At 37.2% G+C, this 133,982-nt stretch overlaps 5 protein-coding genes across 13 annotated transcripts; 3 read left to right on the top strand and 2 right to left on the bottom strand.

The window, feature by feature from the left end:
* The first annotated feature begins 440 nt into the window (after window positions 1–440).
* Window positions 441–23,982, top strand: LOC106061874 (trinucleotide repeat-containing gene 6C protein-like). Of its 3 annotated transcripts, XM_013220094.2 has the most exons (13): window positions 441–683; window positions 4,099–4,148; window positions 4,735–4,806; window positions 5,515–5,577; window positions 7,527–7,634; window positions 8,022–9,613; window positions 9,983–10,111; window positions 10,517–10,645; window positions 12,886–12,978; window positions 13,089–13,146; window positions 13,504–15,033; window positions 15,153–15,226; window positions 15,340–23,982. In XM_013220094.2, the coding sequence occupies exons 4-13, from the start codon at window positions 5,565–5,567 to the stop codon at window positions 15,778–15,780; spliced, it is 4,167 nt and encodes a 1,388-aa protein (XP_013075548.1). In that variant the 5' UTR covers window positions 441–683; window positions 4,099–4,148; window positions 4,735–4,806; window positions 5,515–5,564; the 3' UTR covers window positions 15,781–23,982. The 3 variants fall into 3 exon arrangements, with proteins under 3 accessions (XP_013075548.1, XP_013075551.1, XP_013075550.1); XM_013220097.2 differs by lacking the exon at window positions 10,517–10,645; XM_013220096.2 differs by lacking the exon at window positions 7,527–7,634.
* Window positions 23,983–27,632: 3,650 nt separating this feature from the next.
* Window positions 27,633–32,250, bottom strand: LOC106061873 (protein KTI12 homolog). 7 transcript variants are annotated; one of them, XM_056021836.1, is made up of 4 exons: window positions 31,844–31,989; window positions 30,571–30,771; window positions 29,776–29,868; window positions 27,633–28,497 (listed from the first exon to the last, which is right to left on the bottom strand). In XM_056021836.1, exon 4 carries the CDS (start codon window positions 28,471–28,473, stop codon window positions 27,640–27,642), a length of 834 nt encoding a protein of 277 aa, XP_055877811.1. In that variant the 5' UTR covers window positions 28,474–28,497; window positions 29,776–29,868; window positions 30,571–30,771; window positions 31,844–31,989; the 3' UTR covers window positions 27,633–27,639. The 7 variants fall into 7 exon arrangements, with proteins under 7 accessions (XP_055877811.1, XP_013075543.2, XP_013075542.2 ...); XM_013220089.2 differs by lacking the exons at window positions 30,571–30,771; window positions 31,844–31,989 and adding an exon at window positions 32,159–32,250; XM_013220088.2 differs by lacking the exon at window positions 30,571–30,771 and having other exon boundaries at window positions 31,844–31,966.
* A 69-nt stretch (window positions 32,251–32,319) lies between these two features.
* On the top strand, window positions 32,320–57,172 carry LOC106061872 (tetratricopeptide repeat protein 30A-like). The gene is made up of 16 exons (XM_056021835.1): window positions 32,320–32,471; window positions 34,585–34,650; window positions 36,012–36,221; window positions 37,083–37,139; window positions 38,495–38,563; window positions 39,594–39,765; window positions 39,871–39,999; window positions 42,950–43,152; window positions 46,672–46,737; window positions 48,036–48,155; window positions 49,237–49,313; window positions 50,387–50,597; window positions 52,317–52,388; window positions 53,635–53,738; window positions 55,127–55,335; window positions 56,798–57,172. Exons 1-16 carry the CDS (start codon window positions 32,418–32,420, stop codon window positions 56,920–56,922), a joined length of 1,944 nt encoding a protein of 647 aa, XP_055877810.1. The 5' UTR covers window positions 32,320–32,417; the 3' UTR covers window positions 56,923–57,172.
* A 598-nt stretch (window positions 57,173–57,770) lies between these two features.
* Window positions 57,771–67,753, bottom strand: LOC106061871 (uncharacterized). Its single transcript, XM_013220085.2, has 5 exons — window positions 67,545–67,753; window positions 66,577–66,612; window positions 64,362–64,508; window positions 60,523–60,671; window positions 57,771–59,311 (listed from the first exon to the last, which is right to left on the bottom strand). The coding sequence occupies exons 1-5, from the start codon at window positions 67,654–67,656 to the stop codon at window positions 59,201–59,203; spliced, it is 555 nt and encodes a 184-aa protein (XP_013075539.2). The 5' UTR covers window positions 67,657–67,753; the 3' UTR covers window positions 57,771–59,200.
* Window positions 67,754–94,731: 26,978 nt separating this feature from the next.
* On the top strand, window positions 94,732–107,536 carry LOC106068150 (noggin-like). The gene is made up of 2 exons (XM_056021838.1): window positions 94,732–95,340; window positions 106,211–107,536. The coding sequence occupies exon 2, from the start codon at window positions 106,240–106,242 to the stop codon at window positions 106,945–106,947; it is 708 nt and encodes a 235-aa protein (XP_055877813.1). The 5' UTR covers window positions 94,732–95,340; window positions 106,211–106,239; the 3' UTR covers window positions 106,948–107,536.
* The last annotated feature ends 26,446 nt before the right edge of the window (window positions 107,537–133,982 follow it).

Consider the following 133,982-nt stretch of genomic DNA (forward strand, 5'->3'; position numbering starts at 1 on the left):
AAAGGCAATTCTCCAACAAAGATTATACACTTGTATTTTTATTAATTAAATATTTATTAAGTTATACAATTAATAAGGTACTCTAGAAGTGAGGGGCTGTATCAATATTTATTTTACACAGTTTTTTTTTCGTAGAGGTAATTCATTCGAGAAACGAACATTTCATACTATTAGCCTTAAAGAAATAATCGCTCATTTGACCTTATTTTTTAAAAAACAAAATTGAAACCTATCAGAATCAATAATGAAAGCTTTTAAGAATATAAATTATTACAAAAAGTTAACAATAAGTAATAATTAAACATGTTTTGTCTAAGGCTTTGAATTTACATAGTTAGGCACATGCAAGGTAATATTTAAAGGACACTACGCCCCTTTGCAGGGCCTTATTGGGAGGAAAAAAATCCAATGCAGGCACTAGGATAATTATCACGTGATCATTTTGCGCATGCGTATAGTTTACTCAAGGAACCTGACCAAGGCTTCGTATTGAAGTAATCGTCGGCCATTATTATGGCCTAAGTGAATGTTCAAGTTAAAAAATAAATACGACCGATTTCGTCCGAAAATGTCTTCATACCGGTGCTATGTAGATATCTTAATCGTGCATGTAATTCTTTTGAAGCAGATTCTGTGATATGTGCAATGGCCAGGGTAAAGAAAGATTGCTAAATTAATAAAAGGTAAGCAGTGGTGTACTGTTATAACTGATCAACAAATTTTTCTGTGTGGCACCAAGAGTTGCCTAGCCTAGGCCAGGGCAAACACAAGATTTCGTCAATGCATTATGATTATGTCTATGATTATGCATTTACTTTATCAAAATAAAAAATTGCACATCAACATTACATTTTGACACAAATCTAGTGCACTATGATTCTAGATCTTTATTTGGTCACATACTCTTACTAGAGTTAGATTACATGTCTCAGCATAGTTAGTGACGTCGCCATTTTGAACAACCACCGCTGTGCATTCACGTCTAGCAAAGATGCTGACCTCCAACTCACTTGCCGGGCGGCATCTGGAGAATGTTATCATTATAGATCTAGATTCTGGAATCACTAAGAGTTAAGAGTAAGAATGTTGTTCTAGTCTTAGATCTGTTTTTTTTTAAAATCTAGATCTAACTCTATCTAGAATGATTAAATAGCAAGTGACAAGTCAGACAAGTGATGTCTAGGCTAGCTCATAAGTCATAAGGTCTAGTCAGTGTCAGTCTGACATTATGATTAGTGTCTAGTCTAGTGACTGACTAGTCTATTCTTCTATTATCTACATCTATTCACACATTTGTGATATTAAACACAAGCCTACTCTAATATTACTCTTAGACTGACTAGACTAGATTATCTAGTAGATATAATAACTTTTACTAAGAGTAAAGAGTAGATCTAGACTGTAGACTTAAAATACTTTAATCATAAATCCTAGATATCTTGTACTCTTAGAAGTGTTGCCCAACCAGCCTTATTTTTATTAGTTATTTGGCTATTACAAAACTGTAGTAGTCTTAGTCTAGTATTTAGGCTTCATTACTTTTGGGATGTTTGGTTCATTTGAAGTTTATCTCAAACTTATTCTACTTAATGAATATCTCGCGGCCTAGATCTAGTGACTTATTTTAGTCTGTACAAGTTGAATTACTAGATCTAGATTCTAGGTGAGCGCCCATGAGACGATTGCCTCTCTTGCAGTGACATGGGTTTCACCTATTTCATAAAAGTTTACACAATTAAGTGGTTGTAAACATCAGTTTTGGAAAAGCTTTTGTAGTCAACAGAGTAGAAATTGTCAGTATGACTTGAAATAGACTTAATAGTGAACAAATAGATGCTATCTTACTAGATTTTTCTAAGGCTTTTGACAAAGTTCACCACCATAGTTTGCTTAAAAAATTAAAATATTTCGGCATTAATGGTCCACTGCATCAGTGGATTAAAGACTTTCTGATAGGGAGAGAACAAACTGTAATAATAAATGGTTCTAAATCAACACCGATAACAGTAAACTCAGGTGTACCTCAAGGAACAGTCTTGGGTCCACTACTATTTTTAATTTACATAAATGATTTACCAAATTGCATTACTTCAGGAACTAAAGTCAGATTATTTGCAGACGATTGCATAATATATAGAACAATAAAAACAACACAAGACACAGATATTTTACAAAGAGAATTAGATGAATTACAGAAATGGGAATCAAATTGGAGCATGTCTTTCCACCCAGAAAAATGTCAGTTGTTAAGAGTAACAAAAAAACTAAAACAAATTAATTCCACTTATCTTATTCATGGCAAACCAGTAACACAGACTAAAAACGCAAAATACCTAGGTGTTATAATAAATGAAAAACTGTCATGGAATCCACATATTGATGAAACTACAAAAAAATCAAACAAAGCATTAGGATTTATGAAAAGAAATTTCTATAAATCAAATAAGAACATAAAACTAAAATGTTATTTAACCTTGGTTAGGCCAATAATAGAATATGCATCCTCTGTTTGGGACCCCTCAACTCAAGAAAACATTAAGAAACTGGAACAGACACTAAATAGAGCAGTGCGATTCATAACAAACGAATATTCACATTTGACTAGAGTAACACCTTTAGTAAAATCACTAAATTTAGAAAGCCTTCAGGACAGAAGGCTCAAAAGTAAAGTAGCAATAATACATAAAACACTGAACCATAATCTTCAAATACAAAAACAAAATTTAATAAAATACTCTGAAAGACACAAAGATAAAGGCACATTCCTCGTCCCATATGCTAGGACAAATTTGTACAAATACTCCTTCTTCCCTAGTGCTATTAGAGCATGGAATGGGTTGCCTGAGCTAGCCAGGAAAACCAGTGACTTGGCAGAATTTAAGTCATTGGTTAATATGCATGACTAAATGCATGACGCGTAGGACGTAATCATCTTCTTTTTTGAAGTAACGTCTGTATTATATAAGATAAGATAAGATATAAGATAAATTAGTTGCAATTTCAAGTTAACACTATGGCCATGGCAGTATTTGGATTTTCACAAATTTTCTTTAAAATCCTGAAAATCCTCAAATCTTTCACGGAAATATTCTTTGAGCCCCAGAAGTTAGAATAATATTATGATTCATTCTTTAGGGAAAGACATTTAGCTTTGAACAGGTCTTTGCTAGTTTGCCGTACTATGCATTCTTCTTGTAACTGCAGGCTCTAGTTAATTTTTGTTTGTGCGCACATTAATAACAAGAAGAGTTGAGCAGTTTCAGATATGTATGTGGCCTCATCAGCAGCAATTGTAATCATTGTAATAATTTAGAAATATGCTTCTTTGTCTCTTAGTTTCAATGATTTTTACCCAAATCTTTCACTTGCCTTGTTATTGTCGTGGTTAAATTGCCTTCTTTACGGGACACATTTCCTCTCACTGCTTTTGTACATATTCCTCAGTGGGAAAAGGCTTCATTTCTCTGCGTCACATACGAACAACTCTTGGTAATTTTTTTCATCAGTCCTCCATTCTCTAGATTTAACTTATTTCTTTTCTTCTTGGCTCAAATCAAGAATGCTGCCATATTTGTTTGGACAGCAAGTTTAGTGTTTTTAAAAATGTTATTCTTGTTGATTTTTGTTTTGTCTGGTAAAAGAAATAATTATACAAAATTTCAGCTTGATCCGGGATTTGGTGTGGGAGAAATAACCTGTACAAACTTTTTACCAGACAATAGTGAGTTGATATAAGCTTTGTAAAAGTCTTGCACTTTACCATAGTCACAGACTTGACTATTCTTTGACCATATATTTATTTTTAACTCAACTGTGAAATACATATTTTTTTTTTAAATTGCCCAATGGCTGAAGATTTGTTTTTTCTGTCTAACCATTACAGAGTTATAAAAGTCAACTATTAGATGCTTTATATGCCTGGTAACATTATTTTACTTTAGATCTAGATATAATTGATTTAGATTCTAAAATCTATGGTTTGATACAAAATGATATATAAATCCATAGCATTTTGAATCAAACCATAGATTTTAGAATGTATTTCTATTAGAGCATTTATTCTACTTTAAATTACATTAGAACCTTTATTTTTTGTAGGTTAGTGATTTCCATGTCTTCGAGTAAAGGAGTCCACCTGGAAGTAAAAGGTGTGTTTCAGTATGATTTTAGACTATAAAAGTTTTTTTTTTTTTTTTTTTTTTTTGTAACTCTAATAGCTAGATAACCTTTATGTCTTGTCACTTAATCCTCTTGATTTGTTTAATCCAAAAAAAAAAATTGCATTGTAAAAATTAAGAAATAAGCAATATTTTAACTCGTTTATAATGTTCAAATTTAGTACCATGTATACACATATATTTTGCTTTTAAAATATCACCTTAATACATCAATGGGAATTGTTTTCATCTGTCCACTTTTAAGAAATCCTGAGTGGATAACTAGACTCACCAGACTGCTAGCTAGCTTCACCCTTTCAACATAAAATGCTCCTAACCTGTTGAAGGAAAACATAAATCAGCCTTCGTTAAAAAAAACCCAAAAAACTATTGGTAATAGCAAGAGGGTTGTGAGCATGGTGTATGGGCTACAGCATTCTACTTTTCTTTATGCAAGGATCTTTGATGGGTACAGGTTATAATTGTGGTAATTTATGCAATTTTGTTTGCATCCTGAATAAGATTATGAGACTTGACCAAGCCAGTGAATTGTAAATAATTTTTCTTTTTGTTTCAGCCGGCTGTTAACAGTTGTACAAAGATCTTTCATTTAGCCTTGCATTTTGGAGAAGTCCAGCATTTTTGTTTAGTAAGCAGTATAATTTTGAAAAGGAAAACTAGGTTTTTATAGTTATTCAACAATTAAAAGTCAAAGGAAGATTCTACATGTTGTATAGTGCATATTTAAACATCCCTTGGTTTATCTCAGTGTTGTATTGTAGATCTAGAATCTAGTAAAATCTAGTACTATTTTTTTAAAACATTGTGTTTGTTCCAAATTTACTACATTTGTAAATTGTAATCACTGGCTCTGATGTCACATAGAAACCAAATGTGAATTTGACAGTTTTTGGTGCGCAGAAAAATTACATCAGAAAGATGTCAATCAAGTTATTGTTGTAAATAAAAGGAATGATAATTCGTTACTGTAAATCATAACACACTATTTTAAATTTTTAAAAAATTATTGGAGTTGCCCCTTTAAGACTAAAATAAAAGTTGCTCAGAATGTTTAAAATCTGGCTATTTCTCATTCTGGGTCTTGAAGGTGAGCATATCTGTAATCAAGATGATCACTGTGTTGGTCGCGCGAGTTAATTCAACCCTAAGTTAGATGTAAACTAAAATAAGACAATAAATGAAAATGGCATTTGGGTGTTCCACACTAAAATTATATTTTCAGGGTATATTTTTAATTTTCTATTTTGAGGAGCTTTAGTTTTTTCTGGTGATTGGTAATTGACATGTATGTTTATTGTTGTGCTCCTCCATTCTAAAGTGTACCCTTTGTTTTCAGGAACCAAAAGTTTCTGCTAACATCTTGAGCATTTACCTGTTTCCTTCACAATGCAGCAGCAAGGTAAGTACCATACTTCTGCCTGTAGCAGCTTTTTTTTTTTTGAAGCTAGCAATAGTTGCTTATGATCACATACTTCTTGCCTTTGTTCAAGCTATATACTTTAGAACATCATGAATGTTAGTCCTTCTCACCATTTTATCACCATAAAATATTTTGTGCAGTAATATTCTTAAGAGGATTTTTGATTGTTTGATAAAACATAACCGAGTTAAAATTGGAACTTTTTTTTTTATAATTTATACTTTTTTTTTAACAGGACTAATTTGAGGTTCCCTAGAACAAAAACAAGTTGTACAATTTAGTTTCTTTATCTGCACAGGATATTTTATTGCCACATCTTTGTATTATATAACTTCATACATTCGCAATATTCACATAGTCCTGCTTATTTCTACTTGAATTTAACTTACAAATACTTCTATTGGGGTCTTTAGTTGTGAATAATCTATTTTCACATTCATTGGCTGTATGTAGATAGTTTTGTGTGAGCAAGTGATCTGATGCTACAAAATGAGGTATTTTAAGTCTTGAGTTTAATTACATCCTTTTGTTGATTAATACAGATATAACAGCTAAAAGGCAATTACGTTTCATTGGAATTGATTAAAAAAAATAAATTTGAAGAGCTTTTTAATATAAATTCATTAAATGACAAAGTCAAAAAGGTGTCAGCTATGAGGCAGTGCTTTTCAAACTGTGGTATGCCTAGCTATGCCATGTGGTGTTCATGTGGTCTTTTTTTTCTTTACTGTTCCAAGTTTATCTCTAACGGATATGTGAACATTCTTAAAATGGAAGTTAGATTTAACTTTTTGTCTCTGCATACTACATAGACATTTAAGCATAGAGGAGAATTGACATTTTGCATAACTCATTGAATGAAACTGTACATATTATTATATTTGAAGCTGCCCTTTAAACGCTTGGTTATTCTGCAAATAGTGCAAAGAAATAGATTTTGACCATTAGGCATTGCTTTTCCTTACAGATGTTCGATGCCTTTTAAGAGAAAATTTCAGGTGAGGTTTTTGATCTTGAAAGTTATGTCATCATGTCTCTTGGAATAGTGACAAAGGTAGTTTCAGATTCTCGCATCTCTTTCTGGACAAGTTTGTTCCTAATGAAAATGTTTCAAAATTCACTTTCTTATGAAGGCTGTCTGTTGTCAATATAAAGGGAGATCAACAACTTAAAGGTTACGTTCAGAGTATTGCATCAAGCAACATTGGAAAGGGCTGGATTACATTGCCTCTTAGTATGGAAAATATGGGTGCCGATATTTCCATCCAATATAAGATATTAATACAGAAATGTTCAAAAAGAAAATTGTACAGAATTTTGGAATAAAATGAAGTAACATTAAGAACTCAGTGCTAGGGAGAGAGCAGTTCTGCTGGACATATCCCTGAGAAAAAACTTTTACTTGCATGACAGCATAAACTGAAACATTTTGTGGTGTATACTTTTTTTTGTGAGCAATAATCTGACATTACAGTTTGGGCATTCACACCTCTCATTTTTTAAACAATTCTTTAATCATGTTAAATTGGTTCTATATTGCTTTAACGTCTTCATTATAGTGATAAATGTCTTCGTGTGAAGAGAATGAAGAAGATAACACAGGCAAAAATTACTGATTCATTCACAGTGATATTTCAGTTCGTTGATCCTCACTGATTTCAAAAAAGGTTTGAAAAGCACTGCAATAAGGAAGGGATTTATTATTTTAAGGGAAAATACATCTTTAATGAGAAAAGTTTCTGGATTTCTATTAATTCATGCTATGTGTTTTCTTAATTTTTAATTCACCTATTATAATAACCAGCAATGCTTTCCAGTGACCTTTTATGCAAGAAAATTTGTCGTTTTGTCTCTCCAGCACAAAGGACTTGAGAACATGTCAATTAAATAAAAGCCTACATTTTATTAATATTTTTTTTCATTCTCAGTAATGAAACGCAATGCGCCATCAGAATTGGGCTGGGGCAGTGGAGAAGGAGGAGGTTGGGGCCAGCAAACTTCTGCTCCAGGCAGTGGATCATGGACATCCACCGCCAGTGAGTTGAACATCAAACAAAATTAAACATTTTTTTTTTTTTTAATTATTATTTTAATTATAAAATGTTCAGATTTTAGTTACAAATTTTAAGTATGATTATTTTGGTCACTGGAATGCTTTAGAAATTAACTTGCACCTCTTTGTGACCCATCTTTCTTTTTTTTTTTTTTTTAATTAATCTAGTTGCTGACCTTTTTTCTTCAAATTTTTGTGTTTATTGCTTTATAATATTTCTCAGTTATTAACAATGCTTTTCTTTAACTTACAATGTTTCCACTTATTATACTAAATCTTTTTTTAAAAATCTTATAATTGATACAATAAAATCCAAAAATGCTAAAGTAATGTTTAATTTTAAACCGCTATTTAAAACTTTTTTTTTCAGACCAAGACAGTTCAGCTACTGCATCTACATGGCAACCAATGGGCAAATCCGACAGTGCTTCAGATGCAGGGGATGACTCTTCCTCTGTCAAGCCTGGATCTGCTATCACAAGCATGAGCAATATGACATCACAAGAAAATTCCACAAATAATTCTTCTGCACTTCAGTCCAATTCTTCTAGTCTTTGGAGTGCCAGCAATCAAACACTCACGGGCATGGATTCCAGCCCATGGGGAAACAGTGGTTCATCTGCTGCATCTAGCATGTGGTCAATTCCCTCAAGTCTTTCTTTCTCTACTAATCCAGGCCATAATAATGGTTTGCAGGGAACTATGATGAATAATTCATCAGCATTTAATTCCAGTGGAACTGGTTCTTCTGGCTGGCCTTCAAGTATGGCAAATAACAGTTTAACAAATACATCTAATCTACCTCCAAATTTAGGTGGTAGTGGAACTGGCAATGGTAGCAGTAGCATTTCATCTCATTGGTCAGGCAGCTCAATGCTAGGCACTATTGGTGATTTTTCCAAGACTGAATGGAATAATCCAACTACTCCAATTGACACAATAAGTAAAGAAATAGGGGGTGCAAACTCAGACCCCAGACATTGGGGTCTTTCTTCAGACAAATCAGGAGATGCTCAGTGGGATATTAATAAACCACAGTGGGGTAATCCATCACCTAGTGATCAGAGTGCTAGCAATACTGAACTTTCTTTTGCACAAGCTACCCTTAAAGGTCTCAAAGCCCCGACTAGTAACCCATCTAGCCAGAGCACTATCAGTTTACGCCAAGAAGAAATACTTAGAGCTATTGAAAATCATGAAGGTTGGGGTTCTAGGCCGATTCGTCAGGATACAAGTTGGGATGTAGAAACTTCACCAAAATCACATCGCAAATTTTCCACTGACAGCACTGCAGGTGCTTCTAATGTGTGGAACAATAGCAATGGTACAGCAATATGGGAGGCTGTTAGAGAAAACCAGGCAGGTAACTGGACTGGTGGAAACAGTAGTGGTAATACATGGAACGCTGAAAAAGATCAACCCAATTGGTCTGGGCCTCCTAAACCACCACAAGAGCCAACCTGGAATGTTGGGAACGGTAATGATCCCAAAGCGTTTGGTACATGGGGAGCTGCTGGAGCAGCAGGGGATGCTTCAAATAAAATGTGGGGTCAGAAAACAGAAGTGGGTTCTTGGGGAGAAAGTCCTGGTAATCAGCGCACAACTAGCATATCATCATGGGGTGACGATGGCGAGACAGCTGGTTGGGAAGATCCCCAGCGAAGAGTTGGAGGTATGCAGGGAATGGTTCCTCCAAGTCCAGGTTTGAGTGGTCCAGTTAGCAACATACCTAGCATGATTCCTCAGGCAATGCCTGGTCTTAATGTCTCAGCTATTGGAAGTGAAGTTGCACCATGGAACGACGCTCAGAAACAAGGTTGGAATCCTAATGTTGGCATGAACCGTACTAAGATGGATGAGCCATGGAATAAACCTCCACCAAGATCGGGTTGGGGTGATCCTCAACAGGATAATAAAGTGGATGATGGAACAAGCATTTGGGCAGCTAATGCTCCTAAACAGGTACCGGTACTGAGAACTTGTTTTAAAAATTATTTTTTCCCCATCAACCTAATTTTAAGCAGGTATTTTCTCTAATTGTTTATAGCTAAAAAGGAATTAAAATAAATGCTTGATAATTTGGAGATGTCTTTTATACTTCTAAATTCCCCCCCCCCCCCCCCTTTTTTTTTTTTTTTTTAATGTGGAAGTTCTTAGGCTTTTGACTACATTTATTTTCTTTTATTGACCCCAAATGCACATGTAAGGAAAGAGTGTAATACCTTTATTTATATTTTGTAGAAGAAAAAACATTAGATTGAAATATTTTTGTTACCATATTGTAACCAAATCAGAGAAATATTCTAATGACTATTGTTACTTTGCATTCAGATACCTCCGCAGGTTAAGCCGTCAGGTTGGCCAGAAGGAGCTCAAGGACAATGGAATGCTGTTGGAACCAAGCCTAAAGCACCTGCTGGCTGGGATGAGACTTCTTGGGCACTTGCACAGCGAGCCAAGGTGAGATGTTATTTAGTGACAATAAAGGTCTCAGTTCTAGTTTAGATGTTCAATGATAACATCTTTTTCTGGCTGGGCCTTTTTCTATTTGAACAGCCTGTGCGTGGTCTCCACTGGCACTCTGCTTTCTGCATTGTTGTTGGTGTGTTCACTTCACAATCACAGTGCTCATATATAGAATTATTAATTTTGAACTAGGATTAATACATTTTAACTATTTTATCCATATCAAATATATTTTGGCTTTTAAACTAGTAATAGATAGATAGATAAAAAATTATCATCTAAATTTCTAAGGTTAAGCAAAATGAACACTTTGATTTGTGAAATGTTTTGTGTGTGTTACTATACATGCAAGGTAAAAGTACATGTTATGTGAATGTTTGAATGGACATACTATTGCAGTCAGGAAGATTACCAGATGATGTTTCTGCCAATTCTGTTGAAGTTGGATATTGGAATGGTTTACCCCAAGATAATAGTACTTGGAACGACCCAGCAGCTCTGAGGGGTGTAAGGAAAATAACAGGCCAGGTCTGTGGAAATACATTTTGTACAGCTCCATAAAGTCATTGATTGATCCCCTACTTGAGAAATGGGTGAAAGTGATAATGAAAAGTGTAAATGTTAATGTAAATTACTGTTTTACAATATTGAAGTCTAAAATGTGGGTATTTCATTTTGGTTTCTTGGCTCATGTAGTTAGTTAGTATTTATACAGTATATATTCAATCTAAAAGGATGATTTATGGTGGTTAGGGGTTGTCAATTAACCATTTTGAAATGGATAAAATTAACAAACATGGATTGTGTATACATTGATAATTACTCGATAGATTAATTTAGAAATCTAGTTTCACTGCTTTGACAAACAAACTCACTAAAATTGTTGAATTAGTTGAAAAGAATTGTCCTAGTCAGACAGGAAAACTATTCTACTTTAATTTGGCCAAATAAAAATTTTCTGTCTATATTGTTTACTAGGTTTTTGTATTGCCCACACATTTTTTAAAACTCTAATATTCTTGCTATTATTTAGTTTTGTATGTATAGCCCAAGGGTGATTCCTTTATATTTAGCCTAAGGGTGATTCCTTTATATTTAAAAAGTCAGCAGAATAGTCAAGATGTTGTAAATATAGTTTTCAGCGAATAAAAAGAAAGCTTTTATTATACACTTAGAGTGGGAAATATTTTCTAGGTCTCAATTAGTTTTATTTAACTTACCTTAATTAAATAAAATAGATTTATAGGTCATAAATATATAACACAGAAAAATCAAATATTTGTAAGTTTTGTTGTATCCCAGGACACCATCCTCACTAGTCTACCTTTCCCATCCCTCTCCTGCAAGCTTATCAGTTTGTTTCTTCAGCCTCTTTTCCATATCCTATTCATGTGATTCTCATAAGCCTTTCTTTCCTCCTCCTTTATTTAGGTAAGACAAAATGTAAATCTGTTTAAAACTTTCAAAACATAAGGTACCATATGACTGAGTAACTTTTTGTTTTAATGTATTGCTTTCTTACATAAGTTGTTTGTTTTAAAATATATTGCTTTGTTTTAAAAAAAAGGTTAGAACATTTGGACAAAAAATCAAATAAAAAAAAAAAAGAGCTCAAAATTTGTTTTAAGCAGGCCATAGTTTTCAATAAGACATTTTAAACAATGATTCACTGGTATGCCCAATATGAAAGTGATATTGTTTGGGATTTAGGTTTTACATTATTATTTAGTGAAGTCATTTCCTTGTTAGTTTCTACAAGTATATCCATTGAGAACAAATAATGCCTCACTCAAATAAGTAGGTCTGCTCTGTTTGAATATATGAATATATATATATATATTTATTAGAGTTATGTCTATGTACATAGACATCAGATTTTTATGTGCAACATACAAAGTTTCTGTCTGTTTCTTTTAGACTATTTGCAGATTAATTTGCTAGGCACCAAACTATTACAGTATTAATACTATTACTAATAAAATTACTACTTTGTACTAACATTCTTCTATTACTGATGCTGTTGTTTGGTAAATTTAAGTCTAGTTTTTATACATGTAAGCATCACACTTAAAAATAAACATTTGAACCTTAGGAACTATTCATTCTGAAGATGTCTCTGTTGCTCTAGTGACTAGGCTGATGTAGGATAGCCTGAAATGGAATGTTTTTTTTTTTTAAGTTGATTTGAAAGGGATTTATAGCAAATGTCTATAGAAGGGCATTATAATATAGATTAGAAAGAATATTCATTACTAAATCATTTTTTAAAATAAATTTGAAATTAATAATTTTATGCAAAATTGCTTTAAAAATTATTTGTGATGGGAAAAGTAGGACCTGTCATCTCACAAGCACAGAAAACCATTTGATGATGGTTATTATGTCCAATGCTATTTTAAAACGTGAAGTAGCAGTCAGTTCTTAGAAAAGTTGGATGTACTTGTACATCTGTACAATAATGAAAAGATCATGATAGTGATGATGAGCTTGTATTTGATTTGAATATTTTTGACCTTTGTAACCAAACTGCTTACTTTCATTTCTTGAGTGATTCCTGTCAGCATTATTCTCTGGTGAGGAGCTGGGGATTTAGTGTTTACAAAAATCTATATTTTCCCAGGCAATAAAGTTTATAGGGGGGGGGGGGGTCAAAGCATTCTCTAAAAAAATGGGTTTAGGTTGAGCATATACTGTATTCTGAAAATAAGTAATTTTACAGTCTTCATTTGTTAAATTTATATATTTACTTTAATTTATTTTTTAAACAGCAAATGCCACCAAAGTACGTAAGTGGTAATAATAATCCTCCTAATCAAATGAGAGCCAAACTTCTTCAAGAACTAATGGACATGGGATACCGGGTATATTCTCAATTTATTTATTTTTAATCTACTTTTTTTTTTTTTTTTTTTTTTACATTAAATTTGATATGTTTGTGTTTTCCCTTGTTGAAATATAATTTTTTTTCCAGAGAGAGGAAGCTCAGAATGCTCTCATCGTAAATAACCTGAATTTAAAATTGGCTTTAAGTAAGTTCCCTGTTAATCATATTTATCTTAACTTTCTTTTGCCCCAAGGTTTTCGTTGTTACAAATTAATCAGAAAGTAATGAATGTCATAAACACCTTCTTAATGTTATATTTTATTCTACTTATTTAAGATACATGTTATGGGTGTCATTTGGAGATAAAGATATAACATATAAAAGTGAATTGTATCTTTTAGCCTTAACTTCTATGTAAATATCTAAAATTCTTGAGTTTCAATGAAAAGATATCAACATATTCAGATGGAGATTTCAAATAAGCCTAAATTAAACTACTATCTATCTATAAGCTTAGTTTATGGTTTGTATGCTTCATTGTGTGTAATATATACTTTTTTAGATTACTTGAAAACTACAAATGGTGGAATGTCAAGGAAAGATCTTGACATGGATGTATTCCAATCTACTCCATCTCAATCAAGATTACCCTACATGCCTCAGGCTGGAATGGGTTCAGATGACTTACCAGAAATGCGCCCAGATCAAGTGCCTCCATTTAACAGTTTGCAGAATACTCAATTTCCTACTTCCCAAGTACCAAATCAACCTTTCATGCAGAGCAGTTTGCAAACTTCTGGATTAAATGCCAGTACCAGTATTAACTCAAGCTTACAACAAAAACTTATGGTTCAGAAAATGCAAGCCCCACCAACACCCACTCTTGGTCCCAGGGGTCAGATTGCTCCTGTTGGAAGTAGCTCTAACAATCAAGCGCCTCCTCAACAGCAGCAACAGCTTCTAGATCAACAACAAATTCTAGACCAACTCCGCCAAGCTGTAAATAATGGCTTCATATCACCCCAGTTACTTAATTATCAGTTGCCACACAATATATTGGTTCTTTTGCAGCAGCTATTGCAGTTGCAATCAGCTTTACAACGCATGGTGGCTAAACATCAACAGTTAACACAACAAGCTAGAGCCACTGGCTCTCATGGTAATGCTCAAGTTGAGCAGATGGCTGGGATAATAAATAGCATTAAACAACAAATCATAACTTTACAGAAACAACTTCAACAAGCTCAAAGCTCCCTTTTCAGCACTCAGAAGCCGCCAAACATGTCTCACCCACCTGCCCCTACTAGTTTATTAGCATCTCAAACTGGTCAACAGCCTCCACTTATTGATAATAATTTAACAGATTCTCTCACCTCAGAATTAGCTAATGTGAGCCTTCAGCCTCAGTCTCGTCTACAAACAAAGTGGCAATCATCAAATGACCCTGCCTCTGATGGAAATATTGGCTCATCTTCCACAAATGCTGGTGATGAGAGCAGTGATATGAGAGCAACAAAAAGCTTACTCCAGTCATCATCATCTCCTAATCTTAATCTGATTCCAGGTGGACTTGGAATGACCGGAGACAAAACATGGTCCACCAACTTGTCCACTACATCTTCAAATTGGCCTTTGTCTTCCACTGACAGTATAGGCACTAGCGCCCAGTCAGATCTTAAAATGTCCAGCACAATTACTTCAGCATCTTCCATTTTGGCAGGAATGCCTTCAGGTCTTACTGATGTTATTCCTGAATTTATTCCTGGCAAACCCTGGCAAGGTCTGACCAAGAATGTTGAAGATGATCCTCATGTGACACCAGGAAGTATTCAGCTGCAACGTTCTTTAAGTGTCAACAGAGTACATGATGACTCTTTAAATAATCTAGATGGTCACAAGCTAAACACAAGCAATTCTTGGGGATCTGGTTTCAAAAATGATACCAGCCTAGGGTTAAGTCAATTAGGAAACCCTGGTAACCGTCCACCTCCTGTTATGGTTCCTAATAAAGCTGGAAACCAACAGTGGCAGTCTGGAGGGTTTAACAGACAAGCATCTTGGCCACATTCTGCTAGCTCAGCATTTACCAAAGGTAAGAAATTAATTTTCAAAATTATTCAACTGCTGAATTGTGTAGTGCAATCTTAAATATGCAATATATATATATATATATGTATACATATATTTATTTTCTTTTAACTTGTATTTCAGTTGGCCCATCTAATTGGAATGACAGTCGTACTGGCATTACTGCATGGGTTGTCCTCAAGAATATTGGCTCATCAGTAAGTTAGTCTAGAATGATTTACACACTGATGTTGTTGTTTTTTTCAAGTCTGTAGTATTTTAATTAATATGTATTTGCACACTATTCAAATTAGTAAATATTTTTCTTCAGATTGACACTTCTACTGTACGTTCCCTTTGTGCACAGCATGGAGCACTGACAAATTTTTACCATGTTGCTCAAGCCCAGCTAGCACTTGTTCAGTACAGCAGCAGAGATTCTGCTCTAAATGCTCAACAGCGTCTCAATAATTTTGCTATGGGATCTTCTACTATAATGGCCGAGTTGATAAGTGATGCAGAAGCCCAGCGCTATGTGGCCCAGATTCCACATCCTCAGGCCAATGTTTTGCCTCCAATGAATACAAGTCCATGGTCTCAAGCACCTCCTTCAGCCCCATATCAAAGAGGAGATCCTTGGGGCAATTCCATGCCTACTAGTCAGCCCTTATCAAAATACAGCACTGGTGGAGAACACTGGAATCTGTGGGACATATCTGACCACAATTCTAATCCGATACTCAATAATATCTTAGGCAGTGAATCAATGTAATTAGTTAGTGTATTAAAAGCAAAACTTTCTTCTCTGTGACTGACTGTACATGTTTCAAGCCACAATGTATGTTGTTATAATATGTTCTAACTTAAAGTATTTTCAAACTCTTGTGTGTTGTTGTATATGTAAACATTATGCCACAATTTCATGTGATCTCTCAGTAATATACCATATTTGTATGCGGGTTAGGTTATAGTACATAAGAATTGTCACTCATGTACTAACTATTGGCTTACTAAGTGTTCCAAAGGTCCCATTTTCTGGGCACCGCTTTAATGCAAATCTTGACATGCTCATTCTGAGAAGTCCACTATCTCACCAATGTAATTCTTCTTTCTTGTAAGTTGTATTGGTATTCCTGGTTGAACACTATGGATTACCAAATGATGTCAAAGTGAGTACTTAGCATCAAGGTTCCCAGTCTTTCAGAATTCCTGTGGTCTTATGTGGTGATGGGATGGCCACCCCTCAACAGTACTTGATTCAATATTACAGCCTTTTTTTTTTTTTTTTTTTATTAAATGTTTTAATAACAGATTTTCAGATTTAACCTACATGCATTCTGACTGTTAATTATATTATTATTATTATTATTATTGTAAAACGATGTATAACTCAACATATGTGCGTGATGTTTATTTAATGAAAAAAAATTATACCTGCCATTTTATGTCAAAACATAACTATGACTTATTGCACTTGTGTGCTGTATTTAATTTGTAATCAGCTAATTTTTTTAATGCTTTTTATGGTCTGTTTTTAAATTATTTTTCTTTTAAAAGTTATTCATTATTTAAAAAAAAAAAAAAAAAAAAAAATTCTCAAATGGCAGGATGCCTGCAACCTGTGATAATTTGTCTCAACGTGTGCCTGTTCTGTTAATATGTCTGTATGTAGTGAGACCAATCTTCATGCACACTTAGTGCAAGTGATCCTGCTTCCATTAGCTCTGACAAATGATGGCTTCATTTCCACTACTTGTTATATGCAACATTTTTTTTTTGTTGGAATGTTAAGAGGTTATTATAAATGGACCCTACTGCTGTCGATTTTTAGAAAAAATGTAACACAGAATTGGTGTCTTCTTAAGAGGCCTTCATTCTCATTCACATTCTCAAATTAAAGTATCACATTATATTGGGCTTTTTTTTTTTTTCTACTCCCTTCAAAAAACAAAGAAAAAAATGTACATTGTATAAACTATACAAATTCCAGAAATGATATAAATTAAAGATCAGCCGTGATATTTTAACTTTGTGCATATCATGAATATGATGTATTTGATACATGTCCTTTGTCTCAATGATTTGCCATATTTTTCTATTTTCAAATGAAGCTAATCAAAGATGTTTATTCTCAATATATTTTCACTCTGAAGATGACAATGCTGCTCTCTTTCTCTTTGTAAAAATCTTCAACTATTTGATCACCATGAAACCAATAGGCTGACTTGAATTGTACAACTTTGTTGATTATGCCTTTCCATATTTTTTGTCACATTTGATATATAACTTCTCTGAACTAGTATTTGCGTATATTCCAAAGACTTGGTCAACTCTCAATGCTTTTGTTGTTAAATGCTCTCTGTTGTTTTATGAACGTTGTCTGTTGTGTGCTCGGTAGAGCTCGGTGATTGATCCATGCAGTGTTCCATTGAGTATTAATAATAGTCTTAACTTTTGTCTTTAACATTATTGCGGCACATATCCGTAACTTGCCTTCATTTGTTGATACTCGTTCACCACTAGAGAATAATTTTCCCATTTCCCTTCCAATAACTATTTATTTATTTTTCTTAAATGCATCTTGTTGAGCCAAGAACAGGAAATATTGATCACCCTGTTATGATCATTTGTTTGTATTCTTCCTTCATTTCTTTGTATATTTGTCTCTATTAATGCTAGATGTTTTTTTTTATATAACAGAATCACTTTAAAGGTCTGATTCATAGTTGGACTAAAAATAATAATGTAAAAACACAAACAAAAAAAAATTGAAAAAGACAAAAAAAATTGCAGTGAAACATTGGTAGCCTAACACTATTCTACCTCTGTGTGTACTGTATGAACATATCAATCAGGTCAGAAATCCAGAAGTATGTTTCTAGAGGTTCCCCATTTTTAAAAGCATTTGCTGCTTAGAGCTCAGCACTAAATTGTTATGAAATCTGTAGATTTATGAACAAATTTGTGATTGATCTATTCCGCCCTATGACTATCTTATCTGTCATAATTGCATTGATTTAACTTGTATTGACACAAAACTTGTAGCTTTCTTTTAAGTCACACATAATAAGGGCAATAATCAGATTTTAAAAATGCATTTTGTAATATTAAAGCCTTTCACTCCTATTCTCATTGTGAACAAATGAAAAGTGTTAATCCCATCCAAGGAATTATGTTGTTGGTATGCTTAAATTTTATTGGCAGGAATGTAAACAAAAATGTATTGTGTAATATTTGATGTATATGCTCAATAAATTAATAGTGTCACATTTGGTGCAATGTTCTCTCCACCTAGCTAACCATAACCTTTTTACATAGCTGCTCCCATTCTTAGCATTGACTTTTTGTGTTGAAATTTTGTTTCTATGCATGGTGCTGATGTGCTCATATCTCTATGAACTGTAATTGCTAACGAATTATAATACTTTTATGTTGCAAATGATGGAACATCATTTTTTCAAAGTTTTATTGGGTGTATAAATATAAATGGAAAAAAAATCTATTAATTTATTAAAGCCCTGATCCTAGGATACAGAAGTGTAAATAAATATGTGCTAAAGTATTACTGAATTACCTTTTTTTTTTTTTAATAGAAAGAATTTTGTGTCATGGTGAAAGTCTTAGTAAAGTTGAAATACTTAAACATTAGAGGTTTGCTGAGAAATAAATGGGACTTTCCTGAATAATTTTAGCTGATGCTTCCTATGACAAATTAACAGAATTGGCTGGCGGCCTCATCGACCTAATGTGCAATCTGCCGTGCCTTCTTTAATAGAGCAGTTATATTTGTAATGTATTGAATTATGCCATAGATGAAAGTTGCCTTTGCTAGTCATACAGTTCAATCTGAGCTAATAAAACAATAATTTGAATCCTTTAAATGTGTATTTTCAAATTGAGTTATCACATAATCCGTGTTTAGATCTGTTTGGGACATGTGCAAATTTAGTACTGTAACGTGGAAACCATTCATTGAAATGTTTAAAGGAAGGAGTTAAGCAAGCTGTCAGTTATTCCCTTTCCTAATATTGAGCTGATAGATCAAAACCACCAAATATTTCTTTACTGTGATGGTGTTACATTTTTGCTAACCTTCTAAACTTTTGTGCATTCCAAAATGTTTTTCTTAATCACCAGAAGTATAATCATATCCTTCTTTCTCTTAAGGTCAGTATTGCTCAGTCCTGGTTCTGTGACACCCTGTAATAAATCTATAGCATTTGAAGACCATGACATTTCATGTTTCCTATTTATCAAGAGATCTTGTCACCATTCCTTCCTGCAGTATTATTCACTGTTTTAGGTCATTCTTGTATTGTCACTACTGAAGACATGTTGAAACGTGGCTTAATAACTATAACACTGCTGTCCCATACAATTTCTTGTCAATTGCTGGGACGGTTCCACTATAAAATAAACGGAGTGTCATTTTCTTTTTTTGTTTAAACTATAGCTGCTGTTTATGCTGGGATAAGTCCCATTACAGATTATTGTCTTAATACTTATGTTACATAACTTCATTGTATTACACATTATGATGGCCCAAAAGCATGTCGTAGTCATATCTCATTACAATACACAACAGTGATTATCAAAATAACATTTGGCAGCCAATTTGATATTTTTCTGGACATTTTTTTTTTCATATTAAAGAATGTATACTGTTTATGTAATTTTTTTTTTGTTTCCTATTGCTTGATGACGAATGCTTTGTATATAAATATATATATATATATATACATACATATATATTCTAATGTTATGTTAAAGCTTCAGAAGCAAAATGAATAACTGTGAATAGGTTTAACTTATTAACTAGATTGCATTTTAACTTTCTTTTTGTATTGGATAAATTTTGTGGGTTTTTTTTTTTTTTTTTTTTTTGTGATGCTTTAAAATTATTTTTATGATAAATTTGGTAGAACGTTACCTATTTATTTTGTTCATTTACTTAATCTTTGTAAAATGGCTCTTCTAAAGTAACCACTGGTCAAGTCTTATGGATGTAACTTGTTAACCTTGGTTTAACTTTGCATTTGCCACTATGTATTGTGTAAAAACCACCAAGGGCCAATGGTAATGTCATGTTTGTCTTTTTTGTCATTGTTCTCTTGTAATTAGATGATTGATTTTGTTTGCTATGTAACATGTTAGTTCAACTCTTTAATCTACTGAAATGTGTAGAGCATTAGGTGATATCCCACCCATACAATCTTTGCCTTTTATTTATGCTCATTGCCAGATGTACCAAATTGTAAGAACTTGATTGCTTTATGACTTTTTTTTTATCTGATGGGTTATGCAATAACAAAATCCACACATCTTTCAAATTAGTTGATACTCATGACTTAGTTGAACATGTAACTACTAGTCTTTTGCCAAGCCAAAATGTCTGTTTTTTTTTTTTTTTTTCTCCCCCCATTCAACGATAAACCTCTAGGGTGCCATTACTATGTAGTCTGGTTGCTGAGTGGACTTGTGTGTTCTCTTCTGGAAGGAGAAACATGTTTGTGTTGCTCTTACTTGGAAAGATGATAGGGTAATTTTTAGCTGTTAATTCTACACAGGCTTATTTATTAAATTCTTAATTTAGGCTGAGAACTGTGCTATACAATGAATAGAGCAATGTATTTGAAGCAAAACCCAGGCATACTTACATTGTCATTTCTGTTAGTGTAATTCTTGTCTTGGTATTGTTGCTAGCTGGAGTGACCAGATAATGTACAAAATATGGCTTGGCACATTCAGACACAGCATTTAGAACAAGTCTTTTTTTTTTTTTTTGCTGTGAGATAAATAGGCCCTTATGTGCCTTTAAATATGCTACTAAATAATGTATTAAAAAAAAATTAAAAAATCAATAAAAAAAAATCTGGATAGCCATGTGTTAACCATAAAGACCAGTTTTGAGTGTGTGAAAAATATCATTCCTACTTGCTAATGTTGTAAATAATTTATGTTTCATACTATAATTGTTTTTTTTTTTTCATTTGAATAATGCACCTCTTGTAGTTTATTTGTATTTGATTTGATCTATAATAATTAAGTCAATATACACTTGTATTCTTGCATTTCTGTGTGCTGCTCTTTTTCATCCTTTGTGAAGTATTAAACAAAACCCTAAAGATTCGCACAATCTTCATATTTTTTAAGACACAGTAGTCATGTTTATAGATTTTGTTCCCCAAAGGTTTGTGAATTTCCAGAAGAAATGGAATGAGAAAATTATTGCTATGTCTCAATGTCACATTAATAGAACTTGTCAAAATAATGTCTGAGCTTTAAGTAGTCACTGGAGGAGGTAAAATAATTTGCATTATTTCTAAGGTCATGGACACAACCCAATCTCAAGACAACACCAAACCTATTTTCAATATTTTTGTACTTGTTCACATTTAATACCATGCAAATGTTCTCCCAGGTTACTGCATACAACAATTCATTGACACAATTTAAATTAAATATGTACATTAAAGTGGAGAAACAATTTTGTGGAAATTTAGGTAATTTTTAGTGTTTTTATGATTATGATTCTACAATATTAATGTATTTCAGTAAGCCTGGGTTAATGTTGGCAGTTTGGTCCGCAACCTGGCTTAGTATTAAACTGTAAACAATTCCAAAGTCAACATATGGCAGCATTGTCGTCTGCAATTACTCAGTCTAGTCGTGAATTCCCTTACGTAAACATTTCTGTGTATTTAAAGGACTTGATATATGTTGACAGCTGTTTTCCTCAGCCATGTATCTCAACTGCCATTGTCATCTCATCTCCCCCACCCTTTGTTTTATTCAAAATAAGTACCTATAATAAACTAGACATAAAAAAAAATAGAATCTCTAGACATCATTTTTTCTTTTTATACATTATGTAGGTTTTCCATTAATGGATTTGTATGTTAAAAGAAAAGCTTTGAAAAAGTAATACCACTCTTAAAGCAATGAATCAAAAATTGAAACAACTATTCTAAAATTGTATGATAGCATTGTTCTTTAGTTTCAACTTGTAATTCTACCATATTTATAGCAGTTGTGCAATGACATCACTTTGAACTAAGTGGCACTTAAACATGTACTTGATGTGTGTCAATGTGTGATTATTGAAAGTGAACTCTATACAATCTCTCATGCCACTCTACACAGTTTCATATTTGTGGTGCAATAATTGTATACTTATGTCATTACTTGTGTTTGCCAGTAGTCATGAATGATATGGCATATGTCAAAAAAAAAAAAAAAAAAAAAACAATAATAATACTGATATTTGATTTCTTTGTAAATTATCTCCTTCAATCACATGATAAAATAAAGTATTTGCTATGATTGTGTTGTACCATACAAATATGTTTGAATTTCTAGTGATATTGTCAAGTTTGGATGTAGTTCACATGACATTGGTCATTTCCTAGGGTTAACATATCAAAACTTGGCTTCAATGACAAAAATTCACATCAAAAGAAACAAAAGCGCACACAGCAGTATTGTTTGGCTGCTGTTGCTGCATCCTTCACAAAGATGTGATACTTAAGGGGAAGGGAGGAGGATGTACACACATTTGGACATATCTTCCAGCTAGTGCTGTAGCAATGTTTTGTTTCAATAAAAACAAAAACCTAAGTGCCACATCTTTTCAAATCACTGTTCTTGGCATTCCCACTAAAACAAGAACATTTTTTAAAAAAATTATGGTAAATCTTTCCCATTCATGCATTTGTGTACTGTTCAATCAACTAAAGGCACATTGCTTCCATCATGCGTTTTGATCTCAGGAAAGTTTCTTTGTCTCTTCTTTATTCGAATATTTTGTTAAAAATTCCAACCGGTTAGATATTGTAGACAAAATGTTTCAGGGCTATTAGAACAACCAGATGAACCAATTTCCCCCCCCCCCCCCCTGGTTGTTATAAGTAGTGGTAGGCTATGTTAATAACTCTTTTAGAACTAGTCAAGGAGAACAAGTTTTCTCTGTCTACTTTGTAACCTACACCTTTAAAAAAAAAACAATATTATTATGCTTGTCTGTATAATTGAATTGTGTTTTTGACTTAACATACACAAGATATTTATAAGTAATGGCTGAGCCAAGTTTATTTAAGTTAGTAAGATTTGTTGTTAAGTGAAATGCTTACTGTTTGGAAAACAACAAAAATTAACTGTCATAAAGCCTAACACATTATCATTCAAGGAAACGTTTATTTCATTATTAATGCTTTTGTACTTATAATATATAGAATTAGAATGGTAATTTTAATAAACAATCATTGCTGTTTGTCAAACAATTATTTGAACATTTTGTGTTAATTATAGTTGTTTTTAAAAAAGTACTAGACTTGTGTACTGATTTAGACTACAACTAGTTAGCAAGTAGGCAATGAGCTAATGGAATCTGTTCATCCCTTAAAGACTCTATTTCTATTGGCAAGTAGTTTTGTTTTAAAATGTATTTATCTTTACAGTTTTGTCTGTGATGGGTTTGATAAATGCATAAGTTCTTAGATTCAACTTAACATTGCTCACTTTTTTTTTTTGAAAGACCTAATCATAATGAATGGCATTCATTTCGCCCACATTAACGCCAGTAGCAACAGTTCCATAGAAAGTTTGCCAGAAGCATGCATAATGAAATTGTTCCCCCCCAGGTGATATTTGTGTGTTGATGGATGTGCTGGAGTTGGTTGTTATATAATGCTCATCTGGTTCTTGTACAGTTAGTGTTGTGTTGTGCACTTATCTCCAAATGTTTAGCTGAAAAAAAAAAACCCAACAAAACCTTTGGATCAGACCAGTACCTGTATATTTTACTTAAATGAGTGAGGGGACTAGGGTGGGCTTGCTGAGCCCCTTTTACTAAGTTAGGATGGGGCAGCTCGCACCAGTGGTATTCATTGGATTGGTTATCCCTTATGTCATGACATGTATATTGTGCTCGTAGCTTGCTTTGAATATAAATTCCAAAATAAAAGTCTTTATTCATTTTGTTGTTTTTTTTTTGTTTTTTTTTTGTTTCTTACTTGAGCCATAATTCTATACTTGCAAACATTTAACATTATCAAACTCCATTTGAGTGAAGGCTTGAGAGGCTCAAATGCTCTTTTGCAAAAGCCCGGGACAGACAGCGTAATGTTTTTCGTAGTGCATACATGCCACCATACAGGTCGAGAATTATTGGTTTCCCAGACCTGTCGAGACGGAGATCAGCAAATCTGGGGCAGTCAAAGAGAATAATAAACACACGGCTTCCCCTCTGAGGGGGGGCAAACATTTATTGACTTTTCTGTCCATTTGACAAAGATAATTTACTACTCAAACCTTGCAAGATGAAATGGTAGAACTATCTTCAATTACAACAGCTGTTCGTGTGGTAAAAAAACAACTGATGGAATAAATGGGACGTTTAAAATATGTGTAGAACATCCGGTTGAACCTTTTGTAGACATTATAGCCGTTTTAAACAAACACTAGACAACCAATATAATTTTATGTTCACGAGATCGAATTCAGGTGGTTCCCCCCCCCCCTTTTTTTTTAAAATGATTACGATAAAATTCATCCAGTTATAGCTTTCTTTCTCCCCCTCCCCCCATTTGCAACAGGTCCAGGATCATAGAGAAAGGTAAAAGCATGAAATAGTGTAACAAAATAAAAACATTGGTAAAAATATGTCTAACTGCACAGATTTATTGTTGTTGGTCTAGGTCTATAACAAATTTAATTGCATGACTGATCCGAACTAATTGATACAATTACACTTTGTATAATTTTCTTTTTTTTTTAAAGTATTTTATGTTTTTCTAGTATACAGATGATCTTCAATAGATATTGTTGTCCTTTTTGATCCTTAACAAAAATCGCAGATGACATGGCTCTCCTTGCTCAGCTCTCAGAGAGGCTCAAACAGAAATAATAGAAGAGAAATAACTAGCATCCAAAAATATTGTAATGACATTATTTTCATATTGAAAGTTAAGAAAATGATTTTGTTTCAGTAGCACTAGCTAGGTAGAATATTGAAAAAAAAAAAAGTAACAACGTTAAGAAATGATTATTGACTTTCAAAAGAAAATGATATTGTTTCAGTAGCTACGAAGAGTATTGAAATAGTTCAAACTATCTTACACAATAAATTAAATTTCCCTGCAAGCATAGATTACATCACAAAATAAAGGACAACAAAGATTAAAGATACTAAGAAAAATGTTATCATTTAGTATTCGAAACTAAATTTTTGTCAATGTTTTACCATGCTCACATCTACAATACCGTTTTTTTATGTTTCAACATCAATGCCTGGTTTGGCAATCTCCAAAAAAATAATCACAAAAATAAACCTAACAAAATTTTAATGATGCTAGTAAGATCATTGGCAACAAACAAACCAAACTTAAAACACCTATTCAACAAAAAAGAAAAAAAAATGCACTAGGACACTTATTCGAGAAAAACATTACAAAAATCTATTTAGATTTTAAGTAAAAGAAACATCTTCTGATTCAGGCTTTTAACATAACTAAGGAGATATGAGACACTGATCACAAGAACAAAATGTAATTTACTGTTGTAAATTTCACATGTTTTGTTTAAGAAAAACTGTGGCACATAAATTGTTTGCTTAAATGTATTGTTATATGTAATGCACAATTGTAAAACAAATTTCCTCACAGGGTGATAAATATGATTATTATTAGGTAATGTTTTACCTTTATATTTTAGCCTTCTGTCCTATATCTGTTTTGTTCTTTCATGAATTGATGGATCCCAGAGTATGCATATTCTAAGATGCATGATCAAATAGCATTTTAGTTTCATGTTCTTATGTGATTCCTAAACATTGTTCATAAAACCTTGTGCCTTATTGAATTTCATTCCATCAATGAGGGAAATTTTGAGTTTTTAAGTTACATTTTTATTACACATGAACAAGGGATTAGCAGTTCTGTTTTAGTTTCTATGTTAATAATTGTCATTTTTAAGTTCCACATAAGAGGGCTGTTAATGTAAGCTTAGCACACTAAATCCACCATTCCTTTCCAAAGAGAGGGGTGTTTATGTAAGCTGCTCTGTTCCACATGAGAGGGGTGTTTATGTAAGCTGCTCTGTTCCACATGAGAAGGCTGTTTATGTAAGCTGCTCTGTTCCACATGAGAAGGCTGTTTATGTAAGCTGCTCTGTTCCACATGAGAGGGGTGTTTATGTAAGCTGCTCTGTTCCACATGAGAAGGCTGCTTATGTAAGCTGCATTCAACCTCTTTAAATGCAAGTGAAACAGAAATAGAGATGACACCTAAATTGCTTGAATTTGTAAAACAATTTATCATTTCATATTTATATTTCAATTACAAATACCAAATTGTATGTTCCCCACTCATACTGCCTGTTAATAAAATGGTCAAAAATTTAAAGTGCTAGAGTGCATCATTTTTGATGTGTTTAAAATAGGCACCAGCTACTTTTGTTTTTAAAACTATGTACCAGTACGGTTACCGGTATATCAATGTCAATAATGGGTCAAGGTAGCAAGAAAAGTGTAAACATGAAATTACATAGGCTTCTTGAAGATTCAAGTACTGGCATTTACACATTATATGAAACATGTACTAGAAAAGGGAATAATTAGAATTGAAGTTAGAAGAACTTTCGGTTTGAAAGTTTAAAAATAGGAAAGACAAGATTATATTGAAGTCCATCAGTCAATAAGTTTCAAGCTTCATGCTAAGTCTAATTGAACTTATTATTGAAATGATTTTATATTGTGTGTTGATAGTGACTAAATGTGGCTCAACAGAGATGGCTGAGACGGATTTTGGGAGTCAGTTACACAGACCGGATCTCAAACAAGGAAATCCTTTGCCGAACTGGGAGTCGAACACTTAGTGAGGTTGTGACTGAGCGTCGCATGAGGTTTGCGGGACATGTTCTACGTCAAAATGAATTACGCACACCAAGAGTTGCGATAACATGGAAGCCAAAACGAGGAAAGCGCAAACAGGGACGTCCTCGTATTACCTGGCGACACACCTTCATGGAGGACCTCAGAACAGTGGACACCAGATGGGAAGAGGCTTCAGACATTGCCAGTGACAGATCATTATGGAGACAGCTTGCCGCTCAATGCGCCGAACGGCGCGGGAGGACCTAAGTCTAAGTCTAAGTAAGTTGATAGTGTGCATTCCGTCATTTCTTTTGTTGGGTGAATTAATTGTTTTTATTTTAATGGAATGTCTTAAACTTAGTATTTCTTAATTAAAAGAATTTGTTTTACTTGTGAATATAAAAATGGGGATTTAAATAGCCCTACCAGCTTTCTTACATTTGTAAATCACTATCTAACAAACGTCTATTTGATACTTGTAACCACAGGCTAACACTAAGATCTGTTGAAATTGTTTTTAAAATGACAGAGTGGAAGAATTTGTTAAAAAACAACAGAAAAGCTTAATCCATAACCTCCCATCTGTGTCATGTGACAAAATGTGTGTCACTGTTGAGTTTTTAACAAGTGAAGCATTTTGTTTAAAATTTCAGACTGGAAGACTGCACCAAGTAGTCTAATTATTTAGATAACGAATCTTGTAAAAAATAATTAAATTAAAAAAAAAACAAAGATAAAAAAATAAACAGTAATCAGAAATTTTTAGTTTTGTAATGATTTATTTAAATATTGTACAAACAAATTACTTAGCTTGCTAGTGTCTTCAACTGGATGCATTTTAGTGTATGAGATGAATTGGCGTCTATGGCGCTGCAGCTCTGCCATGGAGAACGGTCTGGTAAAAGTTATGTCTTCTCTCGAGTCCTTAATTTTAATTTTATCTCCAGGACAAAGAGACTTTTGTGCTGTTACCAGTGTTGTTATAATGTCTTGTGTTATTTGGTCCATTTCGTAGAGAAAGTTTGTCGAGGACAACGGCTGGGTTTGCGTTGACTGGTTGGGAATCAGGGCTTTTTGCTCGAACAAGGTAGTACAGATGGTCGCGATATCTAGCGAGCCATCTTTAATGACTGAGAACAAGGGCTTGTCCCATCTGTTGCCAGATGATGGGAACTCAAACCGCATAATGAGCTCGTCAATCACTTCCTCTGGATAGCGTTCACCCTCAGCTCTCAGAGAATTCCACAACTTTGAAGTTTCTGCATCTGTTATACAATATACGACACAGTGAGTTGTTCTGCTAGACTTAGATACACAGTACAGTTCGTAGCGAAATCCTTTAATATAGTTGAGCGAGTCCAGTATAACAATGTCTTCTTTTCCAAGTAACCTCTGAACAGAAGATTTGAGGTTTCCTCTCATTTCCCTTTCTTTATGAGAGTTTGTGTACATGTCTTTTTTGCTGACACATTCTTGTTCATCTGAGACAATGTGAACTTGTTTGGATGGATACTGAGCAGAGAGGTAATCATAGATTTCTCGACATCTGGTTGTCTTACCACTGGCAGGAAACCCACACATAACCACCAATGGCATATTTAACAATTTGCAATGCAAAACCTGGAAAGAAAGAAATCGACAACAGTAAAACATTCAATCGGCATTATTATGTAGCAGAAAATGCATGCCGCAGTTATGTAGAGAGCAAATTATTTAAATATGGCACAAATAATCACTTTTAAAATGTTATAATTATCATTTTTGGTTGTATTCTTCTTCTTCTAGCCAGCTTTATTGCTGCTGAGCTGTGAGCTCTTTTGCAGACAGTGCCAAGGAAAAAAAGTGTGCTGTTTTCTTCAGTTGTTCAGCACTGCCATACAGGGTGTTGGTTATGTTGGGCTGTAGTGGAAGTAGGGTCTGCCTAAGGTGGATTAGGGAGGGGCATTCAAAGAGGATATGGTTTACGGTTTCAAAGGGGTGGGCGCGGTGTCTGCAAAGGGGTTGTTGTGTGGAGTTTATTTTGCTCAGGTGGTAATTTAATAGTGGTGTGTGTCCTGTTCTTAGTTGGAAGATTGTAGATTGTTCTTTGCAGGGGAGGAAGTTAATACTGTCCAGTTTGTTAGGCGTAGTCATTTCTTTGTACATGGCTCTGCCTGTGTTTCCTGATGCCCATTGGTTGAGCCACTCCTCTTTGTTTTATGGTTGTATAGAAATTGGATAATATTTTTCTCTATTTACAGTTTACCTCAGTATTTCAAGGCTCATTTTTAACAACTTCTCTCTTAAAAAAAAGTTGATATATAAGAATATAGTATTTATTGCATAGATTCCAAGATTTTGCTGTATTCCTTCATACACATTTTCATACAAGTGTACTACATAATATACTGTTATATAGAAATTTGATACATATTGCATAAAAATGAACCAATGTATTAAGACTAAGACTAAGACTGCTTTATTGATCCTTACAGAAATTTGTGATTACAAGGACTCGTTTCTCATATAAAGACAACAGAAAAATACACATAAATACAACAGACAAATTAAAGAGTTCATTCAGCGACTACACACAGGTATCTTGGTGCATTTCATGTACCATGTATCTTCACTTGCAAATACCAGTTTGAAATTTCTAATATGATATTATCTAGGTGTTAGTCTTTAAAATTTTTCTAAGAATATTTGTGTGTATACAATTTTTTTTTAATGGTACATGTACAGTTTAGGAATTTTTTTTAAAGGATTTGTAAAGTTTTGTTAAACAGTGTGGGAAAAATTGATAAAGACTTAAGGCCCTATATTGCTCTTATCTCAAGTCTCAAAACTCGAATAGCATCTAATAGGCTTATTAAGGTCAGATCAAGACCAATTATTTTAGAAGTCCTAAACAATGACCTGCAACGTCACAACCTAAGGGCAGTTTAGACCAGCCAATAGGCTTCAATAGCTCGTTGCCAAGTCATACAAATCTAAATACAGCACTGCAATCTGCATGAAGGTAAAGAACACAAGATTATCATTAGGATAGAGTATCTATAGTATCATAGAGTAAGACATATTCAATAATGATATTCATTGGTTTTATTACATAATGATAAATTACATAGAATCAAATCTAGACTCAGAAAATACTCAGATGCACTAGACTCTAGACCAGCGGTTCTCAACCTTTTAAGCTCGGCAACCCCCACCCACACAGCAGTAGAAGAATAGACAAAATCCATTTTTTCTATGGTCTTTGGCAACCCCTAGCAAATCATCAATCGACCCCCAAGGGGGTTGAGAACCCCTGCTCTAGACTAAGTCACTCTAGACCTAGAATTAACTAGAGCTACTAGAATGCATCTAGAATTAGAATCCTAGATGATAGATCTAGAATTAGAAGAAAGGCCTAGACTAGATTAGATTTCTAGATCTAGATCTAGAATATATTGTTATAAACCTGGTGGTGACACAGATGGTCGTAGGTTGTGTGTGTTTTAGCCTACCCAAATCGCCACAGTCCAGAGCAGGATGAGCGGTCAACTGTGACCAGTGACAGTACATGCCAGTTCGACAAGGACCAGTGTCGTAAATATTACGCACGCAAGTCACTGCGAAAGTGATCAACTGGAGTGGTCAAGAAGGTTCGAGGCCAGTAGAGACACTATATAAGAGCGAGTGTGTCAGAATCAAGACACTTTACATTACCTCGCAATGTGACCAGTACGAAGCGAGAACCAGCACGGTGTGTGAAGTTCAGTGCGGAGCAGAGAATAGGTTTTTCTAAAGACAGTGTTAATGTTGTTGCCAATTGCGATGTATTTGAAATTAAACTGACTGATACTTTGGAGCCCTGAGTTGTGAGGTTCTTTAAGTTCGTTGTGTCGTGTGGTGCAGTTTGAAGAGAGCCTGGATAGTAGGAGAAGAGACGTAACAATATAAACAATTATATTATATTATATAATCATATAATGGGGTTATTCCAGATTTCTTCTGAGCCATGTGAGGGTTGTGTTCACATGCCATGCTTAGTTTCAGTTAGTTTATAGTGGGAATCTGAAGCGTTTTAAGTCAATATTTAGTGGTTATAATTTATTCATTAGCGCCAAACTATAATTTGTTAATAAAAGTAGAATCTAGAGATCCATTTTTTAATAACTAAAACCGATAGTTAAACCTTTGATAGAAGGTACCAAAGCATTGGCCTATATATATTCTGCCATTTAGGATCTAGATTTCTGTGATCTACAAGGACCACACTAACAGTTAAGTTCTTAGCATTCGGGTAACCAAATGCAACCCTAGAAAAAAAAGGAACACTTTCCATCCACCCCCTCCCTCTCTGGCCAAAAGTAAACAAGTTTGAACTTAGTAGAACACTAAAAGTTGGACAGAAGACCAGTCACCAGTGTGTATTAAATGGTCAGATAGCTCTATGCCTAGTCTAGTGTGTAGTTATGTGAACTAGTTGCTATAAAAGATGAAAAGACTGCCATGTGTTTTTCCTAGTGCGTTATAGGCTTGAGTTATATAGCAAACAAATAACATCTGATTGTCAAGGATAAATCTAAATCTACTCTTACACAGGCCAAATGTGTCTTACCCCGCCCTTTTTAAAGTAGGTCAGAAATCTGGAACAACCCCATTATAATAGATCAAGGAGTAGGTCTAGATTCTACTAACAAAATAGATTTACACTATGACTATGATCATGATGAGTATTATTATTAATTACTTAAATTACATTACAGTTGATTACAGTCTCAGACCACTCAGAGTGGAGTCAGAGTCAGAATCTGTAATTATTTTTACCACTTTTTTTTTACTAGAATCTATCTTATAATCATAATATTCATATGTCCTGATTAGACCTAGAATCTAGATTGTAGATCTAATCTATATTTATATAATTAAATAATTATAGTTAAGTTATTATAATTATAATATAATTAAATATAATGGAATTATGAATATGAATTACCTAAGTTACAACCAATCAATGTTAATAATATTAATACATGATTAATACAAATAATCAGTATCCTGAGTATCTAGATTCTAGATCTAGAGTCTATCTATATAAATCTAGAGTCTATCTATAGTATAGTCTATCTCTATACTCTATAGAGTATAGTTTAGTTATACTCAAGTTATTATAGATTATTGATCATTATTGTATAGTCTAGATCTAGACTAGTATTATTATAATTAGTATCTAGGACTAGAGTCTATATCTTACTCTTAGAATCTATACTTTTACTATAGATCTAGTTTAGTGAATATGTTAGTATCATACTCATAGACTAGTAATGACTAGATCTAGATAAATCTAGTAACTAGATCTATAATGATATAATGGTCTAGTCTATGTCTATGTAGAACTAGAATCTAGATCTACGTGTGTGGCAGACTCGAATGAGCATGAGGGTGAAAACCTAGGTCTAGGTGGAAACTGAAGAGACTCAAAATATTTAGGCTAGGGTTCTAGAACAGTAGGACTATATTTCTACATAGGGTAGTGAGTAAAACATTCCTCAGTGTTGACAACCGTAAAAATGGCTCATCTTCAAATCAAAGAAGGTGAATTCACGTCAACAATTTATGGATTTGTAAGTAGAACTACACTATTCTAACTTCAAACATTAAACCTAGCAGTCACTCTACATCTCCCTAGATCTAGATCTAGTTGGTCTAGTCTGCATCAAGACTAGAAAATAAGATATAGTTGATATAGATCTAATAATGATAATTTGATGATATTTATTGAAAATTTATTCAGAATAAATAAGACTTTAATTAATAAGAGGAATATTAAAATTATATTTATAATTCAAATCAATATTAATTATATTGCGAATTACCGAATAATTGAATAAAACAATTTCTGTTACTTTTGTACAAAACTACAAACAAAAGTCACTAAAAGTGTGGCTCCTTCACTTCAAGTTCGTCCCTAGTCCCTAGCGCTATTAGAGTTACTAAGAGTATAATTAGAGCATGGAATGGGTTGCTTCAGCTAGCCAGGAAAATCAGTGACTTGGCGGAGTTTAGGTCATTGGATAAAATATGCATGACTAAAGTAAATAAATTGTTACATTCATTACATGCAGCATACCCGTAGGCGGCATAGGACGTAATCATCTTCTTTTTTGAAGTAATGTCTGTGTCATATAAGATAAGATAAGATAAATTAACCGATATTCAATAATCACAAATGATAATGAATGATAATGATAATCATAATGAATGATAATGATAAATCAATTAAAAATGTTAATAAGTTAATAGATCTACTATTAATAGTTAGTGGCTTAGTCTTATAATTTACTAGCCAGACATTTATCATTACCCCCAGCCTGCAGGCCTTAGTTTGTGTATTACTATTCTAGTGGATTGGATTTAGAATCTACATATATATATTATATGTCAAACTAAGATAATGTTCCTTTTAAGTTTTTCTCTTTCACCACGAAAATAAAAGTAGTTTTGCGAAAATGGGTTTACCCGTTAAGCTGATACATCCATATTTATTAACGAATTTATGTAAAAATGCTTTTGAAACACAAATTTGAAGTTCAATTTTATTAAATAATGAAATCAATGGACTATATAAACTTTGTATTTTCATGTTAAGTGTCAAAGTAAAAAAACTATCTGTGCAAAGTGTAGTTCTTAAAATTAGATCTAGATCCTTTTGATCTTCTCTCATGTAAACATGGCCTAGATCCATGAAATAGTAATACTTTCATAGAGTTGGTCAACTTTTTTTTTTTGAGGGTCTTAAGATTGTTTTAGGGTTACTATACATACGTCACAGTTCAGTAAGTACCAAAGGAAAATTTATGCCAAGTTTTATCAAGATTGGGCTAATGGTTTTGATTTCTATGCCTTAATTTATACTTTATAGTATAGATTATACTTATGATACTTTTATACTAAATGATAGTAATTATCTACTTGATAATCAACTTGACCTGAAGGGCCGAAGCCAAAATCAGTTGGAAAACAAGCCTACTAGTTTTATGTAAATTAGAAACAATACAATCAAATACAAAAATAAATAGAATACAACCTGTCACTTAGTTATCTAAATTTGTAGTACCATTTCGTTAATTAAAATTACTATGCGACTATGGTAAATAACTGTAAAATTTTGGCACAGCCACTTCTATAGACTTGGCTTTCAACAAAGACTGCAATTTTATCTGCCACAGTGTTCCTAATTAATGCTATTTCTTTGAATGCTTTTACCTTTTCTGGACAAATTACTTCGGCAGCTTTAACGACACACTCCTTAATAAAATCTTCTTCAGTAAATGATTCGCTATGGCTTTCAATTAAGTTTGACAAAATGTAGCGGCTTTTACTGCTGACTCACTCTCATTGTTCAGTTTAACAAATAGTCCATTTCTAGTATTGGGGTGGTATTTTAAATTATATCTTTTTTTTTATCTCTAACATATTGGCTTATTAATGATGTGGTTATTAACAATTAAAAATAATTAAAAAGTTTACAAATCAACACTAAACCATGTGAATTAAAATCTCTAAAAAAATATCAGCAAAGTGTTCCGCTAAATACTCAGAATGTGCGAAGTGTTCCGTTAAGAGAAAAGTTTTTGGCTGATTTTTAAATGAAACATCATGATCAACCAAAATGGCATAATCCATATTTGTCAATTCATTTGTAATATTTATGACCACTTTTGTCATTGTATGCAGATAAAAGATCAAAAATTCTCAGAAGCAATTCAAGTTCTTAATCATCAGTTACAAGGTGAAACAAAGGTAAGAAGTTACTTATTACTTTTCAAACTTTAATAAGAAGTTATAAAACAGTAAAGTTCCCCTTTCAAACCTTGCGATCTATAGGGCAGATGATGTTATGTCAACAGCTAACGCGCAGGGTGTCTTGTGGCCAGCACAACGACCAACCGACTTTTCTTTCTCCAAGTAAAGTCAGGTACCCAATAGAGTTGGCTGGACTAAGGGGGCCCGAAAATACCGAAATTCAAAGTCCCATTTCTTCACCGAGATTCGAATCCAGGACCCCAGGTATGCATTGTGGTATTTATTGCAAATGAATATTCACATTTGATGTGTCAAACCATAATTAAACTAAGAGATACTTTAGATATGGAGACTAAAAAGTAAAGGGGCTGTTATACATTACATAAACATGTAGAACCATAGCTTACAAATAACAAAAAAAATCAAATAAATTTATCAGAAAGACACATAGATAAAGGCACGATTATTATTCAATACGCTATGATACATTTTTATAAGTGTAGAATGGGTTGCCTGTATCAGCCATGAAAATCAATGACTTAGTCGAGTTCAACTGTTTAATTAAGATATGCATGACTACATTAACACATTGATAAACATAGCATGTAATTATCTTCTGTGTTTAATTTATAAGATAAGATGTTGAAACTTAAGTAACAAGCCATCTATTTGTATTGAATTCATGGTAGGAAGCTATTCACAAATATTATGTTAGAGATATTTTTTAACTGGTGTTCCCTGTACTTGTTGAGAAGTTTTTACTTGCATACATTATCAATAAACAGTGATGGGAACTAAACTAAATTTTAAAACTTAAACTTAAACAATGATATTATCAGCAGCTGCTGAAATTTAGCCAACTGCTTCAAGCAATCTTATTAGTTTTTTTTCCTCTTTGATAATTCATGTAATTGCAGAGAAGCATATTTTGGCGCCAATGTTGAGCAAAATTTCCTACTGCCAATACTTTCTAGTGCAGATAATGGCTCTTTATCGTCTACCAATTTAACAATTCCTCTTCAAATGCAGACTGACAAAATAGTTGTCATTGGCATCATTTTTTGATACTCAAAGTCATTGATATCACATCATCAGTAAACAGGGATATGTGATTCAACTTCTCTTACTTGTTGAAAAAAGTTTACACACTTTTTATTGAACTGTTTAATTTATTAAATTTTTTTTTTAACCAAACTTCAATTTTATACTGAACTTTTTTTTCTAATTTAACTTTAACCCTGGCTATTTTTTTTTTTAGTTAAACTAAAAGTTTGTAACTTTGTAGTAAACTTTTGCCCATCTCTATTAATAAATCTGTCTGACTTTAAAAAAGTTTTTTTGTTGTGTTTTTTTTTCAGTCCAGAGCAGCCCTATCTCTGTTAGCTTATTGTTATTACCAAGTTCAAGATTTTGTTAATGCTTCTGACTGCTACGAACAGCTTGCTGTCCTTCACCCAGAAGTGGAAGACTACAGATTGTACTATGCCCAGTCCTTGCACAAAGCATGTCTCTATCAAGAGGCAATGAAAGTGGCTTGCCAGATTGATAATCCGAAATATCAGGGTCAGGTACATGGCTTCAAGAAAATTTCCATGAAGAAAATAATTTAAAAAAAAAACCAACAAACTAAATGATGAAATTATAAAAACCGTCTCTTAAAATTTCATTTCACTTTTTGTCTCCAGAATTATTTTTCCACATTTGGACGGAATTATTTTTTTTGCCCTTTCAGAATGAGCTTTGATTAAACTTATAATATAACTTTCTTTTATTTGTTAGGTGTCAGAAAATTTTATGCTTCTAATGCAATTAGAAATAAATTTTAACTCTTTCTGCCCGTAATTATTTACCACATTCTGGTGGAATCAACGCTGGTATCGTCAGTTAGGAGAGAAAGAGTTAAAGCACTGACAATGCCAGTGTTGATCTGTGCACTAGGGCCCGGGTGGAATCAACTCTGGGAGCGTCACTACAGAGACAAAGAGTTAGGGTTAGGATTTTTTTTATAACTGGTTTGTCAATAAAGTTATGGCCCTTTCATCCTAAAGAATAGCCCTTTATGTTCCTGTCAGACAGGATATTTAGAGAGTGCCCCATTCCTTACCAATAACACTTACGTGACCTCTATATGATCTTAGTAGAATAGTAGAATCTGCCTTAGCAACATGACTTTACCTAATACTCTTCTTACTAAAAAAAATTACTTAATGTTTTATAAGTGATGCATTTCATTCTACTCTTGACGCATTTCATTCTACTCTTGACGCATTTCATTCTACTCTTATTTCTATTACAACTTGATCATCTTGAACTCTACGGTTTCCCTGACGTGAATATTCTTGTCCAGTTAGGCTGTACTTATTTATTCATTTTCTGCAAAGAGTGTTTTGAATTCTTAAAGCTGAGTGATTTATGTTCCTTACTTTCAGATCACAAAATTACAAGCAGCTATTAAATATGGAGAAGAAGATCTGCCAGCAGCAAAAGTGAGATTAAAGATTGTGATATGTTCTTGTTTATATGTATAAGCATACATTTTAAGGAAAGTGACAATTTTGTATGCAATAATCATTGCACTGCAGCGCTACCTTGCATGTTAATGTAGTGTTTTCATGGAAGTTTTAACATTTTAGTCACTTGTACTGAATAAAGGAGCATAAATAAATATGCTAGGTCAATAGAGCTATTGGATCTATATAGCTATGGGAGATATGTCAGTTGGGCTAGATCACTTTAACTATAGTAGGATACTAGATCACTTTAATTATAGTAGGATACTAGATAACTTTAACTATAGTAGGATACTAGATCACTTTAATTATAGTAGGATACTAGATCTTTAACTATAAGTAGGATACTAGATCACTTTAACTATAGTAGGATACTAGATCACTTTAATTATAGTAGGATACTAGATCACTTTAATTATAGTAGGATACTAGATCTTTAACTGTAAGTAGGATACTAGATCACTTTAACTATAGTAGGATACTAGATCACTTTAATTATAGTAGGATACTAGATCTTTAACTATAAGTAGGATACTAGATCACTTTAACTATAGTAGGATACTAGATCACTTTAATTATAGTAGGATACTAGATCACTTTAATTATAGTAGGATACTAGATCTTCAACTATAAGTAGGATACTAGATTACTTTAACTATAGTAGGATACTAGATCACTTTAATTATAGTAGGATACTAGATCACTTTAATTATAGTAGGATACTAGATCACTTTAATTATAGTAGGATACTAGATCACTTTAATTATAGTAGGATACTAGATCACTTTAATTATAGTAGGATACTAGATCACTTTAACTATAGTAGGATACTAGATCACTTTAACTATAGTAGGATACTAGATCACTTTAACTATAGTAGGATACTAGATCACTTTAATTATAGTAGGATACTAGATCACTTTAACTATAGTAGGATACTAGATCACTTTAACTATAAGTAGGATACTAGATCACTTTAATTATAGTAGGATACTAGATCGCTTTAACTATAGTAGGATACTAGATCACTTTAATTATAGTAGGATACTAGGTCACTTTAACTATAGAAGGATACTAGATCACTAAAACTTGAAGTAATAACCCAGTTGAAATACAGAAGAAGTTAGGTCACTACAAGTAAAGATGGTAGTTCAATAACCCTCTAGAAGGATCTGCTGAACTATTGGTATTAAGTCAATAGACCTATTTGAAGGATCAAAAGGTCTAAAGAAGCTTGGTCAATAGATCAGTAGAAGTAAAGGGTGAAGTCAGAAGCTAGATCAGTCACACTCACTATAACGTTTCTTCTGTTGAATTTTTTTCTTGTGCAGAGCTTGGTGGAGCAATGTCCAGCTGATGACCCAGATACAGAAATCAATTTTGGATGTTTACTATACAAAGTAAGATATTTGTTTTCTGTGTGTGTGTGGTGTTTACTGTATAAAGTATGGCTCTTTCTGTCTTGGAAGACAATGGATGTGCCCAGATGAGTCACTGGCTTTGGTTTTGTCTTGAGACAGGGTAGAATCTGGAGTGACTGATCAGGCTACTTCTGGAGCAGAAGAGTATGCCACACTTTGTGCATACATATGCATCTGTCCTAGGGCTGGCTGATAGGGCAGCTTTCTTTTTATTGACTGATGCAGCTTCATTTCTTTTGCTCTCGGCGAAGTTCATACCAGCATGTACAGTTTGTCTCCATGCTGTCCAGTCTTGGGCTATCTCCTCCCACATACTTTGGTTGATGCCTGTGGTTCTCTTGTCTTACTTGCAGACATCTCTGTAGTTTAGTCTTGGGCAGCCCTTGGGTCTGACTCCCTCAGCAAGCTCTATGTATAGGATGTCTTTAGGGATTCTTCCATCTGGCATGCGAGTGACATGTCTGAGCCAGCATAGTGTTCTCTGTGTCAGAAGAGCATAGATGCTGTGAATATTGACCAGTTTCAAAACTTCCTGGTTGGAGACATGATCCCTCTAGGAGATGCACATTATGTATCGCAGACAGTGTAAGTGAAAGCTATTTGTTTACTGTATAAAGTAAGAAAGAACCAACTAGGTGTGTGTGTGTGTATGTGTTATATAGGGATTGCTTTTTTATTTTCATTTCAAGCCATCGAACTTGACCTTCAAAATATTTTACATTCTAGTTTAGATAAGATTCAAGGAATTAGATTATGGTAAAGATATATATTTTATTATATTATATTTTATTATATTATATAAAGATATATATATTTTTTATTTTTTTTATTGACTTACTATTTAATCATTTGGAAGCTAAAAACTTCTATTAAATCTTTCTAACCTAAAAACTTGTCTATAATTATTCTGAATTAAAAAAACTGCTTCTGAATCTTTAAAATGTATGTTACTGAATTAAAAATACCCCCCCCCCCCACACACACACACTTATTCCTTGCCTCTATTTAGGAGAAACGCTATGACGAAGCTTGTGATAAATTTGTTGGCGCTATGCAAGTGGTGGGCTACAAGGCTGACCTGTCCTACAACATAGCCCTGTGTCATTATATGTTGAAGCAGTACGCTCCGGCCTTGAAGCACATAGCAGACATCATTGAACGTGGTATACGAGAACATCCAGGTAGATAACTCTTCTCGATGGATAGTTTCAGATTGTGCTTCTTAGGCCTCAAGATTTGTTTCATTCATGTTTTGATTTCCTATTTTTTGATGTTTGCCTTCACAGAGTTGAGTGTGGGCATGACCACAGAAGGCATTGATGTCAGAAGTGTCGGCAACTCTATGACATTACATGAAACAGCTCTCATAGAGGCATTTAACTTGAAGGCGGCTATGGAGTATCAGTTGAAAAATTGTTAGTTGTCTGTTTTCAGAAATCAAAATAATATATGATTTAATAAATTTAATAATATATAAGTATAATAAATTTAATAATATATAAGTATTAGAATAAACTATTTTACTGAGAGATAATAATGAAGAATGAAGAATGTAGGGTGAACCTAAGAAAAGCTCGGACCAAAGCATGGTTTTTGGTTTTCTGACCACAGCATGGTTTTTGGTTCTCTGACCACAGCATGGTTTTTGGTTTAAAAAATATCCAGTTATATTTACATTTTCTAACATTTCTCCAGGACAACAAAAATACATTTATACATTTAGATTATCTCTATATATAATTCTCTTCATGGCTCAGCAGCTTTGAGGTGCGCGATGCTTCTTTCACTAGATTCTACAATTATGGGTATTGCAATATGACGATTTTTTTTTATTGGGCGTAGGATTGATGTTTTCCAAATTGTATGACACCCCAAAATGACAATTTTTTTGTCTATATATTTCAAGAGATTTTTATGAGTTTTGAAAAGATTTTAATAATTTCCGGAGATTTCCAGGACTTTTTCATATATTTTGCAATTTCGGGAGATTTCCAGGAGCTCCTGGTAAATCAGAAGGCTGCAAAAATCTGTTATAAGTTATAAAATGGCTTAATTTAATAATTTTCATCCTAGAATTAGCACGGGTCCTTTGAAAGTGCGAGACCCACTGCGGTCGCATAGGTTGCATTGTCCTGAGGTCAGCCCTGCAAAATAGTGACGTATCCTTCTTATCTTATCTTATATAATACAGACGTTACTTCAAAAAAGAAGATGATCCTACGCGTCATGCATTTAGTCATGCATATTAACCAATGACTTAAATTCTGCCAAGTCACTGGTTTTCCTGGCTAGCTCAGGCAACCCATTCCATGCTCTAATAGCACTAGGGAAGAAGGAGTATTTGTACAAATTTGTCCTAGCATATGGGACGAGGAATGTGCCTTTATCTTTGTGTCTTTCAGAGTATTTTATTAAATTTTGTTTTTGTATTTGAAGATTATGGTTCAGTGTTTTATGTATTATTGCTACTTTACTTTTGAGCCTTCTGTCCTGTAGGCTTTCTAAATTTAGTGATTTTACTAAAGGTGTCACTCTAGTCAAATGTGAATATTCGTTTGTTATGAATCACACTGCTCTATTTTGTGTCTGTTCTAGTTTCTTAATGTTTTCTTGAGTTGAGGGGTCCCAAACAGAGGATGCATATTCTATTATTGGCCTAACCAAGGTTAAATAACATTTTAGTTTTATGTTCTTATTTGATTTATAGAAATTTCTTTTAATAAATCCTAATGCTTTGTTTGATTTTTTTGTAGTTTCATCAATATGTGGATTCCATGACAGTTTTTCATTTATTATAACACCTAGGTATTTTGCGTTTTTAATCTGTGTTACTGGTTTGCCATGAATAAGATAAGTGGAATTAATTTGTTTTAGTTTTTTTGTTACTCTGAACAACTGACATTTTTCTGGGTGGAAAGACATGCTCCAATTTGATTCCCATTTCTGTAATTCATCTAATTCTCTTTGTAAAATATCTGTGTCTTGTGTTGTTTTTATTGTTCTATATATTATGCAATCGTCTGCAAATAATCTGACTTTTGTTCCTGAAGTAATGCAATTTGGTAAATCATTTATGTAAATTAAAAATAGTAGTGGACCCAAGACTGTTCCTTGAGGTACACCTGAGTTTACTGTTATCGGTGTTGATTTAGAACCATTTATTATTACAGTTTGTTCTCTCCCTATCAGAAAGTCTTTAATCCACTGATGCAGTGGACCATTAATGCCGAAATATTTTAATTTTTTAAGCAAACTATGGTGGTGAACTTTGTCAAAAGCCTTAGAAAAATCTAGTAAGATAGCATCTATTTGTTCACTATTATCTAAACCTTTTGAAAAATCATCAATTAGTCCTATTAGTTGTGTTTCACATGATCTATATTTCCTAAAGCCATGTTGGTATGGTGTGAGGACATTATGTTTGTCTAAGTGGTTTATGATGTTGCTACATATTATGTGTTCTAGGATTTTACATGTGATGCTGGTAAGTGATACTGGTCTGTAGTTTCCTGGGTCAGATTTTTCTCCTTTTTTAAATAGGGGGGTGACATTAGCTTCTTTCCAGTCCTTTGGTACTCTGCCCTGGTTAAGTGAAGCCTGAAAGAGTATTTTGAACACTGGGGCTAGCTCATTACTTAGTTCTTTGAGTAATCTAGCTGGAATACTATCAGGTCCAGAAGCTTTATTTGGTTTGGTGTTGGCTAATAGTTTTTTAATTCCATTTTCTTGTACTACTATATCTTCTATGTTGTCTACTTGGTTCAAATTCAGTAATATGTCTTTGTCTCCTGGGGCTGAGAATGCTGATGCAAAGTATTTGTTTAGAATGTTTGCTTTAGTTTCATTATCATTATGTATTATGTTATGTTCATCTTTTAATGGCGCTACGCCTGTTGTTTCCATTTTCTTAGACTTAATGTATGACCATAGGTTTTTGTTGTTATCTTTAGATATTACATTGTTTATGTATTCACTCTGCAGCTGTCTGCTTACTTTTTGGGTTAAGTGTTTAATTTTCATATACTTTTTGTAAACTCTTTCTGCATTAGTTTCTTTAAATTTTCTATATAGGTTTTCCTTCATGGGTTGACTAGTTTTATATAATTAGGCTGTGCTTGTAACTATAGTTGGACTAAATGTCTTAACTTATGCTCCATCACTAATCAATAAATAGTACCAGCTTTACTTTGTTGCACTCTTTCATCAAGCCAGATATTTTATTAAATCAGCTAAAAAAAATAATTAAATTTCTTTTGTTAAATTTTAAGTTTCAAAACACTTTCTCACTCTGTAAGATGTAGTCCGTTGCTTCAATAAATACAAACCTTTGATGTGCTCCTGTATTTAATACGTTATTTGTCTTAGATGAAGCTGCTGTTGAAGCATTGACTGATATGCCGCCCCGTTCAGAGGAAGAACTAGATGCTGTCACGTTACACAATCAAGCACTGATGAACATGGAAAGCTTGCCAACTCAGGGATTCACCAAAATGCAGTTCCTACTTCAGCAGAATCCCTTCCCACCAGAAACATTTGGCAATCTCTTGCTTCTGTATGTGAAATATGAGGTATACAATTTTGTTATTATAATGCTTTATTATTTTTATATAATAACTGGCGCCTAAACCAGTAAACTTCGGGCAGGAGGGGGCTCATTAGCCATAGCTGGCTACCCACCTAGGAGAAGGAAAACTCTGAATTCAAGCCTCTGCTGCCTTGCAACTAAACCCAGTCATAGGAAAGGCTTCTGGAGTCAACCCTGAGGAAGAATCAGGAGCTGGTGACCCTTAGGCAATTTGCAGCACCCAATGCAACACCCTGGCAGAGCCTGTCATGCTGCTGACTCAGAACTGTATTTGGCACTTGCCGTTCCTTTGGATACATCAGCTGCGTGGAGAGAGTTTACTGATGTGTGGGTGACATCGTTTTGACCACAGCTAATGCCCAGGCATTCATCTCATTTCCATGAGATGATCCATAGTCCTTTGACAACTGAAGGAGGCCATTATTATATGTATATTAGGGATGCACCGGATAGTCCCTCCGGCTCCGGCTTCGGCCGAATATCCGGCATTTTTTACTATCCGGTGCTATTCGGCTCCGGTCGGATATCACTACCGGATAGTAAACCGGATAGTAAAAAGTACATAATTTAATATGCATAAAGTGGACCTAGTTCCATTACTGTCTGTTATAGAATGTATTAATGTTTATATGAAAACAAAATAATGTGCTTAAAAATATGCACCAAACATCGTTTATTATAAAGACAAGGCGTGTTAATAACTTAATATAAATAGAGATGAAACTTTACATCATAAATGCGCTTTACATACAGAGCAGCAATGGCTGGCACTTTTTTCAATTTGTCTTGACCTTTGAGTAAGTTAGTTAACATGTTAAAATGCTACATTCCTTGACTACGTCATGCTGACCAGACGTCTGTCTAGCTGTGCGGGTATATCTCCAGAGGTAGAGATGAATAACTCCCACCCCCTTTTATTTGTTTAGTCCATCACATTGAGTTTTTTATGGGTGGGTAACCACAAGTTAAATACGATGGACGTAGGTTTAATGTCAGCGTATTGACACTCTCTAGTGGTCACACCTGTCGAGGGAACTGAGTTTGTTTACTTGGTAGTTAATCTTTATTAGGGGGGCTGGACTACAAGAGCCACACCTCTAATGTAACCAGGTATATTTCTAGATGAACAACTCCCTTCCCCTTTTATTTGTTTAGCCCATCACATTGAGTTCATTGATTGACAGGTGACCCCAAGTCAGATACGATGGACGTAGGTTTAATGTCAGCGTATTGACACTCTCTAGTGGTCACACCTTTCGAGGGAACTGAGTTTGTTTACTTAGTAGTTAATCTTTATTAGGGGGGGCTGGACTACAAGAGCCACACCTCTAATGTAACCAGGTATATTTCTAGATGAACAACTCCCTTCCCCTTTTATTTGTTTAGCCCATCACATTGAGTTCATTGATTGACAGGTGACCCCAAGTCAGATACGATGGACGTAAGCACTCTCTAGAGGTCACACGAGGGAACTAGGTTTGTTATTGGGGGGGGGGGTGGACTAGACTTTACATTATAAATTCGTATTACATACGTAGCAGCGATGTCTGGCACATTTTAAAAGCTTGTCTTGACCTTTGAGTGGTCTTCTAAACACGTAATATTCCTTAACTACGTCACGCTGATAATCTGTCTAGATGTGCGAGTATAACTCCAGAGGTAGAGATGAGCACCCCCACCTCCTTTTGTTTGTTTAGTCCATAACATTGAGTTCACGGATAGGCAGCTGACCACATTAAGCCAGATGTCAACGTGTTGACACTTTCTAGAGGTCACATCTTATGAGGGAACTGAGTTTGTTTACTTGGAGTAGAATTTTTATTAGGGGCGGGACTACAAGCCAAATCTCTATAAGGTTAATCTGGTATGAGTTTGTTTATTATGAGATAGGTTGTCAAAGGGTCTGGACCACAAACCAAATTGTTAAGACATATTGACACTGTCTAGAGGTCACTAGATGATGACACTAAGTTTGTTTACTTGGAGAGAAATGTCAATTAGGGCGCTGAACTACAGGACACATCCCTACAAGTATTTTGTTACACAAGCCACGGGTATTAAAGTGGCTTGATAGGGCCTTTAGTAAATTGGACAACAATAATAATGGCTGATAAAAGTCATCACTTATATGGCGTTACTTTAATGTCAAAACAATGGACAACTCTAAAGCAGTTTGCAATGCTTGTAAAATAGTAATGTCACGTGGTAAACCAGGCAAACCTAAAGACTTCTCAACCACCACTATGATTAGTCATCTACGCTCGAAACACCCAGACTTATTCAACGAAATGACTGCATTGAAATCAGCATCAAGTAATATCACTGCCTGTGCCAGTACGTCTACGAGCTCCAGTGATTCGTCAAGCCTCACACACAAGCAGCAACCAGGGATTAAAGAGGTCTTAGACAAAGCTAAATTGTGGGATATTAATAGTGATAATGCTAAACGCATTCACTTGGCCATAGCAAAGATGATTGCAACTGACATGGAACCTTACCAAGTAGTTGAGAATCCAGGATTTATTGGACTTTTAAAAGTACTGGAGAAAAGATACACTGTGCCTAGTCGCAAATATTTTACAGAACGTGTTATTCCAGATATATATATTTCCTCAAAGCTTCGTGAAATGCTATCTGATGCTAAAAGCATCGCTTTCTCAACGGACACTTGGACAGCTGATAATACCACCGAATCATATTTTGGTTTAACTGCCCATTGGTTGAATGAGTCATTTGACCGAAGCAGCTATGTTTTGCATTGTACAAAATTTAATGGTCAGCATACGGCTGCAAATTTGCTGTACTTAAGATATTTACTAAGCCATTATCTGTATTAGATACAAACCAGAAGCGGTTTGTGGCCTTTAAAACACGAGCCTAATGACAAGTTGATGGTGTCAAATACATGAACACAAACATCTACCCACTATACAACTTAGATTGTACTTAAGAAAGATTTACGCTATAAAACCAAGAGTGAACTTTACCTTTGAAAGATTTACATTAGTTACATATATGTTTATATATTCTGCATGAGTTATCCCACATTCTACTTTACAATACATACGCACACACCATCTCATGTTACAAAGATTAGTTTATGATAAGCATATCTGTAAAAAAAAATGCTGTTCATTTTAATTTATCAATCAGTGATAGAGTTTAAAGTAAGAATGTAAATAACAAAATAATATGAATATAGGTATGTTATATAGAAGATTTGCAAAAACTTCAGTAAAACGAGCTGTTTGAGTCATGTAGGTATCCGGCTCTGGCCGAATATCTAATTGTACTATCCGGTTATATCCGGCTCCGGCCGGATATCAAAAAGTACTATCCGGTGCACCCCTAATGTATATATATATTTTTTTTTTAATGCAAAATAATTATATTGTCTGCTGTCATTAGAAATGAAAAGTTTTAAAGTTATTATTAAAATACACAAAATACAATATGAATTCATGAACTTATAACAAAATTTCTTGTTTATTTATAATTTCAGTACTATGATCTAGCCGCTGATGTCTTAGCAGAAAATGCTCATCTAACGTATAAATATCTCACACCTGTAAGTGATAGAGCAGCGGTTCTCAACCTTTTAAGCTCGGCGACCCCTTTTTACCATCCCCCACTCTGCCGCGACCCCCCCCCCCCCTACACAAATACAGAATTGTAGGGTAGACTATAACAATCCATATTTTCGATGGTCTTAGGCGACCCCTGGCAAATGGTCAATCGACCCCCAAAGGAGTTGCGACCCACAGGTTGAGAACCCCTGTGATAGAGTGTTACATTTGAATAAAAAAAAATCCATTTTGAAATTTATGAAACATTTTAGCTTCTGACCATTGATCATAACTTTTTCTCCATAGACGAATTTTTTTTTCACTGTATTCTTTGACTTGGCTGTTTATTTTGTTACAGTTTTGCTTATTTTAATTTTTAGAACCCAAGAGATTGATATTTTGGTCCATAACTGATTTATTTTTACTTTACTTTAGATTAATTGTTTTTAAACAATGCTCTAGTTTTGCTAAACCTTTATATAAAATTCTAGATTTTTATAAAGCCTATTTCCTTCTGGAAAATAAACCTTTTTTTTTATTATCTTCATTATTAAAATGATAAAAAATTATGTTATAAATTACAATGAGTTTTGTCTCACTTTCTGACCTTTCAGTACTTGTATGACTTTGTTTCACATTCTGACCTTTCGGTACTTGTATGACTTTGTTTCACTTTCTGACCTTTCAGTACTTGTATGACTTTGTTTCACATTCTGACCTTTCGGTACTTGTATGACTTTGTTTCACATTCTGACCTTTCGGTACTTGTATGACTTTGTTTCACTTTCTGACCTTTCAGTACTTGTATGATTTGTTTCTCATTCTGACCTTTCAGTACTTGTATGACTTTGTTTCACTCTGACCTTTCAGTACTTGTATGGCTTTGTTTCACTCTGACCTTTCAGTACTTGTATGACTTAATTTCACATTCTGACCTTTCAGTACTTGTATGACTTTGTTTCACTTTGACCTTTCAGTACTTGTATGACTTTGTTTCACATTCTGACCTTTCGGTACTTGTATGGCTTTGTTTCACTCTGACGTTTCAGTACTTGTATGACTTAGTTTCACTCTGACCTTTCAGTACTTGTATGACTTAGTTTCACATTCTGACCTTTCAGTACTTGTATGACTTTGTTTCACTTTGACCTTTCAGTACTTGTATGACTTTGTTTCACATTCTGACCTTTCAGTACTTGTATGACTTCGTTTCACTCTGACCTTTCAATACTTGTATGACTTTGTTTCACTCTGACCTTTCAGTACTTGTATGACTTTGTCTCACTTTCTGACCTTTCAGTACTTGTATGACTTTCTGGAAGCAGTGATAACAAGACAAACGTCCCCAGAAGAAGCTTACAGGAAGCTGGACGAAATGGCCACCAAACAAACAGAAACATTGAGAAAGTTGACCAAACAAGTGAGTGACTAACTTCATGTCTTTCTCTTCAGAACCTCTTTGAACATTTCCCCAATTATCTGGTCACTCATATCTAATACTAGAAAACAAACAACTACAGTATGAATTTATTTTTAAAAAAAATGCCTCCTGGAGAAAGCTTGTCATACTCAATATGGCACCCAGGTGGAAATGGTCGTTAGAGGAGAATGTAAGCACGGAGGTGCAGTGGCTGAGCGGTAAAGCGCTTGACTTTCGAACTGGAGTCCTGGGCTTGAAACCTGGGATTTTTATTTTCGGGATCTTTGGGCGCCTCTGAGTCCACCCAGCTCTAATGGGTGCCTGACACTAGTTGGGGAAAAGTAAAGGCTGTTGGTCGTTGTGCTGGCCACATGACACCCTCGTTAACCATAGGCCACATAAACAGATGACCTTCACATCATCTGCCCTATAGACCACAAGGTCTGAAAGGGGAACTTTACTTTTTCTTTTCATAGAAGCACAGACCCCTCCCCCCTCCTATATATGCTATAGGTCTAAATCCGTTTCACTGGATGGGAAGGAAGAGAGCCCCAACAATCATGTCAATATCTACACACTGTTCCTCAAGCGTCCTTTTTTAGAGTTGACACCTGCACAGCTGATGTGTTGAAAATATGCCCCTTACCTGAGCGTCTAGGGATATGAGCCAATGGTAATAGGGATGTAGCAAATTACATCTGCTTGAGTCCCTCAAGGACGTAAAAGTAGGGAGGCTTCCAGCCTAGAGTTAACTAGGGCTCATTATTCCTACTTTCACACTCTGTATTCAACAAAAAGGTACCATTAAAAAGACATTGATACAAGTCACTCGCTGAGAGGAACACCGCACTTGCCAGCGCTGGTTAAGTAGCACTGCACTGAAGGAGTTAAAGACAAAGATTTAAGGAATGTCTGATAATGTACTTAATTAAAAGTATTCTAAGCTTGCAACAAAAACAACAAACAACCCCACCCCCTTTTTTTTTTCCCAGAGTCATGTGATGCTAAGAATTTGTAGAATACTTTAAAAAGACCAATCAATTTCTATCCTATATCAAAGTATAATTTATTCTACTGTCAGGTTCAAGAATCTCGTCAGAATCATGATGACGAGGCAGTGAAAAGGGCTGTCAATGAATATGATGAGGCTTTAGAGAGGTTGGTTTATTTGTCTCCACCATAATCTGTTCAATATGTCTAATGCCGCATGTATAATTTAACTCATTTCTTTCTCGAAATAGAAATTAGATATAAATAAAGTAATATTAAAACAGCATAATTTTAAATCAAGGATTAATATAAGAAGCTACACTGTTAACTTAAAAATATATAATGGGTCTGAGGTGGCCAGGTGGTAATGCTCTTGGTTTCTAAACCAGAAGTCTCGGGTTTAAGGACTTCAAGCTTGTACTTTGTTTTTTTTTAGGATGTCCCATTTTTACAATGAACTATAGTGGGTATCAGTTGGGGAAAATAGAAGCAGTTTGTTCTTCTGGCCACGTCACCTTAAGGTAGCCATTGACAACAGAAAGATTACTTCATTTGTTCTGGCCACATCACCTTAAGTAACCATTGACTACAGAAAGATTACTTTTGTTGTTCTGGCCACGTCACCTTAAGGTAGCCATTGACTACAGAAAGATTACTTTTGTTGTTCTGGCCACGTCACCTTAAGGTAGCCATTGACTACAGAAAGATTACTTTTGTTGTTCTGGCCACGTCACCTTAAGGTAGCCATTGACTACAGAAAGATTAATTTTGTTGTTCTGCCCACGTCACCTAAAGGTAGCCATTGACTACAGAAAGATTACTTTTGTTGTTCTGGCCACTTCACCTTAAGGTAGCCATTGACTACAGAAAGATTACTTTTGTTGTTCTGGCCACGTCACCTAAAGGTAGCCATTGACTACAGAAAGATTACTTTTGTTGTTCTGGCCACGTCACCTTAAGGTAGCCATTGACTACAGAAAGATTACTTTTGTTGTTCTGGCCACATCACCTTAAGGTAGCCATTGACTACAGAAAGATTTCTTCATTTGTTCTGGCCACGTCACCTTAAGTAACCATTGACTACAGGAAGATTACTTCATCTGTTTATTGAATTTTAACTTTGATTTCTTGTATAGTTATATAAATATTTTGTTTCTTTTATTTATGGTATTTAGCATATTCTAGCACCAATGTCATTTATACTTATATAAATATTTTGTTTGTTTTATTTATGGTACCAGGTATATTCCAGTACTAATGCAGCAAGCTAAAATCTACTGGGATATGGAAAACTACTTGCAGGTGGAAAAAATTTTCCGCAAGTCTGTTGAGTTCTGTAATGAACACGACGCCTGGAAGCTGAACGTGGCGCATGTTCTGTTCATGCAGGAGAACAAATACAAAGAGTCTGCCGGGTTCTACGAGCCAATAGTCAAGAAAAACTATGAAAATGTAGGTATAGCTGAACAAGTATAATAGTTTATCACTATCTACTTGCAATGTTTCCTAAGTATTCATTGTTAAGAGTAAATTTAAAATATCAAATATCATGAAAAACTATGGGAATGTAGGTATAGGATAAACCCTGAACAAGTACAATAGTTTATCACTATCCACTTACAATGTTTCCTAAGTATTCATCAAATGTCAAGAAAAACTATGAGAATGTAGGTATCCACTTATAATGTTTCTAAGTATTGATTATTGAAAGTAAATATAAAATATAACATCTAAGATAGTATAGTTCCCATGTAGACCTAACAGGCCTTCCTGAATGGTGTTGTTTATGACACCTCTACACCATTCACATATGACGCTCTTTTCTGCAAAACCATTCATTAAATTTTAATTATATTATTGAAAATCAGAATTTATAGGCAATGTATGTATAATATTATATTGCATAATATTAAACCCAGTATTGCATGGTAGAGAGGGTGTTTAGATTGTTCTGATTGTAGAGAGGGTGTTTAGATTGTTCTGATTGTAGAGAGGGTGTTTAGATTGTTCTGATTGTAGAGAGGGTGTTTAGATTGTTCTGATTGTAGAGAGGGTGTTAATAGATTGTTCTGATTGTAGAGAGGGTGTTTAGCTTGTTCTGATTGTAGAGATGGTGTTTAGATTGTTCTGATTGTAGAGAGGGTGTTTAGATTGTTCTGATTGTAGAGAGGGTGTTTAGATTGTTCTGATTGTAGAGCGGGTGTTTAGATTGTTCTGATTGTAGAGCGGGTGTTTAGATTGTTTTGATTGTAGAGAGGGTGTTTAGATTGTTCTGATTGTAGAGAGGGTGTTTAGATTGTTCTGATTGTAGAGCGGGTGTTTAGATTGTTCTGATTGTAGAGTGGGTGTTTAGCTTGTTCTGATTGTAGAGAGGGTGTTTAGCTTGTTCTGATTGTAGAGAGGGTGTTTAGATTGTTCTGATTGTAGAGCGGGTGTTTAGCTTGTTCTGATTGTAGAGATGGTGTTTAGATTGTTCTGATTGTAGAGAGGGTGTTTAGATTGTTCTGATTGTAGAGAGGGTGTTTAGATTGTTCTGATTGTAGAGCGGGTGTTTAGATTGTTCTGATTGTAGAGCGGGTGTTTAGATTGTTTTGATTGTAGAGAGGGTGTTTAGATTGTTCTGATTGTAGAGAGGGTGTTTAGCTTGTTCTGATTGTAGAGCGGGTGTTTAGATTGTTCTGATTGTAGAGAGGGTGTTTAGCTTGTTCTGATTGTAGAGCGGGTGTTTAGATTGTTCTGATTGTAGAGAGGGTGTTTAGATTGTTCTGATTGTAGAGAGGGTGTTTAGATTGTTATGATTGTAGAGTGGGTGTTTAGATTGTTCTGATTGTAGAGCGGGTGTTTAGATTGTTTTGATTGTAGAGCGGGTGTTTAGATTGTTTTGATTGTAGAGAGGGTGTTTAGATTGTTCTGATTGTAGAGATGGTGTTTAGATGGTTCTGATTGTAGAGAGGGTGTTTAGATTGTTCTGATTGTAGAGAGGGTGTTTAGATTGTTCTGATTGTAGAGAGGGTGTTTAGATTGTTCTGATTGTAGAGAGGGTGTTTAGATTGTTCTGATTGTAGAGAGGGTGTTTAGATTGTTCTGATTGTAGAGAGGGTGTTTAGATTGTTCTGATTGTAGAGAGGGTGTTCAGATTGTTCTGATTCCAGTAAACTTTGTTTGTTTCAGTTGTTGAGTGTGAGCGCCATTGTGCTGGCTAACTTGTGCGTCTCATACATCATGACAAGTCAGAATGAAGAAGTAAGTAACTCGAAGATTAGCTTTCTTTTTTCCTCTTTTCTGCTGATGTTATCTATGAGTCACTGTTATTATGTCAATGTAGAAAAATTATTTTTCAATGAATGTTTACTTAACTTGAAAAAGTTTACTCACTGAAAAAGGCAGAAAATGATAACTTTTATATTACTTTGAATATCGATATGCCATTTAAAACTGTTATCCATGTTATATGATAAAGACGATCACTATGAACATGATAGATAAATAGAATCCACACTGCCTTGATATACACAATGAGCATATTTGCTTCAATATATATATCTTGCATAACACTTGGTACAGACTTCTTAATTAGCTTCAATATATATCTATCTATCTCTATATATATATGTTGTCACGAGTCGAGTCTGTGACCTATTTCGACCAGTTTCTAGAAGCGAGTTCAAACCAGTGCAAGTGTCCAGCATAAACAAGTTAATTTTAGATATCCAATCAAAGAAAGAGGTTAAGGGAAAAAATAGCACACGTCAGCTTCTAGAAGGTCAAAGTTACTAAAATAATTATCTGAGTATAAATTAGGGGAAAGTCAGTTAGACGGGGTCCTCGCATAGCAGTAGTTCTTGTAGAGTGATGGTCGTCGCTCAGTCCTCGATTAGTAATGGTTATACGTTTTGTGATATTAGCGGGTCCATTAGTTACAGTTTTATTAGTTGAAGTTATACTAAGTGAAGTTTTATGTATCATTTAAGTTTTATTTATGAAGTATCAAGTCAAGTTGTTGACCTACTTCCACATGGTCACTTAGTTAATTCACTAAACTCTAGCTCTGTCATAAGTTTGTACTTCTGGTCATTCTTAACTAGGGTTCATTATTCCTACTTTCACACTCTGTATTCAACAACAAGGTACAAAAAGTTTACTGTTTTATCTGCGACAGTAGGCTAGGAAAAAAAAAAAATTTTGTAAAACTGTGATTAGCTTGCGACCAAGTGAGACCAATTGTTATACAAGGCCTCCACACTGACCTGTGATGTCACAACCTGTGGACAGAGTTAGACCAATAGCTCGTTGCCAGGCTACAGGTCTGACCTCACATTAATCTTGTGTTCTAAAAAAGAACTTTACAGTTTTGTGTAAACCTAAGCGAGGAGTGCAAACATTTCATTTTACTTTGAATAATTTTTTGCTGCTTTTACTTTTACTGTTAAGACACATCATGTATTGAGATGACACTCTCTAAGTAGCAAGTGCTAATTTGATGTTTCAGGCTGAAGAGCTCATGAGGAAAATTGAAAAAGAGGAAGAGCAAGTTGCTTATGAGGAACCAGACAAGAAGATTTACCATTTATGTATTGTCAACTTAGTCATTGGGTTAGTCACTTCACTTTTGACTTAGCATTCATGTATTGTTAACTTAGTCATTGGGTTAGTCACTTCACTTTTGACTTAGCATTCATGTATTGTCAACTTAGTCATTGGGTTAGTCACTTCACTTTTGACGTAAGCATTCATGTATTGTCAACTTAGTCATTGGGTTAGTCACTTCACTTTTGACGTAGCATTCATGTATTGTTAACTTAGTCATTGGGTTAGTCACTTCACTTTTGACTTAGCAGTTATTTATAGAGATACTATCTCCTCACTTGCTCTCTAACTCCAAACACTCCTCACAACTCCAGCTACAGTCACCAACTAACTCTCTCAAAATGTTTCTCCCCAACTAGCTAAAATTCACTTGCACATCTCAAATAACTGTAGTAGTATTATTCTCCCATGCACCTGTTGACCAGGATCTGACCCCTTGTGATAGCTATGGTCACATTTCAATCACTATGGCCAAGTGAGCTCCCAAAATTTAGCCCTGCCATTACTACACAAACTAGGATTAATGACAATTATCAGCTTCCTCATGGGATTAATCTGTCCAGTCTCTTTGGTGGACTTGTGGCAGAGAGGGGTGTCTGGGAGACAGTTTCTGTGCTCAGCAAACACAACTTAGCTCGAGTTGTGATTCGAGCTTGAGCCCCCCCCTTTCCAAGCAGTTTATGCCTCCAGCCACACATCCCACATCTTCTGATTGAAATGTTTTAATAACAATCTAGACTTATTGCCACATTTGACTAGCCTTTTTTTCGCATTGGAAATATGTAGATGTTTGAATCAAATGTAAATTTAAGATTTAGAGTAATAAGTAGACTGTAGAATACAAGTAAAAAATTGTTCAAAGAAAAACATAATAATAATAAAAATTAGATGTATACAGCTCTGTTAACAAGCATAATGTAGGCTCAAGAAGCTTTGAAAATAACAGACATAACAAATGAGTTAAAACGATAAACTAATATAAACAAAATTAACTCTTTCTCTCCTAACTTACGATACCAACGTTGATTTCACTAGAATGTGGTAAATAATTACAGAGAGAAAGAGTTAAAAAATAATCCCAATTTGGGATTTGGCCATATAGTTTCAGCCTGTGTCAGACTTGAGACTCTCAAGTATTTATACAGTTGAATCTAAAACACAGCAACTTTGTCCTAGTACACGCTAGACACATGCAGAAAATAAACAACTCGGTTACACTGCAATGTGCTATATTGTAATCTAAGACTTTTACGTTACAAAAAAAATAAAAACCTTACATCCTAAGATTTACTACATAACTGTTTTTAATCCATGTTTCAATGTGATAAGTAAATCATGCCCCCTTTTGATTCATATACATCTTTCTAAGCCATGTATAAATCTTCTTTCTCAAGGACTCTGTACTGCGCCAAAGGAAACTATGAGTTTGGTATCTCACGAGTTATTAAGAGCTTGGAGCCTTACAATAAGAAACTCGGAACAGACACCTGGTTCTACGCCAAGTGCTGCTTTCTGTCTCTGATTGAGAACATGGCCAAACACATGATCATGATCCGAGACACAGTCCTCAGTGAATGTATTCAATTTCTAGAATGTTGTGAAAGTAAGTTGACTCTTCACATTGTCCCCCCCCCCCCCCCCATCCCCAGAGAATGACTCCATGACAAATAGATATGCTTAGGAAGTGTCTTCTATTCTAAAGAAAAATTCTTCCATGAAAATGTAACTTTTGCTTACTCTTACTTTTTAGTTGGGTTTAAAACTTTTCACTTGTATATTTAATACAATTTATTACTTTATGTAGGCAGTAATGGGAGATGACTAGTTCATATAAGACAAAACAAGTGTATTTATTTATTTATTTATTCAAGGGTTTTTGTGGTAACATGTTTTGTAGCCTTGTTTTTCCTAAACTAATCTCATTAAACTCAAGAGTATTTGTTTAAAATTTGCAGTCATCAATTTTATTGTTTCAGTTTATTATGTTCTTTCAGAATTCAAACACACAATGTGTTAGAACATACACACAAAAAATGTAACTACTCTGTGATACTATGCACAGTGCATTTCCTTTAAATTTTGCATGACTACATTATGTCTGCTTCAAAGTTGCTCTGCAAACTAAATACTAATGGGCTGTTGGATTTTGTTTGTTTCTTTAATGAGATTATTCTCAATTGCAGTGATAGATTTTAGTGGACCCCTCGTTTTTTTACTCTTATGCAACGCACTCATTAATGAATAAAGCACGAAATATCCACATGTTGAAATATGAATAATGATATAGAATCTAACAAGAATATTTCTATGTTTGAATCACAATATTGAATTGACAAGAGATTTCTAAAAGACAAAACTTTTAGCAGTAATCAAATAAAAAAAACAAAATGGAATGGGAACCAACTGAACATTATGTTTGTGTCTCCTTATCTGGTGTCTGAAAGTATTTTAAGACACGGGATGTGAAGCAACAACCTTTTCTAAGCACTAGTTGCAAGGTTGGGCCTCCCACACAATACCTACAGCTTGTGGCAGATACTTTTGACTTTCCTGTCTGTTACAATGTTTAAGAGATGGTGGGGATTTTGGGAAATGCACAGAATAGTTAAGACTCTAACCTCTCCCGGTGAAGATTTTGGGAAATGCACAGAATAGTTAAGACTCAGACCTCGCCGGTGAAGATTTTTGGAAATGCACAGGATAGTTAAGACTCAGACCTCGCCGGTGAAGATTTTTGGAAATGCACAGGATAGTTAAGACTCAGACCTCGCCGGTGAAGATTTTTGGAAATGCACAGGCTAGTTAAGACTCAAACCTCTCCCGGTGAAGATTTTTGGAAATGCACAGGATAGTTAAGACTCAGACCTCTCCCGGTGAAGGTTTTGGGAAATGCACAGAATAGTTAAGACTTAAAATCTCCCCCTTTCCCTTTATTTAAATTGCCAACTAACAACTTTGCATTGAGTCCAATATACTAAAGGACTGCTGAAATTGAGGTGAAGATGTTTCTTTAAAATGATTGGTGCAAATTGAAATTCACTCTTTTGTTTTGTTCAACATTTCAGTGTATGGAAGAGAGGTCAAGGCCGTCATAGAGCAGCCTTTAGAGGAGGAGCCCATGCATCCTGGGAGAAACACTGTGGCTTTTGAAGCTCGGCTCCTGAAATCTCTCTTGTTGCAGCTAAACTAATCGGACATTTTGTTTTTCCCTAGTCCTTTATGTACATCAAACTTTGAGAACAGAACTTTTTGTGTGGGTCAGTGATGAGAAGGATAATTTCATTGTTCTAAACTGTATACAATTTTGAATTGAAACATTTTCTGTGATATACAAAACTTTTTATTTTAAAGAAAAATGTCTCCGTCCATTCCAAAATGATTACTTTATACATTTCTGTTCATAAATATTTGTATGAAATAAATTTTATTTTTTATTATCATTAGTTGTTTTTTTTTAATGTTTTTCTTTTAAGCATATTTTAAAATTTCTCTATAAAAATGTTTAACTAAGCAACAGCTACATTGTCACATTTGTCTTGCATTAGGGAAGAGACATCCAAAAGAAAACAAAACACAATCTAAGACTTTTTTCAGTCATCACTTAAAACAAACAACAGATTGTGTTTGTAATGTAGCTGTTATCACAGGGCACAGCTGGGGCTGCATAGCATTCCTCATTAATCTTCAGACAAGCCTTATTATTATTATTATTATAAAAGAACGAGTATTCATTCTCTGGCGAAGCCAGAGTCGAGTTTCGTTAAAGGGAAACTAAATTCATCGTGGTTCCTTTATCAGTTTCCACCGAGGAACTTTCTGGTGATGTGGCAGGTCTGCAGAAGTACCGCCCTCTGACAGGCAACGAGAATGTTCCTAGGAATGCCAAGGGCCTTGAAGGTATCTGTGAGGTCAGTTGTTATTATTCCCTCGGTTGATATGACAATGGGGTATATTGTTATTTTAGATAATTCCATAAACGCTTAATCTCCAAGCCAAGGTTCCCATATTATTATTATTATTATCATTGAAAACAACAAATTGTGAATATAAAGTAACTTTTTTGTTTATTGATAAACAAAATTGTAAAGTAATATCAATTCCTGAAAAGGCACTTTTGAGTATTTTATTGTAACACAGTAAAAGAAATCATTGCACACAACAAAGATTTATAATAAGATTAAGGTGATAAATGCCATTACATTTACTTGTAATACATTACACATACAATTCCTCGTCCCATATGCTAGGACAAATTTGTACAAGTGCTCCTTCTTCCCTTAGAGCATGGAATGGGTTGCCTGAGCTAGCCAGGAAAACCAGTGACTTGGCAGAATTTAAGTCATTGGTTAATATGCATGACTAGATGCATGACGCGTAGGATGTAATCATCTTCTTTTTTGAAGTAACGTCTGTATTATAATATACAGAACAAAAAGTGGACATTTCCTAGCAACTCTGTAACAGCTAGTTGTTAAACAATGCGCCAATTTCTCTATCACAGCTAGAAATGGTTGTGGAAAGGAGCAAAGGAACTTGTAACTTTTTTTAATAGTCCCATGGTTAATGGACCGGAGAAATGTTGGATTGCTGAAAATGCAAACAAAAGCTATGGGGGGGGGGGAGGGGGGGGGGGAAGAGAGAGGAACACACACACACAAAAAAAAAAAAAAAGGAAAGTAAAAGTATAGCTAAAAAAAAAAACTTTGAAAAATTTAACCTACAGAATGATTGTGGCTTTAATAAAAATACAAGTCATAATTAAAAATTAAGATATATTTTTTATTTAAAATTTGATACTAGGTTGAATCTACCATTGCAGAAGAGAGAAATTATTTTGGAACAAAATTTCTTAGTGCTGAGCTTTGGCACTGAAATTAAGCTGTAACTAACTTGAAACTAATCAAAAGTAAGGGATATGTTTTGTTTGACAGGTTTCGGATGTTCCTTCAGAATTGGACCTTCATATCTGAGTTCAAATCTCCTGCAGAATAGCTCGAGAGGATGGAGGCAGGCAGAATTTGAACACAGGACCATCGAGAGTGCATACCGCACACAACCAGGCAGCCCAACCAGGATAAGGGAGACTATTCCTTTATCTGTGCCTCCTTTCCATCATTATAAACGAACAACAAATTTCACAGATGTAATCTATTATTATTAATAGATTTATGTATTCTTGTGCTTCTGGTATAAAAATAGGTGAATAAACGTGAATCTTTGGGTAGTGTCAATGTTTGGGCTAACCAAATGGCAGCTAAAGGGCTGGGAAAAGTATACAATACTATATTTTAATTAACTATTTTTAGCAACCACTTGCTTTCCTTCTGTAACTCTTTACAATATTTCATGATTTATTTACAAATGACACGTCTAGATAGGAAAAAGTTGGGCCAATTAAATATGTGTAAAAATAAATTGATGATTATAATAATGTTGGGGTCTGAAATCACGGATAACAGGAAGATGGCTTAAAGTTCATCTCTATGACTCTCTGGAACTGGGCGTGGCATCTTCATGTTTTTACCAGGTTTTATTTTTAAATCTTGTGTTTTCTCGTCGATGTGTAGCCATGCTTCATCCTGTTGAAGTTAAAGATTATAACAATTAGGGCAGATTACTATTAACTTACATTTTTCTTTATGGGTGGGAATGTAGATGAAAAAAAGGTTGAAATTGAATGAAAGTTGGTCAGAGAATGAAATAAAAAAAAATAAACCATTTATTCAAGCTAAAATTTTGCACATAGTAGAGTGGGTGGATGGGGGCATGGGGACTGAAAGGTAAAGTGCTTGGCTTTCAAAATGGGGTCCCAAGTTCGAATCCTGGTAAAGACTGGGATTTTTATTTCAGGTTCTTTCGGCACCTCTGAGTCCACCCAGCTCTAGGTACCTGGCATTGGTTAAGGAAAGTAAAGTTGGTTGGTCATTGTGCTGGCCACATGACACCCTCGTTTACATCATCTGCCCTATAAATCACAAGGTCTAAAAGGGAATTTTTTTTTTCTTAGTGTGGACGATAGCTTAGTTAATAGACCTTTGTGCTAATAATATAAATATCATGGATTTATTCCCCCTTGCTGGATGTGGCAAAATATGTAGGTTACTGCTAGGACTATGTAGCCACATGAAATACTGCACTCCTCCATTAATCTTTGGACTAGAAGGCTGTGAAATAGTACATCTTATTATTATTGCTAACAAACTCACTCTGACAATTTTTTTGTGAGCTCTCAACAAAGTGAGGGCCTTAATCTATAGAGTGAGCATCCCAAACATAAATCTCATATTGAATTCAATCAACAACCTTCATGATATTTACATTAGTGTTTCTTGTAAAGGTTGAAAAAAAATAAATTTTGTCATTAATTTGAACAAAATTATTAGTTTTATTTAAAAAAAAATATTTTTGACGTTTCTTCAGTTATTTAAACAATTGTTCACATAGGCCTCTAAGTCTTAAACTATAGCTCTAAATGCCGTATAAGTTCAAAGCTGTACAGGTTGATCTATTGTAGTTGCCAATATCATCATTTGAAACATGCTTTAAAAAAAAAGACTTTTTGGTAGAGAAAATATCCAGATGCTAACACAAATAAACTTTTCAAGTTCCAATTTTAAGCACCAAAACCAATTAGGAAAGAATAAAAAGGACTTTAAAACATTAATGATGGGAGCAAGGATGCACCAAAAGATCATCTCTAATTGAGGATGATAGTATCATTCCAGAGTAAAAGAGTTAATGAAACTAGCTAAGTCTGAGATAAATTCAGCCCCTGCATTTATATACTTACATCATTGTGTAGATGACTTGGTGCTGCTGGTCCTGGACAAATTTGTAGTGCCGCCTGGCAAATATGATGAGCCAATGGTAAGTGAGTAGAGTGGGAGAGATGGCTAAAATGTCTCATCAATTCTTTTGTCAATTCTGGCCTGTGATGCTCTGTGGTGCACACAAAAAAAAAAAAAACAGAAAAATTACTTCCTAACAAAAGAAAAATGTATCAACATTTATGTCCCAAATCATTTTTTAGTTGAACAAAAAAACATGTGGTTCACAGAAATATATATATTTTTTTTTACAAGCAAAACAAAAATTCTTATATTTTAACTAATTAACCAGTACAATATTTAATTAATTACTATATTCTTCTTTCATTATGTAAACTGTGGAATGAAACAATACTATGTGCACGAGCATGCATTCACTAATTCAATGTTGTATGGTTTGATTAACTCTACAATCATTTTTAATCTTGTAAGGAAATGGAAGTCAACATTATATAAAATTTTTAAAATTTAAATTTAGAGTAATTAAAATTATAAGCTTTTCTAAAAAACAAATGTATGTATATAAGCATGAAACACACAAACAAAATAAAATACAGATCTATCAAAAAAACAACTGAGTCATTCACAATTATTCGAACTATAAACTTTAGAACGGAAAAAAAAAATTGTGAGTTTTATGTTTTAGAAAATGTATACAGTTCTTGTTCAAAAAACTAAACTTTCCATATTTTTTTTTATTTAAAAGAAATGGAAAGTATTTTTTTACATTATCAAAAATTCACTCATTAATACTTTTAATAATGGAAGGCTAAAGTCTAAAATCAATTTGCAAAAGCAATTTATGCTGCTATATGAGAGTTAAGTCTATGCTTCATCACAGGAAAATAATTCCAGGCCAGGACTTTTTTCATCAGCCATGCGCTCCAAGCTAACCCCACAGAAACTTTGCAAAGATAAGGCTGACTTGTTAAAAAATATTGTTAGTTTAATTTAGAGATGCACTGTAGTAGAGTGACTTTGAACCAGGGGTGTAACTAGAATTTTCCATCATTTGAACTCTTTAGGGGCCCCTGCATTTTGTGTAATATTTAGTATTTAATGTAAAAAAAACACTCATTTGGGCCCACTAGCGGATCCAGAACTTTGGAGTGGGGGGGGGGCGATTTTTTTCCAAACCCTAACCCTAACGCCCAGTAAACCCTAACCCTACGCATAAACGTGCCTACAGCGCGCGCGCGCGCACACACACACACACACGCACACACACACATATATATGTATATATATATATATATATATATATATATATATATATATATATATATATATATATATATATATAAATATGAGAATTAAAAAAAGCAGCATTTCTCAACCTTCGGCGAAAACCAAAACAACTGGGGCAGCGCTATAAGGTTCTCTGGTGAAGTTCGGGGCGAAGCCCCGACGCCATAAGCGTTTTCTTGCTTTTTTCACTGCAGAAACGCATTCTCCTGACAAGTACAGCTCATTATTCATCAATGGAGTTCGGGGCGAAGCCCCGACGCCATAAGCGTTTTCTTGCTTTTTTGACTGCAGATACGCATTCTCCCGACAAGTACAGCTCATTCTTCACAATGTAGTTCGGGGCGAAGCCCCGACGCCAAAAGCGTTTTCTTGCTTTTTTCACTGCAGAAACGCATTCTCCTGACAAGTACAGCTTATTATTCATCAATGGAGTTCGGGGCGAAGCCCCGACGCCATAAGCGTTTTCTTGCTTTTTTGACTGCAGATACGCATTCTCCTGACAAGTACAGCTCATTATTCATAAATGGAGTTCGGGGCGAAGCCCCGACGCCAAAAGCGTTTTCTTGCATTCTTCATTGCAGAAACGCATTCTCCTGACATCTACAACTCATTACCCATAAATGAAGTTCGGGGCGAAGCCCCGACGCCAAAAGCGTTTTCTTGCATTCTTCTCTGCAGAAACGTATTCTCCTGACATCTACAACTCATTACTCATAAATGGAGTTCGGGGCGAAGCCCCGACGCCAAAAGCGTTTTCTTGCATTCTTCACTGCAGAAACGCATTCTCCTGACCTGAAGCTCATTATTCATACTTTTAAAAAACGACCTTTCGAATAATGTTGTACTTGAAAAATATTCTAATTTGAATTTATAGACCCATAATACATTGCAAATAAAACCGATTTGTTCCTTGAAAAGATAGGATACCCCACGTATTTAGATTTTTGCTTTGAGGATCGCCGCCGAAAAAAAACTTATTCGATAAATAGTATTCAAGAAAACTCTAGCATAAATTGTGAGTTATAGTCCCAAATTTATTTAGCTAGAAAAATATCAGATTGAGTAAAGGTTGGGAAAAGGCGACTATGAAAACGTTATTTGAGTCTAGAACTCATCTCAATCATGACTCTTATACTGAAAAATTTCGTTTGAATTCTAACTTTTCAAATGCAAAGTCTTTCTTAAAATACTTCATGTGAAATTACAAAAACTCTGTCTGGAAATGGGAATGGCGGTAGAGTGAAAACGATTAATCCTCGCTCCTTTACTAATTTCTGCTAAAGATTGCATTTGGCATTAAAGAATAGGTATGGGGTGACTCGATATAAGAACTTAATTTATAGTATATATAAATTATATTAGTGACAGATTTTTTTAATTTTGTAATTTCTTAACTATAATACAAAAAGAAAAAGTATTGATTTGTCCGATGGGGGAAATGCGATTGCATGTATCGCCCCTCCCACCTGGTACAACCCTTTTTCATTTAAATTTTCTAATGATACAATTTGAGATTAGAGTGTGGTACGACATATTTACAATGGGTCACATATCAATACGTAGTTTATATTATATAGATATTCAACTAATTTTATTCACAAACTATGATTCTCCACAAAAATAGGACCGCCCCCCCCCCAGCACTCAGAGGGCTAGAGTGGGGAGGGCAGTACTTGCAATCGCCCCCCCCCCCCTTACCCCACCGAATCGGCCAAAATACCAGAAAGGGAGCGACATAATATAAAATTTATATATTAATTCAACTAATTTTGTTCACAAACTATGATTTCTCAATAAAAACGGACCGCCCCCCCCCCACTCAAAGGGTTTAGGTGGGAAGGGCAGAAGAGATATTCGTCCCCTCCCCCCACCAATCGGCAAACAGGGAACGACATAATATAAAGATCGGTTAAAATATCAATAACAAGTTACAAGGATATAGATATTTAATTGATTTTGTTAGCAGGCTGTGATTTCTACCAATAAATTGGACCGCCCCCCCACTCGAAAGTTAAGTTAATCTAAAAATAGGTTGAAATATAAATAATTAGTATATATTTTTAACATAAGTAATAAATTCGTATACAAATTGTGTGAATCCTATACTAAAGTTCGTCCGCCCCCCCCCCTTTGGGGGGGGGGGTCGGCCGAGTGGGGGGGGCGATCGCCCCTACCGCCCCCCCCCTGGATCCGCCAGTGTTTGGGCCCCCCCCCCTTTCAAGTGGGGAGGGGTGTTCAAATTCTCCCCCATCCTCACCCCACCCTAGCTACGCCACTGCTTTGACCTCTACATTTTAGTGACGACATAGGTAGTGGGTTAGAGATTAGGGTAGACTTTTGAAAGAATAACCTCATATTAAGCTACTGACTTGACTGTGGCCCATCCAGTTCATTATTGTGTTATATCAAGTCTGTGGTGACCCATTTGTGATGGTGTATGTCCAATGTTCGTTCATGCATCTAGCATCAAGCATCTAGGTTCTTATCAAGGAACTGTAGAAATTACATCAACTACGACTTGCAAATACATCGTTACAATATTGTTTATACATACTTTTCAAATACTGGCAAACTTGAGAGACAATTTTTGGATTGTATTCTGAGACACTTAATCTTGTTTCTTCGCAGACATTGTCTATGGCTCTTTTAACCCTGTCTTCTAAGTCATCACTGCTGGAGCTGAGCAGCATGCCAGTCAAAGCTGTGAGACATTAATATTAATTTTAATTAATTATTTCAAAACTAATTTAAAATATTTTTTAAAAAATATACCTCTTGTCTTTAAGTCTTCCGTGACCTACATATTTTATCAGAGCTATAGCTGAGAAAGCCATTGTCAACCTGATTTAAGTTCTGCTATCCATAGTTGTACCTTTCTTCAACTGTATTATTTGTTTTAAATAGCCTCTGGCAACCAGTCCAACTCCTGGCTTCAAGTGTGGCTCAGAAATTTAAAACTTATCATTAATAGGAGAAGAGCAGTGAGTAACTGGTGTATAAAACAGTAAGCTTCGGGCAGGAGGGGCTCATTAACCTTGGCTGGCTATCTACAAAGTAGAAGGAAAACTTGGATTTTAAAAGCCTACTGCCCTGCAGCTATACCAAAACATGGGAAATGTTTTGTTAGTCAACCCTAAGGAGAAATCAAGAGCCTGGGATGCTGCTGATCCCAAAACTGTATCAGCACTTGCCATTCCTTTGGACAGATCAGCTGTGTGGAGAGGGGAGTACTGCTGTGTGAAGAGGGGAGTACTGCTGTGTGGAGGGGGAGTACTGCGGTGTGGAGAGGGGAGTACTGCTGTGTGGAGAGGGGAGTACTGCTGTGTGGAGAGGGGAGTACTGCTGTGTGGATTACATCATTTCAATCATAGCTAATGCCCAGGCATTCATTTCATTTCCACAAGAAGATCCATAGTCATTTCATGACTCAAGGAGACCATATATTATTTGTTTGGGCCTTCTATTAGAGGCCTAGCTAGGATTAGTGGAGTTAACTCATTTTGTTTTCCCACCTCCCATCCCAGATGCACTGGAAGTAGTGTAATATACACTATATATGTAATATACAGAATAGTACTTTCAAAATAAAGATTAAACTTTTGATTAAGTGGTAAGCAAGCCAGAAGTGCTTAAAATTTATCTCAATGAAAATGTGGCATGAATGACTACACAACAGAATGAACACATCTCCCGGAAGTTAAAAAAATTGGGATTAGTGAAATTTGCCCTTGCTGAGCATCACCTGAGAATACCATCCATGTCAGTCAAAACTTTATTGAGAGGCCTGATCAAGACACAGGCCCCGAAACCCCCTATAGAAGAAAAACTATATATGGAGAGCTGTCTTATCTGAGAAACATTGCGCAGTTGACCTCAGATATAGGACGGCTCATCTAAACTCTCCATCATAAAAAATTAGAATGAAGAAGAGTCCCAGAATGTTGTTTTTTTTTTACTTGTTTCTGATAATGTTGTTTCAGCATTGAAGATCATTACATCCTAGCCCAAATCTCCCACAGAAGAGCATTGGTTGGTGGTGAAAAGAGTTTGGACCTAAGACCATCAAGACAACATTCCAGAGCACATCACACAACCAGACGCCAACCAATATTACCAAATCAGCATGGTATTTCAACAGAAAATAAGGAATTAGAAACAAAAAGTAAATGTCAGAAGAGTTCTCTTATCTCATCAATTACAAATCTTCTTTCAAAAAAGAATCACTTTTGGATATCTATTTTCAATTTTTTCAATTTTTTTTTTTACATCTGTAAACCCTCATTTTTTTCCCTTGAGTTTCACGTTCTGAAGATTTCACCCCTTGGTGCTGTCTGCATCCAGGTCTTGCAAGTATATTAACATATCCTCCTCTTTGCCTGAATAGTTACTATAGGATAAAGTATATCTTTTGAAATATTTTACTACTTACTGTAAGCGTGGTCGAGAGGCTTGAACTTGGATTGGCTTGGCTACCTAGAAGGGGGCTCGAGGTTCGACACCCGACTCGAGCAGAGTTGTGTTTACTGAGCGCCTAAAGGCAGCACGGAAAACCAACTCCTAGATACCCCCTCCCCCCCCCACCGGTCCACAAATGAGATTGGACCAAAAGCGCTCTGAGCATGCTATAAGCATGAAAGTAGCGCTATATAAAAGCTATAATAATAATGTGCTGTATATTAACATATCCTCCTCTTTGCCACAATTAAAGCCCTAAATTTTTGTAAATAGTTATTATAGTTTAAAGTATGTTGAAATATTTTACTGCTTACCCTTGACTGTCATTAGACATCCACTGCATCGCATTTCTACAATTGAAACATTACAATATATTAATCATTGTGACAACAAAAGTAATAGGCCTATCCTTAAGTACAAACGATCTCCTTAAAAATGTACAAACATTTTCATAGCTTAAGATCTCAAGACCAAGTAACTATCAATGATCCATGAACCAGGAAAAAATCTATAAGTAAGGGATAAATCTGCAGTTTCTGTTTGCTTTGCATTATTTTTTTACATGATAACCAGTAAACTCATAGACTTATTAAGACCATAACTTATAAAGTCCTAAATGAGAATTTAAATCTGCTATACAATTTAAAACCTCAAACCCATACTTGTCATGTCACATAATTTCAACTAGATCTAAACATGAGCTTAAATATTTAGTAATAATTTACTTTAAATTTCACCTAAACATTAACTGAGGGATCAAGATTTTAGTATTTGTAAAATTCTATAAACAGAAATTTTACCAGAGCTTAGGTCTTATAAGAGTACTATATAATATATATATATATATAATATATAGATCTATGTATATTTATATATATACAGGACTTTTTTTGTGATGGTACGCACAAGTACAGCGCACTGGCACCTTTATACGATATGAATGTGGGGAAACAATTATTATTTTTCTTGTATTTTAACATTTATTATTAATATATTAGCAGTTAAAAGTAAGGCAATTCAATATTATTCATCACTGAGTACCGGCTACCGGCACCTATTTAAAAAAAAAAAAAAAGCACTAGGCGGCACTAGGCCTATGTATATTTATATAATATTTATAATATATATATATATAAATTATATATAATTATATATGTAAAAATAGCTTTGCCCTGGCCCTGACAGTGGAATACATCTTTATTAAATAATTGACTCGAATCACTCTAGACTCTAGAATACTCTAGATTCTAGTAGATCAAGAATTCAAGATCTATTAAAATACCTGTTGGAATATCTGTAAAGAATTTAGATCTAGCACTTTCATTATCACAAGAGACGTATTTTGTTGAAATAAGAAAAAGTAAAACAAGAAAATAATTTAAAAATTGTGCCATTTTGAATAGATCTAGATCTAGATCTGGTTTTCTAAATGAAAGAAGATTATCACTCTTTGACTTGAGTTATGTTAGAAATGCAGGCCTAGGAATGCATCAGACGCGACCAATACCGGAAATGTTGCCAAGGTAATAAGAATAACTACGTGGGCAAAGAAATCACTGAACTATATAGAATCATCACAACTCGAAAGCACTGGTAGCCTATCTGACCAACGTCGCGGACATGTTAGAACTTCACGTTTCTAGACCGTAAAAAAAAAACAAAAAACATAAATTAGCAGAAACTTTTCATAATTTTAATTTGGAAACAAATATTTATACTCAAAAAATCTATCTGATGATGCAAGAAACTTCCAAATAGGCAATACTAGATCTAGAGATTCTAGACCTACATTTTAGTCTTGATGTGGCCACTGCAAACAATTTAGATAATAATTAACAATAGTTACCCAGAGGATATTTGTTTTATATTTCTGCATTTTACAAATATATTAAACAATGTAAAACTCTTTTTGAAAATGCCACTTAAACATAAATATAAAAAAAACTTCAAAGTTAGAATTTTTTAAAACTACTATAATCGTTAAAAGAACATAATTTTCGCTTGTTACAAAACTTCTATCAACAGTCACTCTGTGTGGTAAAAAATGTGTATACGTTATTTCTCCCACACCAATTCTCGGATCAAGTTGAGACTTTGCACAAATATTCATTGGCACAGATAAGACACGAATCAACAAACAAAAAAAAAACAACAACAACAAAAAAAAACAATCAGTCAATTATTTATTGGTAATTAATCATTTTGTTTCATACCAACAAGGAAAATTAATTCTTCAGTATTCAGAGATATTGCTAAATATTTGGGGTTTTGTCCCCTTAGATAACTGCACACCTTATTTCTCTAGCACCCATTCTAGGATCAAGTTGAAATTTAAACAATTATTTGTTGTACCTAACAAAACACAGATCAATTTTAAAAATTAACCTATTAGTCAATTAATTATTGGTAGTGAATTATTTTGTTTACACAGAAAAAAATGGATTTTTAAAAACTTCTACCTCATTAAGTAATATACTATATTTTTTAAAATTTAAATGTAATCTTGCTATTCACGTGGAGACAAAAAATACTAGAAAGCATTGATCTAGATCAGTGATGACCAAAATACGGCCCGCGGGCCAGAGTCGGCCCACGACGTGGTTCCATCCGGCCCACCGAAATGTCGACACAAAGTGTAGAAAATCCGCTACTTCCCCCCTCCTAAAGAAAAGGTTGAAAAATGTCTCTTTACATACGTTAGGGCCCTCAATTTTTCTCCGCTTGATTGTTATCATGACCTTTAACATTTATTTGTGCGTTAAACAAAGTCTAGAGATTGAAAGATTAATGAGAATAATTTACCAAAAAGAGTCAAGCTAGCTACACTGTTGCTCATATTTTTAGTAAAGAAATGAAGCCGTTTTCTGACGCACGAAAAAAAAAAAAAAGATAATAATATCCCATTAATGAATGAAAGTGCTAGATTCACGGGTTTCTAATAAAAAAAAGTTTCAGGTCAATTTCGTTTCGTTTTTGTACCTTTCCTTTATCTGGCCCACGACATCAGTGTCGGAAATTAAAATGGCCAGCAGTTCGATTTAAATTGGGCATCACTGATCTAGATGATGTTATAGATGCCCTTTACTGCACAGAAAGCACGACGTGAAGCGATAGAAATTGAGATTTATCACTTGTGGATTATCTCGCTACGAAACAACGGTATTGTCCATTTAAAAAAGTCTTAATGATTCTTTTGTGTGTCAATTTTACGTATATACTGTACCAGTTGGAGTTTAGACTTATATATTTATTAAGTACATTATCTCATGCCATGATGTGGAATGTCAAAATGCAGGGGCCCCTAAAAAGGTCAAGCCCCCCCCCGGCCCCCCCCCCCCCCCCCGAATCCCAAGCTACTCCACTGGCTACTGGGGCCACCACGTCCCACACTGGCCATGTCGGTGTAACTACTACGTTGGGTGTGTTCAGGTACCACAAGTACGTTATCTTATCTTATCAATTACAGACGTTCTTCCGAAGAAGATAATTTCTTCCTACGCCTATCCATTTGGTTAGATTTATTCTTGCACCCTAATAAGAGACTCCAGGTCTGATAAGTCACTGGTCCTCCTGACTGTACCCTATAAGTACACGGAATAAAAGTATTTAAATAAATATGATCCAGAAGTGAGTAAGAGAAGATGCCTCCACACTGACACACCGCCGCGACTGGAATTTAGGATGATGAATTTGTTTATCAGAGTGACGGAAGCGTTGGGAGCAAGATGTGGACATTTTGCCCTTGTTGAAATGTAACATAAATAGTAAATTAGTAGCAGTAGTAAACTGTAAAATATGTGATAAGGGGTGACCCACCTTCGCACCCCCCCTCCCTCTTGGCTACGTACCAGGCGTAAGGACATACGCTGATGTTGTAGTCGCCCCCGGCGCCTTCGTCGAAAAAAAAACAAAAAACAAAAACAAAACCTCATCGAATTCGGCGAATTGACGCGCGCCATGGTGAGGCGGGTAGATGGAAAACGAGTGCATCTGGAGTTGTTGTCTGCGTGGCGGGGGGGGGGGGGAATGAGAATGTTTGCGGCAGTCGTGAGGTGTGCCAATTAGACCTGAGTTTACTGGCGAAAGGTTGGGTGCTTTTGGCGTGGCGACTGGGCGCCAAAAGGTAATTTGATGCTTTATTGTGCGCAGACAAGTTAAAGAATGTGCGTTAGACGTTCTATAATGAACATTAAAAACTGAGTCAATGGCGGTAGTATATTAATTCATCACAGTTTTCTATTACAGTACATTAGTTTATTAAATACTAAATAAGTTATTTATACCTTATAGAAAAAAAAAATTTTGTAAAATGTTCTACATGTTTCGGGTGTTCCTTCAGAGTTGAAGATAGTTTACTTCCTAGTCCAAACCTCCCGCAGGACGACGGGGGATGGGAGCGGGCAGGGTTTGAACCCGGGACCATCAATAATTCCGCACGACAGTCCAGCGCGCAAACCGCACGACCAGGCAGCCAGTTTGAATGTCTCAGGACCAAAAAAAAATGTTCAGCGGTACAGCAGGGCCGGCCTTAGATAATTGGAGGCCCTAGGCGAATTGAATTTGGTGGCAGCGAAACAATAAAATTGCGTAATTTATTTTAAAACCTAGTCAGGCTAGTGTAAGTAAAAAAGTAAAGTTTCCCCTTTCAGACCGTGTGGTCTATAGGGCAGATGATGTAAAGGTCATCTGTTTCTGTGGCCGAGGGTGTTATGTGGCCAGCACAACGACCAACCGCCTTTACTTTTCCAAAAACTAGTGTCAGGTACCCATTAGAGCTGGGTGGACTCAGAGGCGCCCGAAGATCCCGAAATTAAAAATTCCAGTCTTCACCAGGATTCGAACCCCTGACCCCGGTTCGGAAGCCAGGCGCTTTACCGCTCAGCCACCGCGCCTCAGGTTAGTGTACTCCACAATGACGTTGGCAACAAGCTTCGCTATTTCTTCTCTAAAAATTGTTTTGAGTCATATGCGAAGACCCCACCAATCGAAGGCCTTAGGCGGCAGCCTAGTATGCATATGCCTAAGGTAGGCCCTAGTTGCAGCACACTAGAAAGTTGAATGTCGTGGCTTTACAGCTAGTTATATGTTGCGACCTAATAGGATGTTGAATGTCGAGGCTCTATAGTAAGTTAAATGTCGCGACTAGCTTGAAAGTGGAATGTCGCGGCTCTATAGTAAGTTAAATGTCGCGACTAACTTAAAAGTGGAATGTCGCGGCTCTATAGTAAGTTAAGTGTCGCGACTAACTTAAAAGTGGAATGTCGCGGCTCTATAGTAAGTTAAGTGTCGCGACTAACTTAAAAGTGGAATGTCGAGGTTCTATAGTAAGTTAAATGTCGCGACTAGCTTGAAAGTGGAATGTCGCGGCTCTATAGTAAGTTAAGTGTCGCGACTAGCTTGAAAGTGGAATGTCGCGGCTCTATAGTAAGTTAAATGTCGCGACTAGCTTGAAAGTGGAATGTCGCGGCTCTATAGTAAGTTAAATGTCGCGACTAGCTTGAAAGTGGAATGTCGCGGCTCTATAGTAAGTTAAATGTCGCGACTAACTTAAAAGTGGAATGTCGCGGTTCTATAGTAAGTTAAGTGTCGCGACTAACTTAAAAGTGGAATGTCGCGGCTCTATAGTAAGTTAAAAGTCGCGACTAACTTAAAAGTGGAATGTCGCGGCTCTATAGTAAGTTAAGTGTCGCGACTAACTTAAAAGTGGAATGTCGCGGCTCTATAGTAAGTTAAGTGTCGCGACTAGCTTAAAAGTGGAATGTCGCGGCTCTATAGTAAGTTAAGTGTCGCGACTAACTTAAAAGTGGAATGTCGCGGCTCTATAGTAAGTTAAATGTCGCGACTAGCTTAAAAGTGGAATGTCGAGGCTCTATAGTAAGTTAAGTGTCGCGACTAGCTTGAAAGTGGAATGTCGCGGCTCTATAGTAAGTTAAATGTCGCGACTAGCTTGAAAGTGGAATGTCGCGGCTCTATAGTAAGTTAAGTGTCGCGACTAGCTTGAAAGTGGAATGTCGCGGCTCTATAGTAAGTTAAGTGTCGCGACTAACTTAAAAGTGGAATGTCGCGGCTCTATAGTAAGTTAAATGTCGCGACTAGCTTGAAAGTGGAATGTCGCGGCTCTATAGTAAGTTAAGTGTCGCGACTAGCTTGAAAGTGGAATGTCGCGGCTCTATAGTAAGTTAAGTCTCGCGACTAGCTTGAAAGTGGAATGTCGCGGCTCTATAGTAAGTTAAGTGTCGCGACTAGCTTGAAAGTGGAATGTCGCGGCTCTATAGTAAGTTAAATGTCGCGACTAACTTGAAAGTGGAATGTCGCGGCTCTATAGTAAGTTAAATGTCGCGACTAGCTTGAAAGTGGAATGTCGCGGCTCTATAGTAAGTTAAGTCTCGCGACTAGCTTGAAAGTGGAATGTCGCGGCTCTATAGTAAGTTAAGTCTCGCGACTAGCTTGAAAGTGGAATGTCGCGGCTCTATAGTAAGTTAAGTGTCGCGACTAGCTTGAAAGTGGAATGTCGCGGCTCTATAGTAAGTTAAATGTCGCGACTAACTTGAAAGTGGAATGTCGCGGCTCTATAGTAAGTTAAATGTCGCGACTAACTCAAAAGTGGAATGTCGCTGGGCCTCACACACCATCTATTATACTAATGTTTTTCTTTAACTTTTTTTTTTAAAGCTGACTCCCTGGCACTCAGACACAGTTATCTCCCACAGTTATCCCATTTATCCTTTTCTATCCCACTTCTCCTATCAAGATCACATCAATCTTCTCGGCTTAGTAGTGCTCTCCCTATACGTGAGCTGTCTGTCTTTCTCAGGTCTGTCTGTTCTTGCTTCATTCTGTCTGTTCTTTCTCCATTCTGTCTGTTCTTTCACCATTCTGTCTGTTCTTTCACCATTCTGTCGGTTCATTCTGTCTGTTCTTTCACCATTCTGTCTGTTCTTTCACCATTCTGTCGGTTCTTTCACCATTCTGTCGGTTCTTTCACCATTCTGTCTGTTCTTTCTCCATTCTGTCGGTTCTTTCACCATTCTGTCTGTTCTTTCACCATTCTGTCTGTTCTTTCTCCATTCTGTCGGTTCTTTCACCATTCTGTCTGTTCTTTCACCATTCTGTCTGTTCTTTCTCCATTCTGTCGGTTTCTTTCACCATTCTGTCTGTTCTTTCTCCATTCTGTCGGTTCTTTCACCATTCTGTCTGTTCTTTCACCATTCTGTCTGTTCTTTCTCCATTCTGTCGGTTTCTTTCTCCATTCTGTCGGTTTCTTTCACCATTCTGTCTGTTCTTTCTCCATTCTGTCTGTTCTTTCTCCATTCTCTTTGTTCTTTCTCCATTCTGTCTGTTCTTTCTCCATTCTGTCTGTTCTTTCACCATTCTGTCTGTTCTTTCTCCATTCTGTCGGTTTCTTTCTCCATTCTGTCGGTTTCTTTCACCATTCTGTCTGTTCTTTCTCCATTCTGTCTGTTCTTTCTCCATTCTCTTTGTTCTTTCTCCATTCTGTCTGTTCTTTCTCCATTCTGTCTGTTCTTTCTCCATTCTGTCTGTTCTTACATCGTTCATACTCTAATCTCTTATTCAATTCTTTCTTTCTGTCCTTACTTCTTTCTTTCTTCTCAACGTTGCCTGACATTCCTTCTGTCTCTCTGTTCTTACTATTCTTTCATCTTCTCTCTTTCACTTTAAATTGAAATAAGTTGTGATAACAGTGTAGTTTTATTTCTAAAATCGTTGGCGCCAATTAGTCGCGCCTGAAATAAGCGCACTAACCCAAAGTCTATTTCGGTTAATAGGAATAATCCTTAGCGCTCCCGGAATCGATTTGATTCCCCTATAGCCGACATAAAGTGAGGGGTGCGATTTTTATCGACTGGGCCAGGGAATAAAAAAGACTGAGCTCTCCTGTCATTAAAATATAATTTAGAATGAGATTTTTTTTCCTCCCAGTCATAAAGATCTAGACAAGGGAAGAAATAACCCACCTATTGGAATACGTTCCTTTTGCCTCCCCTTTCAGCTTGAAATATGGTACTTTACATGGCAAGTGATAGAACTGAACGTGGAAAACACGATATCTCCGTTCAATAAAACGGGAATCCCGATTAACCGATTGAGCTGATAAGAAGAACCACCTAGCAAGAAAAATCATTAGTTTAAAAAAAAAAAATGATTACTGGAAGGGGGGTGGCGGGCGGGTGAAAGGAACGGGGGAGCTACCCACAACATTAAATAAAGATCTAGTCGGTGTCAGGGGCGGCGCGGGGAAGGTGCGGGGAAGCGAAATAAGGCTACTTTACGTAGCGGTCGATCGGGTTCAAACGGGGACACACGAAGCGTCTCCGTTCAGGAGAAGCAAATGAGAATAATTTGTAAGACATACCAGAGAGGTCTAACTCCCCCGCCTTTTATCGTTTTGATAACGAAAATCAGATCCCCGTTAACGGGGTCCGGGTTGCCTTTTTTTCTCACCTCACGTGCCCCACCCCCTCTCTTTCACACAACTACCCATTTTTTTTTTATTCTTTCCTCACACATACCCTTTCACACCTCGATATTTCTCCCTCCCCCCCCCCTTTACCTTCTTTATTTTCTCACTCTCCCATTTCCTCCTGTCACGACTGTGAAAATAGACAAAACCTTTTAGCGGAGGGACACGGATCCGTCTTACGTAAACACGGTCGCATGCCGCACTCATTACGCGATTACTACTCCGGACAAATAGCAGCCGTAGCTCAAAGCAAAACGGTAAAGAGCACGGAGAAGTAGTCGCGGCGCGAATCCGTCCACGAGAAAATGCTAATAGTTACGAGCTTTGCCCATGGCTTCGGAGTTGTTGAGACAACGGGCCGTAACTCGAAACACATTGGTGCGAAACACTGGTCCGTCTATTTTTAACTCACACGACATTACCCTCCCCTTTTTTTTTTTGTGTAAAAGTCAACCTGGCCTAGCAAATTCAGATCAACATCAATATTAGGCGTATTAAATCGAAGCGGAAATAGAATTTCGGCACCGTCTTGCTTGAAATGACCAGTAATAATGTGCTAGAGCTTCCCCTTTAGTCTACTGGACCGTTGGGGCACTACACATGATCTGTTGACCATCTCTTCCCCATTCCTTTCTGTCTATTGTCAGGATTAGAATCTGTTTCAGTGACACGCCCATTCCTTGATGTCGCCACGTCGCTTCTCTTGTGTGCCTCTTCTTCTGTTCTCTTAACTCTTTGTCTCCTAACTGGCGATACCAACGTTGATTCCATCAGAACGTGTTAAATAATAACGGAGAGAAAGAGTTAAACTGTTACCCCCCCCCCCCACACCCCGTGGATCTATTTGTTTTGTTTAATGCCTCATTCTGTTTTACATGTAAAGTAGTTTCTGGAATTTGCTGTATTGTTCAAAGATGTAGCTCGTTGATCTAGAGCTAAAATTGAAGAGCCAGTTATGGTTGTACCCTAGATAAACAGAAAGGGGAAAATTATTTTGAAATGTAGGTATAACAGTGTTTAAACAATTCGACATTTACCTGAAAAGAAAAGTCAATTTTTTAAAAGAATAAACCAGTGGGATCAGTCTTTGGGAGCACGTAATGGAAGCAGTCATTAGAATTAGTCTTAGTAAATAGTCTTTCGAAGCAGCCGTTGGGAGTTTCTATTGGAATCAGTCATTAGAGGCAGTCATTGGAAACAGTCATTGGAAACAGCTGTTGGGATTTGTTATCGGAAGCAGTCATTGGAAAAAATTAACTAACTGATATTTTTAAAATATTATTTTGCTTTGCCACCTCAACCATGTCACACAAAGTTAAAATAAAATAATTCAATGTTTTATCCACAAAACACAAAGTAGAAATGAAATTTTCTAATACTAATTGGCTATTGACAGAGATTTGAATCAAACAAGTCAGATAAACAGATAGTAGCCTAAATTTATCCTTATCGTCGATATCCGTTTAATTTTTTTTATAAATTCAGTTTTTAAGCTTGAGAACAAGGCAAATTTTATCATCAAGTTATAAATTCAGTTCTTGCACCCTCTTCCCTTTTAAAAAGTTTTGAAAATACGCCCATGTTAAAAGTACACGTCCATTCTGCATCAATGCGACCATTTCAACATTCCAAAATTTTTAGTTCCAAATTTCCTCCCACTTCCGCCTCTAATGAAACGCGTAGACGCCTTGAAACTCTTCACTGACTAATTGCTAATGGCGATTAGAATTTTAAACCGCACCGCATGGGGTCGCAATGTAAAAATATCTCAATCAGTCTCTGTAATTTTAGCGTTTTTTTTTTTCTTCCACGCATAGCTATCTTCAAAAAGCAATATGGCTCCGGTTAAATATGATTTTAGTCTCTAATTAGCAGTGTTCACGCAAATCTGGCAACTCGCACCGCTTCATTCCTTGGTGCCAAGAAAATCTGGCCAATCGTTTGGCCAAATATTTCTCGTCTGCTTAGGAAACCTTGTTGGCCAGGATGGGCTGGGCGCTCTAATCTAATTTTATGCTTATTTTATGGTGAAATATAGAACGAAGATGTTGTCGCTATATATAGATTTATAAGATTCATTTTTTTTTGTTACTTTTCAAAAAATCTAAAATAATAATAATAATACTCAGCTCGTCCAACCAATCTCGCCCTTGATGAGGGCGGCGGGTTATAGAAGTTCTCTTTAGAAGGCCAAGACAGATTTATTGAAAGACAAATTAGCGAGTACTTATATCAGTTAGATACCGAGAATTGTACCTGGCTTTGTCAAAGAAGGATAATCCAGGAATCTTATAATCATTTGCGTTTTAAAATGAGTTTGCTTTGTTTGCATGTTTCGAATGCTATTAAGGATTGAAGATTATTACACCCTAACACAAACTTTCTGCAAGACGGCGGGGGATGGCGGCCGGCAGGATTCGAACCCGGTCTCATCTTGACGACTGTCCAGGGCGCATACCATTAGACCAGGCAGCCAGGTGCGGGAGGGGCTGGGTAAAAGAGGCATAAGGCATCGTGACTGCTCTTCTGAGAATCCTTAATCCTGCACACTTTTAGGTCAAGGTTAGGATTAGGAAAATAGGTTTTTGTAGTCTGAATTCCGTGAGGCCTGAATAGGTGTTCCGCGATCTACTGAAATAATTAACTAAAGTAGGACATCACGTCAATTAATTTCTAAAAAAAATATGCAAATTTTTCCGCTAAATACTGAGAAAAGTGTTCCGTTAAGGAAAAAGTTTGGGAAACACTGGCTTAAACCAATAATGTTTACATTTGTTTTTGTTCCTGAAAACAATGGCTTTGTCTGTGTTGACGTGGCAAATTATGTAGGTCACAGTTGGGTCTGCAAAGCCATATTAAACACAGCACTCTTCTTGAGGAAAATAATTTTATAGTTAATTCTGTTCTCTTATACCTGGAATATTATATTGCCGTATACTACTACAAGCGACCACCACGCGGCCAGCCGTTACATAATCATCCACTGACCTATATTTAATCATGTCTTAATCTAAACTAACATTTTTCTTAAATTCATCTCTGTCAAGTGCAAGGTTACATTTAGACTCCCTCTCGCCCCCAGGATACGCTTCTGGATGAAAGTACAAATCTAAAGTGGGCGCCGAACTCTAGACCAAGGTGAGTTTAATGTTGCTATAAATAGATGTAGCCCACACACGCGCGCAAGCACAAACATACAAGCCCCCTCGTAATGCCCGTCCCACACGCACACATCTGATCATGGTTAAAAGCTGACTTTTAAAGACGAGCTGACTGTAAGATCATACATAGGTAAAAGAGTGAGCACTCCACGCGTGCGTTCTTCAAGTTCAAAAGTGGTTCACGTCACGTGACCGCGTAAATAATCCCTAACTATAAAACTGCACGTTCTGCGCATTAACCGACAGTTTCCGGCGTAATTGAATAATCAGACGGCGCCAAATAGAGGCTCTTATAATTGACTGGTAACGAAAAAATCTGGCATGCAAGTTCCAAAAGTTAGTTGCCAGAGTGGGGAAAAAATGAAACAAACAAAATCAAATATTAAACTCGGAGTTGATGGAATGGGTTGGTGAAATAGATTGGTGGAATGGGTTGGTGAAATAGATTGGTGGAGTGGGTTGGTGAAATAGATTGGTGGAATGGGTTGGTGAAATAGATTGGTGGAATGGGTTGGTGAAATAGATTGGTGGAATGGGTTGGTGAAATGATTGGTGGAATAGATTGGTGGAATGGGTTGGTGAAATAGATTGGTGGAATGGGTTGGTGAAATAGATTGGTGGAATGGGTTAGTGAAATAGATTGGTGGAATGGGTTGGTGAAATAGATTGGTGGAATGGGTTGGTGAAATAGATTGGTGGAATGGGTTGGTGAAATAGATTAGTGGAATGGATTAGTGAAATAGATTGGTGGAATGGATTAGTGAAATTGATTGGTGGAATGGATTAGTGAAATAGATTGGTGGAATGGATTGGTGAAATAGATTGGTGGAATGGATTAGTGAAATAGATTGGTGGAATGGATTAGTGAAATAGATTGGTGGAATGGATTAGTGAAATAGATTGGTGGAATGGATTGGTGAAATAGATTGGTGGAATGGATTGTTGGTGAAATAGATTGGTGGAATGGATTAGTGAAATAGATTGGTGGAATGGATTAGTGAAATAGATTGGTGGAATGGATTTGTGAAATAGATTGGTGGAATGGATTAGTGAAATTGATTGGTGGAATGGATTAGTGAAATAGATTGGTGGAATGGATTAGTGAAATAGATTGGTGGAATGGATTGGTGAAATAGATTGGTGGAATGGATTAGTGAAATTGATTGGTGGAATGGATTAGTGAAATAGATTGGTGGAATGGATTGGTGAAATAGATTGGTGGAATGGATTAGTGAAACTTAGTGAAATAGATTGGTGGAATGGATTAGTGAAATAGATTGGTGGAATGGATTAGTGAAATGGATTGGTGAAATAGATTGGTGGAATGGATTGGTGAAATAGATTGGTGGAATGGATTAGTGAAATAGATTGGTGGAATGGATTAGTGAAATAGATTGGTGGAATGGATTAGTGAAATAGATTGGTGGAATGGATTAGTGAAATAGATTGGTGGAATGGATTAGTGAAATAGATTGGTGGAATGGATTAGTGAAATAGATTGTTTGAATGGGTTAGTGAAATAGATTGGTGGAATGGGTTAGTGAAATAGATTGGTGGAATGGATTGGTGACATTTTTAGGGGAATGAGTTGGTGAAACGGATCGGTTGGTGGATGATTGGTGGCATGTTTGAGAAATGGGTTGGTGGCATGGGTTGGCGGCATGGGTTAATGAAATGTGTTGATGTAAACTATACATCTGACAACAAAATAAAAGACTTCAACCCGACTGACTGACCCCGGGGCTAAACATAGAACACAAAATACTATATAGGTCAGAGAGTTCGTAACATAAAAACTAGTCTTTGATTTCAAAGAATAAATTTAAAAAGTTGGAGCAAAAATATGAAACTGAATGTAGGAACCAAACCCGAACTTCTGGCCAGATTTACACACTCCACAGCAGCACTTGCAAAACTCAGAACAATCTGGAAAGACAAAGGCATAGTCATCGACACTAAAAATCAGACTGATACGCTCCCTGGTCACGGCCACATTCTTATATGCTTTCGAATCTTTGACGCTAACAAGAGAGGAAGATGCTAGCAATGGAATTGAGATGCTATTGATCAGGGGTTCTCAGCCTGTGGGTCGCGACCCCCTTAGGGGTCGATTGACGATTTGCCAGGGGTCGCCTAAGACCATCGAAAATATGGATTGTTTTTGTCTTTTCTTCTATTGCTGTGTGAATTGGGGTCGCCGCAGAGTGGGGATTGTAAAATGGGGTCGCCGAGCTTAAAAGGTTGAGAACCACTGCTATAGATTATTATAGAAAGATCCTAGGTATCACATTCAAAGGATATAGATTAGAAACAGGACCACAACTGCATATTTGGGTCCCACGATGACCTGCTAACTACGGTAAAAAAAAATAAATCTCAAACTTAAACTTGATGACCATATCACAAGGTCCTCAGGGCTATCAAACACCTTCCTTCAGGGAACAGTTCCAGGAAAAAGAAAGGCAGACAGAGAAAGCGATGGAAAGACAACATAAAAGCCTGTCATAGAAAAAGATTTTATCCAAGGCAAAAGACACAGAGAAATGGAGAAAAATAGTCGTCAGATCATGTGTGGTGCCCCAAAATACTTAGGTGTTATAATAAATGAAAAACTGTCATGGAATCCACATATTGATGAAATTAAAAAAAAATCAAACAAAGCATTAGGATTTATTAGATGAAATTTCTATAAATCAGATAAGAACATAAAACTAAAATGTTATTTAACCTTGGTTAGGCCAATAATAGAATATGCATCCTCTGTTTGGGACCCCTCAACTCAAGAAAACAAGAAACTGGAACAGACACAAAATAGAGCAGTGAGATTCATAACAAACGAATATTCACATTTGACTAGAGTAACATCTTATAGTAAAATCACTAAATTTAGAAAGCCTTCAGGACAGAAGACTCAAAAGTAAAGTAGCAACTATACATAAAACACTGAACCATAATCTTCAAATACAAAAACAAAATTTAATAAAATACTCTGAAAGACACAAAGATAAAGCCACATTCCTCGTCCCATATGCTAGGACAAATTTGTACAAACACTCCTTCTTCCCTAGTGCTATTAGAGCATGGAATGGGTTGCCTGAGCTAGCCAGGAAAACCAGTGACTTGGCAGAATTTAAGTCATTGGTTAATATGCATGACTGAATGCATGACGCGTAGGACGTAATCATATTCTTTTTTGAAGTAACGTCTGTATTATATAAGATAAGAAGATAATGGTTCATTAGACTGAGGGATAGGTGTTGGTGAAGAAAGAGCTTGGAAAGCTGGATCGCTTTTCTTGAGCGTTTTTTTTTGAATTTGTCTCTTTCAAATTTTCATTCGCCTATCTTTCTCTAGCCTTGTGGTGACCATTTCAACTTAAGTCTTGAATCTTTCTGGAATGTTCTTTCTGAGCACATATCCCAGAAGTCATGTAGGCCTACATCTTCTTTGCGTGGTTACTAAAGCTTTATAGAATTAGCGTCTTTCTTTAACCCTTAAAGTGCTGAGCTGTTTTACGATGCAGACATACAAAAGGAAATTACTATATTCATGTATAGAGGCTAAACTACCACAAGCATCTTAAGGGTTAACAATATTGAGATAGTGTTTGGTTTGCTTCTAAAATGAATCAAATATATAGTTTATGTAAACTCAAGTCACCATAATTAAACCGCATATTAAGTTTATATGTAATATTATTTTAACACATCATTATTTCATCAAGCGAGTTTGATGTTCTATACACAGAACATTACTATCTTTGAGTTAGAAAGCTACTAATGTTATCAACTCAACGAGGCCAACACAGCCTCCATTTCGTCTTTGAATACCTGCTATAATAGAACCAATCACCATAGTTAGTTTACAAACTGATCTACGGTTGTCACCCTTGAAAACTTCCGGGCGACGCGGTAAAATGTTTCACCCTCCTCTGTCGCCCGTATAGAGTTGTCTCGGAAGTGCGCCAATCTCATTCCAACACGTCTGCTCACTATCTCGGCGCCATTGTTGAGCAGAATTGAAGACCCCGGAGCGGAAACAGCCATTATCATTAACTTGACAGGTTCCCCGCCAGCGCTTCCCGCCACGACGTGATATATTCTGGCAGTTCAACATACGATCCGCAATCCCCCTCCCCCTTTTTTTTTATCCCTAGATAATGAATTTTTCCTACTCTGTTATTTCGTTTTATTTCTAGCTGCTAATTTTTAACTCACTAGTTCAAAAAAAGAGACAAAAAAGACGAAACGAATGCCCGAATTGTTGCCATTGTTAGAACATTCAGAGCACAGTTGTACTTCGGTATTGAAACGAATCTGAAACGATTCCGGTACTCGACCAAAATATTAAGATTAGTTTTAGTATCTGGCCCATTAAATCATATTACATTATTTCTTATGGGAAAAGTTAATTCGGAATTCAAACCATTTCGTCCTGAACCAAATTTTGAAACGAATTATGCTCGAAGTACCATTGTGACCATTGTGACTTTAGTCCTTGACTAACTTTACTTAAACTTTTTGACTCCCAATGTAGCACAGAGCCGCGGCAGTACTTCCCGTTTGATGGGGGTCCATGTCCATCCTGCCATCTCTTCTGCTTGGTCTACTGATCTCTACAGTGTTTGGTCTTCCAGCCTTTCGCTTCTTCCGTGGCTTCCACTTCTTGTCAGGGTGTACCCAATGCAGTTCCCAATTGCGTCTTTTGATTTCTCGCTCTATTTGCTAGACGTTTGCTGTATTCTTTGATGGATGTTTGCTGTATTCTTTGATGGATGTTTGCTGTATTCTTTGATGGATGTTTGCTGTATTCTTTGATGGATGTTTGCTGTATTCTTTGATGGATGTTTGCTGTATTCTTTGATGGATGTTTGCTGTATTCTTTGATGGATGTTTGCTGTATTCTTTGATGGATGTTTGCTGTATTCTTTGATGGATGTTTGCTGTATTCTTTGATGGATGTTTGCTGTATTCTTTGATGGATGTTTGCTGTATTCTTTGATGGATGTTTGCTGTATTCTTTGATGGATGCTTGCTGTATTCTTTGATGGATGTTTGCTGTATTCTTTGATGGATGTTTGCTGTATTCTTTGATGGATGTTTGCTGTATTCTTTGATGGATGTTTGCTGTATTCTTTGATGGATGTTTGCTGTATTCTTTGATGGATGTTTGCTGGATTGTTTGATATATGTTTGCTGGATTGTTTGCTGGATGTTTGCTGGATGTTTGTTAGATGTTTACTAGATGTTTGCTGGATTGTTTGATGCATGTTTGATGGATGTTTCCCGTGTGTTTGCTAGATTGTTTGCTGGATGTTTGATGAATATTTGCTGGATGTTTGCTAGATGTTTGCTGGATTGTTAGCTGGATGTTTGCTGGTTTGTTTGTTGGATGCTTGCTGGATGTTTGCTAGATTGTTTGCTGGATGTTTGATGAATATTTGCTGGATGTTTGCTAGATGTGCTGGATTGTTAGCTGGATGTTTGCTGGTTTGTTTGTTGGATGCTTGCTGGATGTTTGCTAGATTGTTTGCTGGATGTTTGATGAATATTTGCTGGATATTTGCTAGATGTTTGCTGGATTGTTAGCTGGATGTTTGCTGGTTTGTTTGTTGGATGCTTGCTGGATGTTTGCTAGATTGTTTCCCATGGACTGGCACCAATAAAACCCTAATTACGCCCAAATTAAACATGGAATTAACAAAATGAGGCCAAAAAAAAAACGTTAGCCACTTTCTTAAGTCTCAGTGAGTCTGTTTAAATCATTCTGGAAGTTATTGAGAAATTCTAATCATAGGATAGAGTTAAAATTTCTTCTTCGTTCTCATTGTAGTGTTTGAGGGGGGTGTGAGGTTCAGGCAACTAGTCCTTTAGGTCCAATAAAAAGGCGTTTCTCACATTATGGGGGAGAGGTACCGACTGCGAGTGTCGGATTAGGGTGGGGGGAGGGGGAGGGAGTCCGACATCAGTCTTTTTTTTATTTCAAGAACACAAAAGCTGTGGTATTTGCGATGTAATTATAAATATATATTTGGATATTAATCGAGTAAAATAAAGACATTATTATTATTTATTTTAATGAGAAGGACTTTTCATGCAGTTTTCGCGATCGATTGAAAAGCGTTCTTTTGTAGAAGATATTTCTCACCACATTAAAGCAAATTTTTCTCGAGTGGTGTACTTTGCTTTGTTAACATTGCGTGAAAAAAAGGGCCCCGCATTATGTCATGATCTCTCGATGGTCAATCTCATTACGTAACTTCGAAACAAAAACAAAAAAAAGTTGATTACGTCCTACGCGTTTCCCTATGTCAATCTAGACTAGACTTCAACTCTGTCAAGTCACTGGTTTTCCAGGCTGACTCAGGCAACCCATTCCCTTCAACGGCTCTCAAACTTCCATATAGCGCTCTTCTGATTAGTAGAAATAGTGCATGGTAGACGCCAAAATTGAATTTCTGATGCTCAAAATACACTCTTGGCGATTGGTTGAGGGAATACGAGTGTAGATCATCTGTTTTTTTCAGGATGGAATAATATTCAAATACAAATTACCAAAAATACTGCAATAAAACTTTGTAAAATTGCATAGAAACTTTACATTGGTGTACATTACTCATAGGGGAATATTTCATATAGATTTTGTGCAAGTCATAGTTGTCATAAAGACTTTGTGTCAAGAGATGTGACTGATGCAACACTGACTTACACTGATGTCCCATTTTCCACGTGTCACAGAATGCCACCTAAAAATTTGTTAGCTTTGCTTCGAGTACTGACAAGGGCAGGTAAAAATGTGTTAGCTTTGCTTCGAGTACTGACAAGGGCAGGTAAAGTCCGTAAAGATTTACTTCCCTTCGTGAACTTTGGCCCCGAAAACCTTGCTGTTATCTCCGCGAAGCAATACAGTTTCAACGAGCGCATCTGGTTGTCTTGACAACCATCTCCCCCAGCTGGCATACCCAAGGGAAAGAATCTTCGCCGGCCTCACGTAGCAGACGACCAAACTGACAAATTAGACAAAGTGACAAATCCGACAAGATGACAAATTCGTCGGGAATGACGAATTAAGGGGAAACTGTACAAATAAACTTAAATAGGAGGGGTGGAGCGGTCAGAGACAAACCAGCTAGACAGATGAAGATACAGAATTAAAACAGATCTGCTTGGCGCTTTACACACTGGAAAGATAAAAAGGTTCCGTTAAAGTAAATAGTTCGGGCTGAGAACTAATTTGTTCCCCTTATCTACGGAACTAATGCTATATGTTTTAGTCGGCCGCCACCTTATAATGGTAGAGCAATTATGAATGTTGACAGCAGGCCGGCGTTCCTAACGAGTTCAATGACACAGGAACCAATTAAAAACTTTAGAGATGTTTATGTTTTATCCGTTTGATGGAATGTTTAATAGTTTCAACATCGAAATGGAAGGAATATAGTTCGTCCATCGTGGTTCGATGATGACCACTTTGTCATCCAGGGGGGCTGAGGGCTTTGCACTGGAGTTTTATGCCTCCTCGTGTGGCTGGTAAGACCTATGTGAGCCCGGAATGTTCGGCTGCACACTGGGCAGGTTATTCCAGTTGCAGCTAGTGTCATTGGCCTTGCTTTTCTTCTCTGAAGTTTTTCTTCTGCCAGCGTTGTTCTCTTTTCCTCAGCAACCTGTGCGCCAGTTTTCACAGCGCGACGCTATGTCAAGTACGATTTCTTTCCCTTGTTCGATACCAAACAAAATAATTAATTACGAATAGTTAATTATCTAATTATCTAATTGGTTATTTTTTTAAAATATTAATTCTTGTTTTGTCAGGTACAAGAAATAATTGTGCAAAATTTCAGCTAGATCCGAGATTGGGTGTTCTAGAAATAACAAGTACAAATTTATTACCAGGCAGACAGAGCGAGTTGAAAAAAGTTCGCACTGAGCCAAATGTCTCTTGGCGCGCATCTCAATTTCTTTTTTTGGATAGATCTAAACAATTTAACTTGTCTTCTAAAAATAGTCACCACAATGTGACAGATCACAGCGCAATGTTTATCTCAGTGTGACATTTGTCAAATAGCACAATCCTCTGTTCTGTCAAATTCCTCACGTCCTAATGTTCATTTCTCTTCATAAATTGATAAACAGAAAGTCTGCAGAAGAATGCGAACCGAAGCGAAAACAAGCAAATGATATTAAAGTTTCAACTTGATCCGAGCATGGGTGTGGGAGAAATAACGTGTCCAGTTATCTAAGGGGACGAAACCCTACATATTTAGCGATATAAGTGAATACTGAAGCAGTACTTTCCCTTGGTATATAAAAAAAAATCCTTGACTAAATACTAGTAATTAATTGACTGATTGGTTAATTTTTTTTTTAATTGACTGATGTCTTTGTTTCATGTCCTGTTTATGCTAATGAATTAATTGTGCTGAATTTCAACTTGATCCGAGAATAGGTGTGGGAGAATTAAAGTGTATTCACTTTTTACCAGACAGACAGATTGACAAATTATTGGCTATAAGTAAGGTAACCTGCTACACAAGCGCCCTTCGATCAGCCCCTTGGTCAACACGCTCCGTCAACCCTGTCGGACAACCCTGCCTGTTAATCCTTATAAATGTAAACGATTATTATTATTATTTTATTTTTAATTCGGGGGGGGGGTGGTGGCGGTGGCTGAGTGGTCCTGGGTTCGAATCTCGTTGAAAGCTGGGACTTTGAATTTCGGAATTTTTAGGGCGCCCCTGAGTCCACCCAACTCTAATGGGCACCTGACTTTAGTTGGGGAAAGCAAAGGCCATTGGTTGTTGTGCTGGCCACATAACACCCTGCTAGTTAACCGTTGGCAGTAGAAACTAGTGACCTTAACATCATCTGCTCCATAGATCGCAAGGTCTGAAAGGGAAAACTTTACTTTTCTTTACTATTTTTTAATTCAAAAATTGTTTACCCATCCTGAAACTAGAAATCTTTGATACTTTCAGCGCAAGCACACAGTTATCTCCTCTCTCACACTATAGAAAGTGGAATGTACCAGATGATTTGAACGTCCTCATTGATAAACCTTTACAAGGGTCAATGGGCACAGAATGCACCAGAAATTACAGGACATCGAAACACATTTTAAGCGAAGGGGAAAAAAAACACCTTTCCCCAAAACTTCCAGTCTAGTTCTCAGCTGCATTGCACAATATTAGCCCGCGCAATTAGACTGGGAAAGAAGTCATGAGAGATAAAACTGTACACATCTAGTTTGTATTAAGTTGGGCCTACGTGTATGAAATCTTTAAAAATTTACAAACAGAAAATAATTCATATCAACCAGTGTTTAACCATTGTTCACCATCTTCCAGCCACTTTTCATCCACTGTTTCACTTCTTCCAACCATTGTTCAACCAGTTTTCAACCTCTGCCAACCAACGTCCAATCACTGTTCAACCAGATTGCAGCCTCTTCTGACCACATTTCAACCACTGTTCAGCCTCTTCCAACCACTGTTCAGCCTCTTCCAACCACTGTTCAGCCTCTTCCAACCACTGTTCAGCCTCTTCCAACCACTGTTCGGCCTCTTCCAACCACTGTTCAGCCTCTTCCAACCACTGTTCAGCCTCTTCCAACCAACGTTCTGACAGCAGTGGCGAGCCATCAAATTTTGAGCCGAAACTGATTAGGCACCGAAAACCACAGACAGTCATTTCTCATCTACCTTAGTTAACCTTTAGACGACGCCTATGTACATTCAGTGGCGTGGCAAGGTATTGGGTGGGTGGGGGGGGGGGTCTTGGCCTTTTTAGGGGACTCTGCATGAGATAATGTACTTAAATATATAAGTCTAATGTGCAGAATAATACTACATGGTTACTAATTTACATAACCAACATGAATAGCAAGATAGCAAGGCATTTGGCTTAATTTTTAATGTAAAACAATTTTAGACACTCATTTGGGGGCCTCCCTCAAGTGGGGGCCAGGAAGATTTTCAAATTTTAACCCCCCTCCCCCACAATAGCTACGCCACTGTGTACATTAAGAGCATCGAAGTCAGAAAAAAAAGAAAATCAACAAAAAATTCGCACTTTAAAAGAAGAAAGGTAAACACCAGGTAGATTTAAAAACTTGTCAAACATTGTTTTAAACCCAAGTATTGAAAGTCTGTACAGACCCCATACTCATTAAAATAGGAAGCTCAAATTGAAGCACATTTTTCCCCAGACTTATTTGAGGCGAATTCAATTAATTAAATTGCATTCTATGGGCACATAATTTTAAAAGAGAAACAATGTGTGAAAACTAAACAGAATGTGTGAAGAGACACATAGACTGTGTCAAGAGACACATAGACTGTGCCAAGAGACACATAGACTGTGTCAAGAGACACATAGACTGTGTCAAGAGACACATAGACTGTGTCAAGAGACACATAGACTGTGTCAAGAGACACATAGACTGTGTCAAGAGACACATAGACTGTGTGAAGACACTTAATTCTATGGTATGTTTTTTTTTTATGCCGTAATTTATGTTTTCAGTAAAAGAAAATATGAACGCAATATTACTAAAGATTTTTTTTTTAAATCAAGTCTTGGGTTTAAAAAAACCCAGACGAGTCGTCTGCCAGACAGCCACCCACTTAGTTACATCCCTTTACTTTTGAAAGCGAGTGAAGTAGGGGAGATGAAAACTGTAGTGTGGGTTGGGGGCGTTAGGGCGGGAGACGGGCACTTAATCGCCTCAAATCTCAGAACGAAATAAAGCTCCGCCCACAAATTGACAAACACACACACACACTTAAAAAAAACAAAAAAACTTAACAGTCGCAGCTATCAGCGGACAATCTCCTCTTGTAGGCGCCGGCAAGTGCCATCAAACTCATGATAATGGTAGTCACCTAGGCACTTAGTAACAATTGATCCTGTAGGGGGCGCTCAGACAAGCCCCCCGTCTTTTTTTTTTTTTTTTTTCAACCCTCGCCACTACCTGAATACAGCGATTCCCTCTTAAGCTACGGTTTTTTGTTCTTGCCCAGGCATACATTGGTCTGTTGTGACGTCCTGGGTCTCAATGTTTCAAAGAAGAACCTGGGGTCAAGCCTTAGACCAGGGAAGGGGGTGGGGGGGAGCATCTATTTTACGGGGCGGAGGGAGAGACTGAAGAGCGGGGGGGGGGAATAGGGATAAAGGTGATATTGTCAAGAACACCGGAAGTTTAGAAGAAAAAAAAATGTCGCGGAAGCTGTTGGGACAAATAGTCAGACAAACTGAAGACACGTGGGATAAATAATTTATTGTTTTGACGACATCTTGACAAAAACTCAAGCAATAAATATCTTCTTTATAGCGAGGAAGGAATCCCTACGCGACAACGTCAATGGGCTGTTGTATTAACAAAGTTATGAAAAACATATTTTCGTATTAGGTAGTTTTCAGTACATTGCAAGATGGCGGTTAATTCCAACGATGTTCGTAAGCCTGAACGGAAGTAACTAATTCTTTTGCGCGGGGAGGTAATGAACGATGCATTAAAAGAGTTTGTAAAATGTTTGTTTGTAAAATGTTTTACATATTTCGGATGTTCCTTCAGAGTTGAAGATAGTTTACTTCCTAGTCCAAACCTCCCGCAGGACGACGGGGGATGGGAGCGGGCAGAGTTTGAACCCTCGACCGTCGATAAATCCGAAGGACAGTCCAGCGCGCAAACCGCACGACCAGGCAGCCATCCAAAAAGTTTAGTTCTATTTAAAACAAATGCTTGATAAAGTTATAAAAATAAACTATCCCTTTCAGACCTTGCGATCTATAGGGCAGATATTGTTAAGGTCATCTGTTTCTACTGCCAGCGGTTAACAAGCAGGGTGTTATGTGGCCAGCACAACGACCAACCGCCTTTACTTTCCCCAACTAAAGTGAGGTATCCATTTGTGGACTCAAGGGTGCCCTAAGAAACCCGAATTTTAATATCCCAGTCTTCACCGAGATTCGAAATCCCAGGACCCCAGCTTCGGAAGCCAAGCGCTTGACCACTCGGCCACAGTGCCTTTTTATTAAGAGGTTCAAATCCTCTCTTGAAAAAAAAGCTCTGGACAGAAACCATCGCGTTATGCACCTATTTAATCCACACAGGTCAAGAACTTGGTGGCATTTGCAGTTATTTCAGCTTCATTACAAGGCTCCAGAATATGACAGCTGGTGCAGTGGGCAATACCTATGAATTCACTTCGCTCCGACGCCGTCTGCTTCTTCTCCGAGAAGGAAACAAACCACAGTAGTTGCCCTTGTTAATAGAAAACATTTCTTGTGAGAAACAAACTTAACACGATGGCATAGAGTTGAAATGCAAATTAATTTAGACTAGACTCACAAGATAGTCCACCACAAAGCCACTGTTATTTGTTTTTATTTACATGTTTCGGATCAGGGCCGGCCCTAACGATTGCGGGGCCCTATGCGAAATGGATTGCTTGGTGCCCAGTCAAGGTAGGGATAAGGATAATAAGTGAAAATTACGATTTTGTATTAGAAAATAAATTTGTCTTTACATAAGATTTTTATTAAATGAAATTTGACAAGCCGTAGTATTGCGTAGTATTGGCGTTTACCAGAATGACTTCCCAAAATGACAATTTTGTCTATTTTTAAGGAGATTTTATATGATTTTCATGAGATTTTAATAAATTCAGGAAATTTCCAACACTTTTCCGTATATTTTGCGATTTTAGGAGATTACAAGATCTCCTGGAAAATCAGGAGGTGCTGGAACCCTGAATTATTTAGTTATAATGGTATAATTTAATCATTTACAACTAGAATTAGTGCGGGGCCCACTGCGGCTGCATAGGTGGCAGAGGCCTAAGGCCCTCCCTGTTTAGGATGTTCCTTCAGAATTGAAGATTATTACATTCTAGCCCAAAACTTCTCCAGGACGGCGGGGAGGATGGCAGAGGGCATCGAGACAACAGCCCAGAACACCACACGACCAGACGAGAGGGATAAAATTAATTAAAAGGTCTAACTCTCGACTCTTTTTTTCAAAACATTTTCACACAATGACGTCTGAGGCTTTCTTGACCGCTACTGACAGCATGCCTTTTCATTATTGATTTTTTAAATTGATTTGAAATATTTCAAATGAAACTTATAATCCAAGCACTTACGCTATTATTGTCCGTTAAACACGCTCAACATATCAATTTAAAAAAAAATGGGAGTTAACTAGGTAAAAGCAATTGGCCCTTCAAAGAGAAGTAACTCTACTTCTGAAGTTTACCTATTCTTTTTTTTTTCTGTCACCAAACAATAAGATTCCAATTTTCTGAAATTATGCTTCATTAAGTAGTCATCAATCAACCCGACTAGTTTTAGATTTAAAAAAAAAACATTCTCTCTAGGTGGGGAGGGGGAGATTGTATGATTGATATGATTGCTAATACGAAACAGAGGGGGGGGGGGCAGATTGCATGATTGAGTGTCATGTATTTTAACCCAGTTCAAATTTGCTAGTTTTTATTTTTTTAATTGACTCTGCATGTAGTAGAATCAAACCAACAGGTTACATTTTAAGACTTTGTTCTTACGACCTTTACTTTTACTAACTGCGTCTGTCTGTCTGTCTGTCTGTCTGTCTGTCCGGTACACAGTCTGTACACGTTTTTTCTCCCACTTACCTGTTTCGGATCAAGTTGAGATTTTGTACAATAATGTACAGTCGATGACAATACACGAATTAATATTTTTAAAAAATCAATTAATGAATCAATCGGTGGTAATTAATTAATTTTGATTTACATAGAAAAATGGAGCTAAACACTGCATTATTAAGAGATGTCAGTGGTTTTGCTGTTCTTTCCCTTAGATATGATTAAAATTTTTTTTTAAATAATGTGCTTGTTATTCTATTGTTCATTAAATAATCTGTACAGTCGAATCTATTTCCAATTTTGATACATTGTGGGAAAACTATAAATAGCTAAATACTTTTTATTTTATTTTTTTTATACCTATACGAAACGTGCTTACGTCATTCGACGTCTGGTCGCTACGACTAATGAAAACTTATTCCAGAAATTTTCCATACTTCTGTCACTTTAGGTGAATGTACGAAAGTATTTTTTTTTATTCACCTGAATGTGTAATTTTTTTCCCCCTCTCTGGCTGGAGATTTTCACGATAACCAATGTCAAGGACGCATAATTGAAATTCACTGTTGCCAACGACATAAATAAAATAAAAAAAAAAGAATTGAGCTCTAATTTCAGCCTGGCATGACAGTTGATCTTCCTATTCAATCTCATTACTTACTGCTAGTATTTAGACAATTTTTTTTGTTTTTAACTCTTTCTCTCCTAATTGACGATGCCAACGTTGATTTGACTCCCAAATTAAGCAAAATTGATTTTTTGAATTTATAAACTTTATTTTGTGTTGTGTAAAAAAGAGCATGCCTTCTCCTATAATTTGATACCAAGGATGGATGCCTGGTCGTGCGGTTGCGCGCTGGACTGTCGTTCGGATTTATCGACGGTCGAGGGTTCAAACCCTGCCCGCTCCCATCCCCCGTCGTCCTGCGGGAGGTTTGGACTAGGAAGTAAACTATCTTCAACTCTGAAGGAACATCCGAAACATGTAAAACATTTTACAAGTATAACATTTTCTGATAACAAACAAAAAGGTGATTGAACTTTAATCATAACAGGATAGTGAAATACAAATGAGCCAAATGAATAATACTATCGAAACGAGAAAAATAATTACGGAGAGAAAGGGTTAAATAGCTTTTTTGAAATCCTACTGTAAAAGTCTTATGCTTCCAACAAATCAGCACTTCCTGCTTGTTTCGTACATAGGAAACACTAAAAAGCTAACTATTTATAGTGTTTTTTTTCGCCATGTATGAAACTCTGCATCAAAATCAGACTGATACGCTCCCTGATCATGGCCACATTTTTATATGCTTGCGAGTCTTGGACGCTGACTGCAGAGCTAGAGAGGAGGGTCCTGGCAATGGAATTGAGATGCTACCGAGGCATCACTTTCAAAGACCGCATCACAAAACCAAGAGATTAGAGACAGGGTTACTGCAGCGATCGGACCCCGTGATGACCAGCTAGCTATTGTAAAGAAATGCAAGCTTAAAAATATATGGCCATATTACAAGATCTACGGGGCTCGCAAAGACCTTCCTTCCTGGAACACTACCAGGAAAAAAAAGAAGAAGAGGCAGACAGAGAAAGCGATGGGAGGACAACATAAAAGAATGGATAGAGGTTTTAAACAAGGCAAAAGACAGGGAGGAATGGAGAAAGACGGTCGACGAGTCTTGCTTGGTGCCCCAACGGTCCAGCAGACTGTTGTGTTGCTAAAGGTAAATGTAATGAAACTTTGCAGATATGTGTATTTTTCTTAAAGAAGAACTTGGTCTCCATGCTACTGAATAATCCTATTTGTTGAACACGTTTTCGTGCGACTGTTTAGCCGAGACCATTCGTTACAGAAGGCCTAAACACTGACCTGCTACGTCACAAGCTGTGGGCATTTTAGACCAATAGCTCGTGGCCACGTCGTACAGTCCTATTACAAGGCTTATATCAACTCATTCTGTCTGTCTGTCTGTCTGTCTGGTAAAACGTTATTTCTCTGACGACCAATCTCAGATCCTGCTGAAAGTTTGGACAATTTTTTCTTTTGCATGCCAACACAAGAATCAATTTAAAAAAGTACAGCGGTTCTCAACCTTTTAAGCTCGGCGACCCCTTCTTACAGTCTGCCGCGACCCCCCCCCCCCCCTCACACACATATACAGCAATAGAAGAATAGACAAAAACAATCCATATTTTCGATGGTCTTAGTCGACCCCCTGTCAAATCGTCAATCGACCCCCAAGGAGGTCGCGACCCACAGGTTGAGAACCCCTGTTAAAGTAGATGGTAATACATTTATTTTAACCTTGCCCCCCCTCTTTTTTTTTTTACCATTTAGATTTATGTTTAAAAACAAGACTATGTAAGAAATAACAAAAACAAACTTAAGATGACGCCCGCACCCTACGCCCTCCCCTTGCTACGCTTGTGGAACGCGTCGGCTTACTGAAAGCACAAAAGCATAGTGGCAGATATTTTCTATGATTTTGTTTAAGTATGCCAATAGATCTATGTGTAGCACTGGCATAGCAAGAGTATGACTATGCGCGAAATATTTTTTTTTTTTAAATCTCATGTCACCGATAAAATGAAAATCTTTGTTATCAATGAGTGTTGTGTCACCTCAAGCCGTGAGATAAGCACCTCGGCCATCTTCAACTACATCTTCAACGATTTTTGAGTAGGTGTGTTAAAATTTAAGTGTGTGTGTGTGTGTTAAGTCGTCTCTCTATCCTCTCCGCCTTCTCTCACTCTCTAGGCTCTAGACCCCTTTCTAACCCCTCTCTTATCGCCCAATTTCATCACGTCTTTAGATCTTTTCAATACAGAAATGCGAACATTAAACAAAACAAAAAAATGCAGTTACCGTTGAATGAATCAAACGATGGCAGACGTGAACAACCTGTCACTTTATTGTTAAGCTCTACGAAGATTACGGTGTTCCGTTTTTTTTTTTAAATTAGATTAAATATTTAAAATAAGAAGCCCCTGTTTCAAAGGCACTGACCATCAAAAAAAAATATATAGGCAAGCCTGAGAGACAGAGGAAAAAAAAAACACGAAGGGAGATAATCATGACAGGAAGCCAGCGGGACTGACACCTCTACCTGTCATGGTATTTTATTATTCCCCCCTCCCCTCCGACCTCTCTTCTTGGCTTAGAGTAGCCCGCCCTTTGTTTTGGTCTCGAAGTGAGAAGCGGGTGAAATCGTCTGCTCGATGTTTGGTAGCAGACGACGGTTAAAAAAAAAAAAAAAACGGGGGTAGGAGAAAAAATTGCTACCAATCCCCTAGGGTCGATTGACTCGGTTGATCAAAGAATGGATTAGGATTGCTTGCCAGCCGAGGAGTGTGAAGTTCTGTTAATAGGACGCCCGGAACTGTTAAATTAAATACACATTGGTCATAATCTCGAGCGTAAACGCCGGATTTGGCCCACGTTAATTATAAACAGAAATAAGGAATCAGTGGATTGAGGCAAGTCATTATAACCGTCATATTTGTATCCATATAATCGCTCGGAGAGCAGAAGGAATTTATTATAGTGAACTTTTTTTTTCTTCCCCCCACGGATATAAAGTGTATTCACGTGTTTTTTCAATGTGTGATACAGTTTTTCGTGATAATTTTGATAACAAGCTTTAAAGAGGATTTAAAGATGAGTTGAGGCCGGAAACTTTTCGAAGGTAAAGGGCTACACAAGTTTGGCACTGAGGTCTGGTGAGCCAAAGAAGAAAAAAACACGCACATTTAAGAAAATGCTGTGTGGTTTGAGTTCGGATCATCTTGGATATAAACTATGCAGTTAAAGGTAAATGGGTTCGTGAGCCGGAAGTGACGCCGTAAATGTGAGTGTCAGAGAGAGGGAATGTGTGGTTGAGTGAGGCTGTGTTTTGGTTCACAAATGTATGTGTTTGTGTGTTTATAATTAGATATAAGTAAGTTCCCTTTCAAACCAAAGGCAGATGATGTAAAGGTCATTTGTTTCTGTGGCCAGCACAACGACCAACCGCCTTTACTTTTACCCAACTAATGTAGGGCTGGGTAGTCTCAGAGGCGCTGAAGATCCAGAAAATTAAAAATCCCAGTCTTCACCAGGATTTGAACCCTGGTCCTCGGTTCGGAAGCCAAGCGCTTTACCTCTCAGCCACAGCGCCTCCATAATTGGATATAACCTACTCAGAAGTTATTGTTTAAACCTACATTGCACCAGGATTTGTATGGCACATTTGGATTCACGCAATGAAAACGCAAATCTCTAGCTGGGAGACTCGAACCTTAGACTAATGAAAGAAAAGCAAAATAGCTAGATATCAACGGTTTTTTTTCATGCAGGTCTTGTGAATTGAGGAAGTCGGGGAGGGGGGGGGCGCTACGAATTTATTGTAGATTTGGGAATTTTTATCACAAATCTATCGATAATTACAAATGTAATTATTGGATTAAACAAAGATGGTATTATTTTAGTATAATAATAATAATAATGATCAGTGGCGTAGCTAGGGTGGGGGGAGGAGGGGAAAATTTGAAAATCCTACCATGCTGCCACTTGAGTGGGGGCCCCCTAATGAGTGTTTTTTTTTTCCATTAAAAATTAAATATTACGCAAAATGCAGGCCCTCCCTCCAAAGAGGTCAATCTCCCCGGGCCCCCAAACGATGGGAAATCCCTAGCTACGCTCCTGATAATAATAATAATAAGGCTTGTCTTCGAGTCCGAAGATTAATGAGGAATGCAGCATTTCCCGTGGCTTCGCAGCCCCAGCTGTGACCTACATATTTGGCCACATCCAGCGCAGGAATAACCATTATCCGCCGGTGGTCGATTTAGATATCCTTTTATCAATGCTGTTGCGGCTAGTCATTTATGGGTTAGTTCCCTAAAATATTGTATTGTCTCCAACCTGCGCAAAGTATTTTTAAAGTGATAATTGGCTCGCGCAGGCCAATAACCACTCTTCACACTAAATGCAGTTCACAGAAGTCTGAGACGGCCGTGAACAACAGATAGCCGTAGGTTTTACATCTGAGTTTCCTTCTCCTAGACTGGCTGCCGACCAAAGCTATAGAGCCTAGTTTGCCCAGAGGCCGAATTGCAGTATTAGTTAAGCTTCATTGCCGTAATAGAGCCTATTATAGTTAGATCTAGGTCGAGACTCAGAAAATCATGACGTAGAAGGCAAATATGACGCCAATATTTGAGAATAGAGTTTTAGCTAAAAAGACGATCCACAACGACACTATAATAAGGCTTGTGTTCGAGTCCGAAGATTGATGAGGAATGCAGTATTTCCCGTGGCTACGCAGCCCCAGCTGTGACCTATATAATTTGCCAGATCCAGGCATAACTAATATAATAATAATAGTAAAGTGGTTATGGAAGTTATCTACAATAGCAATTTATCTAGTTGTTACATCTGGCCACACAGATACCTTCAAGGGCCTTATTATTTCTTAGAAGATTCTCGTTGCCGGTCAGGGACAATTGAGAGGTGCTGTTGGTGGTAGAACAAGAGGAGCCAAAAGGATCAAATGGACGAGAGAAATGAATATAGACATTATCAAATCGTTCTTCCGTGTAAACAATTGTGATGATAAACCTCTCCCAGGTTATAGGCGAAAACTCTTCCAGGATACCCCATTGTCATATCAACCGAGGGAATAATAACAACTGACCTCACATATACCTTCAAGGCCCTTGTCATTCCTAGGAACATCCTCGTTGCCTGTCAGAGGGCGGTACTTCTGCAGACCTGCCACATCACCAGCAAAATTCCTCGGTGGAAACTGATAAAGGGACTACGATGTATTTTGTCTCCCTTTAACGAAACTCGACCCTGGCTTCGCCAGAGAATGAATACTCGCTCTTTTATAATAATAATAATAATAATAATAATGGCAATGTGGACGACATTCTGCCTAAAGAGTGGTTGTGGTGTGCGCTATCCACATTCCACTATTTCCACTACTAACAAAAATACCTGGGGCAGGCTGGATGTCTTACGGTGTTCAATAATTTAAACCAAAATTATTTACGCCTTTCTTTTTTTTTGTTTATATAGGCATGTGCATCTGTAACGGAAGTGTCATTCTGGCTTATCTGGAATAAATAAATACGCATGAGTAGATATTCAGACTGTATATTCTTCTAGTTAAGATTACATCATCCACAGTGGTTTCATTGAATAAATTAAATGGTCGCCCCCCTTCCCTTCCCCCATTCCAAGTTGTATTTCATATCTTTATTCACAATTTATTCGTTCAACTTATTCTCTTCTTCTGACACCAATTCTATTACTCTTTCTCTCTAGTTATCTCCCTTCTGTTCCCATTTTCTTTCCGTCTGCAAGGTGCTATTGACAAAATGAACTTTTTAAAATGTCCACTATATGCAATAGACCTTTAATAAATGAAGCCTATCCCAACTTTCTAGAAACTTTAACCATTATATCTGAAACGAAAGTTGTCTCTCTTTAAGGCTTTCATTTTACAAGGACTCACGGACTCGCGATCCCCACTTTCTACCCTCGCCCTTTTTTTTTTCTCCTCCTTGGATATGATTAATAAATATTTAAACGATGTTAATCCCCACATGCCCCTACTCCTCGGGGCTCCCCCTCTCCCCCCCTCTCCCCACTCCCAGTCGTTTTGTGAAAATATTTTCTTTCGTTTAATAAGTATTTGCAACTCGCTGGAGTTCCATTCTGGGCCTTCATTATCAGCTCCGGGGTGCGCCGGCACTAATATTGGATCAATGGGGGAAAGAATTGTGGAGCAAGAGCTTGAAAAATGGGTGGGCTATTAAAAAAAGTTTTAGTGGAAAATAAAGGCCTCTTTCTCTCTCTTTCATTGTCGTGGGGCCCGTCTGGTGGGCCTCGGGGGAATTTATAATGCTCTGCTGTCGTTATGTGTACAAGTACCTGGGATTAACATGAGAGATGGTGGAGGTCAGAGTTCAATAGTCTAAGTCCACTGATCCCTACTTAGAATCAACAAAAAAGCACCAATATGTACAATAGGAGCTTAGGGCTGAGTGGTTAGAGCACTTGGAAGACGTGGGAGGGTCCCGAGTTTGAGTTTTGTGAAGACTAAGACATTTGTTCAAGGTTTCTGAGAATATTCCAGAGCTCATTCACCTGTTCATCCTTTCTGGCCATGCGGCCTATAGAGCAGATGATGAAAAGGACATATGTTTCTGTGGCCCACGGTTAACGAGGGTGTCACGTTGCCAGCACAACGATCAACCACATGTACTTTTCCTCAACTAGTGTCAGGTATCCATTAGAGCTGGGTGGACCCAGAGGTGCCCTATAAATTCCGAAATCAAAAAATACCTGTCTTCACCAGGATCCGAACTCAAGCGCGCTACCTCTCGGCCATCTCGCCTCCTTGTGATAGGTATCTGACATTTTTTTTTGGAAAAAGAAGCTGGTGGTCATTGGATACATATTTGCTGAAGAACAATGTCTTGACCTGTCCTTTATATAGGACTCCTATACAGTGGCTGAGCTAGGATGGGTGGAGGGGGTGTCCCCACTTGAGGGATCCCCCAAATGATTGTCACGAAATTTGTTTTTACATTAAGTATTAAAATATTACGCCATTATCTCATGTCATGAGGTCGAATACCAAAATGCAGGAGCCCCTAAAGAGGTCAAGCCCCACGGCCCTCTAAACCCCTAGCTACGCCACTGCTCCTATAGAGTTTATTGTTTAAAGAAGAAAAGTTAACATGATCACTTGGTTGTATTGAATGGACACAAGTGTCTCTGAGAATAGTCCAAAGTTCATTTAGCTATGATTGGTATCTTGACATATTTTGGAAAACGTATAGGCTGGCGGTCATTGGACACATATCTGCTGGAACAAAAATGTCTTGACTTGGCCTGTATATAGGACTACTATAGAGTTTAATGTTGAAAGGAAATTTAACATGATCAACTGGTTCCATTGAATTAACACAAGCGCCATGCTCTGGAACGGGGGTGGGGGTAGTTGCGGATTAGAATTAGATGCATTTGGTTGCAGAAGTGACTGCCTGGTTGAAACAAAAATAATTTTCAAACTGTGCCGCTGGCGAAGTGGCTGAGGGTGTTGGGTGTCATTGTATGATCCACTTAGTCTTGTGTTGGGTGTCGGTGTATGATTCACTTAGTCTTGTGTTGGGTGTCATTGTATGATCCACCTAGTCTTGTGTTGGGTGTCATTGTATGATCCACCTAGTCTTGTGTTGGGTGTCATTGTATGATCCACTTTGTCTTGTATTGGGTGTCATTGTATGATCCACTTTGTCTTGTATTGGGTGTCATTGTATGATCCACTTAGTCTTGTGTTGGGTGTCATTGTATGATCCACTTAGTCTTGTGTTGGGTGTCATTGTATGATCCACTTAGTCTTGTGTTGGGTGTCATTGTATGATCCACCTAGTATTGTGTTGGGTGTCATTGTATGATCCACTTTGTCTTGTATTGGGTGTCATTGTATGATCCACTTAGTCTTGTGTTGGGTGTCATTGTATGATCCACCTAGTCTTGTGTTGGGTGTCATTGTATGATCCACTTAGTCATGTGTTGGGTGTCATTGTATGATCCATCTAGTCCTGTGTTGGGTGTCATTGTATGATCCACTTAGTCTTGTGTTGGGTGTCATTGTATGATCCACTTAGTCTTGTGTTGGGTGTCATTGTATGATCCACCTAGTCTTGTGTTGGGTGTCATTGTATGATCCACCTAGTTTTGTGTTGGGTGTCATTGTATGATCCACCTAGTCTTGTGTTGGGTGTCATTGTATGATCCACTTAGTCTTGTGTTGGGTGTCATTGTATGATCCATCTAGTCCTGTGTTGGGTGTCATTGTATGATCCACCTAGTCTTGTGTTGGGTGTCATTGTATGATCCACCTAGTCTTGTGTTGGGTGTCATTGTATGATCCACTTAGTCTTGTGTTGGGTGTCATTGTATGATCCATCTAGTCCTGTGTTGTGTGTCATTGTATGATCCACCTAGTCTTGTGTTGGGTGTCATTGTATGATCTACTTAGTCTTGTGTTGGGTGTCATTGTATGATCCACTTAGTCTTGTGTTGGGTGTCATTGTATGATCCACCTAGTCTTGTGTTGGGTGTCAGTGTATGATCTACTTAGTCTTGTGTTGGGTGTCATTGTATGATCCACTTAGTCTTGTGTTGGGTGTCATTGTATGATCCACCTAGTCTTGTGTTGGGTGTCATTGTATGATCCACTTAGTCTTGTGTTGGGTGTCATTGTATGATCCACCTAGTCTTGTGTTGGGTGACATTGTATGATCCACCTAGTCTTGTGTTGGGTGTCATTGTATGATCCACCTAGTCTTGTGTTGGGTGTCATTGTATGATCCATCTAGTCCTGTGTTGGGTGTCATTGTATGATCCACCTAGTCTTGTGTTGGGTGTCATTGTATGATCTACTTAGTCTTGTGTTGGGTGTCATTGTATGATCTACTTAGTCTTGTGTTGGGTGTCATTGTATGATCCACTTAGTCTTGTGTTGGGTGTCATTGTATGATCCACTTAGTCTTGTGTTGGGTGTCATTGTATGATCCATCTAGTCCTGTGTTAGGTGTCATTGTATGATCCACCTAGTCTTGTGTTGGGTGTCATTGTATGATCTACTTAGTCTTGTGTTGGGTGTCATTGTATGATCTACTTAGTCTTGTGTTGGGTGTCATTGTATGATCCACTTAGTCTTGTGTTGGGTGTCATTGTATGATCCACTTTGTCTTGTATTGGGTGTCATTGTATGATCCACTTAGTCTTGTGTTGGGTGTCATTGTATGATCTACCTAGTCTTGTGTTGGGTGTCAGTGTATGATCCACCTAGTCTTGTGTTGGGTGACATTGTATGATCCACTTAGTCTTGTGTTGGGTGTCATTGTATGATCCACCTAGTCTTGTGTTGGGTGACATTGTATGATCCACCTAGTCTTGTGTTGGGTGTCATTGTATGATCCACCTAGTCTTGTGTTGGGTGTCATTGTATGATCCACTTAGTCTTGTGTTGGGTGTCATTGTATGATCCACCTAGTCTTGTGTTGGGTGACATTGTATGATCCACCTAGTCTTGTGTTGGGTGTCATTGTATGATCCACCTAGTCTTGTGTTGGGTGTCATTGTATGATCCACTTAGTCTTGAAACTATAATCAAGTCCATCTGCATCTATCCACAACTAGGCTAAAAAAACAACACATTATATTAAGTGTAGTTGTACCAATTCGTTTGTATGCCAGTAGCTTAACGAGAGTGTCCTATGGCCAGCACAACGACCCACCGTTTTAACGTTTCCAGTTAGGATGTAAAGGGTAAATTGTGAGCATTCAGACCTCGTATTTCGTGTACCCACCCTCCCCAGCACAACACCCAACCGTCTTTTCTTTCCCCAACTAAGCCTGGTACCCAATAGACTCAGGGGTGTCCTTAAAATCACGATATAAAACTGCCCAGTCTTCACCGAGATTCGAACCCTGTGATGAGTGTATTATCTCCCTTTCGTTCAGTCATTGTGACTGTAATGAAGTAACAAGTACTAGAATACCAATAACATGGCTTTATTCGACAAGACTGCAGTGGGCAGTGAAAGAGCGCAAACACATCTCACACGACATTGCTTAACTACTATGAACACACACATACACTGGACATGACCTTCTGACACGCTGGACACACGCAGAAAATTAACTCAGTTACACTACAGTGGCATTTAAATTTTTATTTTTATTTTTCATTGATATCTCGATAATACTCTTTGGGCTTTCTTTAACATAAATTACGTCATGGTTTGAATATAAACCTTTTCGGTAACTTAAAACAAGTTCAACACTTTGAAGTTAGATCACCAAGGTTAAAAAAAGGAGATAATCCTATTAAAAGCCGCCCTGTTGCCTGCTGCGAGCATATATTTTTTTACCGAGAGAGAGAGAGAGAGAGATTAGATGCGAGTATCCATTTCTACTTTAAACCTTTTAAAACTCAAAACACACACGCACACGTCTATCTATCTATCTATCTATCTATCTATCTATCTATCTATCTATCTATCTATCTATCTATCTATCTGTCTGTCTGTCTGTCTGTCTGTCTGTCTGTCTGTCTGTCTGTCCGTCCGTCCGTCTGTCCGTCCGTCCGTCCGTCCATCCATCCATCCATCCATCCTTCCATCTATCTATCTATCTATCTATCTATCTATCTATCTATCTATCTATCTATCTATCTATCTATCTATCTATCTATCTATCTATCTATCTATCTATCTATCTATCTATCTATCTATCTATTTCACTCTCTGTATATAAACATATATATATAAGGAGAGAGAGAGAGAGAGTGTGCGTGAGAGATAATAAATGTAGATATATTTTTAATGTAAGCATCAGCAAATTATTCTACTGCTTCATTCTCAAGAGTCAAAACTCAATCTATACACTGTAGGTACCTGCCCCCACTTCTCAGTTCCGTTCATGTAACAGTGTCTCTTCTGGCTACACCTGACCACGTGACTCTTACCTGGCAACCTGACGTTAAACATGTCCTCGCTATGCCTGACCCAGAGGCGTAGTGAGCAAAACGTGCGCCCGGGGCAAGATACTTTATTAGCGCCCACTCCTCCATTTAACATGAACATCACATAGAAATATAGGCGCCTCTCTGGGTGTGGCGCCCCCTGAGGGTAGCGCCAGAGGCATCGTGCCCCTTTGCCCGGCCCCTGTCCTGACCACTCTTTCCTGGCGACCTGACGTTAAGTTATGTCCACGATATAGCGAACTCGCTTGTAGTGAATACTAGAAATGGAAAGGAGTCCATCTTATCAAGTTCGGTTTAGGCTCAGTTCTATTTTAAGAAATAAGCCAAGAGCAAAACTAATAAGGTTCAATTGTTAGGCACCTAGTTTATATTATTATTTAGTTAGAGACGCACCATAGAAGACGTCTATTGAACGGGACTAGTGACGCTTGGGATATTTTGGGTGAGAGACTAGAAAATCAGTTAGCAATAGGATTCTCTTGGGTAAAGACGTGTTTTATTTGACAGAGACTCTGACTGTGGCCTTTTATTGGATTAAACTTATTATTCATTGTTCATCAGTGTTGACCACATCTTTTCACTTGTTAAAATCGATGTGTGTTGATTATGTGCTGTCGTTCAACTACATTGAATACACCCGAACAAGAAACCCAAACGCTTGCTGAGTAATTGATTGAAATCTAACAAACATCTACAGTTGACTTCAGTACAGAATTAAACATTCATCACAGTGGCGACCCCGAGCCTCGAAACCGAACCTCGAAACGGACCTCGAAGCCGTAAGACCTATGAACTTTAAACTTTGCATAAATAATGATAAAACACACATAATTTGCCACAAGGGCCTACAAGACATTCTGTATGGTGATCTAACAGAAGGCAGGAGAGCCGCTGGTCGTCCACTTTTACGCTATGAGATGTTTGCATACGCGACATGAAGCTCTTCAAAATTGACACTAGCAGCTAAGAAAAAGTGGCACTGTGGCGAGCATAAAGGAAGGGTTACGGATGCCAAACACAACAGTAGCAGAAACATGGGTGAAAATGCAGCGGCGCTTGGTGGATTACATATGCCCAACCTGTGACCGCAGCTGTGCATGAAGGATTGGCCTCTTTAGTCACACAAGAAGTTGCAAAGGGAAAAGATCGTCTCTCGAGACGTCAAATGCCACAGAGGCCTACTAGCTGTAGGGACGTCAAACATTCAAAGTACAAACTGATGGAAATTGCACAAACCATGGAAGCAGTAAATGTGATGTTGAACACAGACAATGGTTGCTTAAGTAGTCTGCTGTCAGTCTAACAACCAGGGCTGCATGCTGCATTTGTCTGCATTTCTAAAGTTTCTGGGCTTAGCCTAACCCTGCAATCACAATGGACCTCATTCACCAATCGTAAACAAACAACATTTAGTCACGTGATCTTATTGATAAAACAACGGGAAAAAAACTGTCACGTGACAACCATCATGAATTAAACATGAGATCGTAAAATTATATAGAAGAGATAGAGCACCACGTGGCTAAATGTTGTTTGTTTACGGTTGGTGAATGAGGTCCATTGTCGCTCAACACGCTGTAACTATGAAAGGCAGTTCTTGTGGCTAGAAAAGCCAACAACCTTTTAGCAATGGATGCCCCAATCGCAAGCTTATGTTCAAAATCATTCTCTTTCTGAAATCGCTATTCAACGCAATATCTCTCTGGCAGTGCCAAGTATTCGTCATATTCATCTCTCTGCCCACTATCAGTATTAGACAAAAGAGTAACAGCTTTCTTAAAGTCTACCATGGTCAACTTAACTCTTTAGGAAAGAGGCTCTTTATCCGAAAAAAAACAACACCCCTATATATATATATTTATTTATATACATGTAAATGCTTATTCTTGAAAGAAGATAATCGAAAGAATTCATGACAATAGAATGCCCACTTCTGTAAGTACTCGGATGATATCCAAACCTCGAGATACGCTGGACTATAAAATACTTTCCAGTCGGTGACAAGTTTCTGTTGACTTCTTGACATGATTGACACAGTGAACATTGACCAAGTTCGCCGACGTTTGAATGAACCAACAGGACGCGCAGACGGCATAAGTAGCCCACAGTACAAGTGCTGGTCCCAGGCCCATTCACAAGACTCTCACAATACTAAACTTAAGGCACACGTTGTGCGGAGTTGGAACACTACTGTGTTCATTTTTGTAAAATGTTTGTCAAATGTTTTTCCATGCTTCGGATATTCCTTCAGAGTTGAAGATCATTAACTTCCTAGTCCGAACCTCCCGCAGGACGACGGAGGATGGGAGAGGGCAGGGTTTGAACGCTGGACCATCGATAAATCCGAACGACAGTCCAGCGCGCAAACCGCACGACCAGGCAGCCATCCAAGAGGTTCCCAGTTGGTGAAACATATCTAGGTATCTACCTATCAAAACCATACACACACACACACAATTAAAAAAAATCTTATATAAGGGAAATAACCACACAGTTAACGGCCATATCTCTCTCAATATTGCAAGATGTATCTCCCCTTTTATGATAAAAATTTATTTAAAAATTTATTAATTAACTAATTGGTATTTTTTATTGATTCATTTACTGTCTTCGACAATGAATAATTGGTGCAAAGTTTCAACTTGATCCAAGAATGGAATGTGGGAGAAGTAACGTGTAAAAGATTTGCACCAGACAGACAGACAGACAGACAGAGTGTGTTGATGGAAGCATTGTAAAACATTTTCTTTGATCAGGCGGACGAGGGGTTAGATCGGCGAAAGTTATATGACAAATACGGGTTCAAATACTTGCTATCGATCATAGAACGAGATTTCATTTGGAATGAATGTTATGCTTTGGTATATCTTATTGTCTGATAAAGGAAAACTTAAAAAAAAAATTGACTAATTGGTTAATTGTTTAAATTGATTCTTGTTTTGTTTTGTACTATAAGTAATTGTTTAAAATGTCAACTTGAATAGAGAATATGTGCAGGAGATTTGACGTGTTAAAAGTTTTGACCAGACATTGTATTTAAGCTTTGTAAAAATAAGGTATAAGCTCTAATATTCCTTTTTTTTTTTTAATTTTTAATTGAATTCTTGCTTTTTTTTTTTTTTTTTTTAGGTCACCCATGTTGACATCATGACGTCACAATGACCGCGTCCTTGACATTGCTTCTAGGCTTCATCTTGTACACGTCTGCAGGCACCCAGCCGCCCGACCCGTTCTTCATGCTGCTAGAAGCCAACAACCAGGACGTGGAGAAGGCGTACATAGGGCGGCGCCCCTCTCACTCCGAGCAGCTCCCCATCGAGGACCTGATCGAGAGCTCGGACAAAATTTACGACCCCCGCCCCAGTGACATCAACGAGAAGCTCTTGCGGAAACAGCTGGGCGCCAAGTTCCGGTCTGAGTTCCTCTCCATTCGCGACCCCGAAAAGAAAATGAATCAGCGGATAGCATTTCACAACGGCAGGCCCGTCGGTCGAAGGCCCCGCTTTCTGGGACTCCTAAGGTCCGCCCTCCTCCAGGACGGCTCCCGCATAGAGCTCAACATCAGCAAAAAGGAGAGGCGGAAATTTCAGAAGTATCTATGGAGCTTGACGTTTTGCCCCGTGATTTATTCGTGGAAGTATCTGGGAATCCGCTTCTGGCCTCATTGGATCAAAGAGGGCAAATGTCTCATGAAGAGGTCGTGCTCCCTGCCGGAAGGGATGACCTGTAACCCCAGCTCGTCCAGCAACATTGCTCTCCTGAGGTGGCACTGCACGGACTACGAGAACCACAGCACGTGCCAGTGGATTCGAATCCTGTATCCAATCATCACGGAGTGTTCCTGTTCCTGCCGTGCCGATACGTAACCATGACAACCACGACGTCAGAAGACGTCACGCGATGACGCAACTACTCACGTTTCTTGTGACGTAACAAAATATCGAAAGGCGAAGCAGGAAGTGGTAAAACACTATCGGCATAAAACAAAAATTGCCTACAGTTGGATTCTCGTCTTCTGCCACGAATAGATTATTTACTTAATTCTCAATGAACAATTTTAAAAAAGGGTATTTGTAAATTTATTATATTATGTACAAAAAGAGACGATATGACTTCACGTTTTTGACCTGATTCCATTTCCGGTCTCTCCAACCGCCCCCCACACCTCTCCTTTTTGGTTGTCTCTGTGATACTTGCAACGGACCGGATGTAGTTTTTTTTCCTTCGAACAAAGTTATAGACAACCGGAAACAAAAGGATGGACCTCACGTCTGCTGCTTGCTGTTGCATAGCAACAGCGGACAAGACAATGCATGTTCCAGATTTTTTTGTGAATCTACTTTGGAACATTATAGAATTGTAAATTAGCATGATTTGTTTTTCCAGTGTTCAATTTTGTTTTGTCTACCTGTACAGTGAATAAATACATGAACAAGATATTTGTGTTTAGGTCTGTGGAGTATTTATGGCATATTCGATTGTTATTTCTGGTCATTAGATACACTTTTTGCTAGTACAAAGTAAAACAAAATTAAAAGTGCCAAAAGAATCGGGAAAGATTTCTCTCTGAACAGGAACTCTTGTCTGGAAAAGTTATTTAGTAGTTTGTCAAAAATCTACTAGGCGCGGTAGATGAGCTGTTAATACAGTAAAGCGCTTGGCTTACAAACCGGGGTCTGGGGTTCGAATCCTGGTCTTCTTCTTCTTCATCGTTCTCATTGTTATGTTGGAGTGTTCATATGACTAGACCAATACATGAGATGAACTGCGCAGTGGTTTCCAAATCAGGGAGCTCTCCATATAGTTTTCTTTCTATTGGGGTGATTTGGGGCCAATGTCTTATACGGGCCTCTTGGTAGAGAGAGCAGTTTTGGAGGACGTGGTCGGCATTCGAATCCTGGTGAAGACTGGGATTTTTAATTTCGGGATCTTAGGGCGCCTCTGAGTCCACCCAGCTCTAACCTGACATTAGTCGGGAAAAAGGAAAGGTGGTTGGTCGTTGTGCTGGTCACATGACACCCTCGTTAACCGTGGGCAACAGAGACCGAAAAAACAGAAAAAAAATAAAGATCCTAGTCTTCACCAGGATTCGAACCCGGGACCACGGTTCAGAAGCCGAGCGCTTTACCACTCATCCACCGCGCCTCCACCATTTTTATGAGACGCACTATAATCTTTCCATGACTGAAGGAGGCCTTAGTTTCCCCCAAAGAAATAATGTATGTGGGGTGGGAAGTAGGGGGTATTTATGACTTCCCACCATTTCAGATTAGCAGACAGTGTTCTGTAATCATGGCGACTGCTATACATGCAAAACTATAAGGCAGCACGATTTAAAAAAAAAAACCCAGACACATTTCACAACGATATAAATTTTAACCCATAAACTAGAATCATACACATAAACTTCAGGACGTCTGGAGCCAACTCCCCCCCCCCCCCCCCATCTTCCAATCTCGCAAAGGGAATGCGGGAAGATATAAGCCTGTCAACTTCAAGCTTATCCAAGAGGAAGAACCGCAAAATCGCTGTCACATATATTAATATTGCAGGAATACGCTCCTTTTTATATATGAAAACATTACTTAAGTACCACTAATTGATTGACTAATTAGATTTTTTTTTCATTGATTCATGGTATTGTCATCGACTATGAATAATTATGCACAATTTCAACTTGATCCTAGAATGGGAAGTGGGAGGGAAAAACGTGTACTAGCGTAATAAGGGAAATAACTCCACATATACACCCATATCTCTCAATAAGTAGCATTTAGTTCCATTTTTCGACACCAAACTAAATAGTAAATTACCAGTAATTAATTAGCCAATTGGTTCGTTTTTTTAAAATTGATTCATGTTTTGTAGGTAAAGTAAATAATTATGTAAAGTTGATTGTCGGAGAAAATAACGTGGCTTTAAATTTTGTACCAGACAGACAGACAGACAGAGTTGGTATAAGCTTAGTAAAAGTTTTTGCAGTTCGTTTTTTTTGTTTGTTTAATACTAACAAGAGAAAGTAATCCTTCAGTATTCAGTGATTTTGCTAAATATGTGGGGGTTTATTTCTACGATACCATTTCTCGGATCAAGTTGAAACTGTAAGCAGTTATTGTAACGAACAATTCATGAAGCAATTACAAAATTAACTAATGAGTCAATTAATTAACAGTAATTAAATATTTTGTTTGGTAACGAAATAGGGAAATAACTTATATTGAGAGATATAGTTGTGAATGAGGAGTTCTTTCCCTTAGAAAAGCCTTTTTTTAAAAGATTTTTTTTTTATTGCACTTCTTTGAGTTCTTTTTCTTGTTAGACCTAGCTCTACGGTTATTTGAACCGGCAAATATACGGCGATATACAGTCACGAAGGTCACGGTTAAACACAGAACCACAGACCTATATATATATATATATATATAGAGAGAGAGATCTAGCAGAGAGATGGCTACCTGGTCGTGCGGTTAGCGCGCTGGACTGTCGTTCGGATTTATCGACGGTCGAGGGTTCAAACCCTGCCCGCTGCCATCCCCCGTCGTCCTGCGGGAGGTTTGGACTAGGAAGTAAACTATCTTCAACTCTGAAAACATTTTACAACATTTTAGCAAAACTTTCTCGGCTTGAATGGAGCCTATCGAGCGTCACGCTTGAACTGCAAAAAAATCAGCCATTGGTAAGTCTTCGCCGTAAACCTCGCTATAGAGAATCGACATTGCTGGGTCAAATACGTAATTAGCATGAATAAATATCAGCCCATTAATTACACCTCGTTAGTATCGGTCACATTTTACCTCCACTAAAGTTGCAATTTACTGTTGGACTGGTTAAACAAGAAAGCCGGGTAAAATCTGGTTAAGAAAGCATCGCTTCTCAAGTGATTGCCAGTTTGTAATCACAAAATTGGAGTATCATATTTTTTTTTTGGTTAAGCCAGCATCGCTTCTCAAGTGATTGCCAGTTTGTAATCACAAAATTGGAGTATCATATTTTTTTTTTTGGGGGGGGGGGGCAGCTATGTAAGAAATTTATGGTAGGCACGCAAAGTCGAACATCAACTAGCGACACAGCAACGCCCCCCCCCGCCCCCCTCCCCATTTTTTAAACTTCAAATTGTCTCCCCTAACCCTATCTATTTTTAACCTCCCTGTTTTGTTTTTTTTCCTTATTTCCCCATTCTTTTTCTTACCCATGGTAGATTATTTTTTATTTCTGTTTGTATTTTGTGAATTTTTAATTTTATCTCAGCTGTGGCTGAGTGGTAGAGCGCTTGGCTTTTGAACCGGGAATCCCTTGTTCGAGTCCTGGTGAAGGCTGGGATTTTTAATTTCGGGGATCTTTGGAAGGCTCTGTGTCCACCCAGCTCTAATGGGTATCTGACACTAGTCGGGGAAAAACGTAAAGGCTGTTGGTCGTTGTGCTGGCCAAACGACACCCTCGTTAACCGTGGGCCACAGAATCAGGTGACCTTTACATTGTCTGCCCTCTAGATCGCAAAGTCTGAAAGGGGAAAAACAAATTATTAGTCAAATAACATTGTTTCGGTCAGTATATTAATAAGAGAAAGAGAGTCAATAATATTACTAACGGTTACGGCTACGATTTTGTTTCCCTTTAACCAAGCTCGACTCTAGCAGTGCCAGAGAATGTACATATATATATATTGTTAAGTTTCTCTCTCCTAATCAGGCCTTCTGTAAACACTGCTCAACACACAACACGTCTAACGTCAAGAACTTGACAACTAGAGTTCCAAAAAACCTGGTACTTTAATAATGGGCAAATAAAACAGCCAATATGACACAATTGGCAGCACAATAAGCTACTACAACGATACACTGTATATCACCGCACTAAACTCTACTGTCTCTTCCTGGACTCGTACGTTTCACTCGAGGACTCTACCTGGACCGACTTCATGGCCGACTAACAGTCCCGGTTTCCTCGCTGTTCTGTCTTGAACTGCACCAGGGCCGGTCCTACAGATTGCGGGGCCCAATGCGAAACGGATTGCGCGGGGGCCAGTCTGTGTAGGGATAAGGATAATAAGTGAAAATTAAGATTATGTATTAGAAAATAAATGTGTCTTTGCATTTTAATCACTGTCAAATTAACTTTACGAGCCATCTACAGTAGATTTACTACCGACTAGCAAAATATCGCTTTTTTTTTATCGCGAGTAGGATTGGTGTTTTCCATATTGAATGACACCCCGAAATGACAATTTGTCTGTTTTTAAGGAGATTTACATGAGTTTTCAGAAGATTTTAAGAATTTCAGGAGAATTCTAGGAACTCTTTAATAATAAGTTACAATGGTTTAATTTAATAATTTACACCTAGATTTCGCGCGGGACCTATGAAAGTACGGGGCCCACTGCGGTCGAATAGATTGCAGTGTCCTAAGACCGGCCCTGAACTGCATTGTCTTACACACTCTGTCTCTGGTCCACGCAGGCTTATGTGATCAGATGACCATAACACTGGTCATATTCACGTGCAAAGTTCATACCAGTACTGTCCCTTGCCCTTCGATATAGCACGCTAAACTGTATTACTGGCCTGTGTCACATATGTCAGCTGATCACACACAGTTAACCCTATCGCGCCGCCAATAGTGTAACAACAATATATATATTGGTGGTCACATGTAGTCAACGGAATTTCCATTGGATTGGACCAATAAAAGCTATTTTATCTGAATATATCGGAAAATTGAAAAAAAAAACTATTGAAGGGAGATAAATATATACTAAGTCTTTTTTTTTTTTTGTAAAGGATGAACAGAAGGTACCGTTTGTAATTTTAAATTTATTATTTTCTAAATAAATAAATAAAAATGTATAGTTTCTTTGCAAAATGTCCACAATAATTTTTAAAACTTACTTATGTTTAATGAAAGAAATTGATTCCAGATTGATTATGAACATTATATGAAAACAGTTGATCAACAAAAGAATTTAACTTAAAATAAGCTATACCTTAATATCTCAAATTGACATAGTCCCACAAAATGCATAATAATCTTGTTAATTTATACATTTCCCCCAACATTTATTTATTCAAATGTCCAGCCTACGCGTTTCATTGCCAATGATGTAGTCAATTGTAAATACAGACTCCTTGTACCATCTAAGTTTAAAAATGGAGCTAGATCTAGGTCTCCTGAATGTGACATTAGATTGTTATCTCAAGACGAGGCTAATGCTAAAGGATTTTCTCGGCAGTAAAATGGCGTCTACCTCTTGAATGAAGACAGATCATCGGCTAGTTAAGAGTGGTAAGCCTGGGAATCCCTCTTTATGTCTGCCTTGCAAAGGAAAAAACAACTACAGTATTAGAGGATAAGACCCAAGTCGAGACACTCCTGGGGGGGACTAGACCAAGTCCTCAAGTCCTGCGTGATTAAAAGAATCAGACAAAAAGACACACATGTCGACCCCAGATCCATGGCGGCGGGCCTGGGCCCATTAGACGTGATGGCTGAGCAGCTCCATGGGTGGATTTCATGCGTAAGCCCCAGAGTTGATTTCATCAAAACGAAACCAGTTTTTATATTTAGTCTACAAACACATTATTAACTCCATCTCCTGACTGACGCTACCAGCGTTGATTCCACCAGAATGTGGTAAATAATTACGGAGAGAAAGCGTAAAGGACAGAAGCGAACAGTCATGGAGTGCTGCCATATTACAAACTGAACTATATGAATAACAGAAAAGTTTATAAAATTGGAGCAAGTCCACAACCCCCCCCCCCGCCCCGCCATTTATTGATATGAAGGGAAAGTAAAGGAAAATAGAAAAGGAAGGGACGAGGTGGTTCAGTGGATAACCGCTTTACTTCTAAACCTAGGGTCCTTGGTTCGAATCTCGTTGAAGACTGGAATTTTAATTTCGGGATCCTTAGGGCGCTTCTGAGTCCATCCCAGCCTTAATGGGTTCCTGACAGTTGGGGGAAAAGTAAAGATGGATGGTCGTTGTGCTAGCCACATGTCACCCTCATTAAACGTTGGCATATCTCTGTATAAAATGTCGTAACATAGTTCGTTGCTTAATTATTTTTTTCCACCAATGCAATTGTAACGAATTCTTTGCTTTTATGTACTAGATTAGTAAGAAAAAATTAAGAAACATAAATTTTAGACCTTGCGATCTATAGGGTGAATGATGTATAGATCACCTATGGTCGAGGGATTACGAGGATATCTCATGGATAGCACAACGACCCTTACATTCCTTATCTTATATCAGGTACTCATTTAACTTCTAAAAGACACAAAGATAAAGGCACATTCCTCGTCCCATATGCTAGGACAAATTTGTGCAAATACTCCTTCTTCCCTAGTGCTATTAGAGCATGGAACGGGTTGCCTGAGCTAGCCAGGAAAACCAGAATTTAAGTCATTGGTTAATATGCATGACTAAATGCATGACGCGTATGACGTAATCATCTTCTTTTTTTGAAGTAACGTCTGTATTTTATAAGACGATAAGACAAGTTGGGAGGACTTAGGGATGCCCTGAGAAAATAAAAAGAAGTTCGAAATTCCAGTCACAGAGATTCGAATCTGAGACTTTCTCGTTTACGGAAGCCAAGCGCTTTACCACTGCGCCACAATTAACTAAAATTTTAATAGAAGCAAACAGTTAAACAAAACAACTTTTGTGCAAATATTAAAATATTTCCCTTTTTTAACGAGACTCGGTCACGACACCCATCAGCCCGTCCCATATTTGCCTCCCTCATATTCTTACCAAGTTTAATTTGAAGTCTTCGAATTAATAATATTGACAGGGGCAGACAAGTGCGATGTTGTTAGGACACGTCCAGAGTTATCTGACACTGCTGGGGAACAAAAAGTTATCTATGACCCCCCCCCCACCCCTTCGCAGCCAAATAGCCTCCCCTTTTGTCAGGAGTTATCGTCCGTAAGACTCCAGCGGCAGTGCTCTGTTTATCACATATTGATACCGCTTGTGCGTTCCTTGACTCAACCACCGTGTACACGCACGCAGTGACATGCCAACCCAAGCAACCCCAGTTAGAATATCAACCCCAGTTAGGATATCTCCCCACCCCCTAGCTCTCAACAAAAACAATGTCTAGTTTTTATATAACGAATACCTTTGAAATGAATCGCATTTTTCATCCGAAACTAGAGAAACTTTAAAATACTTCTTTAAAATAAAATACCTCCTTTATACAGGCTATATAGTATAGTCTAATTAACTTTGCCATCACCTGCTGGTATGGTAATACTTCACTGACACAAAGACTTAGACTAAATAGACTAATTAAAAAACCATCACATATCACTTTCTCATGAAATATGCCTTTCCAAAACACTTTCGATTCTTAAGGACAACCTGCACCCATTAAACCACTGTTACATCAGATCTGAACGAAGTGGTCGTCTCCTTTCCATTAGGACTAAAACAGAAAGTTTTAAAAACTACTTTCATCCCACTTTCAGTCAGAGTGTTACAAGATCAGCTGTCGTCATCGAGAAGTACATAGAAGTCAAATTCATAAAGCGCTGGTTGTGAGTGTGTGTGTGTGTGTTTCGTGTGTGAATGTTGTTCGAATTTTTCATCTATACTGTTATTGTACAGTAGTTACGCTGATATTGTCAACTGTAGTCAAACTGAATTTCCATTTGATTGGATCAATAAAATTATATTATCTTAGAGTGACTGTTTTTCTGTAATAAATGTTAGATTAAAAAGCAATGGAACGTTTTCTATCCACCCCCCCCCCTCGGCCGTCCCCACCCCCCCCCTTTCCCCAAGAAAGAATCCTGGTTAAGAGAATGTATCTAGACTTAGAAGACGATGCGCACAATTTTCCAGAACATTTATTTATTAATCTCTTCAGTCAGAAAAAAAACCTTACATTCGGAAATTCCCGAAAACGACAGTCATTTCAATAACTCCTTTCAAAACTGATGTTGGATCTAGATCTATGTCTAGAACTGTAGCCAAATTTTAATTTTATCTCATTTTTTATTTGACAAATGATAACGGTCAGACTACAGTTTTCTCAGTGTGGCCAACGAGCTAGTAATTCTTTCCTCAGCGATATACATCCACTGTTAAATTTCTAGAACAATCGTTAGAGCCGTTTTTGAGATCAGCGTCCAGGTTCCTCCCTCCGTAAAGTTGTGACTTGAATAGAGGTATTGTAAAACAAGGGGAAAAAAAACAACAACGAAAAACTGAAAGAAAAAAATAGAGTGATTAAAAAGTAACAACAATAGAAAAACGAAACAAATAAAAAAAATAGAAAGAAAAAAATACAATAAGAAAGGGAAGAGAAAAAAAAAAGGGGGGGGGGAGGCGGGCGGCTACCAGGCGATCACTTTATGTCAGATTACAGACTTCGTGTCTATTTACTCTCGTCTGCAACTACACAATTTATTGTCTGTCTGTCTTTTAGAATAATTTCTTCCCACCCCACCCCACCCTTTCCCCCCCCCCTCCGTAGCTTTGAAATTTTTGTTGTTTATTTTTTTTTTTTTTGAAATAGTGTAGTTACATAAGTCAAGCTGTTGTTTTCCACAGGTTTCTTTTTTTTTTTTTTTTTTACAAGCTCGAAGAAGAATTACAATACCTAATAGCGGTGCTGGTTTACGCGCCAGACGCCCGCTCGTCTGTCCGCCGTCTGCCCGTTAGTCTGCTGCTTCGTCTGACGGCTTTCGAAGCCACGGCCAAAATGGCGTCATAATTTGACACCGCTAGCTGCAAAAAAAAAAAAAAAAAAATGTATTTAAAAAAAAAACTTGAATGGGAAGGTAAAAAGAAAGGAAGAAGGGTGAGGGGAGGGGGGGCGGAGAAGTTGGGGGGGGGGGGCATATTTGGTGGTGGGGTTGATACGACATTAGTCCAACTCTTTAATCTGATGTAAATAGTTATTCAAAGAACGGAGTCAATTTAGAAGTATTGGGGAATAGGTCGCAGCCAGGCAACAGGGGCGACCATTCAAACCCTGTACCTTTTTTTTTTTTGGAGGGGGGGGGGAGCGGGGGGCTTTGCGAAAACGGAATGAGCCCATCACATAGTCCCCCCCCCCCACAGTACCACCTCTGAATATGTAGGACATGTTGGCATTTAGACTGTCTAGGTGAGAGGTGGGAGGCTGGGCGCAAACTTTTCATTTGTAACTAATCATTTTAATATAGCATTTTAACTTATAAATTTAGCTTATCAATTTAGCGTAGCAATTATTCTTATCATTTTAACGTATCAATGTATCAACTTATCATTTAAATTTATCAATTTAGCTAATAAATTTTCCTTATTAATTTAGCTAATAAATTTTCCTTATCAATTTAGCTAATAAGTTTTCCTTATTAATTTAGCTAATAAATTTTCCTTATCAATTTAGCTAATAAATTTTCCTTATCAATTTAGCTAATAAATTTTCCTTATCAATTTAACTTATCAATTTAAGTTCCCCCTTCAGACCTTGTGGTCTATAGGACAGGTGACATAAAGGTCATCTGTTTATGTGGCCCACGGTCAACGAGGGTGTCATGTGGCCAGCACAACGACCAACCGCCTTTACTTTTCCCCAACTAATGTCAGGTACCTATTTGAGCTGGGTGGACTCAGAGGCGTTCAAAGATCCTGAAATTAAAAAAAAATCCCTATCTTCGCCTGGATTCGAACCCGGGACCCATCAGTCTGATTTGAGTGCCGAGGACTATGCCTTTGCCTTTCCAGGTTGCCTTGAGTACAATTATTGACCTTTATATGTGTTTGTTTTAACGTTGATGATCGATTCTTGAAAAAAAAAAAAGTAAAATCACAAAGACATATTATTGTTTAGACTTAAAAGATTGAAGACTTGGGTTGTTGTCATTTTCAAATTTCTATTTTTTTTATTTTTAAACGTGGTTCTTAAATCTGTAGTTTGTGTCAGCAAGAGGTTTACATTACACTTAGGAAAACAAATACAACGCGAGGGACTTTAAAGCCAGAATATATCAAACTTACAAGTTAATAACAAACTGTCTAGCCAAAAAGTCGCTAAATGCAAGACTAGGTAGCGGAGTGTACATTTTTTGTGTGGGTCTAATTTTGAGGGAACACCGTCTGTCTGACTCCCAGCATGCAATAACACACTGTTTATTGTTTACACAGACTACTTTTTTTTTTTTTGAGAGTGTAGACTCTGCCAAACTGGACTCCATTTTTACAAAGCTTATATCAACTCTGTCTGTCTGTCTGGTAAAAAGTTTGTACACGTTATTTCTCTCGGATTAATCTGAAATTTTGCATAATAATTTCTTTTACCTGACAACACAAGAATCAATTTAAAAACAAAACCATTAGTTAATTAACTAATGGTAATTAATTTTGTTTGGTATCTTGAACAAGGGAAAGATATGGTGGATTCAGTTGAATTAGTCCCATTGAGGACTCTTGAGCCCTAAGTGAACATTTTTTAAAAATGCATTTAATAAAACGATCATGTAAACATTCACCTAGATACCCCCCTTCTTCCCTCCCCCTTTCACAACGGGTCCAGACAAGTGATAGGATGATAGCCCCCCCGAGAAAGCAAAAAGCTAAACAAAAACAATTGGTAAAAATATTTCTAATCTCACAGATTAATTATGTATAGGTCAATGGTGTGTAAAATTAAATTATAGCTTTTATATAGTGCTACTTCCATGCATATAGCATGCTCAGAGCGCTTTTGGTCTAATCTCAGTTGTAGATCAGTTGGAGGGGGGGGGGGTATCTAGGAGAAGGCTTTTCCGTGCTGCCTTTAGGCGCTCAGTAAACACAACTCTGCCCGAGTAGGGTGCCGAACCTCGAGCCCCCTTCATAGGTAGCCAAGCCAAGCCAAGTTCAAGCGCACTTAGCCTCTCCACCACGCACAGGGTTTGAATATATATATATAATTAAATGATTGATCCAAATTAATAATAATAATAATAATAATAATAATAAGGCTTGTCTTCGAGTCCGAAGTTCAGTGAGGAATGCAGTATTTCCCGTGGCTGCGCAGCCCCAGCTGTGACCGACATATTTCGCCACACCCAGGGCAACTGATTAATACAATTACATTTAATGTAAGTTTGTTTTTTTTTAAAACGTTATTTTTATTATTTTTTTTTCTTGCAGTATTTTAAAGACACAAGAGTGACTACTGGCTAGCAGGATACCAATGGGCTTGGTTTCAAGAATAAGGTGGTGCCCCTCCCTCTTAGAAAGTACAAGAAACTGGGAATGGAGGGGGGGGGAGACGAAAGCCAGACAAGGGAATCAAGACTCAGGGGGAGGGGGTGGGGAAGGTCGAAGCAAGTCAACTTATTTTTCAATGTATAAAGAAACATGCATTTTCAAGATAGAAATAAATTCATATTTTTAATATTAACCAGGTAAAATGATATCATTACTAAAGTTAAAAAAAAATATATATTTAAGTCATTTCATCTTTTTAAAAAAAAAACGTACACCGTTGTCGCGTGGGGCGCCTGCACCAGCACCAGCTCTACACTTTTTAAAAGAACGTCTCTGCTAACGCGATTCTTGTCGGCTTTTTTTTTTTTTTTACAGGAAAGTCGGATTTCTCCTCACTGTCGTATATTGTTATAAGGGCAACTTTTGTGTGGGAAAAAAAAAAAGTTCCAGGCCAAGACGTCAGACTTACAAACGAACGTTCCCTATAAGTACAACGAACGACCTCACATAATAGTACTGACGAGTTATGCCCCCCCCCCTTTTTTTTTTCATTTGACTTAATTGATGCCTTTTAAAAACAAACTAGGATGAATAGTGCGCCCTAGACGCTATGGGAAAGAATTTTTCATCTCTGAGGAAAAGTTCAATAACAACCCGTCCTTCCGCGTCTAACTAGGATGGCTGCCTGGTCGTGCGGTATGCGCTCTGGACTGTCGTTCGGTCGTCTCGATGCTCCCAAGTTCATACCCTTCCATCCCCACGTCGTCCTGCGGGAAGTTTGGACTAGGGATTTGAATTACATTTTTAACTCTGAACATACTAGAACACTTTTTAAAACCTTTATTTTTTCTCGCTACGAAAAAAAAAAGTCTCACAAAATACTTCAAACTTAAAAATTATATACGAAACACTACTCCTCCCCCCCCCCCCAAACACAAACACACACTCACACACACACACCTACCTTCAGCTGGCTTGAAGGGGGGGTGCGAACTTTTGTGTGTGAGTGTCTAGTTTGAGAAATACTGATGTGCACTATTGGGCCTACAGGCTGTTACCCCCCTGACACTCTATAGTCTGCTGCTGAAAATTTTTATAAAATATTGTTTAAATATGTTATTGTTTTAGGAGGCTATGTGACTGAGCGGTTAAGCGCTTGGGTTCGAATCCTGGCGAAGACTGACGTTTTTTTTTTAATTTCTGGTTCTTTGAGTGCCTCTTAGTCCATCCAGCTCTAATGGGTACCTGACTTTAGTCTGGGGAAAAGTAAAGGCGGTTGGCCGCTGTGCTGGCCACAGGACACCCTCGTTAAGGGTGGTCCACATAAACAGACGACCTTTACATCGTCAGCCCCATAGATCTCAACGTCTGAAAGGGGAGAGTATTTCTAACGTTTGTGTTATTGTCCATTATATATCAATGTGTGTGCAGACTGTACGATTGAAGGCCCTACGGTTATGTACAAAAATAGTTAATGTCGTGTTGAAGTGATTATCTCAACCAGAATATTCTTTTTTGTTCATCCTGTCCCCCTCCCCCAAACACTTGTTCACCTCTGACCTACTTGACCCGCCACACAGCGTCGAAAGAATCTCGCAAAGAATTTAGAGACTTTACTTCAAACTTGGTGAATGTTTATTGACCTGATCTAAACACTAAACATTGCTGCTAATTACCTCCCTTAACACGACGAGAACACCAAACAAACAAACACATCTCCAAGATATGTTTGGGTTTTGTGTGTGAGCCTGTGTACACCGAGGTGAGAAAGTCGGTGTGCTTGGTGGATGCGGAACGTGTGTTCGGGTCTGTCTTTTATGTGTGAGGGCCAGAAGTGTGGGTCTATATGTATGGAAGTGAGGGGCCGTAGTGTGGGGGAAGTGTGGGTTTATATGTATGGAATTGAGGGCCGAAGTGTGGGGAAGTGTGGGTTTATATGTATGGAATTGAGGGCCGTAGTGTGGGGAAGTGTGGGTTTATATGTATGGAAGTGAGGGGCATAGTGTGGGAAAGTGTGGGTTTATATGTATGGAAGTGAGGGCCATAGTGTGGGAAGTGTGGTCTCATATGTATGGAAGTGTGGGGCTGTGTGTGAGGAACTGTGGGTCTGTATCTATGGAAGAGAGTGACTGTGTGATTAATTTTGGGCTTATATGGAAGTGTGGATCTTTGTGTGTGGTAACGTGTGGCTGTGTTTGTGGAAGTGTGGGTCTATATGTATGAAAGTGTGGGTCTATATGTATGGAAGTGTGGGTCTATATGTATTGAAGTGTGGGCCTCTATGTATGGAATTGTGTGTGGAAATGTGGGTCTATATATGGAATTGTGTGTGGAAATGTGGGTCTATATGTATGGAAGTGTGGGTCTATATGTATGGAAGTGTGGGCCTCTATGTATGGAATTGTGTGGAAATGTGGGTCTATATGTATTGAAGTGTGGGCCTCTATGTATGCAACTGTGTGGAAATGTGGGTCTATATGTATTGAAGTGTGGGCCTCTATGTATGGAATTGTGTGTGGAAATGTGGGTCTATATGTATGGAAGTGTGGGTCTATATGTATTGAAGTGTGGGCCTCTATGTATGGAATTGTGTGTGGAAATGTGGGTCTATATGTATGGAAGTGTGGGTCTATATGTATGGAAGTGTGGGCCTCTATGTATGGAATTGTGTGTGGAAATGTGGGTCTATATGTATTGAAGTGTGGGCCTCTATGTATGGAATTATGTGTGGAAATGTGGGTCTATATGTATTGAAGTGTGGGCCTCTATGTATGGAATTGTGTGTGGAAATGTGGGTCTATATGTATGGAAGTGTGGGCCTCTATGTATGGAATTATGTGTGGAAATGTGGGTCTATATGTATTGAAGTGTGGGCCTCTATGTATGGAATTGTGTGTGGAAATGTGGGTCTATATGTATGGAAGTGTCGGTCTATATGTATGGAATTGTGGGCCTCTACGTATGGAATTGTGTGTGGAAATGTGGGTCTATATGTATGGAATTGTGGAGCTGTGTTTGTGGAATTGTGGAGCTGTGTTTGTGGAAGTGTGGAGCTGTGTTTGTGGAAGTGTGGAGCTGTGTTTGTGGAAGTGTGGAGCTGTGTTTGTGGAAGCATCGGTGTATATGTGTGAAAGTGTGGCTTTGTATGTGTGGGAGCGTGAGTCCATGTGTGGCAGTACGTGAATGAGTGAGTACCTCCGTGTGGATGTGTGAGTCTGCGTGAGTCAGTGAACGCAGATGTGTGATCCTATATGTGTGTATGTGTGTGTGTATAAATGCGTGTGAGTGCTTGTGTCGACCAGTGTAAACCACTTTACTAAAACATTGTTAGCAAAATTTGAACTCAGTACACCTGAAACAGTCGACTTCAAGTGGTCATTAAAGAAAAAAAAGTGACTCTACCTAAACGCCCCTGGTGTAGGGACATAAACGAGAGACGTATCTGGGTAAACATTTACTGCCAACACTTTCATAACATTCACCGGCGCCCTTGGTGACCCCCGCGTGGCGCACGGCTTTGAACGAAGACCTGTGGTTAAAGTATTCAACTGTGGGCGGTGCTAGTGGAATGTGCACCACAGGTAAGGAGGTGTTTTTTTTTTTTGATGGTCAATAAGTACTTGATCTACTTACACCAAATATTTCCCCCTTTATTCATTCACTCACTCTTACTTTTTTTTCATTCATCCGATTTCTATAAATAATTTCTACTCAATCGACTCGCGTCAGTGCCGCCAGAAGCGTCGCTAGGGTTGGTGACACCCGGTGCGTCCTGCATCACGGCACCTATTATTCTGTAACTCTTTGCCACTCCACGGTATTTTCTTCGCCTTGTTCTTCACCTGTCCCGTAGTCCAGTGGTTCCCAAACTATTTCCTTAATGGAACACTTCGAACAAATAGAAGGTGGCTGAGCGGAAAAGCGCTTGGCTTCCGAACCGAGGTTCCTGGGTTCAAATCCTGGAGAGGACTGGGATTTTTAATTTCGGGATCGTTGGTCGCCTCTGAGTCCACCCAGCTCTAATGGGTTCCTGGCATTAGTTGGGGAAAAGTAAAGGCGCTTGGTCATTGTGCTGGCCACATGACACCCTCGTTTACCGTAGGCCACAGACCTTTACATCATCTTCTCTGTAGACCACAAGGTGTTAAAGGGGAGCTTTTTTACACTTTGCACATTCTGAGTATTTAGCGGAGCAGTTTGCTTATTTTTTACAAGGCTAAATCAACTCACTCTGTCTAGTAAAAAGGTTTAAACACGCTATTACTCCCAAACGCAATCTCGGATCATGCTGAAATATCGCACGATTATTTCTTTTGCCTGACAACACAAGAATCAATGTAAAAAATAAACTAATTAGTTAATTAACTCTTGGGAATACATTATTTAGTTTGGTATCTTGAACAAGGGAAAGACATTGTAATCGACTGAAGTGGTAGTATAAGCTGAATTAGTCCCCTTTATAAGTGGTCGTCTGAGTCTTAGTGAACACAAACCTGAAAAAAGGGGGACAACTATAGAAAACAATAGATAATTATGTTCATAAGCTCTCCACTAGCAGAGTGGTTAGTGAGTTGGCTTGAGAGGCTTAAGCCATGAGTTCGAATTCAGGTCGTTTTCCACATTTCTATTTTTATAAATGCTTTTTTTTATTATTTAGTATTATTATTTTTTAGTCTAAATCTATTACAAATTAAATTATATTACTGGATCCATACTAATTGATACAAGTACGCTTGAAAAAAAAACATTTTTTTTTTCTGAAAAAAAAATTTTAAAAATATATTTTCTTGTTTAAAGAGGTTAATTGACGTGGTGGCCTATTAATTAATTTTTCCAGCAGTTTGTAGAAGATTTTTTCAGGTCTCGCTGAATACTAGGGTTCCGCGGAACACACTTTGGGAAACACTGCCTTAATCTGATGAACCGTTGGGGCACCACACATAATCTGTCGACCGTCTTTCTCCATTCTCTTATGCCTTGGATAGAATCTTTTTCAATGGCAGGCCCGTCCATTTTTTTTATGTTGTCTTCCCGTCGCTTTCTCTGTCTGCCTCTTCTTCTTTTTCCTGGTACTGTTCCCCGAAGGAAGGTCTTTGCAGTTCTGAGGACCTTTGTGATATGGCCATAGAGTTTAATCTTGCGTTTCTTTGACAGTAGTCTTTTGTTTTTAGTCTGCGTGACTGCATTAATCACGAATAAGATGATTCATTTTTTTAATTATATTTTATTTTACATGTTCAATTCCATTTAAATTTCTATAAATCTACTTCTTTGTGTAAAATGCAATATTGATATATTAAGAACAATAATATACTCATTATATAAACATGTACATCTTTATGTCGAATATAAAGGCTATCTCTTTGATATTTCGAAGTCTAACCAAACATGTCAGTTGACAGAAATAAGGAGATACGAGGCAGCGGCAGATAATCGAGAATAAAAACTTAACTACAACACATTCGTCAAGAATGTTGTCTCCCCCTGAATATTTGGAGATCGTCTTTAATAACCCTTTGGACGTGAGAAAAATATGGGCAGATAATTCTGTACAAGTCCACCATGTCACGCAAACACCGACATTCTCTCCCTTAGAACAGCCTCCACCCCCCCCAGCCCACTTCTACGCATTGTGTAACCGTGGACCAAGGGCAGATAACTGTAAGACCTCCAGAGCTTCAAAAGACAGCAAGAATGCTATCTTCCCCTGACTCGCTTCCGTGGCCCTCCTGTCTTGCATGTCTCATATTCCATTCTCCTCAAGAACAGGGGCAGATAAAGCAATAACCCCCCACTTTTAACGCAGACAGCAAGAATGCTCTACCCTTGGCATTGCCAGCATTTTTTTTTATCGTCTGAAGTTTCCCGCGCGACCACCTCCCACAGTTTGACATTTTGCATACCGGTAACTGGCACTTCCTTAGAGTACAGTGCACTTACTATAGTTCAACCAATTGATCTAGTCACCATTTCGGTCAAACTGTATTTAATTGCTTACACATTAGGGAGTCAATTGGAACTCTGAATACCTACTAATAGCGACGACCCAAGCAATGTTGTATTTGCAGAGAGTTAAATTAACAAATATACATGAAAAGATTGACGGATCTATCAATAGAATTGTATATACTCTCGGCAGGGCCGGCCTTAGTTAATTAGAGGCCCTAGGCGAAGTGAATTCGGTGGCCTCAAATGAAATAGAAAAATACTAAATAAACAGCGAAACAAAAAATATAATTCCACAATTTATTTAAAACCGAGTCAGGCTAGTGTAACTGAACACTAATAGAGGGCTCAAGTTTCGATATTTCTTCTCTAAAAAATGTTTAGAGTCCTGTTCGAGGTCCCCATCAATCGGAGGCCCTCAGCGGCTGCCTTGTTTGACTAGGCCTAAGGTCAGCCCTTTACTCTGAGTAGATTTATACATTAGCTTAAACCAGTATTTATGAAGGAAACAGATTTTTGATTATATACTGTGTGACTTCGCTACACACAAGGCTCGTAAAGTTAATTTGATCGTGATATTGTACTTAGTAAAGAGTGAATAAAATGCAAAGACAAAAATTATTTTCTAATACAAAAATCTTAATTTTCACTTATTAACCTTACCCCTACCAAGATTGGTCCCCGCGAATTCCGTTTCGCATAGGGCCCCGCAATTGTTAGGACCGCCCCTGCCTAATACGTCCTCTTTTCACGGTCAACAGCTGTTAGCAGGATATCAAGGTCTATTATTTTAAGTTTTTCTTTTCTTTGGTTGACCTTTCTTCGTGCCTGCTTGTTTTAATTTAAAAATATATAACAATATCTATCTATCTATCTATCTATCTATCTATCTATCTATCTATCTATCTATCTATCTATCTATCTATCTATCTATCTGAAAGTCTGTCTGTCTGTCCGTCCGTCCGTCAGTCCATCTATCCATCTATCTATCTTCATGCTTTACACAATTATCCATTCACTATAACCCAGGAGTTAACTTCAATGATAATATATCAATATCCTTGTATAGAACGATGGTCACAGTATTTCATAACCTCCTCAAATCAAAATATGTCGTTTCTCTAGGAAAACCAGTCTATCTTTTCTTTATTCAAATACCCATAGTTCCTTGCTCATCACCGAGTTTCTCGTGCTATCCTAACTTCCAGAGGCGTAGCTAGGATTTTCCCATCATTTGGGGGCCAGGGGGGCTTGACCTTTTTGGGGGCCCCTGCATTTTGCGTAATATTTAATATAAAAAAACACTCATTTGTAGGCCCCATTTAAGCAGTGACCCGGGGGGGGGGGGGGGGATTTTCAAATTCTCCGCACTCCTCCCCCACCCTAGCTACGCCACTGCTAACTTCTATGTTATTCATGTTCATATAAATGTCATGGCTTAATACGTGACAGTGCTACCTCCATTGTATCTTCAAGGATAACTTTTGTCACTGAGTCATGTCTTTCACTATGACGGAAACAGCTCTCTTTATAGTATTGAAGAGTTCTTACTTTTTGGCAGCCATTTTTTCTTCTTTTCCTGGTGTCTTATACCAGGAACGACCAACCGCCTTGACTTTTCCCCAACTAGTGTCAAGTACCCATTAGAGCTGGGTGGAATCAGAGGCGCCCTAATTTTTTATGGAAAAGATGGCCCAAAAACCAATTAGTTGGAAGAAAAAGGCTTCAGATAATAATAATAATAATTATAGGTTTTATATAGCGCTACTTGCATGCTTATAGCATGCTCAGAGCGCTTTGGTTCAATCTCCTTTGTGAACCAGTGGGGGGAGGGGGTACCTGGGAGTAGGTTTTCCGTGCTGCCTTTAGGCGCTCAGTAAACTCTGCCCGAGTCGGGTGTCGAACCTCGAGCCCAACTTCAAGACAAGCCAAGTTAAAGTGTACTTAGCCTCTAGGCCACGCTTCCCATTGCTGCCCATGATGCCACAATATGCCACAATATGTTGGAAGAGAAAGGCTTGAGATAGCTGCCCATGATGCCACAATATGCCACAATATGTTGGAAGAGAAAGGCTTGAGATAGCTGCCCATGATGCCACAATTTGTTGGAAGAGAAAGGCTTGAGATAGCTGCCCATGATGCCACAATATGCCACAATTTGTTGGAAGAGAAAGGCTTGAGATAGCTGCCCATGATGCCACAATTTGTTGGAAGAGAAAGGCTTGAGATAGCTGCCCATGATGCCACAATATGCCACAATATGTTGGAAGAGAAAGGCTTGAGATAGCTGCCCATGATGCCACAATTTGTTGGAAGAGAAAGGCTTGAAATAGCTGCCCATGATGCCACAATATGCCACAATATGTTGGAAGAGAAAGGCTTGAGATAGCTGCCCATGATGCCACAATATGCCACAATTTGTTGGAAGAGAAAGGCTTGAGATAGCTGCCCATGATGCCACAATTTGTTGGAAGAGTAAGGCTTGAGATAGCTGCCCATGATGCCACAATATGCCACAATATGTTGGAAGAGAAAGGCTTGAGATAGCTGCCCATGATGCCACAATATGCCACAATATGTTGGAAGAGAAAGGCTTGAGATAGCTGCCCATGATGCCACAATTTGTTGGAGAAGTAAGGCTTGAGATAGCTGCCCATGATGCCACAATATGCCACAATATGTTGGAAGAGAAAGGCTTGAGATAGCTGCCCATGATGCCACAATATGCTACAATATGTTGGAAAAGAAAGGCTTGAGATAGCTGCCCATGATGCCACAATATGCCACAATTTGTTGGAAGAGAAAGGCTTGAGATAGCTGCCCATGATGCCACAATATGCCACAATATGTTGGAAGAGAAAGGCTTGAGATAGCTGCCCATGATGCCACAATTTGTTGGAAGAGAAAGGCTTGAAATAGCTGCCCATGATGCCACAATATGTTGGAAGAGAAAGGCTTGAGATAGCTGCCCATGATGCCACAATATGCCACAATATGTTGGAAGAGAAAGGCTTGAGATAGCTGCCCATGATGCCACAATATGCCACAATTTGTTGGAAGAGAAAGGCTTGAGATAGCTGCCCATGATGCCACAATATGCCACAATATGTTGGAAGAGAAAGGCTTGAGATAGCTGCCCATGATGCCACAATTTGTTGGAAGAGAAAGGCTTGAAATAGCTGCCCATGATGCCACAATATGCCACAATATGTTGGAAGAGAAAGGCTTGAGATAGCTGCCCATGATGCCACAATATGCCACAATTTGTTGGAAGAGAAAGGCTTGAGATAGCTGCCCATGATGCCACAATTTGTTGGAAGAGAAAGGCTTGAGATAGCTGCCCATGATGCCACAATATGCCACAATTTGTTGGAAGAGAAAGGCTTGAGATAGCTGCCCATGATGCCACAATTTGTTGGAAGAGAAAGGCTTGAGATAGCTGCCCATGATGCCACAATATGCCACAATTTGTTGGAAGAGAAAGGCTTGAGATAGCTGCCCATGATGCCACAATTTGTTGGAAGAGAAAGGCTTGAGATAGCTGCCCATGATGCCACAATATGCCACAATTTGTTGGAAGAGAAAGGCTTGAGATAGCTGCCCATGATGCCACAATATGCCACAATATGTTGGAAGAGAAAGGCTTGAGATAGCTGCCCATGATGCCACAATTTGTTGGAAGAGAAAGGCTTGAGATAGCTGCCCATGATGCCACAATATGTTGGAAGAGTAAGGCTTGAGATAGCTGCCCATGATGCCACAATTGTATATAATGATGAGGAACTTGGACGAAGATTTCCACTCTTGGGATCAGAATTGGGATTGTATGCTGAAACATCATTCTCAAAGATCTTGACATGGTGTGTTATATATTTTTTTTAAATAGTTTTTTTTTACTATTAAATGATCCATCCAAACATATATAATAATAATAATAACAATAATAATCTTTATTGTCCGTATGAAAGTTTGTCTTACAATTTGAGCATTACACCAGACAAAACATTATAACTAAAAAAAACAAAAAATGTTCATTCATATATATTTGGATTCTGCCTAATTTCCAGCTTTTGTTCTAAATTTCTAGCAATTTTTTTTTTACATGAGGGCCTAAGTGAAGTCGAAAGTCATTAGAGATTTTTTCAGGCCTGGGGCTTTCTTTTGGCTTTATGTCCTTTAGAGCTTCAACAAAATCTTTTATTTATTTAGGTTTGTTAACATTCCTATTTTATGGTCTAAAGTCTATAAAAAGTTGAGTCGGAGGTTCTTCAAACTTAAGGCTTGTAAGCCTGATTGAACAAAGTGCTCTGTCTAAAAGAGGTCCAAGCCTGATTGAACAAAGTGCGCTGTCTAAAAGAGGTCCAAGCCTGATTGAACAAACCGCGCTGTCTAAAAGAGGTCCAAGCCTGATTGAACAAAGTGCTCTGTCTAAAAGAGGTCCAAGCCTGATTGAACAAACCGCGCTGTCTAAAAGAGGTCCAAGCCTGATTGAACAAACCGCGCTGTCTAAAAGAGGTCCAAGCCTGATTGAACAAAGTGCTCTGTCTAAAAGAGGTCCAAGCCTGATTGAACAAAGTGCGCTGTCTAAAAGAGGTCCAAGCCTGATTGAACAAACCGCGCTGTCTAAAAGAGGTCCAAGCCTGATTGAACAAAGTGCTCTGTCTAAAAGAGGTCCAAGCCTGATTGAACAAACTGCTCTGTCTAAAAGAGGTCCAAGCCTGATTGAACAAACTGCTCTGTCTAAAAGAGGTCCAAGCCTGATTGAACAAAGCGCGCTTTCTAAAAGAGGTCCAAGCCTGATTGAACAAAGTGCGCTGTCTAAAAGAGGTCCAAGCCTGATTGAACAAACCGCGCTGTCTAAAAGAGGTCCAAGCCTGATTGAACAAACCGCGCTGTCTAAAAGAGGTCCAAGCCTGATTGAACAAAGTGCTCTGTCTAAAAGAGGTCCAAGCCTGATTGAACAAAGTGCGCTGTCTAAAAGAGGTCCAAGCCTGATTGAACAAACCGCGCTGTCTAAAAGAGGTCCAAGCCTGATTGAACAAACCGCGCTGTCTAAAAGAGGTCCAAGCCTGATTGAACAAAGTGCTCTGTCTAAAAGAGGTCCAAGCCTGATTGAACAAAGTGCGCTGTCTAAAAGAGGTCCAAGCCTGATTGAACAAACCGCGCTGTCTAAAAGAGGTCCAAGCCTGATTGAACAAAGTGCTCTGTCTAAAAGAGGTCCAAGCCTGATTGAACAAAGTGCTCTGTCTAAAAGAGGTCCAAGCCTGATTGAACAAACCGCGCTGTCTAAAAGAGGTCCAAGCCTGATTGAACAAAGTGCTCTGTCTAAAAGAGGTCCAAGCCTGATTGAACAAAGTGCTCTGTCTAAAAGAGGTCCAAGCCTGATTGAACAAACCGCGCTGTCTAAAAGAGGTCCAAGCCTGATTGAACAAAGTGCTCTGTCTAAAAGAGGTCCAAGCCTGATTGAACAAACCGCGCTGTCTAAAAGAGGTCCAAGCCTGATTGAACAAAGTGCTCTGTCTAAAAGAGGTCCAAGCCTGATTGAACAAACCGCGCTGTCTAAAAGAGGTCCAAGCCTGATTGAACGAACCGCTCTGTCTAAAAGAGGTCCAAGCCTGATTGAACAATCCGCGCTGTCTAAAAGAGGTCCAAGCCTGATTGAACAAACCGCTCTGTCTAAAAGAGGTCCAAGCCTGATTGAACAATCCGCGCTGTCTAAAAGAGGTCCAAGCCTGATTGAACAAACCGCTCTGTCTAAAAGAGGTCCAAGCCTGATTGAACAAACTGCTCTGTCTAAAAGAGGTCAAAGCCTGATTGAACAAACTGCTCTGTCTAAAAGAGGTCCAAGCCTGATTGAACAAAGCGCTCTGGAAGAGGTCCACGTCAATGTCTATATTAAACATGACTATATCCAATGTGTCGGACACTCCAGACGCACAGACTAAAGTACGTGGCCCTAGGGCCTAGGCCGAGCACACATTCCTGTAGAGTACGCTGTTATGTTATTAAACCTCTTTCAGAGGTTTGTTGTTAATGTTTTAATAAATTCAATAGCTTTGTTGTTCAGGGGAGGCAATCGAGACATATTTTTTTCATGTTAATAATTTTGTGGTTGTTTCCCCTTTACCACCCATGCATAGTCTACAATCTACAATTTTATCCTCCTGGATTTCATCATGGACACTTTCAATTCTTTGATTTGTATGTGACCAACATTTAAAAAAAAATATTTTTTGAATTAATTTGCTGCTTTATGGTCTTTCAGAGGTTTGTTGTTAATTTCTGTAATGTTTTAATTAATTCATTAGCATTGTTTTTCAGGGGAGGTAATCGAAACATAATTTTTCATGTTAACAATGTTGTGGTTGTTTCCCCTTTATCAACCATGCATAGTCTACAATTACATTACTCTTTACTGAATTTTTTTTTTTTTAATTGTATATGAGACTATGCAGAAGCTTTTCTCTGCTCAATATAAATTAGAAAACACTAACCATAGATAAACACCAAAACCTTAAGGACATAAATGAGCTTTTCATAGAAACTTTGAAACTTTACACAACCCAAGTCTAGATCAATTTAATGAAAAAAAACAACTAGATTAAACAACACATTAGATTTCTTCGTAACCAACAGACCTGGATTAGTAGTTGATTATGATATTATCCCTGGTCTATCAAACCATGATATCATAAAAATACACAGTCAGATAAAAGCAGTAGCCAATACAAAACCCAAAAGAGAAATCATACTCTGGAATAAATGCAACCTAACACAACTACACCAAGCTGCATTAAACTTTCAACAAACATTCTTACTAAAAAAAAGACATTAGCCAAACAGTTGATGATCTATGGAATTTCATTAAAAACATTATAGAAAATTATATACCAACTAAATACATACCAAACAAAATAAATAAATGCTGGTTTAATAATAGATTAAAGAAGCTTTGTAAACAGAAGGAAAACCTATATAGAAAATTTAAAGAAACTAAGGCAGAAAAGTTTATAAAAAGTATATAAAAATTAACATCTAACCCCAAAAGTAAGCAGACAGCTGCAGAGTGAATACATAAACAAAGCAATATCTAAAGATAACAACAAAAACCTATGGTCATACATTAAGTCTAAGAAACAACAGGCATAGCGCCATTAGAAGGAGACGATAACTTAACACATTATGATAATGAAACTAAAGCAAACACCCTAAATATATACTTTACATCAACAAAGACATATTACTTAATTTGAACCAAGTAGACAACATAGGAGATATTGAAGTACAACAAAATGGAATCCAAAAACTATTAACACCAAACCGAATAAAGCATCTGGACCTGATGGTATTCCAGCTAGATTACTCAAGGAACTAAGCAATGAGCTAGCACCAGTGTTCTAAATACTTTTTCAGGCATCTCTTAACCAGGGCAGAGTACCAAAGGACTGGAAAGAAGCTAATGTCACCCCCCTATTTAAAAAAGGAGAAAAATCTGACCCAGGAAACTACAGACCAGTATCACTTACCAGCATCACATGTAAAATCCTAGAACACATAATATGTAGCAACATCATAAACCACTTATAGACAGACATAATGTCCTCACACCATACCAACATGGCTTTAGGAAATATAGATCATGTGAAACACAACTAATAGGACTAATTGATGATTTTTCAAAAGGTTTAGATAATAGTGAGCAAATAGATGCTATCCTACTGGATTTTTCGAAGGCTTTTGACAAAGTTCACCACAATAGTTTGCTTAAAAAATTAAAATATTTTGGTATTGATGGACCATTGCATCAGTGGATTAAAGATTTTCTGATAAACAGAGAGTAGGCTGTAATAATAAATGGCTCTATATCAACACCAATAATAGTAAACTCAGGTGTACCTCAAGGAACTATTTTTAATTTACATAAATGATTTACCAAATTGCATTAGTTCAGGAACAAAAGTCAGATTATTCGCAGACGATTGCATAATATATAGAACAATAAAAACAACACAAGATACAGATATTTTAAAAAGAGAATTAGATGAATTACAGAAATGGGAATCAAATTGGAGCATGTCTTTCCACCCAGAAAAATGTCAGTTGTTAAAAGTAACAAAAAAAAAAAAAAAAAACATAATAAATCCACTTATCTCATTCATGGTAAACCAGTAACACAGACTAAAAACGCAAAATAACTAGGTGTTATAATAAATGAAAAACTGTCATGGAATCCACATATTGAAGAAACTAAAAAAAAAAAATCAAACAAAGCATTAGGTTTTATTAGAAGAAATTTCTATAAATCAAATAAGAACATAAAACTAAAATGTTATTTAACTTTGGTTAGGCCAATAATAGAATATGCATCCTCTGTTTGGGACCCCTCAACTCAAGAAAACATTAAGAAACTTAATAAAATCACTAAATTTAGAAAGCCTTTAGGATAGAAGACTTAAAAGTAAAGTAGCAATTATACATAAAACACTGAACCATAATCTTCAAATACAAAATTTAATAAAATACTCAGAAAGACACAACCACCCTACTAGCAAAGATCGTTAAGTTATCTATTGTTTCTATTTCATGTTTGTGTTCTCAAAGCAAGAGACGGCAGCCTAATTATAAAGGAGACTAATTCAGCTTATACTTCCACTTCATTCAAGAACTATTTCCTTCCCTTGTTTGAGATACAAAACAAAGTAATTTATTACCAATTTCACCTAATTAATTAATTAAAAAAAAAATTCTTACGTTGTCAGTTAAAAGAAATAATTGTGCGAAATTTCAGCTTGATCAGAGATTGGGTGTGGGAGAAATAACGTGTACAAACTTTTGGCCTGACAGAGTGAGTTGATATAAGCTTTGTAATAAATAAAAACAAACAGCTTTCAAATAATTAACTGTTTTTCTAAATTTAGACTCAAGGTTTACATAAAATCTTAACCAGACTCTTCACGAAACAAATATTATGAGCTGGAACATTCATTAAATGTGTTTATAGGTACCACCCACATGTACGGTTTTAGCGGGGAAAATGGTGGTTTTTGTTTTCGGCCGCATTACAGAAAATCGCTTGGTGGCGCCCCTGAATTAGTGCGGCGCCCAGCGGACCTGGCAGACGACAGGAAAGCCAGTGTTGTTTCCCGCCAATCCGTCCTGTATTTTTAAAGAGATGCGCGTGCCACTGGGCGCGAGACACAAGTAGCTAGCAGACGTGACTCAGGCTTTTGTTAGGAAGTAAGATTTGGTACGATAGGAGAGAGAGAGGTAGATGAGAGTAACGGTGTCATGACTGAGAGCAAGGGAGGAGAGAATGAGAGAAAGACGGAGAGAGAAGAAGAAAGAAAACGAGTCGAATAAAAAATGGATGCAAGATAGAGAGACGAGATAAACTGGGCATAGAAAGAAAATGGAGAGAGAGAGAGAGACAGAGATAGAGAGAAAGATGGAGAGAGAGAGAGAAGATGGAAAACGAAAGGTAAAATAGAAAAGGATAAACAAAATACATGAAAAGAGAGAGAGAGACAGACAGAGAGAGAAACAGAGAGAGAGAGACAGACAGAGAGAAACAGAGAGCGAATGAGAGAAACAGAGATAGAGAGAAAGATGGAGAGACAGAGAGGGAGACACAGAGAAACAGAGAGAGACAGACAGACAGAGTAACAGATAGAGAGACAGAGAGAAACAGATAGAGAGACAGAGAGAGAATGAGAGAGAGACAGAGATAGAGAGAGACAGAAAGATACATAGAGAGACAGAGTG

Source organism: Biomphalaria glabrata, chromosome 2 (genome assembly GCF_947242115.1).
Source record: "Biomphalaria glabrata chromosome 2, xgBioGlab47.1, whole genome shotgun sequence".
In the NCBI taxonomy this organism is placed as follows: domain Eukaryota; kingdom Metazoa; phylum Mollusca; class Gastropoda; family Planorbidae; genus Biomphalaria; species Biomphalaria glabrata.

What these genes read in the sequence shown, in the direction of transcription:
- LOC106061874 (XM_013220094.2), top strand. An exon ending in ATCATGGACATCCACCGCCA is followed by an intron (nt 7,635 to 8,021) that starts GTGAGTTGAACA and finishes TTTTTTTTTCAG; the next exon opens with ACCAAGACAGTTCAGCTACT. An exon ending in TCAAGAATATTGGCTCATCA is followed by an intron (nt 15,227 to 15,339) that starts GTAAGTTAGTCT and finishes ATTTTTCTTCAG; the next exon opens with ATTGACACTTCTACTGTACG.
- LOC106061873 (XM_013220093.2), bottom strand. Translation starts at nt 28,473, where the DNA reads ATGCCATTGGTGGTTATGTGTGGGTTTCCTGCCAGTGGTAAGACAACC.
- LOC106061872 (XM_056021835.1), top strand. Translation starts at nt 32,418, where the DNA reads ATGGCTCATCTTCAAATCAAAGAAGGTGAATTCACGTCAACAATTTAT. An exon ending in GGAGTATCAGTTGAAAAATT is followed by an intron (nt 40,000 to 42,949) that starts GTTAGTTGTCTG and finishes TATTTGTCTTAG; the next exon opens with ATGAAGCTGCTGTTGAAGCA. An exon ending in TGAGAAAGTTGACCAAACAA is followed by an intron (nt 48,156 to 49,236) that starts GTGAGTGACTAA and finishes TTCTACTGTCAG; the next exon opens with GTTCAAGAATCTCGTCAGAA.
- LOC106061871 (XM_013220085.2), bottom strand. Translation starts at nt 67,656, where the DNA reads ATGGCACAATTTTTAAATTATTTTCTTGTTTTACTTTTTCTTATTTCA. An exon ending in ATGTCTAATGACAGTCAAGG is followed by an intron (nt 64,509 to 66,576) that starts GTAAGCAGTAAA and finishes AATGTCTCACAG; the next exon opens with CTTTGACTGGCATGCTGCTC. An exon ending in CAAGTCATCTACACAATGAT is followed by an intron (nt 59,312 to 60,522) that starts GTAAGTATATAA and finishes TAACTTCAACAG; the next exon opens with GATGAAGCATGGCTACACAT.
- LOC106068150 (XM_056021838.1), top strand. Translation starts at nt 106,240, where the DNA reads ATGACCGCGTCCTTGACATTGCTTCTAGGCTTCATCTTGTACACGTCT.